Raw genomic sequence first — 143605 nt, 5'->3', positions numbered from 1 at the left:
CAAACCGACCTGAGCATTCATGTTAGCCCCATCCATGTAAACTTGACCTCCATTGTCATGGATTATTTTACATATCTCATCAATCCCTTCTTCATACACTCCATGTGTTGAAGGATAAGTAACCTGAAATGGAAAAATGATAATTTGGATTTGCTAGAGCAATTTCCAGGACATTGAACGAACTGTAGCATTGAAAGCAATCATTCATACCATAAGAGCTGATAACTTGTCCCTGTTAGCTTCAGCGGCTCTCCTTAGTCCTTCAATATTGATGTTACCCTTGGAATCTGTTCCAACGGGAACAATTTTCATTCCACACATAGCACTTGCAGGATTTGTCCCATGTGCCGAAACTGGTATGATACACACATTCCGGTGCTGGTCGCCCCTTGACTGCAGCATTTGTCGAGTTTATGCATCAGCATAATAAATAAAAACAATTGTATTTGTAAAAGATCACCTTTTCTTCCAGTGAAGAGGATTATAATCTGGTCAGTGTCACTTACCATATGATATGCACGGATAACCATTAGTCCGGCATACTCCCTAGCAGCACCGGCATTAGGTTGCAACGAGAATGAGTCAAAGCCGGTGATGGTACATAATAGTTCACCCAAATTATTGAACATTTCCTAATAGAACAGAAAGTCATAAATCTTCAATAAACTAGAGATCTAAATTTACTCTTTACTACAAGAGATTAAAAACAAAAGGTATCAACAAGTTCCAGGGGAAGAGATGTTCACCTGATAACCCTGAGCCTGTTCTGGAGGTGCAAAAGGGTGGATATCGGTGAAACCAGGCCAAGTCACAGGCATCATTTCAACTGTTGCATTTAGTTTCATCGTACAAGATCCCAATGGAATCATACTATGACATAGTGAAAGATCCTTAGACTGTAGCCTGTGAATGTATCGAAGCAACTCGTGCTCTGTGTGATACCTGAAAAGAAAACAAATAATAGTTAGGGTAACACATTTCATTTGTTTGCTACAAGTAGCTCGTCTTTTTATGACCGTTCCATACGTGTTAAATATCGAGTGTGTAAGATATGGGCTTTGTTGTTCTAGTCTGGAAGGAATTGCAGTCTCAACCTCAGGTGCAAGAGATGCAGCAGTGAATGAGACCTGAAAGTTAGATGAAGGTTAAAAAGGCAAAATAATACAAATGTGGACATTATTATTATGAAAAAGGTTACTAGCACTTACTGGTTTTCCACTGGAAAATACTTTGAAAAGCTTGTCCACATCTTCCAAAGTCGTCGTTTCATCAAATGAAACAGTGATCTGCAAATCAACCATGCCCCAGTAATCACACGATATATAATAATATTTTGACCAATAACCCATAGACAAAATCACACTCACGGTTTTGGCATCAACAACCCGAAGGTTAATCCCACTCTTGTATGCAGCATCAGCAATTGAGTGGGCATCAGCACATGTAACCTTCACAGTATCAAAGAAGGGAAGGTCCTGGACGTCCACAGTGCAAATTTTTTCAGTCCCGAAGCAAACACCCCAGCAAGACCATGAACACGTTGTGCAATGGCTTTTAGGCCCTCGGGTCCATGATAAACCGCATACATAGCAGCCATGTTTGCTAATAATGCCTAGATAAAACAATATATTGAATCAAACAAGGTGAAAACAGTTCATTCAAATCCGAACAGAAATATGTATTATGAACATGAATCACACATTAACGACGAGTCTCTTACTTGAGCTGTGCAGATGTTACTGGTAGCTTTATCTCTGCGAATATGTTGCTCCCTGGTTTGCATTGCCATACGCAAAGCAGGCTTCCCAGAAGAATCAACACTAACACCGATGATTCTTCCTGGCATCAACCTCTTATACTCTTGGGAAGTAGCCAAAAACGCAGCATGAGGGCCACCGTACCTCATCGGCACACCAAACCTCTGTGCCGAGCCAACAACAATATCTGCTCCAAGTTCACCTGGGGGCTTCAACACTGTCAACGCCAACAAATCGGTTGCCATGACAACCTTAACACCCTGAGCATGAGCATTCTTAACAAACTCTCCATAGTCCAAAATCTCGCCCTCGGTACCCGGATACTGAACTAAAACCCCACAAACATCACCAGAACTGTAATCAATATCCTTAAAATCTGCAGTAACCACTTTAAGATCAAAACCACCAGCTCTTGTCTTACAAATATCGATCGTCTGAGGGTGACAATTATTAGCAATGATTAAAGTATTTTTCTTTCCTTTCAGTACGTTGTTACACATGGCCATAGCCTCAGCAGCGGCAGTTCCCTCATCGAGCAGCGAAGCATTCAACATAGGCAAACCGGTGAGATCGGTAATCATAGTCTGGTAATTAAGCAAAGACTCAAGCCTCCCTTGAGATATCTCAGCTTGGTAAGGAGTGTATTGAGTGTACCAAGCTGGATTTTCCATTATGTTTCTCAAAATCACAGGAGGAACATGAGTGTTATAATAACCCATTCCAATGAAAGACTTGAACACCTTGTTCTTTGATTCCAAATCTTTCATGTGCGCAATCATTTGTTTCTCGGTTAACCCTCCATCAAACTTTGAAAACTTCATGGAATCTATACGTATAGCTTTAGGCACGGTTGCATCAATAAGGGAATCCAGGCTATCAAATCCACATGATTTAGCCATTTTGGTCTGCTCTTCAGGGGTAGCAGAGTTATGGCGGGGGGGAAAAGTATCACTCGATTTCAATGCATCAACAGATATGGATCGAATTTGTGACCCAAAATTGTTTGAAACATTCCTAGCGTCTAACAAATCTGATCTTTTGTAAACTTTAGAACCAAATGGTGACAGTGAAGACACATACCTTGAAGGAGTGTACAAAACATGTGATCTAGAGCTTATTTCACCATTGTGTGATTGCTTGGCTTCATTCACCAAGCGTTTCAGGATTGCCCTGTTAGCCAACCTCCTTGCCCTCTCCATGAAAGAGTCCAGGTAATGGAAATGCAAGGAAGAACAAAGAAAGGAATTTGGGGTTGTTGAGAAATGGAGAAAAAATAAACTTAAAAGGTTCAATTTTTATTTCATGAAAGAGAATGGGGAAGTGGGTTGGTGGAATCTTCAGTAAATTATTTCGTCTCTATATATCCACTGTTGTGCTTAAATAATCAAAGGGTATTTGAAAATTACAACAACAAAAAAAATCATATTTTATGGGAAAAATTAAGAATCTTGTGGGCTTCAAGGTGTATACTGGTGTATATGATGGATGACTCTGCATCTATGAGAAAAAAGACATCTCTTTGAAGCTATAACACGTCAGATTCCAATATGAAAATTGAAAGGGAAAAAAATCACAAATCTCCGAACGAAAATGAATGGAAGAAATTGCAGGAAAAAAGATTGAGATTCAATGGATCACAATTCACTGCAACATCTCTGCTCAAACAAAACTCAAGCAAACTATAATCCCTTTTTTAATTTGTATTTTTTTGGTTTTTGGATGAAGCTTGGAGATGGTGCGCTGGCAATCTATGCTTCACACTCTCATTATCCTCAATTCATGATTTCTCCTCAGTCTCCACCTCTCTCACTTGTGTCTACCTGCACTATAAATCATAATAACGATGGTATAATTTCAGTTTTAGCCCCTACCATTCTGAAATATATCAATCCCATAATTCTATTACTGTGTATAATGGACTATTAGTTATTATCACTAAAATTTGTAATTAATTTACTTTTTTAGGATCGGGTCTCTGTATTATTTTTTATTATAAAATCTAGATCTCTCTTAAACTTTCATTTTTACTAATAATTATTGATTTAAAAAACATAAAAAGATTTGCGTTTATAATTTTTTTTATTAATGTGACTTTTAATCTTTAAAAATAAATAAAAATTTATCATTAATATTAAACTTAAAATCGAGTGGGATTTTGAAATAGTTTACTCTAAACCAAATATAAATATGATTATTGTAGGTAAAAGGTTTTATCAAATGAATATTTGCTTAGAAATATTCTTTTCAAATGCGTTTTTGGTGTGACCGATATAATTTTAAATAAATTTTAATATATGTTTGAATTTTAAAAATAACAGTTTTAAAAAAGAACTATAATTTTTTTGCTAAATATAAATTTTAAATATAGATAATTAAACATGTATAGAAAAATTCATAAAAAATTTGAAATTTAACTTTATTTTTATTTTTTTTCTCTGATTACTATTAGTGGGAAATTTTATAAAAAAATATGGATGTGAAACTCCCCTTCTGGTCTAGGAACGAAAGAGATCCATAGATTTGGTGAAGGGTATATTTGGAAAAAATGATGGATGGATATGAAGTTGTAACAGTACGTGCGACCGAACTGATAAGAACATCGTAAATAAATTTTATTGTTATATTTTAAATTTTACTCTAATAAATTACGTGGGTTGAGAAGTCTTGTTTGTATACTGTAGCTTGACCAGAAGTTATGATATTTTTGTGTCTGAAGGATATAAATTCTTTAAAACTTTGATAAATGAAGGAGTCTATCCGAAAATTTTAATCGACAAAAAGCTAAAAATTTTCGAAAGTGATCTTTGAAAATGTAACAATCTATCTTTTAAAAAAAATATTAGAACATTTTATATTATATATATATATATATATATATTTGAAATTTAATTCCATATTGTACGAATATTTTTCATAATCTAACTTTCAATATAATCTAATTACTAGTGGCTTCTGAAAATTACATCAACTGCTTAGGAAAGGTGAGTTGAAGTGATCTTACCTAACACGAATGAAGTGAACGTGAAAAGGAAATGGTGATGCTTCATTAAAGAAAAACAATTTAGGTATAACATGATATCATAATTAAAGCACATGGGTATATACTACATGCGGAGATATTTCGTTTATGGTTCGGGCTGAATGGAGTATCTTAAATTTTGAACTGAATCTAAGTGAAGAATGTGTTTTTATTAGGTCGGATATTTCATTTATTGGATAGAGTTGGTTAGAAATCTAATCCAACCCAACTCATACACATCTCTAATTATATGATAATAATAATTAAAATATAAAATATATTTTATTATTTATATGTAATTATAAAATAATATAAATATGACACAATTCACCCAAATTAAAAAATATATAAGTTCAAATTAGTCTAGGGTTAGAATTTGTTCTAAAAAAATTTTAACTATTTGACAATGAAAGCTCAAACACCTTCGCAGTGCTCGAATCTGAGGCTTCTAAAGATAATAATCGTCCCTTTAACCACTAAGATTGCTTACTCATGCAATATATATATAAATTAAGAATATGTTCATTAATAACAAAAAATGGATAGTAAATAAATATATATTCTTAAATACAAAATAATCAAATATAAATATTTATAAGTATAGTATAAATAAAATAAATAAGATGTTATAAATTTTCATTATTTCATATAAGATGGGAATCATTTTGATTAGGATACATAAATAGAAATAATCACTCTTTAATCTCTATCCCTTGGGTCACACAAAACAAACCAAAACTACTTCATAATAAAATTTATTTAGGGACCAAAACATCAATTCAACCATGAACAAGTCCACAAGAGAGCTCCATTAGGAGAATCGCAGCATCTTCAACGTCCTGAGAAAACACACGCTGCAAAGCTGAGTTCTTGCTCAAACTCAAAGCAAATTCCTTGACGCAAAGCTTCTTTTGGCTTTGTTGATGATTATAAGGAGAATTATGATCCGAAGGTGACTTGAATAGTTGTTTTCTGAATTGCCCAATTCGTGATTTCTTTTCCTTGTTGTTCTGCACCTTAATCTTCAGCGATATTGCTGCATCGGTTGCAACTCCCGCACCGGTTTCCGCCGCAGCCGTTTCCATTGCTCGCCTTGCCTTCCGTTGTCGAATCCCACAAGCATTGCAAAGAGACTGCACAAAAGTTTTCACATCTTTATTAATTTCCTGATTTTCATCCTTGTACTATGCTCAGTTTTTGGATTTAGTCCCTATAATCTGGTTCTACTACTGTTATGCTATATCTCAAACCATCAACACTGTTAAAAATTGTCTACTAAGCATTCGAGTTGAACTTAGGATGAGGATCATAACCATAATTTGACCATAATTAATCATATACATAGGTTACATATCAAATTATCTTATTAGTCAATGTATTGTGCATAAATTGTGTATTTAGTCTCTATATTATAATTTAATCAATTTAGAAACTGTATTTTTCAAATTTATAACTTTCAGTCATGATATAAATAATACAATGACAATAAAATAAAATTACATTGACTTAGAATATTCGAATTGGAGCTTAAAACATGGATTAATAGCATATTTTAACATTGTAGATTCAATGACTATTGTTCTAGTCAGAATCGAAATTTTAAAATTTAAAAAATATTGGATTAAAAATGACTGAATTTGACCTGACTTATATAGTAAACTTACTTTGGGACCTCGAGGGCCACTTCTCCAAAGAGGTGTCGTCGTTGTGTTACAGTCGGAGCAGACTCTAATGGCGTTGTTATTGGCTTTACCCAAAGAGTAGTCGGTTTCGCCGGTATCATGCACTCGACGAAGCTTGTCTGTAAATTTCATTGCTTTACGGTGATCTGTTGATCCATTGCTGCAGTTGGAGTTCATCATCTTCTTCATCTGCCTCATTTTTGAAGACATCCATCTCACTGATATCCCATTTTTTTCTCCTGCACTTTCATAATCCCCAAAGGATGAAATTCGGCCACTGATTGTCCTGTGATCCACCGTTGATTGAAGTGAAGAAGATGATGACGAACTTGCTTGTTGTTCGCTTGATCCACAATCATACTTTTTAACCTAAAGAAATACAATAATCAAAGAGATAAGATCATCAAACGTTTACATCCACATAAATTGCATGTACCAAAAGGTACCCAAATCAACGTAAAACTATCAAAATCACATAAAATGCAAACACAAATACGAAAAACACCATAACATGAGGATAAAAAAGGTGAAGTTTTGCTGTCGGACCAAAAAAAAACCTAAGGGTGGATTATTGAAACACAATTAAAAGGAACACTTTTGTTAGGATTCTTGCCTTGTGAGAAGTTGCTTGTTGTTCGGGTACCGAGAGAAAGAGTTGAAGATCATGGGGTTCCTCTTTTAGCTCCACAAAGGGGAAATTTGGGGTTGGTGGTGGGTTAAGATCATAGAGTGGTGTCATTGCCAAGATAAGAGAGAGAGAGAGAGAATTAGTCTAAGGCAGTGGGATAAGTGCAAATGGTCCTAGTTAATGGAGTTTAAGGGTCTTTATAAAGGAATTGTGAAGGACTTAAAGGGGGGGGGGGGGCAAGAAGAGGCCAGAGAGGCATTCACGTGACTTCATGTTAACCAAACAAAACAAGATAAACTATGACAGTTAAAAAAGGAGGTTTGGAATGCTACTACTCAAACCCTAAATGGCCAGTCTACGAGACAAGACGTAACCCTATATGCTATCTCTTTTGCCCTCAAAAACATTTTGCAAAAGGTAAAGAGTTAATTTCACTATAAGTCCTCAAACTATGGCCCAAATATCAAATTATAATATCTAAACTTTAAAACATTTCAATTGAAATCTTGTGACTAAAGTACATTTCAATCAAAAAGTAATGGTGGCCGGCAGTTAAGGTCGGTAACTTTATATTCCAGATTAAAGGTGGTCGACAATTATTATTAGGATTTAAGGAGTGGGTTTTTGAGATTTTAGGGATTTGAGAATTTTTTATTTTGAGATTATAGAATGGGTTATGGTTAGTCGGTGGGTGATCGGCGACGTATGAGTGACCTTACTCCGACGGATGGGTGGTCGGAGATGACCGACAATTGGAGTAAAAGGGATTAGAATAAGAGATTTTAAGAATTTGGAGTTATTTTTTAGATTTTAAAATTTAAAATAAAAAAATATTAATTTTATGTTTTTTGGAAAATTAATTTTTCAAATAAATATAAATGTGATACATGTTATTTAATGATTTTTTTAACGTCCGTTACGGTCGAGACACTTCAAATGGTAATGTTTGTAACTTTAGGTACATACAGTGACCGAAAAAAAAGTTTAGGCACCTAATTTAGACACTTTTTTATATTAAGCCTTTTTGTTATTATAACCTCAGCTTTAGCATTAAACTTGATTGGAACCACACTTTACTTTGAGGATTTAATCAGAATATTATAAAGTTTAGAGATTAATTTAAAATTCAGTTATTAATATAGGAATATCTACTGCAATTAACTCATAAACAAAAAATGTCTTTTTCTTCTTTTTGTAACATATACTGATATACCTTACCTGTATATTACTACTGTACAATGAAAAGGGATATAGATTAAATGCTAAGGGTTGCTTTTTTATATGCACGTGCTTAGCATTTGTCTTCACTGCTACAGCTCAAAAACTCATTAACGTCTTCAAGTACCTTCATCAAGTCTCAAGCCTCGATATCGTGCTCTGCAAACTCTAGACCTTAAATCTGACGGTTCACAAACAAATATCACCCTGTATAATTTGTTTTCTTATTATTATTGGTATACATGAATACATGGTATTATATTATAGTAGAGGAGAGTGATATCATTGTGGTCAAGCCATAATATTTGCAGATATGGAGAGATGAGGATGAATATTTTCATGGCAGAGCATGTATATATCTTTAGCTCAAAATATTGCCAAAAATGTCATCAAATGCTAGTGCAGGCTTAGAGACTATATTGCTGCATTGGCTGATGCTGCCCCTCCTATAGTCCCCCACATACCCTCTTTTTGCCAAATTTATCAACCACGCCGTTTCTCTCTCTCTTTTTTCATATTCATTTCAGGGCTAATTTTACTTGATATCCTTGTAGTAATACTTAGTACTGCAAATGAGATGATACATATCCCGAGTTATTTTAGTTCGACTCGATCAACATTCAAATAGAATAAATTTGATCCGAGTTCGAACTCGATTCGAGTTCTTAATGAGTCAAAGTGAGCTACTTGATACATGACTCGAAAAACTCATGAACAGTTTTAAAAATAATATATTAAAATATTTTATTGTTTAAATTAAAGTATGAATAACATTAAAATTTATATGTTTTTTGTTAAATGCAATATAAAGCTTTCACGTACTTAAAATGTTCAGGTTTAAATTCGAGTTTAAGCTTTAATCGAGCTAAATATGAGAATGTTCAGAATTCAATTTTTTTTTGAGTTGAGTCAAACTTTAATTTTGAATTTGAGTTGAACTTAACAATTTTAAACATGTGAATTTTTGAATCGAATGAGTTATAAAATTTTCAAATCGATTTGACTCATTTATAACCCTAGTAATAATAGTGCATTAATTAGGTTTTTCCATAGCCTAAATATGTGTATGTTTACTACAATAGTAGCTTGAATCCGATGCTTAGTGATTGATGTGCTGAAATATGAGGGGTGCAAAGCTAAGCAGTTTGCAGCCTGTTCCAAGTTCGCTTTGTCCGAGAAATGAGAAGTGGAAGAGGTGTACCGGTGGACCAAAACTTCAAAAGGATCCAGATAATAAAATACTAGTATATATTCAAAGCTACTTGCTCACATGACACAGCAGTCATTACATTAATGTATAGATCCAATCCAATCTGTTTTCGTCTTACATATTTTGCTTTCTTCTCTCATGTTGCCCATTGTATGTATGTATTTGCTTATTATATTAATAAACATGTAAACAATCCTTTTGATGATATTGTTATTGAAAATATATTCTATATATACTAGCAAAATATAATATATATATATATATATATATATCTAGAGATATTTCTATGTCCAAGTAGTTTAACAACATTCAAGAGTCATTGTTCCTTAAAATATTTATTTAAAACATTATATTGTAAAGTATAAGTAAATTAATTCAAGTGATATTTAATTTTATTAATATTATGATATATAAAATAACTTGATTTAAATTATAATAAAATCATGAAAACTCATTAATTAGTAATATTTTAATATATAAAATATAGGTTTTAAATTTTTTAGATAATTAATATCAATTATTGACATAAATATAAGATTAATATTTAAATTACATATTTTTTAAATCAGTATAGCATGTCTAAATATTTTTAAATGATTAATTTATATCAAACTATAAATTATATTTGTACAACATTTGATCACAACAAAAATGGCTGTCACTTTTTCCCATATATATGGGGTAAGGGGGAGGTAAGATAGTAGGCTACCCCTAACACCAGGTTGAGAGCAGCTTCCGTAAGAGACCTCCGAATTATGAAATACCCTCTGTGGGACTCGATCCCACGACCTCAAGGTTAAGAACCTTGTGCTCTATCAACTGAGCTGGATGGTCATTTCAATACTTATTTATTGTGAAAAAATTATCAATACTTATCTACATCAGTGTACTTTTTAATTTAAGCCTAAATTGTTTGTAAAAAAATAATTTGAATGTATCAACTATATTTTAGGTATTAATAATTTTATAAATATATTAATAAATTTAAGCGTAAAAAAGTATACAAATTCAATGATTATAAATAAAATAATTATATATTCAACGTAAATATGATAAAAATATATTATTTTATATTTATATATATTCTTTAAAGTTCAGTCCTCTTGCAATCCCATTCTAACATAGATGAAGTTAGAGGACAACTAGAAGTAGGGGAGTTTGATAAGTTAAGCAGTTTGACTAGAACTCGAATTCGACTCGAGATCTTAATGAGTTAAGTCGAATAAAGTCTAACTCGACTCGATAAGTTCGTGAGTAACTCGCTAATTTTTTTTTATAACTTATAGTTTGGTGATTGCAAGAAACAATGAATGAAGCGAAGAGATGTTTGATTTCTTTATTTTTATGATTGATTATATGTCGTTAAATTTTATTTTCAATAATGTTTTTAATATGTTAGTTTGATTTATTTGTGGATTGTTATTTGATTTTAATATGTTATTAGTTTGATAAATTTGTGGATTGTTACTTTGGAGTTTAGACTTTGAAATTGCTTTATACACCATTTTAATAATTTTTTGATTAAATTTATTAATTTATTGTTGGTAATGCTCAATTCCACATAGTATTGGAAACACTATTGGGAATGAGTATTTATAGTATGGAATTCCCACTTCCTTGTTGAGTGAAAGAGAACAAGGGGGACTCTCGCGCATCGTCGCCGCCGCCGTCTGTCTCGTCTCGGCTCGGCTTGTGCTCGTGGTCGTGGTCGTGGTAATACGTGTCTTCGATACGTCCGCACGGATACTATCTTTTTAGAGAAAATTCTTGAGGTACGAGAAAGACAACAAAACGGTGCGTGGACATCTGCTCAGTCACATGCCAAATAAATTATTTGACATGTTCCTTAGAGAAAGGAGTGCCAAGACAATATGGGATACTCTCGATAAAAAGTATGGTGCGGACGATGCTGGAATCAAGAAGTACGTTGTCGGCGAATGGCTCAAATTCCAGATGACTGATGACAAGCCGATTGTTCGCGTGTTGTGAGTACTATAAATTATACGCAAATAATGTACAAGTATACACAATCGCTCAAGTAATATAATGATGAGTGAGTATCGTCTCCACAGAGATTGGGTGAAATTACTAAAGTCTAACCAAAGTAATGCACTAAATTATCTAAGTATAGTTAGTCTTGATATATACAAATGTCAAGGTAATGTAAATATGTATGCTGGTGGATATGTAGTGATGGTTTGATGGTGTAGTAAATGGAAATGCAATGGTAATGATGGATGTTTAATATTGAGTATGGTAAAATGTCAAGGTAATGAAAAATGGTAAAAACAATAAATAAAGAGAAAATAGAATGAAAAGAAAATAATCCTCACGTGACAAGCTTCCAAGAGAATGAATGGTAGGGATTGATCTACGGATGCTAAACTTATTTCTCAAGTATATTTAAGCTAACTGGTCTTTACTTACTTGACAGTCATCTGCTCTCACTCAACGATGTTGGTCAGCCTACCCTATTGATAAAGACACCCTTTTTAGTCGTTTAAATCCTATCCTAGCCTCTTCCGAGATCTAAGGGATTAACTTATAATATTCCTAGGTCGGTTCAAAGCCCCTTGAAAATATTATAACCCATTGCTTATGAGGATTTTATCTTGCGTTTCTTCCGAATACTTACAAGTATTTTTAGTCTAGGATTCTTCCGAATACCTAACCTTCATCTAAGAAATGGACATTTTCATGCCTCTTACAAGCCTAGATGGTGAAGCATTCATAAGCAAAGAAAATAAAGAACCAAAATAAACTTAAATATACCATTAAAAATAAAGTTCAAACAACCATTAAATCAACCACCACCAAATAAGTTAGTTCATGGTGGGGTTCAAAATATCCAAACACAAAGTCATGAAAATATTTGTTCCAACAACCCACAAATAAATATAAAATAGCAGCAAAAAGGAAAGTTGAGAAGAAGCCTTTGACGCGCCACTAGAGGTCTCCTCTCGACCACTGTGAACCACCTAGCTCGCTAGCTCCTTTCGGCTCCTAGCTCGCCACTCCTTGGAGCTTTATCAATGGAGGAATATCCCAAGGAAGAAGAAGGGAAAAGGAAAAATAAAAATATGATTTTTGCTACAGTGTGTGTCCTCCTCTTTTTCTCCCTCGTGAGGTGTCATATATAATAAAAAATATATAGGGGTAATGATGAGGTTGTTGGGTGCAAAATACCCCTCATACCCCTAGAATCACATGTTGGGTGTGAACCTTATCCTCCAAGTGGCAGTGGTCCTTTGGCAGCTTTGGCAGGCGGTTACAACAATCCTTCACGTGCAGAGACAGTTGTCCAGTGCCAGCTGTCCTTATGCAGAAATATTTTTTTGTCTTTTTCTGCACCGAAAATGCCAAGGCATTTTAATATGCTTTAGCAACATGTGATGCCACGACATTAATTCTCAAAGAATCCTTTTTTTCTTGCTATTCCCTGCACACCACAAACAAACTGCACCTTTCCCTCAAACAGCACCATTAAGAAATAAAATAGCACAACCACCACAAATGCACTATATACAACTACATGATCCAAAAATGCCTAAAATGAGCTTTTAAACAAACAATAACTTAAGTGAAAAATGCCTTAAAAGTAGCCTTTTTAGGAAGTTAACACCGATAATGGATCAAGTCCATGACTATGAGAACCTAGTCACTGACATCATCGCCGAAGGGATGCAAATGTGCGAGGTGCTGCAAGCCAATGTTCTCATTGAGAAGCTACCCAAGTCCTGGTCTGACTACCGTAACTCTCTTAAGCATAAGAAGACAGAAATTTCGCTTGAATAGCTCGTGGGCCATATGAAGATTGAAGAATCCAACCGTTTAAAAGATAAGCTTACTAATTCTATGAGTAATTTATCTTTTAGAGCTAACCTGGTTGAGTCTAAATTTAAGAAGATCATGAAACATGGGAATCAAGACAAGAAGACGAAACCTCAGAAGGCTACCAACTTCAAAAAGTCAAGAAAGGCCAAACTTGAAGGAAAGACGCTCAAGTGTTATGTCTGCGGTTTACCCGGCCACAAAGCTTACCAATGCCAACACCGCTCAGATCGCTAGAATGACAACAAGCCACAGATACACGTTGTAGAAGAAGATGGTGAGATCATTGCTGCAGTGGTCTCAGAAGTCAATCTGGTGGAAAACAGTTCGAAATGGGTTGTTGACACTGGCGCTTCAAAGCATTTCTGCGCAAGGAATGAGTTTTTCACCGAATTTGAGGATTGAAACGAAGGTGAACGTGTGTACATGGGGAACTCTAGTAGCTCTGAAGTGCTAGGTAAAGGCAAGGTTTTACTCAAGCTGACCTCTGGTAAAACTCTGGCTTTAAATAATGTTCTGTATGTACCTGTCTTGCGTAGAAATTTGATAAGTGGTGGGCTTCTGAATAAGGTAGACATTAAGTTAGTTTTTGAGGCAGATAAACTTGTACTTTCCTGAAATGGTGATTATGTTGGGAAAGGGTTTTTAAGCAATGGTTTATTTGTCATAGAAACTCAATTTAATGAAAATAAAGCTACCATTTCTGCTTATATTGTTGAATCCATTGATATGTGGCATGTTAGATTAGGACACGTGAATATTCATGCTTTAAAGAAATTGATAAATATGAATGTTCTGCCTGAACTAGACACAATTAGCTTTAACAAATGTGAAATTTGTGTAGAAGCTAAGCATACTAGACCTCACTTTAAGATTGTTTCTAATAGAAAGACTGAGCTGTTAGAACTTATTCATACTGATCTAGCAGATTTTAGAAACACTGAAAGTAAAGGAGGAAAACATTATTACATAACTATTGTAGATGATTATTCAAGATATACAAAAGTTTATCTCCTAAGGACTAAAGGTGAAGTTGAAAACTTCTTTCTTATTTATAAGGCAGAAGTTGAAAATCAATTAGATAGGAGAATCAAACGGGTTAGATCTGATAGAGGTGGTGAATATGGATCTAATTTCTTAAAAGATATTTGTGAAAAAATAGCATAATTCATGAAACTTCAGCCCCCTATTTTCCTCAACAGAATGGTATAGCCGAAAAGAAAAATATAACTTTAAAAGAGATGATGAATTCTTTGCTAATAAGTTTAGGGTTATCTGATAACATATGGGGGGAAGCCATTATATTGTCAACTCATATCTTGAACCGAGTTCCTCATAAGAAATTAGATTCTACCCCATATGAATTATGGAAATGATACACTCCTAATTTACAATATCTGAAAGTGTGGGGGTATCTGGATAAAGTGGGTTTGCCAAACTTTAAGAAGTCCACCATTGGACCTAAAACTGTTTATGCAGTGTTTATAGGGTATGCTACGAATAATGTTGCATACGGATTCAGGCTTTTACAAGATTATTCTATTTGTGAGTCAAGAGATGTTGTTTTCTTTGAAAATACCTTTCCTTTAAAGGAACCGAGATTAAATGTCGAAACACAAATAGAATATATTCCATCAACTTCTTCTAGTAATCCTGCTAGGTCTTCTGAACAAATTGATTTTGAGCCTAGAAGAAGTAAAAGGCAAAGAGGTGAAACCTCTTTTGGACCAGACTTTATTACTTCCTTTATTTATGAGATAAATGATTTAGACTCCATTTCAGATCCTATAGCTCAAATTTTTCTGTTAGATGAGGATCCTAAAACTTTTGAAGAAGCTATAAGATCTATCGATGCTAGTTTTTGGAAAAGCGCTGTGTTGAAAACATTTTGATATTTCGATATAACAAATTAAGTTAAATGAATTTTAAGATTTTCCAAATGATTTTCTAAGTATATTCGATAGAATTATTCGAATATCAAAACATTACTCCAAATCTTTCAAAGATCATTTTTAATCCTTACTCAAAGTGTAAAATTAAGTTTTAATCTTAAAACAATTTCAAAATAATTTTACAAAGTATTTCGAACCATTTCAAAGCCAAAAATTCCAGATTGGTCAGAAGGAACCGATTCCCCCCCCAAGGGGGTACCGATTCCCCCCTGAATGGTTTGGCTCTGAGATTTCCAGAATGCTCGGAGGGAACCGATTCCCCCATAGGGGGTACCGATTCCCCCCTGTTCAACGGTCGAAATATTTGAATTTTACACTTAGGGAACCGATTCCCCATAGGGGGTACCGATCCCCCCTACGCTCCAAACTGTTTTATTAATTGTTTTCACACTAAAACGGCTATATGATCTTCACTAATCATCCCCAACGTTCAGAAGTGATTCAAGGTGTATTTAAACAAGTTCTGAAGCCTTTGATCAACAAGAAATCATAGAGAAACAAGAGAGAAAGCGTCAAACATCAAGTTTGTGCAAATCAAGCCAATTTTCCTTTCAATATTCATTTTGCTTTCAAGAACACCATTTGTGCTCATTTGTAATTATCTTTGAGTGTTCTTTTCTTGTTCTAGAATTGTGCAAACATCTTACCTTGTGAGGTTTTCCTTGTAAGTTTGCAAATTTGTAATCTTCTCTTTGGGAAAAGAGTGTTCTCAAGAATTGGGGTATATTCTTGAGGGTGTTGTAAGGTTATCTCTTTGGCCTCAAAAGAAAGAACAAATTAGTGAATTTGTTGGAAAATCCTTAGTGTGGATAGCTAAGGTAGTGGACGTAGACTTTGATTGAGAAAGTCGAACCACTCTAAATCGTTGTGCAAATCTTTTCAATTTTCTGCAAAAGCTTCCACTGAATTTTTAATTTCCAATTCACCCCCCTCTTGGCCAATTCCGTCGATCGATTAACTCAACAATTGGTATCAGAGCCTAACTCATTTGAAGGTTTAATCGCCTCTTGAGTCGATCCGGGAAGAGTTAAATCGATAAAGATTGCGTCCACTTCCGGTTCATTCTCCATGGAAGAATCCAGACCAATTGACGTGCCTCCATACTTCAATGGAACAAATTATCATCATTGGAAGAGGTGTATGATGATATTCATCAAAGCATTCGATATGGAAGCTTGGATGATAATCAAGAAAGGATATTCCTCTCCTACTAAGAAGGTAAAGAAGTGGAGTACTCAAGAATGGAAGGAAGCTCAACAAAACTCAAAGGCTATGCACATGTTGTGTTATGCAATTGATCCTAATGTATATAAAGGAGTTTCTTCTTGTTCAAGTGCCAAGGAAATGTGGGATAAGCTTGAGGAGATCTATAGAGACAAGGAAGAAGAAGAACCAATAAAAGTGATGTCTCTATTAGCTCTCACAGAGCCAAATGTATCTTCTAACTCAAATATATCAAATTCAAAATCTTTTAATGAGTTACAAGATGCTTATGATAAATTATTTTCGGAGTTTGAGACCATGAACTCCAAATACAATAAATTGATTTCTAAATTTATTGCTAAAAATGATCTTCTTTTGAAAGCTAAAACAGACTTGGAAAATCAAAATGAAATGTTGAGAAATGAGTTAGAGCTTTCAAAAATAAAATCTGAAAACTTTGAAAAAGAAATTTTCAAATTAAACAAACTTCTTCTAGAAATGAAAATGGATTTTGAAAATCAAAATGAAATCTTGAAGAAGGATTTAGAACTCTCAAAAATGAAATTTGAAAGTATTGAAAAAGAAAATTTCAATTTAAAAGATAAGCTTGAATGTTTAACAAAAGAAAAAGAGATCATTTTAAATAATTCATCTAGTTCAATAATGACAATATGTTCACATTGTCATTATCATGGTCATAAGGAACATACTTGTCCTTTAAAGAAAGGAAAACGATTTAAAATTAGACAAGTATGGGTTCCAAAAGGAACAAGAGGCATTGAAACTAATGTTCAAGGATCCAAAGCAATTTGGATACCAAAATCTACTTAAATGTCTCTTGTAGGTGTGTGGGAGCAATGGTGATAAAGTTGATGATATTCAAGATGCTCTAGCCACACATGAAAAAGGAATGGGTAACCTCTAAACTTAATGTTTTTTTTTATTTGGTTGCTCATTTATTCTATGCATGAATGAGGTTTTAAATGTTAAATAATTCTAAATGATTATGTTTTGTCTCATGCATGTTGAAAAATATTGTATGATGAACATAATAATTTTTGGTAATGTTTTATAAACTCTAGTTCATCATATTAATTTTTGGTCAAAATTGTTTTTAAAATGTAATTGATATCTCTTTAACAATTGATATCGATTTTTCAAGAACTTTGGTTTTGCAAAATTTTGACCTTAAATTTTTCTTAATGATTATGCATATTTTTTTTAAAATATTATAAAGTTTTAATGCATAACATTTTCAAAAACTTTATGCATGTGCTCTTAATCTCGATTATCAACATTGCATAATGTTTTGTATGTGAATGGATTAAAGCATAATCTGATTAGATGAATTTGACAAAAGATACAATGTCTTATTTTTAAATTAAGTGTTTGTAAAATTGATTGACATTGCATCTACTTTGATTATGCTTGTTGGTCATAGAATAAGAAACATATACATGGTGCATTTAGATTCTATTGATATGACTAATTTGTGCCTAGTTGCTAAGGATGAACATGATAGTTGGTTATGACATAGGAGACTAGGACATGCTAGTATGAGTGTTTTGCAACGGCTAATTCAAGGTGATTTAGTTCGAGGGTTGCCTAAGCTTAAATTTGATAATAATAAAATCTGTGATGCTTGTGCTAAAGGAAAACAAAAGTGTGTTTCTTTTAAATCCATTAATGACGTATCAACTAGTAGAGTATTACAATTGATCCATGTAGATCTTTTTGGGCCAACTAGGACTACTAGCTTGGGTGGAAAACAATATGCATTTGTCTTGGTAGATGACTATTCTAGATATACTTGGGTTCTATTTTTAAGTACTAAAGATGAAGCATTAGAACAGTTCATCACATTTTCAAAAATAATCCAAAATGAAAAGGGTTACTCTATAACTAGTGTTAGGAGTGATCATGGCACTGAATTTGAAAATCTTGGATTTATTGAATTTTGTAATTCTAATGGTATTAGTCATAATTTTTCAGCACCTAGAACCCCTCAACAAAATGGAGTTGTTGAGAGGAAAAATCGAACTTTAGAAGAAATGGCTAGAACCATGCTTTGTGAAAATAATTTGCCAAAATATTTTTGGGCGGAAGCCATAAATACTGCTTGTTATGTTGTTAATCGAGTAATGATTAGGCCAATTTTAAAGAAAACTCCATATGAAATTTTCAAAAATAAAAAGCCTAACATTAGTTATTTTCATCCTTTTGGATATAAATGTTTTGTTTTAAACAACGGTAAAGAAAACCTTGGCAAATTTGATGCTAAAAGTGATGAAGGAATTTTTTTGGGTTATTCCTTAAATTCTAAAGCCTATCGTGTATTTAATAAAAGAACTTTAGTTATAGAAGAGTCTATACATGTTGTTTTCGATGATAATCCCCTTCCGAGGAAGGATTCTTATGTGAATGATGATGTAGGTGTTATAAATACAAATGACGTTAGACATGAAGTTGGAGAACCATCATCAAAGGAAGAAACGAAAAATGAGGAAACTCATGATCCTCTTGAGAATCCAACCATTGAAGAAAGGGAAGTATCTTATCCAAGAGAGTACAACTATGTCAAGGATGGTGAAATTATAGGTGATCCATCAAAAGGGGTAACAACTCGATCTTCTCTTAGAAATATTTGTAATTATGTTGCATTTATCTCATGCATAGAGCCTAAGAATATTAAAGAAGCATTAAATGATGAACATTGGATTATGGCTATGCAAGAAGAGTTCAATCAATTTGAGAGAAGTAAAGTATGGACATTAGTTGAAAAGCCTAGTAATAAATCTACTGTAGGTACTAGATGGGTATTTAGGAACAAGCTTGATGAGAGTGATAATATAGTGAGAAACAAGGCTAGACTTGTTGCTCAAGGGTATACTCAAGAAGAAGGCATAGACTATGATGAAACATACGCTCCCGTAGCTAGGATGGAAGCAATTAGAATGTTATTAGCATTTGCATGTTTTCATAAATTTAAATTATATCAAATGGATGTTAAAAGTGCATTTTTAAATGGTTTTATAAAAGAAGAAGTGTATGTGGAACAACCTCCAGGTTTTGAAGATTCAAAATTTCCAGATCATGTTCTTAAATTGACAAAAGCTCTTTATGGTTTAAAACAAGCTCCTAGAGCTTGGTATGAAAGATTGTCAAATTTTTTAATTGAAAAAGGTTTTTCAAAAGGAAAGGTTGACACTACATTGTTTTTAAAGAATAAAGGTAAAGATTTATTAGTAGTTCAAATTTATGTTGATGATATAATATTTGGTTCTACTAATGATGTTCTTTGCCAAGAATTTTCTAAGCTAATGCAAAGTGAGTTTGAGATGAGCATGATGGGGGAGCTCTCATTTTTTCTTGGGACTCCAAATTAAGCAAAGAAAAGATGGCATCTTCATTAATCAAGCTAAGTACGTCAAAGATATGCTCAAGAAGTTTGGATTAGAAAATGGGAAACCTCATGACACTCCAATGAGCTTTTTAACAAAGCTTGACTTAGATGAAGGAGGTAAATGTGTAGATGTTAAATTATATAGGTCAATGATTGGCTCTTTGCTTTATCTAACTGCAAGTAGACCGGACATTATGTTTAGTGTTTGCTTATGTGCTAGATTTCAATCATGTCCTAAGGAATCACATTTACTAGCTGTTAAGAGAATCTTTAGATACCTTAAGGACACTCCTAGTTTAGGACTTTGGTATCCTAGAGACTCTAGCTTTAGCTTGCATGCTTTTTCTGATGCGGATTATGGAGGATGTAAAATAGATAGGAAAAGCACCTCCGGTACTTGCCAATTCCTTGGAAATATGCTGATTTCTTGGTTTTCAAGAAACAAAATTGTGTTGCATTATCTACCACTGAAGCGGAATATATTTCAGCCGGTAGTTGTTGTGCATAAGTTTTATGGATGAAACAACAACTTTTTGATTATGGAATTGAAGTAGGTACTATTCCTATCAAGTGTGACAAAACTAGTGCTATTTGTCTCACTAAAAATCCCATCCAACACTTTAGAACTAAACACATTGAAATTATACATCACTTCATTAGAGACCATGTCACTAAGGAAGATGTAATTCTAGAATTTGTTGATACTTTGCATCAATTAGCGGATATTTTTACAAAACCCTTAGATAAGGAAAGATTTTGGACACTTAGGAGAGAATTAGGTTTAACTGACCTATCTTCACTTAGTGTTTAAAATAATTCAGCACTTTTAATAAATACTGAAAAATGCTCATAATAGTAATTTTTGATTGCATTCATTGCTATTAGTTAGGGGGAGTTTATGATTCTTGATGAAAAATTAACTTTATGTTCAAATATTGATTAAAGATTAATTTAATTGTTTGAACATAATTATTTTTCAATATATGAGTTGCCTATACCACTAGAGAAGATAAATTTAGCATTTTATGTGCTTAAAAGTCGGATTTTAGCATTTTGGTGCAGAGGGAATCGATCCCCCCATGAGGGAATCGATTCCCCCTTTGATGGGGAACCGATTCCTCCCACAGGGGAATCGATACCCCCTGGGGTTCTGTTAAAATCGGGCAAGAACACCTAAAACCCCAAAACCATTCCGCCGTTCTCTCTCTCAATTTCTCAAATCTCCATTTTTGCCTCAAATCAACATTTTTAATCGAAATTCACTTCAAATATCATCCTCTAAACCTGTTGGAATCATAAAAAACGTGCAAACTTCATCTAATCTCACTCAAATCTGAAATCATTCAAGGTATTTTTCCAAAACTTCTATTTTATCAATTTATGAACATAGAACTAGTTTTGATTAGTTCTAAGATGAACATTACATCGGGCATTGGTTATATGATGATTTTACAACCAATTTCATAAAAACTATACGTATTATGATTTTCAGACATTATTTTCCAAATAGTTTTTCAAAACATTGCCCTTTAGGATTCGGTTTAGAGAACCTTGAAATATTGATGACTCATTTGAGTTTTGAGTTTGATTATATTGCATACGTGTGTTTAAATTTGCAGGTTATATGTTTTATTCTGATTCTTAAACCATGTCAAATCCTAAACGACCTAGGACATTGTCTAGTAGCTCAAGTCAAAATCGACATCTTATTCCTCCACCCAATCCAAATAACCCAAATATGACCATTATGAACTCTTGTTTCAACATACCTGGTTATGGACAAAATCTATACCATATGTACCATACTTGTTTTGAGTCATACAAAATCTGGGAAGAGCGTATCCTTTCGATCCAAGCTATAGAAGATATGAACTTCCAATATCTTCCTACTCTTAAATCCTAGAAGTTTGATAAACTCTTTAAACTCAAACCTTTGGTTTATCATCAATTAGTCCACATTTTTTTTCCAATGTGGTATGTGTCCAAAACGAGCACCGATCTGAAACTATAGGAATTTGATCCTATCTTTTAGGACAATTCATTTTTATTGACTCCGGCACAATCGCTACCCATTTTGGACTAGATAACTCAGGTTTAATAAAAAAAGAGAATGTGGATTCATCCTATAAGTCTAAGGATAGTAAGAGTACCCTAAGAACTCATCGTGATAGATTCATTCATTATTTGATCTCTTGGTGGTTCAGACCATCCAGAGGTAGGTACTCCTCCCTTAGGAACATAGATATATGGTGGATATATTGTATCCAACATAAAAAAGAAGATTAATCTGCCATAGATCATCTTTAGTGAGTTTCCATAAACATTGTTCCTTCCAAGAATATAGAAACCTTGGTTTATGGTTGTCTCCTTAGTAATTTGTTTATCAAACTCGGTCTTAGGGTCAATGGATTTATCGTCCCGAACTCAGAACTTTTAATTGTGAAACATTTTGATGTTCATGGATTGTTTTATTTTGGGTGTTTGAATTTGTTGAATAATTGGATATTTGAACTTACATGCTTATATATTTGATTTGATTTTCACTTTCATTTTGAGCTTAATGTTTATTTTTGCATCATTTACATAATTTTAGCAATATGACCAATTTTGCCATGTCACATTAATTATGAATATTGATTATGGAACTAATGGCTAACGGTTCTCTTGATTGTGATCTTAGCAGCTTATGCATACATATACCTAATCAATTGGCTAAATATTTTTCACGTTTATTTGAATCTTTTTGATTTAACAAAAAGGGGGAGAAGTGTGTTTTAAGTGTGTTTTTAAAATGATAAATGGGAGAAGTGTTAAAGTAAGGGGGAGTAATTTCAAAACTTGATTTCAAAATCTTAAAATTACTAAAATGTTTTGTTATATCAAAAAGGGGGAGATTGTTGAAAACATTTTGATATTTCGATATAACAAATTAAGTTAAATGAATTTTAAGATTTTCCAAATGATTTTCTAAGTATATTCGATAGAATTATTCGAATATCAAAACATTACTCCAAATCTTTCAAAGATCATTTTTAATCCTTACTCAAAGTGTAAAATTAAGTTTTAATCTTAAAACAATTTCAAAATAATTTTACAAAGTATTTCGAACCATTTCAAAGCCAAAAATTCCAGATTGCTCAGAAGGAACCGATTCCCCCCCAAGGAGGTACCGATTCCCCCCTGAATGGTTTGGCTCCAAGATTTCCAGAAAGCTCGGAGGGAACCGATTCCCCCATAGGGGGTACCGATTCCCCCCTGTTCAACGGTCGAAATATTTGAATTTTACACTTAGGGAACCGATTCCCCATAGGGGGTACCGATTCCCCCCACACTCCAAACTGTTTTATTAATTGTTTTCACACTAAAACGGCTATATGATCTTCACTAATCATCCCCAACGTTCAGAAGTGATTCAAGGTGTATTTAAACAAGTTCTGAAGCCTTTGATCAACAAGAAATCATAGAGAAACAAGAGAGAAAGCGTCAAACATCAAGTTTGTGCAAATCAAGCCAATTTTCCTTTCAATATTCATTTTGCTTTCAAGAACACCATTTGTGCTCATTTGTAATTATCTTTGAGTGTTCTTTTCTTATTCTAGAATTGTGCAAACATCTTACCTTGTGAGGTTTTCCTTGTAAGTTTGCAAATTTGTAATCTTCTCTTTGGGAAAAGAGTGTTCTCAAGAATTGGGGTATATTCTTGAGGGTGTTGAAAGGTTATCTCTTTGGCCTCAAAAGAAAGAACAAATTAGTGAATTTGTTGGAAAATCCTTAGTGTGGATAGCTAAGGTAGTGGACGTAGACTTTGATTGAGAAAGTCGAACCACTCTAAATCGCTGTGCAAATCTTTTCAATTTTCTGCAAAAGCTTCCACTGAATTTTTAATTGCTAATTCACCCCCCTCTTGGCCAATTCCGTCGATCGATTAACTCAACACGCTGTTAATGATGAACTAGAATTGATAATGTCTAATCATACTTGGGAATTAGTTGACTTGCCTAAGGGATTCAAACCAATCTCCAACAAATGGGTCTTTCGGAAGAAACTAAGGCCAAATGGTTCGATTTAGCGGTAGAAGGCAAGGTTAGTCGTCAAAGGGTTTACTCAAAGGTTTGGTTTAGACTACTTTGATACATACTCTCTCGTTACGAAAATCTCAACGATTCGTGCATTATTTGCGCTAGCCTCTATTCATAAGTTACAGGTACATCAAATGGATGTTAAGACTGCTTTCTTGAATGGGGATCTAGATGAGGAGATTTACATGGAGCAGCCACTAGGTTTTAAAGCACCTGGTATGAAAGGGAAAGTCTGTAGACTTAAAAAGTCACTTTATGGACTTAAGCAGGCTCCTAAACAGTGGTATGAGAAATTCTATAAAACTATTCTTAGTTTTGGTTTTGTTGTGAATGGTTCGGATGCTTGTGTGTATTCGAAGATGTTTGACACTGAATGTGTCATCATAAGCCTGTATGTTGATGACATGTTGATTTTCAGTTCTAACATCGAGTCCATTAACAAAGTTAAGAGTTTCTTGTCCATTAAGTTTGAGATGACAGATTTAGGAGAAGTTGATGTAATCTTAGGAGTTAGAGTTACCAAAATTGAAAAGGGATTTTCTTTAAGTCAAGCACATTATATAGAGAAAGTGCTAAAAAATTTTGACAGTTTTGATGTCGTCCCTGTTCGAACTCCTTATGACCCTAGCATACATCTTGTTAAGAATAAAGGAAATAGCATTTCCCAAACTGAATATGCTAAATTAATCGGAAGCTTAATGTTCTTAATGAACTATACTAAGCCTGATATTGCTTATGCTGTGAGTAGACTGAGTAGATATACTCATAATCTGAGTGGTGAACACTGGATTGCTCTTAAACGCTTACTGAAGTATCTTAAGGGTACTTTGGATTGGAAACTTGAGTTCGTTGGCTTTCCTACGGTACTAGAAGGATATTGTGATGCCAACTGGGTTTCTGATAATGATGAGGTAAGCTCTACGGGCGGGTATTTTTTACTTTGGGTGGAGCAGTAATCTCATGGAAATCATCAAAGAAGACTTGTATTGCTCGTTCTACCATGGAGTCAGAGTTTATAGCTCTTGACCTAGCTGGGCAAGAAGCCGAGTGGCTTAGAAGCTTGTTAGCAGATATTCCGTTGTGGGGAAGACCAACTCCTCCGGTTTCATTATTGTGTGATTCACAAGCTGTGATATGTGTGGCTAAGAACCAAGCTTACAATGGTAAGAAAAGACACATTCGCATAAGACATGAATCTGTTAGACACTTAATAAAGAATTGAGTGCTCTCTTTAGAGTATGTGAAGTCAGAAAGGAACCTAGCAGATCCACTTACCAAAGGGTTAAGTCGGAAGCTGGTCCTAGATTCATCGAGGGGGATGGGTCTAAAGCCCATTGGTTGAGGAATTCATGGTGGATACCCAACTTAGTTATCTAAGTTCCATGTGGTCAAACGAAACCATGAAAAGACTCATAGTGCACATTCCTACTGCCTATCCCTATGACGAATAATGTGCATGCCCAAGATGAGCTTAAGTGCTCTTAATAAATTCATAGCCTAGGCTTTGGGTGGTCTTAGTGAGAAAGACTTGATGAATTTACCGATTTTGGCTGAATATCTATTCTTAATAAGTTCATAACCCAGAGTGAGTGGGTAGGAAATGATGAACTTACCGACAGAAAGGTTGAGTTTGTTAAACTCTTAATAAATTCATATCCAAGTATTTGGATGGTTCTAGTGAGAAGGACTTATCGAATTTACCGATAAATGAGGTTGAATATTTATTCTTAATGACTTCTTAGCCCATAGTTTGGGTGGTTCATTTATAATGAACTTGAAGAAAATCATCATACCCTTTGTGAGGTTGAGCTATTATAAAAGCTCTTAATTATTTTATATCCCTTTTAAGGGTGGTTTATGTTGAGATAAACTTGATGAAATAACCTATGTAAGTGAGAAGGGTTAGCCGCCTTCTATGAAAAATGTTGGGCCATTTTTTTAGCACACTTACTAGAATCCTGAGGTAAGATGGCCAAATATATACTTTTGTATATATATATCTTACACATCGAGGACTCAGGTGGATGAAGGGGTTAGTTGTGTGTTATGAGTTTACCCCCATCTTAGAAAGTTCCATACTAGTTTCACTTATCTAAGAGAAGGATTGCTCATCATCACTATGTACTAGTTCCAGATACGTTCACTAGTGCTTAAGCAACTAATCTCGCTATTGCTCTTCTGGAAAGTTTGTTTTCGAGTTTCAAAAGAATTCTTTCACATTAGTGGGGGAATGTTGGTAATGCTCAATCCCACATAGTATTGGAAACACTATTGGGAATGGGTATTTATAGTATGGAATTCCCACTTCCTTGTTGAGTGAAAGAGAACAAGGGGGACTCTCGCGCGCCGCCGTCCGTCTCGTCTTGTCTCGGCTCGGCTCGTGGTCGTGGTCGTGGTCGTGGTAATACGTGTTTTCGACACGTCCGTGCGGATACTATATTTTTAGAGAAAATTCTTGAGGAATTTCTCTTTGAAAGAAACAAATGGAAAAATGTGAAAGATTTCAACTGATATTTATAGGCTGTTGAGGACTGTTTAATTTCAAATGATAACAGCTGGTTTATGAGAGTTATAATAAATTAAACAGTTTTTCCTAAATTAAATCAAAAACGTTAAGATATATCTGGACTGATTTCCAGCTTTGTACAGAGGAGACAAGTTGTTAATATCAGGAGTTACAGGAGTTATTTGATTTAATTTCATGGGTTACATGATATAATTTCGGGAGTTATAACAGCTGAACAATGATGCAATGAACCTGGACTATATTTGAGTCAGGTTCATCTAGACGTTTCAGCTGTTACAAAAGAAGAGATTTAATCCTGAAATTTTATGGACGATTTTAACCCTATTTCTAGCCTATAAATAGAGGGTTATATTCAGCTTCTCAACTCACTCTCAACATTCACAATTTACTCTTAAAATGTTTTCTGCAATTATTCTTTCTGTGCTTTCCGATAAGAAGAGCAATACCACCGGCAGTTCACTCCGATTTCGGGTGTACGGAATTCGGAGCGACCGTGTTAACCTCGGGGGACGGTCCGCCTACTGCAGCGATTACATACATTGGGGCGAATTCGTTTCTAAGGCAGTGGTTATACCACGACACGGTTTACGAATCTATTCCTTTTAATTACTGTTTATATTTCCAGTCAGTGTTAACGGTGTAGTTTTGCAGTTCATATATCCAACATTTATGTTTATATTAAGCTCTATATAATATTAATAGATTTTACCTATAGTTAAAAAAAAAGATAAAAATTTCAGCGAGCTTAACAAGAAACGAGTTGAGCAACGAACTTAACGAGCAACAAGTCGAGTTGAGAAATAAAATTTTCTAACGAGTACGAGTCGAGCACTGCCCAACTCGTGATCGACTCACTTGATAAGCACCCCTAAGTAGAAGCCTTCACTACTTGGTTGAAAGGGATAATTGCATTTTTAATCTCTCCCAAGTATGAACCTAACATCTTAATGCAAACCTTGTATCAAACAGTTGTCAACTTGAAGATACATTTGATAGACAAGTGAATCGTCACGGCTTAGCAGCAGTACCAGTGGATGAGGGAAAACAAAGTTTCACGTCAAATTCTTAGACAAGACAAAATTCTAAATGTTAAACCTTATCTTTAGCGAACATGTTATATAATCACATATTCCATATCTTAAACTATCGTACCCAAATGCAACAGCACGTGCAAAATTTGACAAATTAACGGATTTGAAAGGAATGAGACAAAAAAATTATATTATTATTTTCAAGTTGAAGACACCTTTGATAAACAAGTGAATCAATTAGTTTAATTATAGTTTTAGTCCTTCTACTAAGTTGAAATTCAAAACTTAATCTCTATTTTGACTTGACATGGTTTAATTCATCTATTTTGGTAATGTTTTTAGTAAGACCAATTTGATAATATTGTTGGTTACTAACATTAAAATGATATTAAACGGATTTTTTTTATTGTTGTTCAGTAACATATTATAAGCTACATGAAAATTCAATCAATCAATTTATTTATCAATCGAATGTTTAAAGTTTATTTTTTTAAAAGAAAAGAAAAGAAAAGTTCAACATCATTACTTTAACTGTAACAACTAATTATTTCAAAAAAAAAACTGTAACAACTAACATTGTTATCATTTGAATGTGCTAATAACATTATAACAATAAATAGACCAAATAATACAAAATCAAATTTTATTATAGTAAAGGGACTAAAATTATAATTAAACCAATTATTAAACAAGTTGAAATCCTAAAATATTAGACGTAAGTCGTCTTCAAATATGCCGTGATATATCTATCAACCATATCGTATAACCATAAGCACCATGTATAAAATTAGATAAATAATTCCAAAGGGAAAAGGACAAGAAGATTATATATCTGTTGATCAAGTTGAAGATACTTTGATAAACAAGTGAATCCGTTTACAATGATGTTTTTGATTGATAATAAAAGATTTTGAATGGATTTTTTAGGTACAATTATCTGTATCCGCATGAACGGAATTAGAAATCTATTAAGGGGCTTAAAATATTTTTGTTTATTTTTCAGAAATCTATTTTTTAATTGAGGGGTCCGATGAAACTTATTTTATTTATTTCCTAGAAATATATTTTTTTCAATATTAATTAATATTAAAAAATTAATTGGTAGGAACCAAGACTCATGCTTTCACCCCTATATTCGATTCATTAGTCAACTAATTTAAAACCTATATTATAAAACCCCATTATGAAGTGGCTTTCAAATATATTCACTTCTTTTACAAACATTAGAATCTGATTATTTGCTCTTATTTTAAAAAGGTATATAATATCATAAAAATGTCTCCAATATTTGATTAAATAGTTATTTTGGTATCTTTTATTTTTTAAAGCATTTTGACCTACAATATTTCATTTTGGGATAAAAATGTCATGTATGGATGAAAACAATTAGTTTACAAACAGTAAATACTCCAAAATAGAAGTATTTTTATCTTAAAATGAAACGTTAAGTGTCAAGATGCTTAAAAAAAAGAATAAGGATCCAATTGATTATTCAATAAAACTTTAAAATATTTTCATCATAAAATGAAACGTTGAGGAATTAAAATATTTTTTTTAAAAATAAAAATAAAAATAATCATTTTAGTGAACATCGTGAGACTGATTTTGACATTATATTTTTAAAAATATAACATCTTATTTTATTAATTCGTTATAAATCTGAATAATGATTAGCAAATTTTGAATGAATTTAGAAGAATTATAAGAATTTTAATGATGGAAACATAGGACGCGTAGAGTGCTGTGAATCACTGCTACCAATGCATAGACTTTTGTACCTAAGTAGATAATTAAATTAAGGGATGTACATGTTCATGTTTATGCATGCAAACAGAAATTGATGATTCACCATGATTGGGCCGTTCCTTCGTGGCATTTCGGCTACATGACACTTTCCCTCGCTGGCAGTTAGACCATCCTTATAAGGACTTGAATGGTCGCGTGCCCTTGTGGTCGGCAGCAGCTCACTCATGGTTAATTTATGTTTTCTGTCCCTACAAATCTAAAAAGTTTCGCCTGTCGCTTCATGTGAATTTTGTTTTCTTTCTTAGAAATAAAATATTTGTTCAAGAGTAGCTCCCAAGTTGAATTCCCCCAAAAAATTGAAAAAAATACTATGGGTCAAACCATTATAAATATAATGGTTTAAATATGTTAAAGGTTCGTGTACTATTTCAAAGTTTAAATTTTTTTAATTTATCATTTTTTTTAAAAGTAATAGAATTAGAACTCATTAAATGGTCTTAGTGGTAAAAAATATTGTTCTCCTTAGAGATCTTGAGTTCAAGCAGTTATATCTGCAAGCTGTGTGCACTTGTCAATTAATTAAGAAAGTTCTGAACACATATTACATTGTAAACATATAATCACCCTATAATGTTAGAAAAAAGAAATAACAGAACTAATACGTATATTTGATACTATTTATAAATTGTTGAAATAGATGGTTAAAGGTAAAATTATTAATAAAGCTTGAAGCTATTAAAATGATTCTACCTGTGTTAAGATTAAACTCTAGATACGTTCATATATATAGTTAGATTTTTTTTATTAAATTGAGTTTTGAAAACTTATAAATGTAAATGATTGAAAAATTATATTGTTCAATTAATGATATTTTTATTTATTTATTTATAACGATTAAGAGTTAAATTGATAAAAAAAAATTGAACACATAGGATTAAATAATTTATTTTACCTTTTATATATATCGGATCGATAAATTAATAGTAATAAAATAAATAAAATAATAAAAGATAACTTCCAAATAGTAATCTGATCTTTGATATTATAGGCTTTAAAGCCCGCTGGCAAGGAAAGAGGGAACAATGGGCTTGCAAGTGGACTAAGCTTGGATTTCACTCATTGGGTTTTTTGGTTTATTAAAATGTTAGTTAAATGGACCAACAAACCGTTGATTAAGGTAGCAGCGGCCTGAACCTATGAGCCACTGAACCCAAGGAAAGGGTAGTGGAAACTGGATCATGGTCCTAAACCTGAAAGGCACCTTAAGGTAACACCTTTGGTGTGGTGGGGTGGGGACCAAAATGTCTACACATTAGGGATTATCCATATAGTAAAAAAAAAAGTTCAAGTTTCCATATGTGAAGATTAGTCGAGTATTTAATTTTATTGTGAAATTAAATACTCAAATACAAAATAAAACGTAATAAGCACATATGCACAAATTCAATTAATTAGATTTACATAATTAAGATAATTAATTTGATTCGATTATCAATTTTGAATACCTAAATTTAATAAATTGATTAATTTGATTCGGATATATGATGTTTTTAAATACATTACTCGAATGTATGCATATAAAATGTTTTGCCGCTTCATCCTACGGTCCTACCTGTCCTGAGTTTTAAAATCACTATTTTATGCAAGTCACCCTTCAACAAAGACACTAAATACCACCAACCCTACCAAAGGGCCCTCTTTATATTATACGACCAACTTCATTGATGGGGAGTGACTCCTCTGGTTCCAGTGGAACCCATCCCAGAACTCTTGCCAGCCATTGATTATCATCATCATCATAACCAATGTCACTTTCATCACAGCCGTTAATTTCCTTTTCGTCTTCTCCTCCTACAACAGTATTAGTTAACTCATTCTCGGTCAGGTACTTCCCGGTGGGTGCAACGAACTCAATGCCAGCCATCACAGTCGACGATGAGTCAGACATCGAAGCTCCACAGCTCTCACCGTTAAGGCCGCTAACCGCAAACAAAGGCGAAGTGTTGTAAGAAGAGGAGCTTGTAATTGTTATCTCTTTGTATAGCTCTTGCATTATCTCCTCAAGTTTCTCTTCTTCGACCAGGCCCTCGCCGTAGAGCTCGCTTTCGTCTTCGGATTCTGTCAACAAAACACTCAACTTCCGGGGAAATGTTCCGGAAAGTTCAATCTCCGGCGACTTAGATTCTTCTTCTTCTTTTCCCCTTAACGTCGTCATATTTAAGTTCTTTTTGTCGAGTTGAAGAAGACCATAGAAACTCGTAATATAAAGGGAAGTATTGGTGCCACGTAGGATGTGGTTTTGGATGACGTGGCTAACAGAGGGTGAATGAGATGACGAATATCTAGATCCCACTGGTTTTTCAAAAATGACAACTGTGATTTGGGCCAGTTGGCAAGACTTGTTTGGAATGTTTAGATTGTTGTCAGAAAAATTTAAAGGTAATCTGCCATTAATTTAAAACCATTTTTTGTCTAATTTTAAAAAATAAAAATAAAAACAATACATTTATGGTTTAAAATTTAGTTTAACACTATTTATTATATTTAAAGTTTAGATTTTAAGATTTAAAATTTGTTTAAAATATAAAAATATATACAATTCTCGATATAATTATATAAATCATCATTAACTTTTAATTTTTATATTATGTTATAATATGTTTACGACACACACGAATTAGATTTACATTTATATTGATATGGCTGAATAAGAAAAATTAAATATAATGTGAATGAGATTTGAAAGTTGAAATAGCTTCATATATGTTTCTTCTTTCTCAAAAGACGAGTGAGGCAAAAGGCCAAAGGAGTGTTCGGTGTGATGTGAAGTAAACGACAAGAATAACCTCAAAGAACACAAGAATATTTTTCAAGTTTCCGAGATTACCCCTTTTTTTAATTAACCGAACTAATAGTTTTATTAATATTTTAATGCATACTTATGAGTTTCATAATAGTATTGTCTCTTTGTTCTCTCACAAATCTACTTGTTAATAAAAAAGAAATAGTAATGCCTTTAAATTCAAAGCTCCGGGAAGTGTCTAAATGCATGGATGCATTAGGTAAGAATTCATTGCACTGTTTTTGATGACGAGGTTAGATCATTTAAATTTTGATTATTTCCAACTCGAACAACTTGATTCCCAATCGTCCATCTCTTTTCGAGGAATAAATCTTGGTAAAATAATTACATTATTAATACAAAATGTATCAATTTGAGCACAATGGAATGGTAATTGTACCTGAAAGAAACCCTATAGGATCAAATGAATACAAACAATACAATCTTACATTCAATATCTGATCTCTTCAAAATGCTACCTAATCCCTGCATAACCCTCTCTTTCTCTACCCTCTTCTAATGCTTCTGTATATAGCACAACAATCTTCAATATCGTCCCTACGACCTATGAATATGATGATGTACATATTATTTTTCCTCCCTATTCCCGATAGCTTCGTCACGGCACGTGGCAAAAGAATAGAATGCTTTAGCTAGTTTACTAATAAGAACACAACATTTATCGCATTTGGAGGTTGCTTTAAGAAACCGACCTACCTTGCGCCATCATGGTCCCGGCTAAATTCAAGCCAACAAGGTATTATACGTCATCAGGTGGCAATGTTGGGCTTCTGGAGCACATTCCGATCTTGTGAAGCTCCTTAAGTTTGCTAGCCGGATTGCATAAACCTATAAATGGACACCGATTTGTTCACCAAGGAGATCAGACATGGACTATCATGAACAAATTTCATGAAACTATCGAGAACATGTATCCATGTGTATTGTATTAGAAAATTTAAAATGGAAGGTAAAGTAGGAGGAACTGGAATACATAAAACAATCGAGAACACGCACGCTTTCTAGGCATTTATCACATCCAAAAACATCTCTTTAATAAGACAATAGGGTTTATTATTGCAGCTGTGCTACCTGAGCATCTTGGGATATCCCAGACTGCTATTGATGTAGGTGTACATCTAGGATCACATATTGCTCTGTTATCTTCATGATGCACGTTCATGGCTAGCATCCACGATCCAATAGTGACATCCTCATTGTTGAACATCCTCAAACTGAAAGGTCGAACAACTCATGTATAATAGAATAACCATACAAATAAAACCAAGAATACGTTTTGATTTGCTATTCTAGGGAGTTGTAGTATTAAACAGAGTATGACAAGGATATAAGAATGCAGAAAGGAGGTACTTAAAGCTATATCCTTGCAACATGTACAAACTTTTCGATTGAACTAAAAGGAGTTGCAGAAAAGTCAGGTATAAATAAAATGAGCCATAAGCACAAGTAAATGCATTATTTTATATTGAAAACTCGTTGCGTTGAACTCATGAATCATGATATTAGGTCAATAAAAAAATATCCAAGTTCCAAGATAACTACGAGAAGACTTGACTTATTTGTCACAAACTAAATTGCGCAATGATAAATGTATTTAGAAAGAACTTATCAGTTATCATAATTAACATTATTTTAACCAAAGAAATGCAATCAGGTGCACTAAGGACTAAACATGGATTAAACTCAAAGCAATGATAAACGTATTAGAAACTTCTATTGTCAGTTCAATAATAAGAATGATTAAGATTCAACAGTTAAAATAGCAATTGAAATCAAACTCAAAGCAAAGGCAAACCTGTTATTTCTAGCAGCTGCCAAAGAAGCCACCACCTCTGCAGAGAGAACATATATAGGACCATAAGCGTGCAAGAAATACTCATTTCCAATCAGATGTCCTGATTTCTCATACCTGAAAATTTATACTAATAAATCCTCCAAAAATTATACATATTTCAAGGTAGAAAAATATGAATCATAACAGAACAACAGGAACAGAAATATACCATTTCAATTTAGGATCGGTTATCACAGGTCCCTTTTTCATGCACCCAATGTAAGTCATGGAATAGCTTCGTTCCTTCGCAAGAAGAGTCGCAAGCCGATCTGGTGGAATGAAAACAAACAATTTAGCATCACACTCAAAGCATTTACATTTGAAATCAAACACTAATGGATTTACCTGGACGCAAATAAATGTCGTCGTCAGCTTTGACATAGTAATCTGCTTCAAATAGCTTAAAAGCTGCTTTGAAGAATGCAACTCTGAGAAGGACAAAAAGGAAAAGATTTACATATACATGATGATACAGGCTATTGTTTACATCAATAAGCTGGTGCTAAAAACTAGTTATAATTTTCTCTTACGTTTTGTAAGGAAGCTTAAGATATTCTTCTTCAACATCTATCAACATGAAATCTCTGTACTTTTCAATCTCTTTCTCAAGCATTGCCATTTTCTTCGCATCTTTTGATTTCCCTATCACAAATCTGAAACCCAGACCAGTAGCTTGCTCCAGCCTTAATTAAAAAAATATCAATTGTTAATTTTTTTATGAAACAAAATAACCCCAATTGAGAAAAATGTGAATTATACCTCAAAAGGTCCTCTGGGTCGGAAGGGAACCAGGTGCTGCGAAGGGCAGCTCGGCGTTCACCCGATTCGAACCCGGTTTGGATGCCGACCAACCCGAGAAGCTTGGGACGATCAACTAAACCTTTATTACTGTCGTCGCCGAGTTTTGTGGAATCCGAGGAGTAAAAGGCTCGGAAAGTGTCCTCCGATTTACCACATCGGAAGACAGGTAAGGGTTGGTTGCGGCGGATGGAGAAGACGGCGAAGAGTGTGCCGGCGAGACCGATGAAGAGGCAGAGGAGTGAAAAGGCGAGAAGCGGCAAGGGAGTCCGAGTTGATGAAAATGAGTAAAAGGGCTTCGATGGCTTGACAGGCTTGGAAGAGTAGAAGGAAGGGAGCGGATCGCTGCCTACGGGGCCGCAGGAGCTGGCGGAGGAGCGGTGAAAGAAAAGGGGCATTTTTGGTGAATTTTGGGCGGATGGGTGTGAGAAAATATAGTAAAAACGGTAATGAAGATCCGGTAGACTTTTAACAGCAGTCACTCACTGAGTTAAATGGTTGTGTACCTTTGTAGGAGCGAGCTGGAGCTTCAAAAAATACAGTAGTTGCCGGTTGGTTCTTTTTCCTTTTCTTTTTCACCCATTTGTCCTCCTTTTTAGAGCTTCACTAACAATTTCACATTTATTCCGATCATTAAAGGTAATATTACAAATCTAGCCCCTAATTTTTATTTCTTTCATAACTTGAACCCCTAATTCCTTCATTGTTGCAATGGCCTTCAACCTTAAAAATTGGCTAAATTCTTGTGTTAGTTCTTGCGTTACGAGTAAGTTGTGAATTTAATTTATGTATTCTAATTTAGAAATCTTTTAGCCTATTTAAAATTTAAAAATTCAATAAATTAAAATTTACTAGTAGTCTTTTTATCGTGTTTAAGTTATAAGCTTACAACATCGTTCTTCCTCTTCTTTTCAGAAGCTTTTCTCTCATGGATGATCGTATAATTTTATGCGTTGCTAAGGAAATGAACTTATAAAAGAACTAATAAAACAACAGTCTTCTCTGTCCTAAATTTTCTTTTAGGCCCAGATGGCAAGGGAAGCCATTAAACCAGCTCCTAGGAAGAGCATGAAGTAAGACGCTACTTGAAGTCTAAAATTGCAGCTCATCCTCTTACTCAGAAAATCTGCTTCAATTAGATCTACTAATGCCATGTAAACTAGAATCCTAGCCGATAAAGAGTCTAAGATGCCTTCAGCAACCAGAGCTGCCGGGCTGTATGGATTGTAAAACGAAGAGATGCCGGTCCCGATGCTGATTCCGGCCGGGGTTGTTATGGCAAAAAAACATGCCATGATTGTGGCTGAGAGGGTTTTGAATTGCGCCTGGGAGATGCAGCCTCCAAGGGCAAATCCTTCGAAGAACTGATGAAATGATAACGCCGTGATTAAAGGCCTTATTGTGCATGGACTCTGGGAAACACCGAGTGATAGGCCGATTATGACCGAGTGTGAAACAATTCCAAGCTCCAAAATCTGAAAGGAAGACATTACAACCATGGTAAAATAAGCAAATACCAACAGCTCAAACTTTGTCCCAAACTTTGTCCCAAAATTTTATCAGCCATTAATCAGAAACAAGTTCACAAACCAACATGGCGGTCTTACATTTTAGGGGCCTTAGGCAAAATAAAAGATAAGGACCCCTAAAAAATTAACTTAGGCCCCTAATGTATAGTGGAGCATGGATATCTGCTCAAGTATTTATAATGGGCACTACTAAAACTACCGCATATTACTAAGGATATCTCCAACGCTGTGCTACAGTGGAGATATTTCCACTGTAGCGTGCTCCAGCCCTACGCCAGTTCCATCGCACTGTACATATTTGCTACAGTATCGCGCCACATCTAGCGCGGTACTGTAGCTCGCGTTAGATTTTGTTTTTTTAGTTAAAATATATTAAATTATAAGATAGATAAAAATATATTTAAATTAGATAAATAATCATATTAATTTTTTTGTAATTTTTCAAATTTTTTGAATTTTTTCTGATTTTTTAATATTTGTAAAATTAATATTATAATAGTTAAATATTGTGAATAAAGTAAAGTTAGTGATAATGTAGAGATAACGTTGGAGATAAATTATTGTTTCATGTCTAAAGTAGAGATAGAAATGCGCTAGAGTAGATATTAGGACTGGAGATGGTCTAAACATACCAAGTGTGGGGAGTATTACTAAACATATCATGTGTGGGCCCCATTTTCGATGATTGGAAAGGGAATCAGGCCTTACTTATCTTCTTGTCATCTTCTTCAACACTACTCCAACACTAATTCCCTTTTATTTACCTAATTTATTAAAAAACATTAATTATCGAAATAATTTTCATTCTAATTTATTTATTAAAAAGTAAAATTTATCGGATATATTTTTTTATCAGATATATTTTTGTTTATGTCACATGTTTCATTTATTGGACAAAAACTGTTTGTCTTTTTCGTCTTTGTCATATCTTTATTAACACAAGAATGTTTGTTTATGTCACATGCTTCATTTATCGGACAAAAATTGGTTGTCTTTTTCTTCTTTGTCTTATCTTTATTAACACAAGAATGTGTAAAGAGGGGCAATTGTAGACACTCATTTTTGTCCGGGCCGAAAAAAATATTTTAAATATTATTATTAGTATTTTTATTTTTAAAATTTCTTTATTAATTATTACCTAACCTAAAAACTCATTACCTATTAAATAATCATCCACTAAAAATTCGCTACCCATTAAATAAAAACCCACTAACTATTAAAGAAAGAAAACTTTATTAAAAAAATAAAAAAAATGGTGTGTTTAATAGATTTATTGATATATTTAGACACTTTTTTTATAATATGCAAAGACAAGTGGGGGCAAGTATTTATAATAGAGAAAATCGCCTCAGTGACAAAAAATGCCTTATAATATACGATTTTAACCAACTTTTTTTGGATTTGCCAAAATGACCAACAAAATTGCAACGCGAAATAAAAATCGCAACGCGATCCCCAGAATCGCAAATCAGTTTCCAAAATCGCAACGCGATTCTTGAAAATCGCAATGCGATAGTACAAATTCGCATTGCGATTTTCCAGAATCGCAACGCGAATATGAAAATCGCAACGCGAACACATAAATCGCAACGCGTATCCGTAAATCGCAACGTGTATCCGTGAATCGCAACGCGTATCCGTAAATCGCAATGCGTATCCGTATATCGCAACGCGTATCCGTAAATCGCAACGACAATACGTAAAATCGCAACGCGTATCCGTAAATCGCAACGCGATTTTTAAAGCGCCATTATAATCGCTACGCGTATTTTATTTTCAAATTACAAAAGTGAATATTAAGACAAAATCCCGTAATCGCAACTCATAACCTAAAACCTAAAATCACAACTCAGTCCCATCTCCATCTCTCACTCTCTACGGCGAAATCCGTCCCCATCTCCGAAGATTTCCGTCCCCATCTCCGGCGAAATCCCTCACAACCATTCACGGTCAGAAATCCCTCACAATATTCAGAAATGGAAAATCAACCTCCGAGGGTTAGTTTTTTTAATTATTTTTATTTTGAAATTTTTGCATTATTGTAGGTTTTTCATATTGAAACTGATGATAAGTTTACTGGTCATTTCAATAATAGATTAACCATTTCACTTAGATTTCATTTCGCGTTACGATTCTCTCGTTGCGATTTTCATTTCGCGTTGCTATTCTCTCGTTGCGATTTTCAAGTTAGTATTTGTCTTTGTCTTTGTTCTGTCTTTTGGTTGAAGTAATGCAATCCATTCAAGTTTCAATTTGCAGAAGAGTCGCAACGAGAGAAATGAAAATCGCAACGTGAAAATGACTATCTGCAACGAGAAAAATGAAAATCGCAACGAGAGAATCGCAACGCGAAATGAAAATCGCAACGAGAGAATCGCAACGCGAAACCAAAATCGCATTGCGATTTTCATTTCGCGTTGCGATTCTCTCGTTGCGATTTTTATTTCGCGTTGCGATTCTCTCGTTGCGATTTTCATTTCTCTCGTTGCGACAGTCATTCTCTCGTTGCGATTTTCATTTCAACCAAAAGACAAAACAGTGTTGCAAATTTTAGTTTCAAGAATAAACTACTACTTTTTATGTTTATTGTTTTTGGTATATCTTCACAGTGTAGTTTTTGGTATATCTAACTTGGTATGTTTATTGTTTTTGTAGAAATTTTTTTCGGCTTCATTGACATTAAGGAATAAAGTTAGCCTAGCCACTACAATTGCTTCGAAGCTTTCACCTGCACAAAGACAATTGTTTGAGGAAACTTGCTTCGGGCCATGGCTGAGAGTACAGCATCCGGGTGGAGATGCTAACTTGACCCATTTGTGGCTTCAGACCATGACATCAAATCTACCCGACAGTATACAACGTGGTGAGGAAGAGATATGGTTTCATTTTCCACCAGCGTATACTTGTTTTGGGCGGAAGGAGTTCTGCTTAATCACTGGTCTACGATTCGGACACGATGATACACTCGTCATATCGCCCGCCCATCATGGTTATCCCGGGTTTTTCCGGATGAGTCAATGGAGAAGCCGAACCTACACGTCGACGACCTGAAGAAATTGTTTAATAAGAAAGCTGGTTTCACTCGGATGGATGACGTCGATGTTGTCCGAGTATGCCTTCTACTACTTGTGTATGCTGGCTTTTTAGGCAGAGAGGCCAGACAACCTATTCCTCGGGAGCTAATAATATTGGTAGAGGACCTGAATGCATAGAATCTGTTTCCGTGGGGTTCGTATATATGGAAAGCTACCTGGACTAAGTTGTCTACTGCCTTTGATGACCGCAAAAGTTTGCGTGGCGATGGGTCGAAATACACTTTGTCAGGCTTTGTTTGGGCCTTTAAGGTAAGAATTTCTATATAATGTTTCTAAAATTATAATTAATTATTTAACAATTACTAATTTTGTTATTATATTGTTTGTAGATTTGGATATTCGAGGCTTTCCCCAGCATGCGTACATATGCAATAAAAACGTCAAATGATATTCCCAGGGCTATTTCCTGGAAGAGGAAAAATCTGTTGGATTGGGAAGACTTAATACCATATGCGACAATAAATAATGTAAGTTAACACAAATACTTTCATATAATATATAAACAAGTTATTAATAGTAGACGTTTAACTTTGTTTGAGTTTTTATATTGTTAGGAGGCCAACATTCCATTACAAAGACTGACACCCACGGAGGAAGAGCTTGCCACTGATTGGTGGCAAGCTAGTCAGAGTTTTTTTGATGGCACGGATGATGAGCAGCATCCACTTCCTCCAATTCGAGAGCCATCACCTCACCCAGAGCCATCACCCGATCGACCCGACTATACACCTCTAGAACGAGAGCCATCACCTATCCCGTCACATCATCGAGCCTCTTCTCCACCATCACCTCATGATAGGCGACCGGTAAAGAGGCCACGACATTTATCTCCTTGTTCTCCACCTCCACGGGATGAGTTACGTGATGAGGTCAATGCCTTGTGTGAGGAGATCGGTACTCTACGCGATAACGATGGTGCATGGCGTGTGGAGGTGTCAACTTTACGTGGTGAGGTTGCCGCTCTACGTGAGATGATAGTATCGTTGCAGAATGAGGTTCATACTCTACGCAACGAGGTAAGTTTAAGATTTTCCATATTTAACTTAATGATAAATTTACTCGTAATTTCACTTAGATTAGCCATTTCACTTAGATTGCTTAGTAAATTTATTCGGTTGCTGCCAATTCTGCTAAACTGTGTATTCTTTAACACTGTGAAATAGTATTTGTCTTTGTTTTGTCTTTTGGTTGAAAGTAAATTTGTTCGGTTGCTGCCAATTCTGCTAAACTATGTATTCTTTAACACTGTGAAATAGTATTTGTCTTTGTTTTGTCTTTTGGTTGAAAGTAAATTTGTTCGGTTGCTGCCAATTCTGCTAAACTAATACCCTGAAGTCATTATTTGTCTTTGTTTTGTCTATTGGTTGAAGTAATGCAATCCATTCAAGTTTCAATTTGCAGAAGAAGAAATAGTTTACTTTCGCAACACGAAACTTAAAATTGCAACGAGAGAATCGCAACGCGAAATGAAAATCGCAACGACAGAATCGCAACGCGAAACCAAAATCGCAACGACAAAATCGCAACGCGAAACCAAAATCGCATTGCGATTTTCATTTCGCGTTGCGATTCTCTCGTTGCGATTTTCATTTCGCATTGCGATTCTGTCGTTGTGATTTTCATTTCGCGTTGCGATTTTGGTTTCTCGTTGCGATTCTCATTTCGCGTTGCGATTTTAAGTTTCGTGTGGCGAAAGTAAACTATTTTTCTTAGTTATCTGATGCATTTTGTGAACTATGATAGAATAATGACTTGGGTGAATACAATGCAAGTTTGAAACATATTTGTCTTTGTTTTCACTGTTTAAATATCATGTCTGTTTATTTACTGATTTTTATATTTAATTATTTAGCGGCCCGATAGAGTGGATGCTTTACGTCGGGTTATGCTTGCACGACGGAGTTCACGGATCAGACAGCGTGCACGTGCTATTAAGTCTCCGTACACCCCAATAGTGCGAAGACACCGCAAGAAGAAGCCCGACTCGCCTGTCAATCCTCAAGAGTCCACTCCTATCGTTGAAGAGGCCCCCCTATCATTCCTCGAGAGTCCCCTCCCACCGTTCAAGAGGCCACTGTCATCATTGAAGAGGTCCCTCCCACCATTCAAGAGCCCGATTCACATGGCGTCATATGTAGGCTTCTTGAGAAACCCTCTGATGTGCCGGACATAATGGATGAGAGTTGGCTCTCGTATAAGTTACCGGCCAGTACCATTCCGGTATCGGAAGTGGAGAGGAGACAACTACCAGACACAATTCTGGATAACACCCTTTGGGCTAAGACCGCAGTTGATTTTTATCTACATGAGCGGAGCCAGGGGTGTTTCACTGACATATGCAAGCTCACCGATGATATCTATTTATTGCTTGATCGGTCTTGGTGGGGCGTATTATTAGGGGTCGAAGACAATGGCTATTTCGATGGGGGGGGTAAGTCTTATATTTTTCTTATATTTCAATTTGATTAATTTTTTTTAAAATTTATGTAAGTCACTAATATATGTCTTTTTTTGTAAAACAGCATATCGATGCGTGGGTGACACGTCTTCTAATAATAAGAAAACTTAAGAAAAATAAAAATATACGATATACAATTATGCCGACGTCTTTTAACGCCGTTCACTTGAAGAATGCACGAGATGAATCATTTGATTTGGGCAATGGACAAGCTAAACTTTATCCTGCATGGTGGGAGGTCGATAAGGTTAGTATTTATTTTAGATTGAGTTTAAAGGTTTTATGAAATAAGTGCGCAAATGAATGAATTATTACTTATGATTGCAGGTGTTTATCCCTGTTTTGGAACGTAAACATTGGATTCTCGTCGAGCTTCAGCTCCCATCCCTTAAGACAATAGTGTATGACAGCATGATAAATTACATATCATTGGCTGATTTAAGAGATATTATTAAGGGATGGAGCTCTCATTTGGCTAAATTCTTGGATGCGATCAATTATTGGACTCGTTCTGGAAACAAGAAGCCAAAGAAGCTCAATATTACAGTTATTAGAGACGAGACCGCGCCACAACAAACGGAAGGAGCCAGAGGAGATTGTGGTCCTCTCGTATGCTTGGCGTTGGAGCGTTTGACGACGGGAAGCACCAAGTATCTACCTCCCACCGATAGAGATATAGCTGTAGTAGGCTTGTGGTTTCGGCATTATATGGCTAAATCGATATATACGAGACGCTGCCTACCTGCATCCGCGTTATAAAAATGTCCATAAACAATTGGTAAGTTTATAGACTTTTGGTTTGAAAATGTTTGGTTAAGTACCTAGAATTCAATAATTTGCTGTTTGTAGGTTTTAGATGTGTAGAAAGTGTTGTTTGAGCAAATGTTTGGTTTCTGCAGGTTAATCTCAGAAGTGAACTGCGTGAAAATGATGTATGGCTGCAAAAGTTGATTCAATAGTTTAATTGATTGTTTTTTGATTGTTTAATTGATTTGTAAAAGTTGATTCAATAGTAGATGATTGGAAATAAGAATTATTGCTTATTTTTTGATTGTTTAATTGATTTGTAAAAGATGATTTGTAAAAGTTGATTTGTGTAATTGATGCGAACATAATTCTTATTTGTGCTTGTTTAATTGATTGAAATGTAATGGTTGATTTTGTTGATTTCAATCTGCATTATGTTGAAGGCAAAAATGACTATCGCAATGCGAAATGAAAATCGCAATGCGAAATGAAAATCGCAACGAGAGAATCGTAATGCGAAATGAAAATCGCAATGCGGAAATGAAAATCGCAACGAGAGAATCGCAATGCGATTTTCATTTCGCATTGCGATTTTCATTTTCGCATTGCGATTCTCTCGTTGCGATTTTCATTTCGCATTGCGATTTTCATTTCCGCATTGCGATTCTCTCGTTGCGATTTTCATTTCGCATTGCGATTTTCATTTACGCATTGCGATTCTCTCTTTGCGATTTTCATTTCGCATTGCGATTTTCATTTCCGCATTGCGATTCTCTCGTTACGATTTTCATTTCGCATTGCGATTTTCATTTCGCATTGCGATTTTCATTTCCGCATTGCGATTTTCATGTTGGGATTTTCATTTCGCATTGCGATTCTCTCGTTGCGATTGTAATTTCCGTGTTGCGATAGTCAAATGCATGCCTAATAAGTGATAACAACTGAATAACAAGAGTTGGTTAAGTCAAAATGGTTGGCCTGAGTCATTAATTCAACTGAAAATGTTAAAAGTTCACACATAAAATCCACATAATAAAACGTTTGCATTTAAAAATCACCTAAGTTAACAGTCCCAAAAGGTGAAGCCAATTGTGATTGGGATTTTAAAGATGATTGCCTTTTGCTTGACACCATATGAGCTTTGGATTTTGATGAGGATCCATATTTTGGTAGAGGAAAAGATGATTTTGATGGCACTGGTGATCCACATGTCAACCTTGTATGACCACTTTCCTTGCACCGACTACATGTCGATCTCTTCTTCTCTTCACCCTTAGACGGTATACGATCGTGACTTTTTGGTCGGCCAGGTAGCCTTCTGTCCATGGCTGGTGGCAAAACTGTTTGTAAGTCATCTGGTATGTCCCACTCAGAAGGATGTGGAATAGGGTAGACAATCTCGACATAAGTCTGTCGATAAACTTCTGTAGTGTAGCAATCCATAGCGTATGCGCTTGAATCATCTTGGTTTAAATGAAGAGCAACTTTTATAACATGGCCACACGGATAACCAGATGTTTGCCATTTCATACAACTACACGTCTTTGTATTTAGATCGACTAGCCCTTTTAAGTTATTATCCAGTACTTGAAACAAAGTGTTTGAACATGGTTCAACTCTCCATGACATTGACTTCACAACACGTTTCGTTATCTTTTTTTCAGTCCATGGTGTAACACGATGTTCCAATGTTCCTGTAAATTTAAATAAACAATACTTAGTAAAATATATAAATATGATAAGTTACGAATTCAAAGAAATAATACCTGCATGGTTTCTTTTCTTGTAGTACCACTGTTGAATAAAGGCTCGAAAAAACTCCATTAACATAGTAATGGGTAATTTCCGGGAATGACGACTTAGAGCGTTGATTGATTCTGCACTATTAGACGTCATGAAACCATATCTTGCTCCAAGTTGATGTACTCTTGACCATCTTTCAAACCCGACATCTTCTAGTGTTTGAGCACACTGAGGCAAAACACGTCTTAAACAATTTATATGCTTATTGAAATCCACTTCCCGATAAGCTTTTACAGCCTTCCAGTATGTCCATTTGTGCTTTTTTATACCAGCAGACCTTGATTTTAGATTTCTATACAAATGAACACCACAAAGTCCATGAAAAGCATCTGGGAAACACCTTCTAACAGCGTTGTCAATTGAGTTTGCCCTATCGGATATGATTGTCAGATTGCTAATAGGACCTATGCAATCCCTAAGATGCCCCATAAACCATGTCCATGAATCAGAGGTTTCAGATTTGCCAACCCCGTAAGCTATTGGCAATATCCCATTGTTAGCATCCATGGCTACTGCTAATAAGTTTACTCCAAGGTATCGACATTTCAAATGTGCTCCGTCAACTATAATAACTGGGTGCATGCAAGTAATAAACGAACGAATCTACAAAATAATATACACAAGAAATATAATCATTTAAATGTGAAATGCATGTAACTAACAAAAATGAGTCAACAAAATTATATTGATTTACTAACCGTAGCACCAATGGCGATAAACAACAACTCAAAGTGTCCATCTCTATCTGTTTTGATATGAGTTACTGACCCAGGATTTTTCAGCTTTAAATTGTGACAATAAGCCGGCAGTTGGGCAAACGATGCTTCTGGCGACCCCCTCAACAATTCCAAGGCATAACATTTGGCTCTCCAAGCTTGAGAATATGATATACTAATCTTGAACCGAGCATTCATGTCAGTCATAATTTCATGTCCCCGATATACCCTGCCATTCAAAAACATTAACTCAGCCAGAAAACCACCCAACACCTTTTTGTTTGCCTGTCTATGGTGAGGAAAAACTTGGGTTCTTGAACATGTATGTTTATCAATAAAAGTCCTAACTTGAAACATTTCACAATCTTTTATTCTCTTTGCAATCATACGCCACGTACAGTTTTTGTCAATCATACACCTTGTTTCGAAACGATCTTTGCTTGATTTGTTAACTTTTAGTTGATAGCCATCTTCCACACATTTCGTATACAAAGCTATCTTCAAGTCTTCCTTTGTATCAAAACAATCATCTTTCTTGATACGAATAACTTTTGTGTAACAATCAACTGCTTTCTTTACCAACTCTTCTTCCGGTATCTGAAGTAATTCTGGCATATTCCAGTTATACGCCCGTGGCATTTTCTTTTCTTCGGGGACTTTTTCTTCTTCTTTTTCTTCTTTAGGATTATATGAATTACAGAATGGATGTTCAACATGTTCATTCACAGTCGTAACTTCCTCCTCATTATCATCAACAATACATTCTTCGGCAACGGCTGTTTCATCATCAAAATTCGGGTATTGACCAATATCAAAATCATTACACGCAGGGTCTGTTTCTTCTTCTGAAACATCATCAAAATCCGTGTATTTACCAATATCAAAGTCCGGATATTGACCAAGACCAAATTTCGAATACTGACTAGTACTCACAATTTTTTCTGTTGGCTCATCATCGTCTAACTGGTCAATACGAAAACCGGAATTTGGTGCTGAAAGTTGATTGGGATTTGGATTAGAGAAAGGTTATGGGTTTTGAGAAAAACTTAGTTGATTACTACCCGCTACTGACCCAACAATACTACTTCTAGGTTCAACAACATACAATGTAACATCATCTTGTGAAACACTAATGTAAGCAATGAATCGTTCAACATCTTCATTGTCGGTTAACAAATAAACTTTACCATTTCTCTGATAAGATAGCCTAAATCCACTTAGGGGCTCTAAATTCAATTTATTTGAAACACGTAGCATTAGAGTTTCATAAGTTAACTTTTGTAAAGACAATTTTAGTTGAAGATTCATGGGTAAAGGCATATATTGTAAAACACCATGAACATTATCCCATGACCCTCCAAAACACAAATCTATCCAAACATGATCAACATTAGATTATTTCATGGTTGTAAATTAATTTACTAAACAGACGAGCTGCGAAACTAAAACCTGTTGCCGGATTGGGAAGGATGTCGTTGGATATAGAAACGGATGTCGCCGGAGAGAGTGATAGATGGAGATGGAATGAGTTGCGATTTAGGGATTTAGTTTATGATTTGCTGCTGTTGCGTAGTTATATACCCAAAATTTCAGTGTTGTGATTTACAGATTCTCGTTGCGATTTACGGATTATCGTTGCGATTTATAGATTCTCGTTGCGATTTACGGATTATCGTTGCGATTTACGGATACGCGTTGCGATATACGGATACGCATTGCGATTTACGGATACGCGTTGCGATTTACGGATACACGTTGCGATTTACGGATACGCGTTGCGATTTATGTGTTCGCGTTGCGATTTTCATATTCGCGTTGCGATTCTGGAAAATCGCAATGCGAATTTGTACTATCGCATTGCGATTTTCAAGAATCGCGTTGCGATTTTGGAAACTGATTTGCGATTCTGGGGATCGCGTTGCGATTTTTATTTCGCGTTGCGATTTTGTTGGTCATTTTGGCAAATCCAAAAAAAGTTGGTTAAAATCGTATATTATAAGGCATTTTTGGTCACTGAGGCGATTTTCTCTTTATAATATGCATGACTTTAGGGATAAAAACGATATTATATTATAAAAAGTGTATTTTTTTAGGGGCCCAAATATTTATAATATAATATGCATACATATTACTAAACCCACATAACATAAACCAACAGTATTATATTATAAAGACAAGTGGAGCCCCACATGTAGATTTAGTAATATCAGGTTGTTTTAGTAGTGTTCAATAAAAAAATGGTGTTATATTAAACTTAGGCCCCTCAAAAAATTTGGGATTTGCGATTTAGTCTAAAAAATTAATTTTTTTAATTATTAAATTTAAAAATATTTTTAAGAATAGACCCCCTCTAAACGTGGGCCCTAGGCGGTCGCCCCTCTCGCCTACCCTCAAGGCCGGGCCTACAAACCAATCAAAACGCTATTGTAAGGCATTGAACGGAACAATTTCTCACATCCAATACCACTTGGCCACGCCCCAAATAGATTTCTATTTGAAACTATTAAACACTAATATGGGTATTCCTTGTTCGTCAATTCCAGTTCCAAATAGTTATGGAATAGAGTAGATTCTTGCTACGATTTTTGCATGTATGGATAGAGAATTAAACCGAATTTATTGATCATTACATAGAATTCAATTAAGATATTGTATGAAAGTATGATTTCTTCTATTCTCTTGTAAGAATTGAAGCCTTTTTGATTGGGTGAGTTCAAAGAAATATTGTTTAGTCTGCCTTATTTTTTGTCCTTTCCTCATTTTTTTCCTTATATCAAAAAACATATTAATAACTCAATCAAAATTATCTCCAAGAACAAAAGAAAGAAACTCATATGCCTATCGGTGTATGTAATCGAAAAGTTAATCATATACACAACAGTTTGCATGAGGCATGGATGGTCGATCAATCACAAAGGTATTCGGCAATTAACAAACGTATTCATGGAGCACATGAGATGAAAACCATCAAGGAATGAAAGGGTTAGTGACCGCTTTAATCTTAAGACATGTATTAAGAGCGTGTTCAACGTTGTTTTTTTATCGTTCAAAATCACTTCTCTAAAACAATGCTAAATCATGATGTCTACCATCAAAACAATAGAGGGTCCCTTATGATGCAAACAAATTCCACTGTGTTTGCTAAAGTGTCACACTCATAGGGCGTCATTTATGGTAAATTTCAACCCACCGCAAATATCAAGCAAAAAGCATGAATGTCACTTGTTAACTTCAAGGCAATACGTTAAGTTGAAGAATAAAGTACCTGGGAAACTACAACATGCCTCACGCCACTATCATCGTCATCATGCCCATGACCATGTCCATCATCATGATCATGTGGTCGAGTCCTTAGTAATCCATCACATACATCTTGTCCATGTGGATGACTATGCCTATGGTGTGCTGCATGCGCATGCATCCCGACGATGTGCATGCACCCACCTTCCTCTTTCCCAAAAACCTTCCCTACCCCATCATTGTTATCCACAACTAGTCCAATCCCGAGGTCTGAATCCGGAAACAACGACCCGACCCGACCCTGTTCTCCAGTACTTGCTCTAGCGATACCTTGTTTCCTCTCATAGAATTGGGTCCCCACAAAATCAAAAAGCGAAGTGGCCAAAGAGGCGATCATGGCGAAGAAGCCCGGGAATGGGAATTTAGACCATGGGTATTTTGGCAAGCAAGGATCCGTGAGAGCTTCGGTGCCACCGGCGAGCATGTGGACGAAGCCGGTGGCTAGGATCACGCCGGCCGCGAAGGCCTTGGCGGCTACGAAGAGGCTACCGTCTGTACGAAAGAAATTACGGTACTTGCCGATGAGTGGAATTGCGACGCCGGCTACACCGGCGAGGAGAATTGAGGCTATGGCTATTAGCTTTAACTTCAACGCCGCTGGTTCATCACGACGAGCATCTAGCTCCGAGGATTGGCAGCTTGGGTTGCTCATTGAATCGGTTATCGTTTGCAAAAACGACTTTGATGATTAAAAAATGATTAAAATTGATGAAACTTTTGGCACAATTGAATTACTTTGCAGCTAAAATAAGTTTGAATTATGAAATCACATAACCCAAAATTCATTCCCCCCCCCCCCGAAATTTAATTCATTCTCAAAGTTTTCCACCAGTCAGTAACATCAAAAACATAAAATTAACAAAAGGGTACTGGAAATTTACCTCGGAAAAGCGTACTGTTTGATCTGAATCGATCAAGGCAAAGCAGCGGCAATATATCCTAAGCAAATAAAAAAAAAACCAATAAACACTACGAATTAAGAAAAACAAAACAAAACCCCAGAAACAATAAGTGTAAGCGTTTCAATACCAGAGAACAAAGCTGAATGAAGAACACGAGAAGAGAGAATCTAAAGCAAATCAAGTGATGGGTTCAATTTATACATAAAGAGATTTCTTTTCGTTGCGTTTTAGAATGACGAATCAATGTAAAGAGGATGAAGGAAGAATATTGGAACTATACATATACGGAATGTATAAAGATTCTGAGAAGGTTACAGCGGTGGTTATATATACGGCGTCCACAGTTGCGACCTTTTGTTTAAATATGCACTCCGATATAATGTCGACATTGTTTCTTCGAGTCTTCTTTGTTTCCTTAACTCTCGTTTTCTTCCATGTTACTAATCAACGTTTTAGGTTTAATTGTTGATTTAGTCCCTTTTTTACACTAAAAGTCTAAAACTTGAGAATTCATCTTTCATTATAATTTGGTCCCTCTTGTTCTAATTGCTTTCAGAATATTCAAATTGGCAATACTACTACTTAATTGTCGTTAGAACGATGATATGGGGTTTTTCTTAAAGCAGTCTTAAATAGGTCTGTTTACCAACTACGTCGTCTTAATAAATAAAATTATCATTAAATGAATGTTATTATCTATATATATTGAGTTGAAACAATTATATATGTACATGCAGTTGTCGAATTCAAATTAATTCAATCTAAAATCATCCCTACTTATTGTCCCCACTCACCTCTAGACTTTTGTGTGTTTCACGGTTGTTGAGCACTTGTTTCTCTACCAGTGGGGTCAAGATATAGTTTAGGTCTCAAATCAACAATTCTTCAGGTCTTGTTACAATTATGTTAACACCAAGTTTAGGGTTTTAATAATCTGTGTAAATCCATCACTCATTCTTCGCTCTGATCAAGTGTTTTGAAAACCGGACCGGATCGGTCGGTTCAATCGGGAATCGTTGTCTAGTCTGGTTCAATCTAGACCGGTTAAACCGCTACTAGTGAACCGGCCGGAACCGCTGAACCGTTCAAACCAGACCGTCTGAAAACCGGAAAAACCGCCAATTTCGTTTTTTTTAAAAAAAAAAAATTAAACCAAACGACGTCGTTTGTTAAACGAACCAAGTCGAACTTGAGTATTGCTGATCTCGACTCGAACTTGAAAAATTTAAAAGTAAGCTCAACTCGACTCAAACTCACGAGCTAAAAATTATCAAGTTCAACTCGAAATATAATATTGAAACTTGACCTCGAAAAGGCTTGAACTCAAAAAAAATATTTAAAAGCTCGATTGAATCCTAAAATTCGAGCTTGATTGAAGTGAAAAAATAGTTCACTCAATGCTTACCAAAAGGCTCCATGATTTTGAATGTCAAATCACCTCTATTATTTATAGAAGTTAGTTAGGATGATCTTCTATGTTTCTTAGTCATGTGAGATTATTTTTTAAAAAAATTAAACCAAACAATATCATTTTGTTATGATTTTTTTAACCCCAAATTTATTTTTTTAAGTATAGTTATATAATTATATTTATTATTTAATATGTTTTACCTTAAATATTATGTTGTAGTTAATTTAAATCATTTTGTTTCACTTGATTTTATGGTTTTTAACTTATATATGTTATGACTTGCTTTGAATATGAATTGTAATATAAAAAATTATTTTTTATTAAATATTTTTAGTATTTTTATTTAATTTTTTAAATAATTATGACATCGTCCGGTTCTTCCGACCAATTGGATCGATTGAACCTGTAAACCGATAGCATGACCGGTTCGTTAACCGATCCGATTCTAAAAACCATACTCTCATCTCACAGTATAGTTGTTTTAAACCCTCGAGTGTTCAAAACCACAAAAACAAAATACAACAGTCTTTTAGTATAAAATTAGACCATTTTATTTTAGGGGATTAATCAAACTATAATTTAGAGGTCGAATTACTTATGAAGCAAAAAAAAAAATACAATAAATTATAACAACTAATATATGATACCAAACCCTAAATGCGATCGATGTCAGCCACCCAACCTCGTTTAATGAGAAGCCTCATAATTTATCTCCTCACACACGTCCACCAAAGCCAAACCCCCCTCACTTTGTCTTTTTCCCATAGGTTTATTCAACTCCCACAGCACATGCCATTAAAGCCCCAGACAAAAACACTGCTCTTAAAGCCTTAACTTTCCCAAAACTTTACCCTCATCTTTCTCTTTGAAAACCAGAAACCATAAGCCATGTTGGAAGAACCAATGTCCACAGTACCATATTCCATATGGACATCAATCCTTAGCTGGTTTACCCCATCAGTGTTCTTTGTCTTCCTCAACCTCACAATCGGCACCATTTATTTCACTTCCACTTTGACTTACAACAACAATGGCCAAAGGCATGAACAAGACGATGAAACAAACCCAAAGCTTGTTAGATCTCCATCTTTGTTGCACAGGCTGAAATCTATCAACCTGTATGCTTGAGATTATGCTTATAGATCTCAAGAGCCTGCTGTTGCATATGAAAGAGCCCCGGGCTTGAGTGATTTCCATTTCTCTTTCCAACACCAACAGGCTTCCCTTGATCGTTCTCCTTCGTACCTGCAAAGGGTTAAGTCCATTAACCTCAAAAGCTACTTCTCTCCCGAGAAAGGCCATGAAAGTTTCTCCCATTATGCACCGGAAGGGAGAGCGGAGGAATCCGAGGCGACCCAAAGTGATGGACGGACGCTTGATGAAATTTACAGTCAGCTGAATGGTGAAAATAGCCATGTTGCGAGGACTAAATCTGATACTAAACCGGCATCCGGGGAGATACCGACTAAGCTTCCTAGGAAGATGAAGAAATCCGCTAGTGTAAAGTCCACTTTTCTACATTTTGAAGAAGATGATATCGTTGAAGCTCGACGGCCGGCCACCGTGAGGGAAGGGAAAGAAAAATCCACGGAGGAAGACGAGGAAAATAATGAAGTGGATGCCAAAGCGGATGATTTCATCAACAAGTTCAAGCAGCAGTTGAAGTTGCAAAAGCTCGATTCAATCATTAGGTACAAGGAGATGGTTAATAGAGGAAGTGGATGATGAAAGTAAATTACTAAACTTCAAAGCTTTAGATTTTCAATATCCTTTTATGGGGATTAATTTCAGGGTTTTCCATGATCGGTGAGGCGGTAGATCCAGTACTGGTATTGTTTTTCCAGAACTTTGTGTTAGGAAAATATGGCACTGTCATTTCATCTTCTAGTTTCAAACATTAAAAGCTTCATCTTCTTCACTTGGTTTGAAGAGAAAGGCCTTTAACGGGATAGGTTCAAATTTAAAATCTTACTAATTTTGGGATTAATGAGCTCACTTCCATTAATGTTCACCATTGTCGTTCCTAGCATTAAGCTTTTTAGCTGTTGTCTACTACAACTTCGTTGTTTTAGATGGCTATATTCAATGAACTTAGTGCTATCTTTTTACAATTAACTATAATTTTTTTAACTTTTATCCTATTTTTTTAATATTCTACTTTGATTTCAAACTTTTAAACAATTTAGTTTTATCTTCAAATTATTAGTATATATTCATCATGTTTATTGTTAATAAAATTATTATCTGTAATAAATTTTATTCTACATTGTATTTTTTAGAATCATTATTTAGAATGAAATTGAAATGACATTTGATTTTTATTTTTGTTTCTCTTAATTTATGTATAATTTTTTCAACGTTTTAAAATTTATGTATTATTTTATTTTATATTCAAAATTAATTATCTTTTATGTCATATTATATTATTATATAATACACATTAGTATCTAAATAAAAGTTAATAACTTTTGTGTTCATTTCATTAATAGTGGTCATGATTAACATATATCGATGTAAAATGTTCAAAGTTTTGAGATCAATTTAAAATAAGAATTACAGTTTAATTATTAAATTGGAATGTTGAAATAGAGTTACAGGTTAAATATTAAATTGGAATGTTGAAATGTTTAGAGATTAATTTAAAATAAGAGTTATAATTTAGGGATAAAATAAGAGTATTTAAATGTTGAAGTACTAATTTAAGATCAAGATCATAGTTTTAGAGGTGTAGTGCAATTAACCCTGTTGTTTCAGACAAGACTGTGGGAGCTGTCGGTTCCAAAGTCTGAAGCGGAGAAAAACTGTGTAATGTGTGCGGCCTGTTTTACAGGAGAGGAAGAGACAGTTTTTTACTAAAAGGCCCCACGTTAGTTCTGGACTGAATGGAGCGATGGGGCGATTTTGGTAAAAATGAATATAAAAGGAGTTTATTTTCATTATATTTTAATAAAAATATGTCTGTCCACGTAAAATGCTGATCACGGTCAGGTGCTTGGATGTGATGCACGTGGGAGATTTTGTTTGGGTACTTTACGTTAACACCCAATCTAATGCCCTCTCGTAAGAGTTTACTACAAAGCCTATTTAAATATATATTTTTTAATCTCCGTTTTTTAATTTTATATAATTTAGTCCTCTTAAATTAATTGTTTAATTCAAAGCATCCCTAAACATAATAGGCTCTATGTTGATGTTAAAAGCCAAGTTTCAAATCCTACGTAATTCATTCGAAGAATTGTAATATGTACGCTTTTTATTAAAAAAATATCATTTTTCGTACTTTTAAATCACTTGATTATTTATTATCGATCTTTTTCACTTCATGCCATAAATCATGTTTGGGCCTCCATTCAAGTGGAAAAAATGGATTTTGGGTGTTTTGTGGATCCTATTTCATGTCCATGTAAACTAAAAAAAGGCCGATAGCCCACGTCGGGAGAAGATATGGGGGAAATGCACTTATGAAACATCGTCAAAACCCGAATGGAAACAAACACAGAATCGAACATCTCAAGAAAAACCAAATAGAACATTACCCCAGGAGTAGAGAGCAGATCGCTAGAAGAAAAAAAAACGGACACAAGACAGTGAAAAACGGAGGGAAACAAAGAAAGAAAAGTTCAGTTTTGTTTCCTTACAAAGACAAAACAAAGAAGGGAAGGTATGGTTTGGATGGTGAACCAACAGGTACCAAGAGGAAGAACTCGAATTTGGGGAGCTGCATTGCTGTGTTGGCTTTTCATCATGTTGGTTACCCCAAAGATCCCACTTTCTTACAAGAACCATCTCTATGCCGACATGCGCAACTTCGTTGGTAAAATCATTGTTTTTCATTTATGTTCAATGAGAACAAAGTGAAGTTGGAGAAAATTGTGCTTAGGTTATTAATTTAAATTGGATTTTAAAGGGGGAGATATGAAAAATTTGTTCTTCGTTTTGCCATAGGAATTCCTAACACGTTGAACGTGATCACCAATTTTCCATTTCTGGTTGTGGGAGTTCTGGGGTTTGTTCTTTGCCTGGGATGCGGAAGCTTTTTTAACATAAGGTTGTTGTTTTTTAATTAAAGAAACCCTCTTTTCTCGATGTCCTTTTAAGTTGTAAAGTTTGAATTTTTGTGGCCAATTGGTGATTAACTGATGGTTTTGGACTGGCAGATTGCGAGGAGAGTTGTGGGGTTGGGTGTTTTTCTATGGAGGGATTGCAAGTGTGGCTTTTGGTTCAGCTTATTATCATCTTAGACCTGATGACAACCGAGTGTTGCTGGACACCTTGCCGGTTAGCCTCACGAGTTTACTTTACTTTCAGTTCTCCATTGTCGTTTCTATCATTGAACTATTGTTCTTGATACTAATAATTGCCCTAGTTGAAATGATTAGCTTTGATATTTTGTTTTGTTCTTCGAGTTTTACTTTCATTGCCAATGCCAAATAGGTGAAGTTCCAGTTACTAAATTTCTATTTCGGTGTTTTTATTGTCGATAATCAAGGGTCATTTGAGTTTTTATTACTTTATTACTGTTAAATGTTTAATGATATTAATTCATTCTGCATATTGCAGATGATGATTGCTTATTCCTCACTTTTCTCTATTTTTATACTTGAAAGACTCGGAGAAAAAATCGGATTAAGTTGCTTGTTTTCACTATTAGTTCTTGCTGTCCTATGCACATGTTATGCAAGGTTTGATTCTCTCTTGAAATGTTATACTTATCTGTTCGTTGAATCAGTTGAAGCTTGTCATTCAAATTTTAATTTGTTTTGGCTGAGTCTGATTCGGTTGTTGTTTGCAGAACATTTAATGATCTTCGGTTGTGCATGACATTCCAGTTCATTCCGTGCATAGCAATTCCAATCATGACGTTTTTTTTCCCGCCTAAATATACCCATTCGAGATACTGGCTTTGGACGGTAGGTATGTCATTGATCTTCCTCTTTCACTCTCGCTCTCTTGTTCGATTATTCTTCTTGTTCTCTCTCGCTCAGTTTTTGAAAAGCATCAGCAATTCGTAATATGTTCTTTCCCGACTCTTCAAGAATGTTGGTTTACTTAAAATTCTGAAAACTGTCCGGTACAGGAGTTTGCATCCTGGCCAAAATGGAAGCTCTAGCTGACATGAAAATATACCGAGCAAACAAATATATTATCAGTGGACACTCCTTGGGGCACCTGTGTTCGGCTATTGCCCCTGTTCTGATTACGGTTATGCTCATGCATAGGAGTTGCAGATTCCCGAGGTATTCGAATTTGAAAGTTCAGAATGGAAATTATTAGATGTATTTTAGTATTTAATATAACCAATAATCCAAATGTAATCACTGAATTGCATTTAAAGGCATTCAGAAGTGTTATTATAATATTTGAGTGTTCCATATTCGGAAGTAGATTATTTGCGCCTTCCCACTGCTACGCAATTAAGACATCCTTTACTTTTAACTGCAGTGTTAGGACCGAGTTTGAGATGTCCTCGTAAATATTCGTTCTTAATATGAATTACATTTTCTGCTGATGACTTGCAGAAAAAGTTATTGTTTTCTCTTACTTGGTACTGGAAGTCATGACAGATTAGGTGAAATCAAAGAATGTCCCTGACTCCCTGGCGAAGAATCCAAAAATTCGATGAAGGCATTTATAGGGCAACATTCACGGTGACCGATAAATTTTTATGCGAAGAATCATGGAAGCTGACATCTCTGCCGATGAAGAACATTGTAAGATTTATTCTCCTGTGCTTTCGGCATCACTATGGATCTGCAAAGAATGAAGGCAAGTAGAATTCATTAACCATGACACCATTTTTAGAAATGCACATGATGTGTCTATTGTCTCTTGACTGAGTTATTACACATTGTGATGCTTCCATACCATGTCATTATTCATGGCCATAGTGTAGTGCACATTTTGCTTGTATTGTTTCTCAGTCTTTGCCCATTCTTCATAGTTTTACCATATGCGTCTTATAAGACGACATGTATTACACTCGCCTAGAGACAATGTCAACAGCTTTTGGAGTAATTCATGGTACTTAATGGACATGCTACTGACATTCATGTAGCAGATGTCAAATTGAGTACTAATATGAATCAAAATCATAATTTTCTGAAATGAGAAGTACTTCCAGAACGATTAGCAATTATTTCTTGTCAATAGGCATCAAAGTTTCCCGCCATTTTCATCCTTTGCTTTTCCCAGTTTCTTTTTTCGGGATTAGATTGTTGGATAGCTTGTTACTAGGAGCAAATTAACCGGGATAGTCACCGGTATGCAATGAGGCTTTGAAGTTGGAGGATAATCTCGATCGCCAGCCTCCTTGTGATTGTCCTTTAGATTAATTTCGTCAAATAACATGCAATCTCGATGCAAAACGACACAAAAATTTCGTTTGCATATAATGAGAAGTGTGTTTATAGGTATCCTTGATTTGAATAATCACTTATCCCTTGTGGATAAAGGCATAAAAATTCCGAAGCTTATGTAAGGGGAAATACTTTGGATGGATGTTCGAACCTACAAACGAAGAACCGGCATTATGTCACGAGCCATATTAACTTATACCATATTACCAACTTCGGAATGTTGCTTCGGCTTTAGCCTCACTTATGCCACGATCGAAATCGACGCATATAGTAGTATACAGCAATGTTAGATGGGTGACTGTCATTGTTGCTTAGAATTTGGTAGGAAAAAAAAAGGAAAGAAGAAAGTGAGGCATGAAAGGCAATTTAGAAGATGAGTTATCATCTTAGAATATGACCCTACATTGACATGGCAATGAGGTCGTGATAATCATGGCAAGATAATAATGGTATTATAAAAGATCCTCCAACCTTGTTAATTAAAAAAAGAAAATATTTACTTGGGTTTTAAGATAATGCAAAAGGGATGATTTACCTACTATTAATTAAACCTCTCTCTATTCCATATAAGCCTAATCACATTAACCATTAAAAAACATAAATTAATCCCTAAATATTAAAAATATGATCATGCAAGAAAATAGTTAAAAATTCGATAATTTTATTGTCGGTTACGAAAGAAAAATACTATTGACACCAATACAAGATGAACGCAACAATGATGCTATACTAAATTTTATCACAACTTAAATGTGACTTATCTGAGGTAACTGTGAACACTTATCAATATGAAGATCCAAATTATGGATAAAACAATAAGATAATCAAATAAATATCAATTGGATAGATAAAAAAGGTGGAAAAAAATATAAGAGTTATTATAAAGTATGTGTGGTAACCGGCTTGATAAAAAATCGATAATACCACCACTAGTTATTAAAAAAAACTTAAAAATTTAATCATTATTTATAATTATAAATGTAATTATTAATATTTTTTTTAAAAAATCATCAAAATAATGCATCAACCAATCTAGTCAAACTAATTACTAAATCTGAGATCTATAACCAAAAGGGGAAAAAAAGGTAACCTGAATAATTTTTCTGATAATTTACGCCATCATCACATCTCAATTTTCTTTGATATAATTAAATCTTTCTATCTTCATACTCAAATTAGTTTACCTAAATAGTTAATGCTGTTAATTATTCTGATTAAAATGTTAAATGTGAATTTTCACTTACATGATGAGTTGAGAAAGTGTCTTTAAGAAGAAGAAGAAACACCTCACTATTTTAATCGAAATAGCTAATGGTATAAGGACTACATATAACTTCAAACATAATAGAGGAACCAAGATCAAAATTTTGCCAATTTTTTACAAAAATAATATTAAAAGTTTCAAATATGGTGAGGTTCCACCATCGAAAGGTAGAAAGTACCACTCTTTTCACTTCAGTGTACAATTCTTCCCCTCAAATTCACTCTTTCTCTCTTTACAAATCTTAGCTTTCTCCATTTCCCCCACACAAAACCTTCTAGTACTTTGTTTGGTTTTTTTTCTCATTGTTTCTGCAATGGCAGACAAAGTATTCCCTTCCTCCAAAACCGCCGCTGCTCCACCCTCCGCTAATGGTGGAGCAGCCGTTGCCACAACAATCAAAACCAACGGCGGAGCCACCAAATCCGATCTTATTAACCCCACACCTCGCCTACCATACCGTCCACAACCCCGTAACAGACGCCGTCAATACCGTCCACGGAGGAACTATTGTTGCTGCTGCTGTTTCTGGATCATCCTCATAGTCCTCATCCTCGCACTTTTAGTGGCCATAACCGGTACTGTCCTTTACGTCCTTTACCGCCCTTCGTTCACTCTCGCTTCCCTCCGCATACACCGCTTGAAACTCAAGACCGCCGCCGACGGCTCCTCCTCTCATCTTTCGACGGTCTTCAACTTAACCCTTTCTTCCAAAAACCCGAACTCCCATCTCTCTTTCTCTTACGATCCTTTCGTTGTTTCGTGCGTGACAAGCAATGGCGACGTTTTGATAGGGAACGGGACGTTGCCAGCGTTTGTGAGTGGCAGTAAAGATGAGTCGACTTTCAGGGGGGTTGCGGTGGCGGCGTCGATGGATTTGGATGCGGAGACGGTGAATGACTTGAAGCCGGAGCTGAAGCAGGGGAGTGGAGTGTTGTTGAAGGTGGAGATGGATACTAAAGTGACAGCTAAAGTGGGTGGCTTGAAGAGCAAGAAAGTTGGGATTAGGGTTACGTGTGATGGGATTAAAGGGGATGTTCCGAAAGGTAAGTCGCCGGCGGTGGCTAACGTTGCTGGAGTTAAATGTAAGGTTGATCTCCGGATTAAGATCTGGAAATGGAGTTTGTGAGAACATTCAACAACAGTTTTCTTTCTTTATTTTTTTTCAATGCTTTTGTTTTCATTGTTTTTGGTGTTTGTAAAAGAAATTATCAATGAAAAACGTCCCTTCAGACAAATAAACCCATCGAATTTAATTAATGTTATCCGTAAAGTATATATGAGTATCTAGAATTATAATATTTTAGATATTATTATAAAAATATAATATATTTTATCATTGCAGGGGATCTGCTTATTAGGGCTGAACAATTAAACCGAGAAAATTGAAAAATTTACACGAACCGAGTAAAACGGTTCGTTTCGGTTTGGTATTATACGGTTTGGTTTTCGGTTCGATTTAAAATATTAATTATTTTGATTCGGTTCAGTTCGGGTTTTTCATATGAAACTCATTTATTCTATATTAAACCGAATAGGCAATTTTTTTTTAAAAAAAAGTTAGTTTCAATTGATTTTTTCATTGAAAAATCAAAAAACTAAACCAAATCGAAAAATTCGAACCGAAAAAAACGATTTTAGTTTTTTTGATTTTTTAACCATTCGGTTTCGGTTTAAATTTTGAAAAACCATTTATTTCGGTTCAATTCAATTTTTTAGATTCAATTTTTGATAAAAAAACTGAACTGAACCGAACCGAATACATCCTACCGCTTATATTTAGGGCGGAACATAAAAGTAAAGCGGATCAGAAAAAATGGTAGAGGGTAGACACAAAATCTAAAAATTTGCTGCAGCAGCAGACATGGCATGATAACTGGTACACAAATTTTGTTCGGATTTGTCGAATCTATAATTGGGCCATATATACCCACCTACTGAATCACTTCAACAACGAAACACACACAACTCTACTACTAATCTATTGCCTATATTTCAACTGTCGGTCACAATCCTTTCTCCGTATATTTATTAATTGAATTTATTAATATTTTTTTATTTTTTTCATATATATATTAAAATTTTAAATTATTTGAGTCAATTTATTTAAATCATTAAATTGAATATTTCAGTTTAAATTTTGAACCGAATTTAAATTTATTAAATTCAAATAAACAAAAATTAAAACAGCATCGTTTTGATATTTAACTAAGTAATTTTATTACTTAACTCAATCAAACATTCCTTTATAGACATAATACAATAATTATATGTTATAATTAACTTGAAATTCATTATTATTCATTCCAACAATATCTTGATTGTTTATGTTAAAATACTATTTGATGAAATAATTATAAGAAGGGTTTGCTTGCTGAAGTCTTAATCGTTTCATAGTATTATTGCATCAAATCATGACAATAACAGAACTCTAAAGTCAACAAATCTTCTGACTTATGATATTATTGCATACATACTGAACTAAAAACCAGAAAATGGACAAAGAAAGAATCTTCCTCTGTAGAACTTACGTCCGAAAATATGTGATTGGTTGCCGAGAAAATGAAAATATTATTACCAGATACTCTGGTGGTGGTTCAAGAGAGTGAAGGATAAGGCTGTGACTGTCGGTTTCAACAATTGCTGGAATTCTCTGGCGTCCTGGACGCCACACTACGCCACCCATTTACACGCACGTCTTAATCCCATTATTCCCATTGCTAATCCTTTGGTCAAATTTTGGTCTTAATCTCTATATTTTGTATAATTTTGTACTTAGTCACTATTGTTTACTCTGCCTTAAACTCTGATCAATGTGCCAAATGAAATTTGAAGAAAAGAGTTGAATGATAATTACCTAAAATATCGCCAATAATATCCATTAAGGGCTTCCGGTTTGATCGTATTTACATAATAGTGCATTTTCAGTTAGTGATAAAAATAACAAATTAATATATAATGAATAAGGTCCAATTTAAATATAGTAAAGGTACTAAATGTACAATTTTACCAAATCGTCTTTCATATATGCTGAGCTCCTTTTAATTCCCATGCACCTGACCCAATCTCGTGTTTCACTTTGATGACAAACGCGCGCGTGTTCTACGCTCCTTCCTCACGTGTCACCCTCTTCTCCTCATCATCATATATCAACGGCTCCTTACCTCTCTCCCATTCTGTATTTGGGTATATTATTCTCTCTGATACCTTTTTTTTCTCCATCATTTTCTTGGGAAAATTAAAGGGAAAAATGTTGTTCATGGTTTTCTTTTTGTTTTTCACTTTGGGTCAATGCAGTGTTGATTATAACGCTTTATTGTCCTTCAAAGACTCTGTTTTCGATCCTTCAAATTCGCTTTCCTCATGGGCTAACTCATCCAATCCTTGTTCTGATTCTTGGTATGGTGTCACATGCAACCCTTCGACTCACCGAGTTACGAGACTCGTTCTTGAGAACCTAAATCTTTCTGGGTCAACTCGATCACTGCATCACCTTTCTCACCTTAGACTCCTCAGCCTTAAAAATAATCGATTTTTCTCCTCTTCCCGAGTTAATTTGTCTTCGTGGCGTTACTTAAGGCATCTTTACCTCCGTGGAAACCTATTCTCGGAAACATTCCCCACCGGAATCTCCACTCTTCGGCGGCTCCACCGTCTCGACCTTTCGCACAACGATTTCCACGGCGAAATCCCAATGGCCGAGTTGACTCAGTTGCCGTACTTGTTGACTCTCCGCCTCGAGTCGAATTCGTTCACTGGACCACTCAACTCAATTCCCTCGTTTTCTTGCATTTCGGACTTTAACGTCTCCGATAACAGTCTCTCCGGTGACATTCCGTCGTGGATGTCTCGTTTTCCAATCTCTTCCTTCGAAGGAAACAAAGCCCTCTGCGGCCATCCTCTGACGTCCGATTGTTTCAATCGGACGGCACTCCCGGCTTCCATAACACAAAAGATGCATCACCCCGAGACGAAGAGGCTAAGCAATGAAGTGATCCTGATGATCATCGCCGTAGACGCGGTGGCCGTTATGACGGCGATAGTATCCGTTACGTGGTGTTGTTACAAATACAAGTGTCTCTCCCAAAACGAAGGGACGGAAACAAAAAGTGGGTCGAACTCCAAATCGTCGAGGCCGAATTCAATAGAGGCGGAGGAATTGGTGGTGTTGGAAGGGTGCAAGGGTTTTAGGAAAGTGGGTGATCTGTTGAAGTCTTCGGCGGAGCTGTTGGGCAAAGGGAGTGTGGGTACCACTTACAAGGTGGTGACGGACGGCGGCGATGTGGTGGTGGTGAAAAGGGTGCGGCAGAGGAGGCGGCGGAGGGATGTTGATGGGTGGTTGAGAATAATTGGCGGGTTGAGGCATGCTAATGTTGTGTGTCTCCTAGCATACTATAACTCCAAGGAGGAGCTGCTTTTGGTCTATGAGTTTTTACCAAATGGAAGCTTGCATTCTCTCTTGCATGGTTAGTCTAAATTATGATTTGTATTAGTTTAAGGGCTTATTTGGACAAAATGTATTAGTTTATGGACTTAATATGTTATTTGCAGGAAACAGGGGACCGGGAAGGATGCCATTGAGTTGGCGAACGAGGTTAAAGCTAGCTTCCGAGGCAGCTAAAGGCCTAGCGTTCATCCACGGTAACAAAAAAGCCAAAATCCTCCATGGACACCTTACATCATCAAACATCCTAGTGAACAACCAAGGCAATGCCGGCATTTCGGATTCTGGTCTCCACCAAGTCTTATACTCCCCGTCTCCGACCAACGATGACTACAAGGCCCCAGAACTGAAGCTCAACAATGGCACCGACGACACTACGGGCCTAAAAAAGTACACGCAAAAATGCGACATTTATAGTTTCGGGGTGATATTACTAGAGATGTTATCGGGGAAAACGGCGAGCGGCAATGGGGAGGGGGGGATGAGCTTGGTGAAATGGGTTCAAAGCGTGGGGAAAGAAGAGTGGGGATGGGAAGTGTTTGATTTTGAGATGTTGGGGGATAAGGTGATGGAGAATGAGATGGTGGGATTAATGCAAGTGGCGTTGCTTTGTGTGGCAACATTGCCTAAAGATAGGCCAAAGATGAGTGTGGTGCATGGGATGATCGAGGATATTAGGGGTAAGAGTGGGAGAAATGGTGGGAATGGGATGGTTTCTATTCTCGATCATTTTTCATCTGATTCTTCACCTTCTCAATCAGAAAGGACTCTTGGGCTTTAATAATTAGGTTATAAATGTAGCCATTGTTGAAGTAAAAAATGGTGTTATACCATGTAAAAACTAGGGATGATAATGGGACGAATATGATATTTTTCTCCCAATTCTACTTTGATTTTCTTTAATATCTGAATTCGTAGCAACTTAAAACAGTTGAAAATAAATACAAAAAGAGAAATGGGTGCAATTTTTGACATGGGAAGTCGTAGTGGTGGTCTGCCTTATGGCTGGATTTGGGGTCCCATTGACACCCGTTCGAAATATGGCCAAGAGATTTTGCTCTCTTCTGTTCTGATGTCGACCTAAACTACTGTTCCACATGCCTTATGAATCTTTTACAATCTTTCCCCATTCATAACCTCAATGTTTGTGTATATACATAGATAAGAGAGAAAGTAATTCGTATTTGTTGTGTATTTATAAATTGCTTCTGGTAGGGGTGTAAATGACACCTATGTTCAAATTATTTGTTCGAGTTTGATTTTTAAAAATATATAAAATCAATTTGATAATTAATGAGCAATTCGAGTTATCAATTTAGCTGATACACAAACAAGGTAAATTCTAGTGCACAACTACATAGAAAAATGGAGTTAATAATACCTACCCAATTCAACATATTTTTGATCTTAGCCATGGAATCATTATGAAATTTCATTTGTTGAATATTTTAGAATCAAAATCGTTTCGCCGTAATGCGTAAATATTTAATGGTATAATCGAAAAATAATTAAATGTTGAGGGCTATTTTTACATCATACCAATATTGGTTCCTTTCAAAAAGAAAAAAAGAACTAAAAAGAGAATTATGATTGGAAAAAGGGAGCTAAACCAGGTCTAATAATCATGTGACAACTCGATCCAAGATTCACTCATTTTCAAGCCCGAGTTTGACCAATTAATTATGATTGGAAAGAGAGAACCGGATTCTTCTTTAGTCTTTACAGACTTTTATATCAGTGCATAATCGCCAGTGTTTTGAAAATCGGATAGTCCGTTTTAATCGGTTCAATCGAGAATTATTGTTTGGTCCGGTTCATTTTACATCGGTTAAACCGCTATTAGTGAATCGAAAGGAACCGTTGAATTGGCTGTAAACCGTTCGAACCAGACTGGACCGTAAACCGGTTGAAAACTGGTTATGTTTTTTTTCTAAAAAAATTAAATCAAACGACGTTGTTTGTTAAACGAGTCATGTTGAACTCGAAAGCTTTAAAAGTAAGCTCAACTCGACTCAAAAACTCACGATCTAAAAATTATCAAGTTCAACTCGAACTTGAAATATAATATTGAAACTTGAACTCAAAAAGGCTCGAACTAAAAAAAAATTAGAAGCTTGATTGAAGCCTGAAATTCGAGCTCAATTGAAGCGAAAGAATAGTTCGCTTTGTGCTCACCAAAAGGCTCCATGATTTTGAAAGTCAAGTTACCTCTATTATTTATAGAAGTCAGTTAGGATGCTCTTCTATATTTCTTAGCCATGTGAGATTATTTTGTTTTCATATTTTTACTCTTTAGACTTTTGTGATGCTCTTCTATTTTTCTTAGCCATGTGAGATTTTTTTTATAAAAAAATTAAACCAAACGACATCGTTTGTTATGATTTTTTTAGCCCCAAATTTATTTTTTGATTATAGTTATATAATTATATTTATTATTTAATATGTTTTACCTTAAATATTATGTTGTAGTTGTAGTTGATTTGAATCATTTTATTTCACTTGATTTTATGGTTTATATATGTTATAACTTGCTTTGAATTTGAATATTTTTTTATTAAATGTTTTTATATTTTTATTTAATTTTTTAAATAATTAATTAATTATGACGTCGTCCGGTTCTTCCAACAGGTCTGATCAATTCAACCGGTTGAATCTGTTAACCGGTAACACTGCCGGTTCTGAAAACCATGATATTCGCTGTTGCATAGAACTGTAGCTGGCAAACAAGAAACGTATTTTTGCAATTTTGATTCTTACATCTATTAAAACCAGCGCAAAGGGAAAGCGAAAAGAAGAAAGAATTTGGAAAAATAAGTAAAGAAATATGGCAGAGAAACCTCAACCGGAGAAAGTATTATATTGTCCCATTTGCTCTCTTCCAGTAGAGTACTGTGAATTTGGTCCTGATTTCGACAAGTGCAAGCCTTGGTTGATCAAGAAAGCTCCTGAGCTTTACCCACATGTTCTTGAAGGTTTCTTTTACCCTTTTTTCTATATAAATTATTAAGTAGTTTGCATGCTTTTTTTTAATCCCATGCCTTTCTGTTTCTTGACTGATGGATATTTTTTTTGTTTTTAATGTGAATTTCTGATAGTTTAAGGCTATGAAAGTTATAGTTAGTTAATTGATGATTTCTCTTTGATGATAGTTTAAGGCTATGAAAGTACTTCTACTTTATTTCTTCTTCTTTGGCATTATATGCACATGACATTGTCAACTAAGTCATTGGAGTAGTGGCATATAGGTCCTGGTTTAATCTTCGAAAACCCCTCCCTATATCATATTCATGTAACGTTTATGGTGCTTTGAAGCTTTTGATTTCCAATGCTTTAAGTGACCATTTCCTTAATTAGCTCAAGTAATCTGCAATGGGACTGGTTTTCTTGATATTTTCTTTTCTTAGTGATGCTTCTTTGATGTTCTAAATCATGTTAAAAATATTTGCGCAAATTCTTATTCAATGTCATTGCTTGAGGACCTTTACCTACTAGATTGCTTATTATAATGTGAGAATAACATATATATAAATTCTTATTCAAGAAGTTGTAATTGAAAAGGTTTTACGTAGCCGGCGCAAATGCATCACCGTTGTGAAAGGATTGGATCTATTTGGTGAGTTTCATTTTCACATCTGATCTTTTTCATCTATTTACTAGTTTTTTTTGTCAAAACAAGTTAATTTCCGATGAGTTGTTTTTCAGGAATTAAGTTTAGTGATGCTACTAAGAATAGGGATGACAAAAGGGTACAATTTCGTAGATTTCACACCGTACCCACTCCAATTGAGACGGGGATGGGTATAACTTTAGTGGATAGTGGGCGGGTGTGGATTTAGAAAGTGGTACCTGTCGCGGGTGATGGGTTTGATGTTGCGGAAGACGGCTATCGGATAGAGCAAAATCACAACTGATAATTTGAGAAAATAAAAATGAAGATAAAAGGAGACACAAAAATTACGTGGAAAACCCCTTAATAAAATAGGGTAAAAACCACGGGCAACAGTAGAAGAATTTAACTATGAGAAAATAGGAATTACAACTTCTCTCGATCGACCAAGGAGAAAACAATGATAATTCTCTCTTGATAAAAAGGAGAAAACAACTCTCAAGAAACTCTCTAAATTCTCTCTAGTATTGGAAGAAAGCTAGAATGCTTTGGGATGATTTTGAAGCTAAATGGATAGGGTATTTATAGCTAAATCTTAAGGATTTAATCTTGTAAATACCCTAAAGTTTAATGATTAAAATGTTGTAATTATCCCCTTTTTTTTCAACAAAATGCAACCATCTTTGAATTAAATCGAAGTAGTTGGCTGCCATCTAGAAGATTAGCCGCCCATGATGACTTTTAACAATCTCCCACTTGAAGATTTGATTGGAACAATTATATCTTCACACCATTCTTTCTACCTTGTACCTTCATGTTGCTTACGTTTCTGACAAGCCACAAGAGGATCGACACCAGGTAAATTTATCAGCGTTGATCGTCTTCGTCATGAAATCTGCTATGTTGTCTTTGGTACGGATCTTCTGCATATCTACCGTCCCTTCTTCCACCTTTTCACGAATGAAATGATATTGAACTCGTATGTGTTTTGTCCTTGAATGAAATGTTGGATTCCTTGCTAGATGCAAGGCGCTTTGACTCTCACAAAATAGATAGACAAACTCTTGATTGTGCCCAAGCTCCTCCAATAACATCTTCAACCAAATTGCTTCTTTACTGGCTTGTGTAGCTGCTACATATTCTGCCTCTGTTGTGGATGTAGCCACAACTGACTGTAATTTTGAAACCCAGCTTACAGCTCCACCAGCAACTTTGAACACATATCCTGTAGTAGATTTGCTTTTATCCAAATCCCCTGCATAGTCAGAATCGACATACCCATTTATAAGTAAGTTTGATCCTCCGTAACATAATGCAATATTTGAGGTCCCTTTGATGTATCTTAGGATCCTCTTTACAATATTCCAATGCTTTTTGCCTGGATTCGCCATGTACCGACTAACCACTCCCACTGCTTGTGCAATGTCTAGTCTTGTGCATATCATAGCGAACATTAAACTTCCCACTGCTGATTCATACGGTACTCAAGACATCTCCATCCTCTCTTTTTCACTGCTAGGACTCATACTGGAGGATAATTTGAAGTTAATAGGAAGAGGGGTAGAAATTGGCTTACAATCTTGCATGCTAAATCGTGACAAGATTTTCTTCAAGTAATTCTTTTGTGAAAGCCAAATCTTCCTATTACTTCTGTCTCGGTGAATTTGCATCCCTAGAATCTTGTTTGCTGATCCCAAGTCCTTCATTTCAAATTCCCTAGCCAGTTGTGCCTTCAATTCTTCAATACGATCTTTGTTGGGTCCTGCAACCAGCATGTCATCCACATACAACAACAATATAACAAAATCGTTATCACCAGACCTCTTGAAATAAGCACAAGGGTCTACATTAAGTCTGTTGTATCCAAGGCACATAATGAAGGAATCAAATCTCTTATACCAACACCTCGGCGCCTGCTTTAGACCGTACAGAGATTTGTTCAACCTGCAAACCAAGTTCTTCTTTTCGTCTTATTCAAAACCTTCAGGTTGGAGCATATAAATCTCTTCTTCAAGATTTCCATGAAGAAAAGCTGTTTTAACATCTAGCTATTCCAAATGTAAATTCAATGTAGCACACATTGCCAAGACTACTCGAACTGTTGTTAGTCGAACCACAGGAGAACAAATTTCATTGAAATCAATACCTTCTTTCTGAGCATATCCTTTGACCACCAGTCTTGCACGATACCTCTCCACTTGATCGTCACCATTTCGCTTGATTTTGAAAACCCATTTGTTACCAATTGGCTTCCTTCCTTGTGGTAGTAGCACAAGGTCCCATGTATTATTTTTATGAATGGCTTCGATTTCTTCTTCCATCGCCATCATCCACAGTGAAGCATCTGAGCTGTTTATTGCCTCCTGATATGTTGATGGCTCACCGTCCTTTGTTAAAAGACAGTATGCAACATTTCCTTCTATAACATAATCTGAGTGCCAATTGGGACGTCTTCTTACACGATCTGATTGACGAGTTGTTGGAGCTTCAGAACTCTCTGGTTCTTGTTCATCATGTGCTGGTTTTGCTTCAGAAGAATCTCCTTGTTCAAACTCCTTTTCCACATGTATCTGTGTAGTCTCTGACTTTTCAGCGTTGTCATTGTCTTCTTTTCTTTGTAGCTTATCTTCTACAAAGATAACATCCCTGCTAATGATCACTTTGCGAGCAGTGGGATCCCATAAGCGATACCCCTTTACTCCATCACCATACCCCAAGAATTTGCATTTCCTGGATTTTGGATCCATCTTTGAAATTTCTTGGGCGTTGTACATCACATACACAATACTTCCAAATACATGGAGGTTTGAATAATCAGCTGGTTTACCAGTCCACATCTCCATTGGTGTCTTCAGCTCTATTGCATTTGATGGAGCTCGATTCACTAAATAACAGGCGGTATTGACTGCTTCTGCCCAGAATGATTTTTCTAGGCCTGCGACCCTCAACATTGCTCTTGTTCTTTCTAACAAGGTTCTGTTCATCCGCTCTGCCACTCCATTTTGTTGAGGAGTGTTTGCCACTGTGAACTGTCTTTTGATACCTTCTTTCCTGCAAAAGTCATCAAATTCTTCACTTGTGTATTCCCTTCAGCATGTATAAGTTTGATGCTATCTTTTCGCCTTTCAGTACCACAAGCGTTCCACGGAACACCTTCATGATTCCTTTCCGTGTTTCAATCTTGCTTGCATTTTTATCCAACAATACGTAGGATAATAAATTTTTCTTCAGGCCTTTCACGTGCCGCACATCTCGAATAACTTTAATTGTTCCATCATACATCTTCAATTTGATGGTTCTCACACTAATGATCTCTAAGGCATGATCATTGCAACTATACACAGATCCTCCTGTGACTGGTTCATAATGATGGAACCATTCTCTTCTTGAGTTCATGTGATATGTTGCTCCTGAATCAATGAGCCATATATCTGCAAATCGTTTTCTTCCTTCCACGGTGGTTGACGCTTCACAACATAGAGCATCTCCATCATCTGAAGTGTTTGCGTTATTGCCTTGTGGATTGGAGTTTTTATTTAGACTCCAACAATCCTTCTTCAAGTGACCCTTTTTTCCACAGTGGTAGCACTTTAAATTCTTCTTGCTCCTCGACTTCGATCTACCATGTTTATGACTGCTGCTTTGGCCACGTTCTGTTGATCTCCCTCTCATCGTTGTTAATGCTTCTGCTTCTTGCAGATTTACTTGTCTGTCTTCCTTGTTCTTGCGCCGATTTTCTTCTTGTAGAACAACAGCTGCAACGTCATCGAAGACTAGACTGGTGACATTACTGTTTGTCAAGTTGATGATGAGTTGATCGTACGAATCCGGTAGACTTTGAAGTAGAAGTTCAGCACGTTCTTGTTCTCATATTTTACAGCTTAAGGTTGTAAGCTGAGAAAATAAGGTGTTCAGTGTATTTAAGTGCTCCGTCACTGAAGTAGATTCTGACATACGGAGAGTGTACAATTTCCTCTTAAGGAAAATTTTATTGTGCAGCGATGTGGCCTCGTACAATTTGGTGAGATGATCACATATCTCCTTAGCTGTCTTCTTCTCCTAGATGCTTGACAATACTTCATCTGCTAATGCTAGATGAAAGTTTGTCATAGCATTCCCGTCCATCTCGTTCCATTTGATGTCATCTGCGAAATCCACTGGCCTTTCATTGATAGCCGCTAGACACCCGTCTTTTCTTAGGATAACCTTCATCTTCAATTTCCACAATGAGAAATTTATCCCATTGAATTTTTCAATATCAAATTTCGTTGCCATAGCTTCTTTTACAGATAGCTCCCACTATTTCACTATCGTGAATAGTTCTCTGGAACCTTCAAAGAATGGGTAATAACTTCTTATTTTCTTATGTTGGAGGATCCACCTTTTGGTGGCAACCACAAAGACAATAAGCAGATATTACACACTCTAATCTAGCTCGGATACCAATTGTTGCGGAAGACGGCTATCGGATAGAGCAAAATCATAACTGATAATTTGAGAAAATAAAAATGAAGATAAAAGGAGACGCAAAAATTATGTGGAAAACCCCTTAATAAAATAGGGTAAAAACCACGGGCAATGGTAGAAGAATTTCACTATGAGAAAATAGGAATTACAACTTCTCTCGATCGACCAAGGAGAAAACAATGATAATTCTCTCTTGATAAAAAGGGGAAAACAACTCTCAAGAAACTCTCTAAATTCTCTCTAGTATTGGAAGAAAACTAGAATGCTTTGGGATGATTTTGAAGCTAAATGGGATAGGGTATTTATAGCTAAATCTTAAGGACTTAATCTTGTAAATACCCTAAAGTTTAATGATTAAAATGTTGTAATTATCCCTTTTTTTTTCAACAAAATGCAATAATCTTTGAATTAAATCAAAGTAGTTGGCTGCCATCTAGAAGATTAGCCACCCATGATGACTTTTAACATTTGAGACCTTACCCCCATCCTCCCGCCCGCCCACTAAATACCCATTAAATTTTGGACCATTATAAATTTAGGTATAATTTTAGGGTTTGTCATTTATGTGTGCCAAAGAACAAAAATATTATGTGTTTGTCATTTATGTTTCTAGGCTTTAGTTATGTCTTTTATTATGGTGTTTTATGTACTTTAAGATTTATGTAACACTTAACTCAGATAATCCTTGGTTTATTTGATTATGTTTCTTAATGGACGTGTTTATTTTATGTTTGTTGCTTATGTATAACTTAAGGTTGTTGTCAGGCGGGTCTAGCCGGGTATGTCTCCAGTTGGGTAGTGGGTGTAGGGATGGATTTGAGAATGTACCCATGTGGGCGGGTGTCGATTTAAATTTTTTTACCCATCAAGGATGGTGGGTAGGTGGTGGATTTGAAAATATTAGGTGGGTATGGGAATGGGGGAGGGGGAGGGGGTATCCGAACCGACCCTCCCGTTTGCCATCCCTAACTAAGAAGCTTGGGAAGAAATTTTCCACTGGAACGTCGGTTGTTAAGGTGTATAGAAGTCATCATCTTCACTTGTAGTTTTTCATTCCATTATTGGTTCCTTTGTTTCTTATGTGCTTTTTGATGTTTCTTTTCCTTTAGGGCCCGACCGAGGAGCAAATTGATGTTCAAGGGGACATATCATATGATATTGTGGAATATATTACAGAGATGTGGCCTGCTGTAATATCTCCAATCGTCTTATCTACGTTTCAAACTATGAAAAATGCTTAATATGAGAAACATGGAACCGTGTTCATTTAGTATTAAAAATTCCTCTGATTTTTCACATGGAAATATACTTGAGCTGAAAATCTTCATTCCTAGTTAGGCTTCTTTATTGCCTTTAAAGTGATGTTGTTCGTTGTTAATACTGAAGCTTTGATGAACATTTACCGAATTTTCTTCCGATGCCTTATTAGTATGTTGATGTGTTTGCACTTTTTTCCTCTATGAACTTAATCTTGTATATTTTCTGTTCCCTTACAGGTGTTTTTGGTGTATAAGACAAATGAGCATATTATCATAATGGAAGGACCGATACTTTGCCTTTATCTAAAGCAAGCAAGCTCTTTTCATCATCTCGAACCTAGACAGAATTGGTTAATTGCAAGGATAAAGTATGACATCCATCAATCCTGGAAACTGAAAACATCGTCGCCTCCATATTCCTTCAAATATGGGGTTGGCTCCAGGTCCTGGAGACGGCAATCCTCAAAAAGAAAAGGTTTGGCCTCATTGCTTTTCTCGGGCTTTCTATTGTTTGTTTCGACGACTGAGATTATCTTTCCCTTGACACATTCTTCAACGGTTTGGCGACCGATCTCTTGAGGCTGCGATAATTCGAGAAGCGAGGTGCATTTGCTTCAGAATTCTGAATCATTAGATGACAAGATGCTGCTGGTAATTGAGCTTGCAAGGTTTGGGGCATAGCTGCAAATCTGAAGTTTATGACAAGTTATGTACGTTAATCAAGACAATGCCTATTTCGAGTTGCCTTTCCCATCTAAGTGATAAAAAGAAGACCAAATCGATTAGGCTTGCAAGCTATTTGAATAAAGTATTAAGATACTCGTAACTTAAGTTTAGCTTTTAAGTCGAACTCAAAAAACTTACATGTGTCTCATTACACATTTACCCCTCTAATTTGGTAACGAGGTAAAATTTAAAAGGCAAAGTAAGACTACATGATTCAACTCCTGTCCGAGAGTTAAATGATCAAGGAACAACTTGGTTATATATGGGTTTTTAAGGATTATACACAAAGGTAAATGGCTTTCACGAAGCAGATGTCATGTTAATCCGAACACTGAAATATCTTTGCTTTGTTCAATAAACTAAAGTGTTGTTAACAATTACAAGAAAGCATAAATGTGCTAGTAATGGTGTCAAAACAATTTTTTTCTAAAAGGTGAAAAAAAGGTGAGATTTTAAAAACTACATTAATTCTTAATTGTCTCTTTTTAATTTAAAAACAAATGCAATTTAAAAGACCTATCGTTTTGAAAAATTTTGAATTTCCTTTACGATCGAAAAATATGGTTCGAAGAGTCGCCACCAAACTTTGATTAGGGTGTGATTGGACACCCAAAAATGCTTGCTATTTTAAATAAAATTTAATTTTAATTAAAACAACAAATTAAGGTCTGCGTTACCAAAATCCGAGTTCGGGAGTCGGTTACGTGTGGGGAAGGATTAGCACCCCCACAACGCCCTAAATCGGTACCTAGTCGATTAATTAACGTCCTTGCATTGAACTTTACAAATTCGAATTCAATTTGATTTTTGATCCCATAAATCAAAGATATAAATTTGAAAACATTCAAAAGGACTCAAAATAATTAAATTAAAATTATCAAATCGTTTTAGAAAGATAAAGAATGTTCGAATATTTACAAATATCGAGACCAGATCTTAAAAGTTATAACAACCTTTTCTCGATAAATTTAAATAAACGAACATTTCCTTTTCTTTCGTTCCCAAATTTTAGAATGATGAATCAATTTTTAGGCGTCATTAATGTGATACACTTTTATTTTAAAATCATTAAAAGCGGACCTCAAATCAGTTATGACTGTCCACTTAAAACAATTTTAAATTAAAAGGGTATTACCCTTAGTCCGATTATGTAATAGGTCGAGTTATGCACGTGAGACTATTATACAAATTGTACAAAAAAAGTGGATGTCATGCGAAAATTAATTAAACAAAATTAAAAATGTCATACAACGTGACATACAAAAATTATATACATACATTTTAAAATTAAAAATTATAAATCATGCATATTAACATATAATGTACAAGTGTGACTCAAATATAAAAACAAAAACATAACATATTAAACTATAGATTTTCACAAAAGATATATACATATTAGAATTAGGACTAAATTTAAATAAATGTAAAATTCGGCATACAAATCAAAAATAAACCAGAGACTTAAATGAAAACACATTCATAAAGGTGACTAAAATGTAAAAGTCACTTAAACATGGGGATTTGGAAACTAATTTACCCTTTTGGCTTTAATGACTAAACAAATCTCATACCTCATACGTGAAAACCCCAAATTATCTAATATAAATCCAAAACAAATTAAACCTAAACTAAATAATTAAACCTAAACTAATTCTATGCAACTCCACCAACTGCTCAAGCCTTCTCTCTTTCCTTATCTCTTCTTCATGCGAAAAAACCAGGAATAACCATCACTTTGAACCCCCGACAACCTAAAACCCTTTCTAGACCTCCCAAAGATCATTTCTCTCGTAATCCAATTACCCAACGTCGCTTACATCTTAAGGAGGAAAAGTGAATACCTTCGACAACTAGAGGGTACCACGACTCCGGCGAAGAAACAAAGGTCTTTGGCGAAGGAAAAGGTAAGGTTCTTGAACAAGATACTACTTTTGGTTCGTTCTTGTGTTCTCTCAGTTTTTTAAGGGTTCCTCTTCTCTCGTCTTAACCCTAGACCAAACCCCAAAAGGAAGAAAACAAACCCGAATATCGGCCAAGAACTTCAACCTCTCAACCGCTAAAGCTCGACAATCCTATTTCTGGTGATGACTTCCTCTCTAGTCAGTAGACCTCGAATGAACTAGGTAAATGAACTAGCACCTCTCCCTTCCACTTTACTATTTCGAAACGAAAAAGAAATCTAAAAAAGGTTTCACCTTTTGTTTTCTTATTTTCTTGATTTTGTACAGCTTTGTTTATCTGGTTTTTCGATTAGGAGAATTAGAAATAAAAAATGATGCCTTACTTTCGATCTATGCTTGGTTATTTCTGTACATTGCTTTGAAAACGAAAATAATAATAATAATAATAAAGAATATGCTACTGTAAATAGGAATAAAGAAAAAACCTTGATATAAATGTATCTGGATGCTAGGAAAAAGAAATCTTCTGTTTCTATTACTTGTATCCTTTGAATCTGGAAAATTCGTTTACACTCATTGTTCTTCTTTTTTCTTTGTGTGTGTTATCTCTTTACTTTTCTGTGGTTTTTTCTGGTTACCCTCCCTTTTTATTTTTTTGTGATGGTTGATAATCTATGATAATTCCTCCTCCTTTTTTCTCTGATGTTTGATCCCCCCCCCGTTTTCAGTGGTTCCCTCTCTTTTAGCAATGGTGATGGTTAATAAACCCCCACTTACAAACGGTTTACTAATGCAGTTTTCTTCCTCTCTTCCATAACCGTTGCAAATATGACTGAAGCCAGTTGAGCAGTTTAGCAAGTGAGACAGTTGACAAGTAAAGGCTTCCTCGATTTTTGGTGCAGTTCATGTTTGCTTCAATTGGTTTGAGTCAGGTTGCAACCGGGTCTCACTTGGGCTGCTTTTGGGCTCCTGTTGGGTCCAAATTTATATCGTGTATTGGATACGAAGCTTCCGGACAAAAACGAGCATCTACAGCTGCCCCTCTTTGCTCATTTTTGTGTAACGAGAATAGGGCAAAGATCAAATGATGATCAAGTTTGTCCGGTCATGAGAACTTCAAAAGATTAAACCACTCAACTGTTACTTCGGGATAAGTGATACTTGAAAAATCTTCGAATGAAGAGTCTGCTTCCTATTCGTTCAGGGAGTATAAGACTCGAATAATCTTCAGCAAACGTGTCTGCTCCCTATTCATTTAGGGAGTATAAGACTCGAACAATCTTCAACAAACGTGTTTGCTCCCTATTCGTTCAGGGAGTATAAGACTCGAATAATCTTCAACAAACGTGTCCACTCCCTATTCCTTAAGAGAGTATAGGACTCGAACAATCTTCAACAAATGGGTCCGCTCCCTATTCGTTTAGGGAGTATAGAACTCGAACAATTTTCATAAAACGGGCCCGCTCTCTATTCCTTCAGAGAATATAGAACTCGATCTTCAACAAACGTGTCTGCTCCCTATTCCTTCAGAGAGTATATGACTCGATCTTCATAAAATAACTTTGCTTCACTACTCTTTTGTGAAGGCTTAAGATTGACTTGTTTCGAAGGTCATATCTGAAAATCAAACATTACCAATAATTAATGTATGTTTGAAAACTATTATACTCAAAAATTTAGAATTTGAGAAAATTTTTTAGAATCCATTTCCATCGTGAAAACTTGTCTGAAAGCCATTGAATACTTGAATCTACTTTGGCTTAGTTTTCGTATAAACATCATTCTTTTAAAGATCTCAAAACCAATTATCTTCATCTCGATGCTTCAATATCTTCAATCTTCAACTATCCCTGGGAAACCTGTAACTGCTTAAGTCATCATGCAATTATGAATGCCATGATCCTATTCATGCCTAAAATATATGCAATTATGCAATTTAATGCATTTTCTTCTTCGAAAGAACACCATCTCATTTAATACTCAATGAAACTCGGTTTCGTCTTGGGCACAGAACATTTGACTAGTTCACCCCAGTTGACAATCTCAATACCATATCCTTCGGTTTAACAGGACCTTGACTTATTCCTTTCTTGAAACCCACTAGTACCCATGACCAACTTCTTTGATAAATGACAATCTCCTTGGGTCATCTTTTAATGGCTGAGATTTTCTATGAACTCCAAGGTTTTAGTTTCCCGTAGCCACACAATCTTACATGTTTAAACCATTGTCAGCTTCATAATATATGCATTTTCCAAAACCTTTTGCACAATAATACAAAATGATCTCATGCACTTCAAGTTAAGCTATATGTTTTAACTTTTCAAAATAAGATGCTTGCACAAGGGGAATTAACAAGAAAATACATCTCTTTATTTATATAAATACAGAGAATTTTAGGCAACTAAACGGAAAACTTTTAATTGGGAAAAGCTAAAGAACAAAAGAGTAGGCATCTTCAAACATCAATAATGCAAATGCTTTTGAACTGGCACGCCATTAGAATGACTCGAGTGTAGCTTCTGTCTAAAGGATCTCCAAAATTGTGATGATGCTTAAGAGTGTGAAGCTACTTCTAAACTCCCAAATCTCCTTCATTGGATGCCCTAAACCAATATTGAATCTCATGTGTATTTAATTTCTCTCCTGGTTGTTTCAATCGAGACTCATTAATCTTTAGTCTCAATCCTGATCGCCAACTGTCATTGTTACTACCCATATCAGGAGCTCTTTTCACATCCAAAATCAATTCAGAACCTCCACCATGCATGAATTCTGAATTTAAAACTCAAGCCGCCCTTTACGGGTTTTCAACTTGAGACCTCCTTTAGTTTCAAGACGCCTTTTTCGGGTTTTCATCTTGAACCCCCCTTTTATTTTTCTCTATTTTTTCATTTTTTTTTTCATTTTTTCTCTTCTTTTTTCTTTCTCATTTTTCTTCTTCTTTTTTCTTTCTCATTTTTTCTTCCATTTTCCATTTTTCTGTTTCTTTTTTTCTTTTCATTTTTTCCATCATTTTTCATTTTTCCATTTTTTTTCTTCTTTTTCTTCTTTTCATTTTTTATTATTTTTTTTCTCCCTTTTTTTATTTCTTCTTCAAGCGAAATATCTCTTAACAACGCTGAAATTCACTGGATAGGATAATTCTGATCCGTCCATTTCAGTTAAGACTAGAGCTCCCCTGAAAAATGCTTTTTTGACAACATAAGGTCCTTCCCAATTGGGCATCCATTTTCCTCAGAAATCCTTCTGAACAGGTAAAATCCTTTTAAGCACCAAATCTCCTTCATGGAATTCTTGAAGACGAACTTTCTTACCATGTTCCCGTATCATACGTTTCTGGTAAATCTGACCATGACAAATAGCTTTCAATCTTTTTTCTTCAATCAAATTCAATTGGTCATACCTAGCCTGTACCCATTCTGCCTCATTTAGCCTTACCTCTGACAAAATTCGAAGTGAGGGAATTTCCACCTCAATAGGTAAGACAACTTCCATCCCATATACCAGAGAAAATGGAGTTGCTCCAGTTGACGTCCGTACTGAAGTTCGATAGGCAAACATAGCAAATGGCAACTTCTCATGCCAATCCTTATAGGTCTCAGTCATCTTCTCTATGAGCCTTTTGATGTTCTTATTAGCCGCCTCTACTGCCCCATTCATCTTTGGGCGATAAGTGGTGGAATTATGATGCTTTATTTTGAACTGCTTACAGACCGAGTTCATCATCTTATTGTTTAAATTCAACGCATTATCGGAGATAATCCTCTATGGTAAACCATATCTACAAATGATCTCTTTCTTTAAGAATTTGCATATTCTCGACTGGGTAACATTTGCATAAGAAGCTGCTTCTACCCACTTGGTGAAGTAATCTATGGCTACCAGAATGAAGCGATGACCATTTGAAGCTTTGGGCGAAATTTGTCCAATAACATCCATTCCCCACATTGAGAATGGTCACGGAGCTGTCATTACATGCAACAGGTGAGGAGGAGTATGTATCTTATCTTCATAAATCTGACATTTGTGACATTTTCGGGCATAATTGATACAGTCTATTTCCATAGTTGACCAATAATACCCAAATCTCATAATCTGCCTAACCATAGCATGCCCATTAGCATGGGTACCACATATTCCCTCATGCACTTCTTCAAGAATCAATTTGGCTTCTTTCGTATCCACACATCTTAACAAGACCTGATCCAGACTTTTCTTATATAGAGTCTCACCATCAAGCACATACCCTGATGCAATTCTTCTAATGGTTCTCTTATCATTCTCAGTGGCCTGTTCTGGATAACTCTGATACCTTATATATTGCAAGATATTATAATACCAGGAGTTTCCATCTTCTTCCTCTTCAATATTAAAAAATGGGCTGGATACTCATAAGCTTTCATTTCAATGGGCATCATATTTGAATGCTCGTTCATCTTAAATGCTGCTGCCAGTGTGGCTAAGGCATCTGCCATTTGATTCTCTTCTCTAGGGAGATAATTGAAAGTTACTTCTTTAAATTCTTCAACAAATTCTATAACCAACTTATGGTATTCTACAAGCTTGGGATCTTTTGTCTCCCATTCTCCCCTGAGTTGATAGATTACCAAAGCTGAATCCTCATACACCTTGAGCATTTTTACTTTGCGTTCAACAGCAGCTCTAAGACCCAGAACACAAGCTTCATACTTGGCCATATTGTTAGTACAATCAAAATTAAGCCGACTGGTGAAAGGGTAATGCTCTCCCTCTGGTGAGACCAAAATTGCCCCGATTCCATGTCCCATGGCATTTGAAGCACCATCGAAGTTCAACTTCCAATATTTACTAGTGGATGCCACTGCTTCTTCTACCGAAATAGTCATTAAATCCTCATCTGGGAAATCAAAGCTCAACGGCTCATATTCTTCCGAAGCCCTACTTGCAATGAATTCCGCTATAGCACTTCTTTTAATTGCCGTTTGGTTTACATATTGGATATCAAATTCAGACAATAGGATCTGCCAATGAGCTAATCTTCCAGATAACGCAGGCACACCCATTAGATATTTCAAGGGATCAAGCTTCGATATAAGCAAGGTAGTATGATACAACATATATTGCCTAAGCCTTCGGGTAGCCCATACTAAAGCGCACCACAACTTTTCAATGGGTGAGTATCTTGTCTCACATTCAGTGAACTTCTTGCTGAGATAATAAATAGCTCTTTCTTTCTTCTCGGATTGGTCAAGTTGCCCCAGCACACACCCCATTGAATTTTCATAAACCTACAAATACATAATCAATGGTTTGCCTGAGATGGGTGGCGCCAAGATTTGGAGTACTCGACAAATATCTTTTCACTGCTTCAAAAGCTCTTTGACAATCCTCACTTCATTCTCCTGAGTTATTCTTGCGAAGAAGATGGAATATGGGATCACACTTTTCCGTCAGCTGTGAAATAAACCGAGCTATATAATTCAATCTCCCCAAAAATCCCTTGACTTCTTTCTGTGTTCGTGGGACTGGCAAGTCTTGAATAGCTCTTACTTTATCTGGGTCTATTTCAATTCCTTTTTGGCTTACTACGAATCCCAACAGCTTCCCAGATGTCACCTCAAAAGTACATTTATTTGGGTTGAGTTTTAGCTGGAATCTTCTTAGTCTTTTAAAGAGTTTTCTCAAATTCCAGTATGTTCTTCCTCTGTCTTAGCTTTGAAAATCATATCATCGACATAAACTTCTATTTCTTTATGCATCATGTCGTGAAATAACGTCACCATGTCCCTTTGATATGTTGCCCCTGCGTTTTTCAATCCAAACGGCATTACTTTATAACAAATCGTTCCCCACATGGTAACGAATGCCGTTTTTTCCATATCTTCAGGGTTCATCTTAATTTGATTGTAACCAGAGAAACCATCTATAAAAGAGAACAAAGAATTTCCAGCAGTATTATCCACTAGAGTGTCTATATGTGGCAAAGGAAAATTATCCTTTGGACTAGCTCGGTTGAGATCTCTGTAGTCGACACACATTCAAACTTTTCCATCCTTCTTCAGTACTGGGACGATATTCGCCACCCATTCAGGATATTTAGCCACTTTAAGAAACCCGACATCAAATTGTTTCTTCACTTCCTCTTTAATCTTGAGCAGCATCTCAGGTCTCATTCTTCTTAGTTTTTGTTGTACCGGCCTACACTCAGGCTTTATTGGCAGTTTGAGAACAACCAATTCTGTATCTAAACCTGACATATCTTCGTATGACCAAGCAAACACATCCTTGTATTCTCGAAGCAATTCTATCAAATCTTGTCGACCTCCAATTGACAGAGTGGTACCAATCTTTACTTCTCTCTTATCATCATCTGTCCCCAAATTCAAAATCTCAATAGTCTCTTTATGAGGCAGAATCTGCTTATCTTCATTCTCCACCATTTTCAGCAATTCAGAAGGTAGTTCACATCCCTTATCATCATCACAATCCTCGATTTCCCCTTGACATATAGGCTTATCGAAATCAATATCCGGGTCAGAGTCATTAGCATTCATATTATTGATATCTGAGCTCCTGAAAAAATAATGAAAGAGAAGATATATATACATATATACATATGGGAGGATCTTTTCCCATATAAATAAATAGAAAGAAATAAATACATACATATATACAACAAAGAATGAATGAATAAAATGCATGGGAGAATGTTTGCCATTTGGAACTAACAGAATGCATCTTTTATTGAAAGCAAGAAAAAACAAACAGCTTAACCCTTTACATAAAATCACCTATTGCCCCAGGGAGAAAGTTCTAGTGCATTACTCGGTAAAAGATTTGTAAACTACAGGCAGTTCTTCCGCGGTCCAATTGTTCAACACGAAGTCCGGTGGTGCATGGTAAATGTCCATAACTCTCATTTCACCAAACTCATCATTAGTTATAACATTAATGCTTAAAGCTCCCAAGGAATTCTCAACCATCACTTCATTATCTCTCGAATTCCCTTGAAACATATGTCATTTTGTTAATATTGATGTTTATTAATGAATATGAAATATATGATTATGAATGAATAAAATGTGATGCAAAAATTTAAATGCATATGCAAAATGCAAGGTGTTGATCTTGGAACGACTCTTTAGAACAACTCTTTATATTAGAACGACGTTCAATTACAAGGTTGAAACATATCATAGATAAATCTGCACTATCTCTCCTATTTGCTGTACATGTGCTAGCAACTCCACGATCTTCTGGTTTTCTTCAGCCTCGGGATCCAGTTCTTCAGTCACATCAGGAGCTTCCTCAGATAGAATGACCAAATATTGAGCTATTCTCCGCGCGTGTCCTAAGTAACAAGCAATAAGGTCCTCCCTTTGCTTAACTCTCGCCTGAGCTCGCTCCTATAAAAAACGCCACTGTATATCCCCCTCATAAGGAACTATCGATAGCTCACTTGCTTGCCTCTGAAAATCTTGAACCATGGCTTCAAGCTCACTCACTTGTTTTTTCAGACTCTCAACTTCCCCACGGCTTGAGCTACTTCCCCTGCTTCGGTATCGTCGTAATACAGTCTCTAAACTTGAAATTTTCCCCTTCAACTTCACGTTATGGGCTTGACTCTCTTGTAACCGCTGCTCTAAAGAATCCTTTTCTTTCGATAAAATCTTCACTTGGTGCGTGCTTTGTTTGAGCTCTTCTTGACTCTCTCCGGCTACTCTCTTGAGGCTCGCCACTTCTTGCCTCCATTCGACAGATGACTTACTCGAGCTAGAACCTGTCTGAGCTTTTACCATTCGCTGATAAGTTGACCGAAGATCGTCAAAGTCTAGCCGAAGTTGTTTCTCCACTTTTTCAATTCGATATGCTCTACTCTTCTGAATGTCAATCTCCAATCCCTTTTGATACACTTCATCTTCCAGCTTCTGCAAAGTCATTATCCATTGTCTATGTTCTGCTTCGAAATCGCGCTTAGCTAACTCTAATGAAGATGACACCACTCTCAACTGTTCTTCCACCGACTGAATATTTTTAGGATTCACCATCGGGATGTTATCATTTACTCGACTGCTCCTCCACTGCTCGTACTCTTGAGATAACTCGAGATCATAAGTGAACAGATTCACACGACGAGTTTGCTTCCAGACCTCAGTAACCCCTTTAACTTTACCCTTATACTGATCTTCTTTGAATGCAAAATTTGACCCTACCAAGTCCCATGTGGCTGGAATGAACTGCCTTGACCCATACTGTCTGGAAACTAGTAGCGGTGCATACCCAACAGAATCACATATACCTGGCAAAGGAACCCAATCTCACTCTCCACATCGGTAAAGTATAGCCAAAGAGACATTCCATGAAGCTCGCCACAAAATATCACCATCTCTGATATCCTTGAAGATTACCACCCATTTTCTTCGGTGAAGCCCCCAGGCCATTTTTTAGAAAGAAAATCCTTCAAAGCGTCATTCTCCTTCGCGCCTACAAGAACTCAAAGACCGGAATGTCTCAGCTAAAATGGCTGGAACAGGATCCACGTGCTTGTCTAATCTTTCAAACAGGTCAATGACTGATACGTCTACATATCCTAGCACCTTTGGAAAAATAACGAGCCCATAAATCCCTAAAGCAAACAAGTCAAGCTTCTTTCTCTTATTAGGGTGATGAACAATCACTTCTTTCAGAGCAGCCCAAAAGATGCACTCACTGTCTCCCTTCTTCTTAATGTTTATGACTACCCAATCTTCACTCATTCCGGTCATCAACAATAATTTCTTTTTAAATGAAGGAGTGACTGGCAGCTTGGTATATATTCTATCTACTTGGGACCTCAGACAACGAACCAAAGCTTGATACTCCTCTATTGTTGGTGTCAGATCCACTCTACCAAATGTGAAACAGCTATAAGCCGGATTCCAGAACTGCGCCAATGCTCTAAACAGATTTCGGTCAATAGGAACATCCAGAAGATAAGGAATATCGCCGTACAAATGATAAAACATCTCCTTATCGGCTACTGTCCATCTTCCCCATACCTCCTTTAGCTCACTTAGATCATTCTGACACACGTTGATGTGAGTATAACCAAATAACTCTGACCACGTATCCAGGCATCACGCTGTCCCCATTGGTCAGTTGGGACTATTCCGACCACCTCAGAACATCGACATTGTCCTCAACCTCTTTCTGAACCGTTCGTTCCATATTTCTGGCCTTCTATATGGACATCGATCCCAAATCAACACCATGTAATGGATAATGCAATGCAAAAAAGAAAAGAAACAAGGCAAAGACAACAAAAGATCGGTTAGCAAACATAAAACAATTAAGTCGGGATAATAATTTGTTCAAGAATCCTACCCACACATGCTGGCTACCCAATCATGCTTTATCAGATCCTACCCAACATGATATCTACCCCCATGCTTTGTCATTCACAAAAAGAAATCCTAATCGCATGATATCTAATTCGCGTGCTTGTTCGAGAAAAATAAACCTAACCGCATGATATCTAGTTTGCATGCTTATTTGAAAAATAAACATAACCGCATGATATCTAGTTCGCAAGCATTTATTCGAAAAACGAAAATAAATTACTCAAAAAAAACCTTTTCCTTGTGTACTCTCCTCACAGGATTCTTAAGGTTTGAGTTTGGTTCAACCTAAGTTCAGGCTCTACGTTCACTATATGCCGGGTTAGGTTCTAAAGTAATAGATTCTCGAATTGTCCTTGTCGGTGCCCCATTGGGCTGTCGAACCCTCAATCTTGGCTCATCACAGGCTTTAGGGGATCGAGTTCAATTTCGAGGGAACACACCTCCTTATGTCCATACGGAGGTGATTACCATCACGAGGACCATAAGGCGTGAGCTCCAGGAGCGATTCACTATCCCATGCGGAGGTGAAAACCACACGAGGGCATAGTCTCTTACTCCTACTTAAATAGGACGGAGCGGGGTTTTAGCTCATGTTATGATAATGCAGTTGTGCAGTGTGTGAGGAAAAGCGAAAAAACAAACAATAAAAACACTCAAAATCAATTCCTAAAACAAACAATTATTCTGAAACCATTAGCAAACAAATTAGTACAACTATTTAATTGTTAACCGAATTAAATTAAAGAAATCAAAATACAAACAAAACTTATTAAAAACCAAATAAGGGATCAAAAACCAAATCAAAACGAATTTATAATTTTCAATTGCAAAGACAATTAATTAATTGACTATCGGCCTGACTCTCTAAAAAAAGTCCCCAGCTGAGTCGCCAAGCTGTCGAAACGATTTTTTTTCTAAAAGGTGAAAAAATGTGAGATTTTGAAAACCACATTAATTCTTAATTGTCTCTTTTTAATTTAAAAACAAATGCGATTTAATAGATCTCTCGTTTTGAAAAATTTTGAATTTCCTTTACGATCGAAAAATACAGTTCGAAGAGTCGCCACCAATATTTGATTAGGGTGTGATTGGACACCCAAAAATGCTTGCTATTTTAAATAAAAATTAATTTTAATTTAAACAACAATTAAGGTCTGCGTTACCAAAATCCGAGTTCGGGAGTCAGTTACGTGTGGGGAAGGATTAGCACCCCCACAACGCCCTAAATCGGTACCTAGTCGATTAATTAACGTCCTTGCATTGAACTTTACAAATTCGAATTCAATTTGATTTTTGATCCCATAAATCAAAGATATAAATTTGAAAACATTCAAAAACACTCAAAATAATTAAATTAAAATTACCAAATCGTTTTAGAAAGATAAAGAATGTTCGATTATTTACAAATATCGAGACTAGATCTTAAAAGTTATAACAACCTTTTCTCGATAAATTTAAATAAACGAACATTTCCTTTTCTTTCGTTCCCAAATTTTAGAATGATGAATCAATTTTTAGGCGTCATTAATGGGATACACTTTTATTTTAAAATCATTAAAAGCGGACCTCAAATCAGTTATGACTGCCCACTTAAAATAATTTTAAATTAAAAGGATATTACCCTTAGTCCGATTATGTAATAGGTCGAGTTATGCACGTGAGGCTATTATACAAATTGTACAAAAAAAGTGGATGTCATGCTAAAATTAATTAAACAAAATTAAAAATGTCATACAACGTGACATACAAAAATTATATACATACATTTTAAAATTAAAAATTATAAATCATGCATATTAACATATAATGTACAAGTGTGACTCAAATATAAAAACAAAAACATAACATATTAAACTATAGATTTTCACAAAAGATATATACATATTAGAATTAGGACTAAATTTAAATAAATGTAAAATTCGGCATACAAATCAAAAATAAACCAGAGACTTAAATGAAAACACATTCATAAAGGTGACTAAAATGTAAAAGTCACTTAAACATGGGGAATTGGAAACTAATTTACCCTTTTGGCTTCAATGACTAAACAAATCTCATACCTCATACGTGAAAACCCCAAATTATCTAATATAAATCCAAAACAAATTAAACCTAAACTAAATAATTAAACCTAAACTAATTCTATGCAACTCCACCAACTGCTCAGGCCTTCTCTCTTTCCTTATCTCTTCTTCATGCGAAAAAACCAGGAATAACCATCACTTTGAACCCCCGACAACCTAAAACCCTTTCTAGACCTCCAAAAGATCATTTCTCTCGTAATCCAATTACCCAACGTCGCTTACATCTTAAGGAGGAAAAGTGAATACCTTCGACAACTAGAGGGTACCACGACTCCGGCGAAGAAACAAAGGTCTTTGGCGAAGGAAAAGGTAAGGTTCTTGAACAAGATACTACTTTTGGTTCGTTCTTGTGTTCTCTCGGTTTTTTAATGGTTCCTCTTCTCTCGTATTAACCCTAGATCAAACCCCAAAAGAAAGAAAGCAAACCCGAATATCGGCCAAGAACTTCGACCTCTCAACCGCTAAAGCTCGACAATCCTATTTCTGGTGATGACTTCCTCTCTAGGCAATAGATCCTGAATGAACTAGGTAAATGAACCAGAACATCTCCCTTCCATTTTACTATTTCGAAACGAAAAAGAAATCTAAAAAGGTTTCACCTTTTATTTTCTTATTTTCTTGATTTTGTACAGCTTTGTTTCTCTGGTTTTTCGATTAGGAGAATTAGAAATAAAAAAATGATGCCTTACTTTCGATCTATGCTTGGTTATTTCTGTACATTGCTTTGAAAACGAAAATAATAATAATAATAATAATAAAGAATATGCTACTGTAAATAGGAATAAAGAAAAAACCTTGATATAAATGTATCTGGATGCTAGGAAAAAGAAATCTTCTGTTTCTATTGCTTGTATCCTTTGAATCTGGAAAATCCGTTTACACGCCTTGTTCTTTTTTCTTTGTGTGTGTTCTCTCTTTACTTTTTCTGTGGTTTTTTCTGGTTACCCTCCCTTTTTATTTTTTTGTGATGGTTGATAATCTATGATAATTCCTCCTCCTTTTTTCTCTGATGTTTGATCCCCCCGTTTTCAGTGGTTCCCCCTCTTTTAGCAATGGTGATGGTTAATAAACCCCCACTTAGAAACGGTTTACTAATGCAATTTTCTTCCTCTCTTCCAAAACCGTTGCAAATATGACTGAAGCCAGTTAAGCAGTTTAGCAAGTGAGACAGCTGGCAAGTAGAGGCTTCCCCGGTTTTTGGTGCAGTTCATGTTTGCTTCAATTGGTTTGATTCAGGTTGCAACCGGGTCTCACTTGGGCTATTTTTGGGCTCCTGCTGGGTCCAAATTTATATCGTGTATTGGATACGAAGCTTCCGGACAAAAACGAGCATCTACAAATGCTTCATTCCAAGAGAATCACATGCATTTAAAACCATTAGAACTTAGAAAGAGAGACGCCTACCTCCACAGCATGTGCACTGAGAAGAAATCCTGTGTTTTTCCCCTTGAAATCATCCAATGCAAGCTTCACTGCCTCTTTATTAGATGTCGATCAGATTGATGTTTATATTTCCCGGGATATGTTATGACCTTGGCAACACAAGTCAAGGAATATATGTAACGTTAAACGTTTTGAGAAATAAGAATGAGCTGCAGTATGAAATTGAATCATAGAGCATGAATACATGATGTTGGATATTGTTTATGATCGCAGTGTATCGCCATATCAATGTGGAGATCAGGGGGTAAACTTTCCCATTCTATCAATGCATGGTCAACTTGATCCACAACACTCCCGAACCCATAACTTCTCCAGTCGATGCTGGTCAAAGCATTGAGGGATGCAACGGATGCTGAACATGGAGAGAAATCTTTAAAATGCAAAACCTGGATAATGTCGTCAAATAAATCAACTTTATTAATAGAAGAAAAGGTTTGATTATCGGATTTTGTTTGGTCCAATTTAAAAAAATTCAAGATGCGATACTCTTTGTTAAGAATTATTTTGGAAGAAAAAAATGTAACTTTGTGGTCCATGTGTAGTTTCTAGAGCACACATGTATGCATCTAGGATTTTCTCGTGTGATATACTTAATTTGTAATTATTCTTCTATAATTTGACTTAGTGAATTTTCTCTCATCTGTTCGTGATTTTTCTCGTCTAGAAATTTTATGTAAAATCTGTGTGTTTTTTATTTGTGATTTCTTATCATTAAGCAAGAAAATGAAGAGAAAAAAAGGGGCTTTGAAATAGTGCACTTTAGATACAAACCTCTGTTTTGTTGCTGCATGGCCTGAAGCAAGGAGATTCTGCAAGTTCGCTTATTGCAATTACAGCTTCAACAATCAGTCCGGAGCCCCTTTGGCTTTTCATGCTGCAAGCTACTCCACTACTGATCTTAAGTTGCTCCTTATAGCATCGACAGTTAGCATAAGAGAGTGATTAAGAGGGCAAGACATATGAACACTGGAATTTGTAAGAACCAAGAAGTATGAATGCAATTACTGGCAGTAAAAATTACCTTCAATTGCTGGGGAAATGTAAAATAAGCAAAATCTCAAGTATAATCACATCACATCAAAACTATTTTATACCAGCCCTAAAATCAAAAGATGTGGAGTAGCTTGAAAACAGAAATAGGGTATTCAGCTTATATTTGTACCTACTGCAGAAGCAAGGATCACAATTATTGTTTAAGCTATTTCCGTGCTTCAAAATATATTCTTCGAGGCCCGAGTTTAATCTTTCAACATTGGAGCTTGAAAAGTTCAAAGGATTGCATTCATTAGGTAAAAACACATTTTCACATCGCAATCCAGGAACATCCCCTCGTTTAATCACCAGTGCAGCTGCTACACACTTGAAAATAAATCCAACTCTATTAAATGTTACTTGATAGAAAATTTTAACCAAAAAAAAAATTGCGGAATGAGATAAGTAAACCGAGAGCTATTGATTGAACTAGAGAAATTTCATTCCTAGCCCCATTTCAAGAAGGCTTCATGACATCTCGGAAAACGAAGAAATTTTGTAGATTCATTTAAGAAGCTGGCGTTTCAGCATTTCAAATATTTTCCTTTCCTTCCAGTCAGGTTTCCCTATGACCCAAAATTTCAAATGAAGGGTAAACCTTCTGAAAGATTAGTTTTCTTCAGAAATTTTTAAAAGGTCTCCTTGAAATACAAAATTTGGACCATACATTCTGATTACAGATTATAAGGCATCAAAGTAGCAGTTGAACTTACCGGGATCATTAGAATGAGCATCTGCAAAACCAAGAGACATGTGGATTCCGTAAATGGAAAGGAGAGATAAGGCAGCAGTTTGAGAAAATCTGTGTATAATGTCATTCAAAAACTCAGTCAAATGCTCAAAAGCAAACCTTTTGAAAGAAGCGTTTGATCTCAGTGAGCAAGGCATCGATGGTGTCAAAAATGGACAGACATACTTCAGTGCCGCTGAAAATAAAGAAATAAAATCATAACATTCTATATAACCTAAGATCAGAAAAATGTTTAACTATGGCACTTGCCTGAATTTTACATCATTCTTAGGAACTGAAGGCTGCCTAGTGAGCCTCTGGAAGAAACACGTTCTCTAAGATTTAAGTGATAATGATATATCTTATTATCACTAATGCCTGCAGCCTCGGACACAAATTTGAATTCATTTTTTTTTTTGGGTAATACAGAACTAAGTTTCAACTAAACTTGGCCTGTTATGTCCTCTTGGAGTTGGTCCAGAATAAAGTTTGGAGGTGACTCAAATCCCTTCTCCATGATAAAGTTTGAAGGTGACTCTAAATCCCGTCTCTCCAGAAGAAAGTTTGAATTCATTAAATACATACATGAACATGAACATGTGTGTGTTAGGATACTGAAAACAAACTAACGACAGGGATGTTATAATGTCTAACAAACACAAGTTGAGAGACAAATGGAAAAAAATGAAACAAAATAAGAAGAAGAGAAGCATGCCTCTAGACAGCATTTTCAACTCCAGCAGTATAGTAGCTGTTCATCCAAATGAATGATTTAAAGTTCAGATCACTAAACACATATTAGAAACGTCGTAAACTTGAAGCAGAATTGACAGCCGCATGATCACCTACATCTTCATAAGCTCTCAACAGATGGAACAAGAGAATATGCAGAGACTAGTGGTGATCACACTAGTAATCAGAAAAGGAAATCCCTAGTTCTAACCCCATTCCCTTAATCAGAGTCAAAATATAAGTCATTCTACAATGGATCCTTCACTAGCAAGAAAAAGAACACAAAACTTACTGGTAGTTTTGATAGAAAGCTGCCCATCAGCGTCACAACAAAGTCAAATAATCGTGAAACATAAATATGTATCCAGATCTTTATACCCAGAATCAGATGAACTCACCATCATCATCCACTTACCCATTTCTCCATTCCAATACCTTCTCTACTGTACTTAAGGTCCTGAAACTCCTCTAAGCAACTACCAGTGCCAGTATCCGATACTGATCATTAAGATACAAAATAAAAAGATCTTGTTAAAAACAATCTCCATTTTAACTAAAACTCTGTTGCAACAGTAAATTAACGGATTTATCTAGTAAAACCTTGTCATTTTTAAAAGCTCATTTATGTTAATTTTGACGAATTCATTTGAATCGAAACTACACCATTTCAACTTCAAAATGAAATGAATTATATGTTTATTTTCCAGTTTAGATCCATTTCTCTATTCTTGTGAAAGATCACGTCAAAAAAAAAATCAGAGTAAATAATTCGCATTATAATCAGGCAAAAATTAAACGAATAGTGAGAATGAAGTGATTCACTTGAAACTAGAATGATAGGAGTAGCCAGAGCGCTCTCGAGAACAACTGATTATCAACAGCATATTTGATATGCAGAAGAAATTTACTGCCAAAAAAGAAAAGAAAAATAATACGGATTAGGATGGATTAAAAGAAGGTTATGTTAACAATGAAAGATCTAGAAACCGGATTTGGAAGCCTAATTTGAAGATTGAAATTGCAACTTACATGTATGCAGAGCTTCTAAATTGAAGAAATGTCCATCTGAGTGAGAGAGAGCGTCCAACAAAAAATAAACTCTCGCGCGCAATTTTGTTGTATAGACTCACTGTTCAGCTTCATATACAGATATAAGCTCTGTTGAGGGAGTCCGGAAAGAGCGAAACCAAAGGGGAGACTCCAAGCTAACTTTTCCATACCGTCTGCGACCATATTCCCTTTCCGGAACACATGAGCAAATTCCGATTGCTAATCTCTTCTAAGAACATCCACGATGTGCGGTATTAAATGTGAAACCAGCTCCATACTTGTACCTTGTTGAAGCAGCAACCAAGCATCTTTCCTATTGGTCTCAAGGACTACACGTCTCAGCCCCAAATCCCAAGCCAAGTTTAGTCCTTTAAATACTCCCCAAAGCTCCGCACCGAGCACACTCCTACGTGCATTTTTACCAATATTGAGTGTTTTATGTAACTAAAAATATGGAAAGAAATCTGGGTGTTTTATGTTAACCCGATCGCATTTTTAAGTTCATGAGTAACTCGATAAGTTCCGAGACCAATGGAAAGAAATCTGGGTGTTTTATGTTAACCCGGATCTACTCCACTATGTGCATGTTGAAGAATTCATCAATCCGATAGGGTTTAATGAGTTGAAGCCAAGTAGTTCGCGCCACCATTCACTCTCAAAAATACATTATCAGAAGGCGATTCCTTCACTGCCCCACAGAACATACAACTTTCACCGTTTGTCATGTGCCTTCTCATCCGCTCTTCATTTGTCACAAGCCGAGTTTATAAACCATTTATATATTATCAATTTATTTATAATATACAAAGTTAACGAGTTTAGAAAAAACTTTTGAAGTGTGAAATATACCTTTTAAGTACAACAATTTCATCGATCAGTTAATTAAAAATAGTGATTAATTGACAACTATTTGATAGAATCAAATATAAATATCATAAGTGATGTTTTAATTTCATCTCTATTTAAATAAATAAGGAAAAAATTGATATATATATATATATATATAGTTAATATTGAACAGATTTCATCTATGTCTATTAAAAGCCATTAAAGTTGAATTTGAATATATTATTATTTTTATATATTTTAAAATTTTTAGACGATGATATTATTATTTTCACATGATATAATTAGGGGTGCCTATCGATCTAGTCGATCGCGAGTTGTGCAGTGTTTGACTTGTGCTCATTAAAATATTTTGTTGCTTAACTCGACTATTTGCTTGTTAAAATTTTACTCGACTCGTGCTCCTTAAATAAAACTTGTTGCTCGTTAAGCTCGATGCTCATTGCTCACCGAATTTCTACCTTATTTTCTTAGCTATAGATAATACTATATAGAGCTTAATATAAACATAAAATAATAATTTTAACAAAAAAATTATCAAAAGAGTGTATGAAGTATTTCAAAGTCTAAACTCCAAAATAATAATCCACAAATACATTAAGATAATAACTAGGGTTTGATTTTTTAGTGTAGTAAAATATTAATTAATAATTTAGTATTTTTTTATTATTTATTAGAAAATTAATAGATTAACAATTTATCATCTCCTTTTATTATCTATTAAATTAGTACTTTTTTAATGAAATATTTTTTTAAGATAACTACTAAAAATATTATATAAAAAAGTTTAATCAGTTACTCATGAACTTATCGAGTCGAGTTGGACTTTGCTCGACTCAACTTGTTGAGGTTTGAAGTCGAGCTTGAATTTAAGTTGAATTTTTACCAATATTTAATTAAGTCGAGTTCGATCTGCTTAACTCATTAACAACATCTAGGTATAATATCATGATAATACATGTAAGACTTGACGAAATAAAACTACAAACACTAAAAATAATTAAACATAATTATTTTTAGTGATAAATACAAAGATCATATATATATATAAGTCTATCAAAATTGTAACAAAATTTATGTTTTTTCATACAACAAATAATATAATTTTAAACAATTTTTACCTTAAATTAAATACTAAAAATCATATTTTCTTAAAAAGATTTGTGTGAAAGTACTTTTTTACGAATCAACCGCACCCTAAAACCCTAATCAGACTCTGGAGTCAATATCAATTCACAATTGACCTCGGGATTTTAAAGCCTTTATAGACATTAAATTTAAGGCGTAAAAGCAAGGGGAGCAGCACCTTTTTGTTTTCACAGACAAATAGCATCCACGACTAAGCAAGCAGACAAATTCCAAGCACTGTTTGCATATTGGGATAGGATTGCAGCACTACTTAGCATAGCCCTCGTTTTTCCATTGGACAAAGGTTTTTAGTTACATAAAATGTATAAAAAATCAATTGTTCTAGAAAAAATCATTGTATTAATATATATAACAATTGAACTATGATAAAAATTGAGAAATCTGAAGAACCATAACCTAACCTTGCCATGGTGTTTGAGTATGCTGGTTTTGTTGACCATATGTTGAAGAAGAAGTGTTGAAACGATGATTAAGCTCGGCTAAGTTGGGGAAATGATCTCTATCGGGAAATGCTTTAAGACCCAAGAAATCTCTTGTCGTCCCATTCCCATCATTGTTCCCTCCCGTGGCTGTAGCACCATTACTGGTGTTTCCTTTGGTGTTCCATGTCCTATCGAAAGACTGTTCAAATGGTGAAGACCCGTCAAACCCAGTTGCAGAAGGCAAAGAGCACAGCATTTCATTGAGAAGAGAATTTGGAGGAGCAGAAGAGTACTGTTCCATGAAACCAGAGGTGATAGCTGCAGCTTTATTCCAATGGGGAACCCCGCTTCCACGGTCTTGATCACGTGAGAATAAACCCAGACCAGAACCATCTGGTAACTCGGCAAAAGATGTGGAATCACTGGTTCCGGCTAATATGTAAGGTCGACTTTGCATGGCTACAGGTGATTGTTGGCTCATGGTAACACCCATTTGAGCTGCTTTTTGCAAGAGTGCAGTTGCAGACGTGTGTGGTGAAGCTATTGGAGACATGTTTTGGCTAGGGTTTTGCTTTTGTGACAGTCTGTGGTCTAACTCTAACCATAGTGGATTAATGCTATCTTCAGTTCCAGCTGTTTTGACTGATAGGGCATTGAAGCCATGGCTATGGAGCTGGGGTTGCAGGTTGTTGATCATATGTGAAACTGAAGAATCAGGAATTTGTTGTGCTGTAATTGCCCTTGCACTCTCCTCGGCCAAGGCATCACAAAAAGCTCTGTGAGTAATGAAACTGTCCCTCCTGTACAAAAAAACAAGCAAATAAAACAAAAACAGCTACTTAATGGACAACAGCATACTAATTTCTTAATCCAAAGCACCACTATCCGGTTCTCTTTGGCCATTAAAAATTGTTCCTCAAACCCCTTTTTGTACTGTATATATCAATTACAGACACACACCAGAAGCTGACGCAATGCGCATGCAGGAGAGTGAAGAGAGATGAAATGAAATGAAAGATTTGAGGAATATTTAAAGATCTTAACTTAATGAATGTTAATTTTTTTACCTGGAGAAAAGGGTGCCGCAGTCACATCTATACTCTCTGGTGCCACAAATTTTGGAATGAGCTTTCCAGTCAGATTGAACAGCGTAAGTCTTTGAACACTTTTCGCACTTCCATTTCTTCTCTCCATGCTTTCTGCAAAAGTGTTTCTTGATCCCCGTGAGGTCCCCGAGTGCCCTAGACGGGTCGTGGTGCACGCATGTTGTCTCCGGGCACACATACACTTTCTTCCTCGCCACTTCCTTGTTTGTTCTTTGCTTTAGCTTCCATGGCAGATTGTGTCCTCTTCTGTGTAGCTGGAGATTCTGGTCTCTCTGGAACCCTTTGTTGCAGATCTCACATATGAATCTGTTTGTCGCCAACAGTGTCTTGGGCGACAAAGCTATCACTTCAGCATCCGGGTCTGAAAACGCAGGGGAAAAAAATACAATATTGAAACCCCAAACTCGGACTGTTTTCGTTGATTTTGATTGTTTTTTAGAAAAAATAATAAAAACCTGGGTTGCCTGGTAGATTTCTCTTCTTCTTTACTGCAGTGGGTGCTTGGTTTGTTGAAGCAAAAGAATGTTGTGGGTACAGTACTGTGGCAGTCCCTGAAGAAGCACTAAATTCACCAGATGTTGAAGTCAAATTTGACATACTCTTGTCCATCATTAGACATACATATATGTATATATATATATATCAACCTTATAATATGTATGTGTATGACAGAAATCACAGAATGTTCTGAGATCTGCTTAAAACCCTAATTTAGAAAGGCTATTCCTAGTGGAAAGTAATAATTACAGCAAGAAGAGAAAACTTGTATAAGCTACTCTTCAAGTTCCAAAGAGAAAAAGAGAGAACACTTCGCTTGTTGCAGATGATAACACCATGAAGATCAATTAACATAACGCCATGAAAAAGACTCATAAAATGAACCCAGAAAAGATTTTAAAAGGAAACTAAATAAATATGAACTGGAAAACATGAGAGATTGGGAGAGGTATAAGAGATTGATAGAGCTGTGGCTAAGAATTGTTGAGGAGAGAGAGATTCCTGAGAAACAAACACTCCACTTATCCCAAAATCAAATACCAAAAAATCCAAAGCAAATAGAGAGTTAGCTAAGCTTTTTCACTTTCTGTCTTTTATTTTGTTTTCTTCTTAGGCTTACTCTATCAGAGGGGTGTAAAGAATTCTCTCATTTGATTTTTAACATTTTTATGCTTTTCTTGACAAACAAGCACCGATTTATTCCACCATTTTCTCACTGCCTTCCCTCTTAACATTAAAAGTAGACATAAAAGTAATCCATATATAAAAGATGGCACTAGTATTTTGTTCTAATAATGGTTTTGTTGTATCTATTAGGTTAAGATTTAATATTCAGGTAAGTTTAAATATAATATTTTTTATTTATTAATTTATTTTTTTAGTATAACTATCGGTTTTCGATCTATTGATCGACTAATCTGGATCGAATACTACAGATGCGACGACGACCCTCCTAACTCGATTTGCTCCATCCGCAAATGCCAGGATTCGAACCTCTGACTTTATTTAAGAGATCTAGTATTTTGTTCTAATTATGGTTTTTTTGTACCTATTAAGTTAAGACTTAATTTTCAGGTAAGTTTAAATATAATATTTGTTGTATCTATTATATTTGTGTTAATACGGGTCTTCAATACATACGAATTTACTTTTTAAGTAAAATAAATTTATTTTATTCTGATTATTTTTTATTTAATTTAACAATATGACTTTAGGCTTTATTCATGAAAAATATCTTAACATATGACGAATTTAATAAATTTGTGCTCATCTGTAAATGATTTGACCAATCAGTGTAGATTTTAAATTATTTTCTTAAATATTTTTCATGTATTTTTATTTTTCTAATTTTTTATATTCACAGTTTTTCCTAAACTAACCATGCAATTTAGAATTTATATATTCTATTTTAGTCTAGTTTGGTTTGGTCTTATATTATTACAAAATTATTAGTTGATTCATATTCATACATAATTGATTTAACAAGTTAAAGTAATACATAAATATATTTTTATTGTTATTCAATTAAATAATCAAAACCAAAGGATACATAAAATTATTTTTATAATTAAAAATCACATAATCGTTATAATAACAATAATATTATCGGAATCTATCAAATGACCTAAGTGATAAAAAATGATGTTTTTCTCTTTAGATGTCTCAAGTTCAAATATTTACGTCCGTAGAATATATGTACATTACTAGTTAACAAAATTTTAAACATATATTATCTAATAATCACCTTAAATTATTAAAAAAAAACCTCTTAACCAGAAGAGAGTACATCACCTGTGTCATTTTCAAAGAAAGACAGCAAGTTGATTACAGGCTTTTTAAGGAAGAATAAAAAGAGGTTAGAAAGCAAAACGTCTTTCTTCTGAGAAACTTACGTAAAAGAATGATTGGTTCAGTGATTGAATTCCAAATTGTTCCAGCAGACGCACTCCAAAATTATTTTTTAAAAACTTACCAACACCGTATGTATATGAGTACTGTTTAACGTGTTGGGATTAACTCTTTAACTATTACTCTCAGTTTATAAGTGGGAAAAAAAAGATGTCGGTCCCCATATGAGCTGCCCAACCCATCATCATCGCTTAAATTATTGCTGATGAGAGAGAAATTGAAAGTTGGGAGGGAGCAACATGAGGAGGATAAGAAATGTCCAACTTCTTTAACCACATCAATGATTGAACCCTGTGCACAAGCTATTGTTTTCAAACACATTTATATGGGTTAATGTTTAATATATTAATTTATATAATTTACAATTCATTAAGCTTACGGTGATGTCTCGTTAATAAGCTGAATAAAAATTTTATTCTTTACTCCTACATAAAGTTATTTATATTCAATGTTTGTGATATCTCTTTATATCAAATTTCACATTAGATAGTTTAGAGTAATTTATTGTAATCTTATATTAACAGTTAAAAAATAATGATGATAAAATTGGTTGATCGTTTGATCATAATTTATCTCTTTTAATATAAATAAAAAGTTATATAGATTAAATTCGGAAGGATTTTTTTCTTATTAAAAGACATCAACTTCTAACTGGACACAACAATGTGACATGTTTATTTGGAGATACATTGTCTATTAATATATATGTTTTATTCATGTATCACAATTGCTTTTTGTCTTCACACTCCTAGATCGATCGATTTTTTGCTTTTTAAAAGAGGGGAAACTGTGTGTTTAATGCGTTTTCATTTGTCATTTTCAGCTTTTACATTGTTTATTACATATCTGTCTGTCTATTAATTTCAGTTTGCAGGTTTTACTATAATCCACACCATTACATATATGATTCCAGCTCATAATTCCCTTATTTTAGTTATTTTATGAACACAAACACAATATCAACATCATGCATGCCTCGTTTAACAGTCTTAAGGAGTGCTTTCATTATTAAATTATTTTATATTAAATGAGTTTAACGTACTTTTTCGGTATTATAAATTGATTTAAATTTAATTTAATAATTAAGTTATATTTATTATAATTTTAATAGTTGAAAATTATTTAATGATTAGGTTTGTTTTATCTATTAATTTATGATAGGCATTAGATTTTTTAGAATTATAAAAGAAGCTTATTTAAGAGAGATTTAATTTTTTTTCTTATGATTTATACAACTGTTAAGATTTTATGTTGCATAAATGAATTTTATATGAATTTTGAGAGTATTTTTTAGATACACTGATTTTTATGTCATGTTTTGAGATATATATTTTTTTTATATTTGTACTATTTCTGTTTTTTATAGTTTATTATTGTTTCTATATCTATGAAGAAGTCAAATCTCGTTAAATTTTATCTTTAATATATAATTTATTTCATGTTGATCTTACCGTTGATTTCGATCCAAATTCGAGATGGATCACAAAAAAGACAAAATAGGCTTGATCATGTTTTCACATTCATGCAAGATAAAGGTAAATTAGAAAGATTATACTTTTTATCAAGGAGAGAGGGAATGAGAATTTTGCTCTTAAAAAGTATTGAAACTACAACATAAGAGAAATTGAAGATCTCAACCGAGAACTTTTAATCACATACTTTAAAGATTATTGACCTATGATTTGAAGTCTTCATATGCTTGAGATCTGATTTGAAGGATTTAGACCTTACCGAGGATATGACCTCTGATAGGAAAGTATGTAGACTTAAGATCAGGGTAGCCGAGTAGTACGGGTCACAGGCATATGGTGAAACATCTATGTCTTCCTTTTAATGCCTTTGTAATAATTTCCATGAATTCTACTTTATATACGTTTCTGTCATTAGAATTTATGTAGGCTTAGAACTAGGGTAGCGGAGTACTGTTGCCTTAGTTTAGGTTTTAACCCATTTGACTTTATTCCTTCTCGTAGCGTGCTATCGTTGACTTCTGTGTACCATTCTCTTCAGGTTTCCTCTTTTTAAATTTAGTCGGGTCTTACGTTTCTATCGATATGCATAGATTTTTACGCATGGATTTATTTGCAGGGATTATTTCCCATTACAGACGAGCATATGAAGACTGCATATGAAGACAGTTCAACTATGTATTTATTTATGTATTTATACATGCATTGCATTTTATTTTTATTTTTATTTTTCTGATTGTCGGAGGTCTTCCACAGAAGCTGCTCTCAATCCTGGAAAGATTATACTTAAAAACACTAATTAATGATATTGTAAAACACGTGTGGAAAAAAATACCTCAACTCTATTATTAAACATTTCAATACACTCCATTTATATACAATTCAAATTAGTCAGTTAACATACTAACTGACTTCCAACTAACTGCTAACTAATTAACAAACTAACTAACTCTCAACTTCCCAACACTCCCCCTCAAGTTGGCAGTCCAAAGACATCTTTGACTCCCAACTTGGAAATTAAATATTCATGTTGCCGAGCTCCTAAGGCTTTGGTTAGGACATCTGCTAATTGATTTGTTGTTGGAACATAAGCTGTGCTGATCGCTCCTTCTTGAATTTTTTCTCGGATAAAATGGCAGTTTATTTCTATATGCTTTGTCCTCTCATGAAAGATTGTGTTTGCTGCAATTTGCAATGCTGCCTTGCTATCACAGTAAAGTCTGGTCGGTTGAAGATCCTTTACACCCAGTTCTAATAACAGACCTCTTAGCCAAACAATTTCAGCTGCCACCATCGCCATGCTTCTGTACTCTGCCTCTGCTGATGAATTTGCTATTGTATTTTGTCTTTTTGATTTCCAAGAGATTAATGAATCTCCTAGTTTAACACAGAAACCAGTAACTGATCTCCTTGTCATTAAACAAGCTGCCCAGTCAGCATCACAAAAGGCTGTTAGCTGACATTCTCCTGTAGAGGACAGCAAAATTCCTTGACCAGGATTCTTTTTAATATACCTCACCACTCGAAGAGCAGCTTCCAAGTGTGATCTTTTTGGTTGTTGCATAAACTGACTCAAATGGTGCACCACAAAGGTAATATCTGGTCTTGTATGAGTGAGATAAATCAATCTTCCTATCAATCTCTGGAAAACTTCTTTATCATCCTGCAACACTTCATCATCTAACTTTTCTTTACAATTTTCAATCAGACCAGAATCATAGCCAGTAGAAGTAAGTTTTACATTATGTTTCATAGGAGTGCAAACTGGTTTAGCACCTCCTAATCATGTTTCTTCTATTAACTCTAGTGCATACTTCCTTTGGTTCAACAAAATTTCTTCTCTAGATATAAGTATCTCAAACCCAAGAAAATACTTAAGTTCCCCTAGATCCTTCATCCTGAAACTAGCATGCAAGATTGCTTTCAACTCTTCTATCATGGCAGCACTATTTCCAGTATTCAACAAGTCATTAACATATATAAGCATGGCCACTATATTTGTTCCTTCTTTTTTCGTAAAAAGTGAGTAATCAAACTTACTTTGGCTATATCCAGCAGCAACCAAGGCTTCAGTCAACCTCATGTTCCACTGCCTAGATGCTTATTTTAGGCCATAAATAGACTTCTACAGCCTGCACACCATGTTCTCCCCCTGGCTGCAGAATCCTTGAGGCAACTCCATATATACCTCCTCAAACAAATTGCCTTGAAGAAAGGCATTATGTGCATCCATTTGAAACAATGGCCAACATTGTAAAGAGGTAATTGCTAAAATTGTTCGTACCGTGACAAGTTTAGCAACGGGAGAGAAGGTCTCAACAAAATCCACACCTTCGCGCTGATTATACCCCTTCGCAACCAAACGTGCCTTGTAACGCTCAATCTCACCATTGGACCTAAACTTGACCTTATACACCCACTTGCATCCAATGGGAACCTTACCCGGTGGCAAAGGAACGACATACCAAGTATTGTTTAACTCTAATGCTTGAATCTTCTCTTGCATGGCAGTGACCGATAAAGGATCTTTAATGGCATCATTATAACTAGTAGGTTTAATAATAGAAGTGGAAGAGAGAAAAGATTGAGTGGAAAATGGAAGATGAGAATAAGAAATTAATTTGAGATGGGATAATTGCTAGAAGTGGGTGATTGACAAGAAACACACTCATCTTATTCAACCACAAAGGAGGCTTAGACACTCTGGAGGACCTCCGAACAACCGGATCAATAGGAACATTAGAAGAACGAGAAGTGACAGATGTAGGAGACACTTGATCACCAACACTAGGACTAGATTGAGACTGCTGAGATAAATTGGAAGGATTGTTATGGACTAAAGACATATCTGTCACAGATAGGTCAGTGACAAAAAATTCTAAATCATGTATAACAGGTTGAGAAGGAAATAGCCTGGACGACAACTCAGGTGAATGAAAAGGAAAGGAATCCTCATGAAACCTTGCATCTCTACTAACAAAAAAAGTCTTAGAAACAAGACTAAACATCAAATAACCCTTTTGTGTTTCTGAGTATCCCATAAAAACCGAAGAAATAGCTCTAGGAAAAAAAATTATCACGAGGTTTAGTTTCAGTAGCATAACCCAAGCAACCAAAGACCTTTAAATGTAACAAAGAAGGTGGCTTATGATGAAACATTTCATATGGAGATTTCCAACCAAGAACAGCAGAAGGAAGCCTATTAATTAAGTAACAAGCAGCTAAAACACACTCTCCCCAAAACTTAATAGGCACCCTAAACTGAAACCGAAGGGCACGGGCTACTTCTAATAAATGTTTATGCTTCATTTCAGCTACCCCATTTTGCTGAAGAGTATCAATACAAGAGGACTGATGAACAATACCAAGAGAAGAGAAAAGAGACGCACAGTCTTTGCTGAAAAATTCAGAACCATTATCACTACGAATGATTTTTATAAAAGCTTCAAATTGAGTAAGGACCAAAGAAAAAAACTTCTTTAAAGAGACAATGGCATCAGACTTTAGTTTCAGTAAATAGACTAGACCGAGATTGACTTATTGGGAAAGACAACCGAGCTTGTTTAGCTAAAGGACAAACTGAGCAAGAATGAATAACAGAGGAATCCAATTTACAGTCACCTAATGACATATGATGCAATTTGAGAAAAGAAGCATGTCCTAAGCGAGAATGCCAAATGGAAGTTTTATTATTAATAGAGGACATACAATGAGTTTTAACATTGAAATGTACCTTAGAAGCAAAACTAATAAAAGAACCAAAAGAATGAAGAATGTATAAGCCCCCTTGTTTCTTATCAATCCCCAGCATCTTGCCACTGAAGAGATCCTGAAAGACACAAAAATCAGGATAAAACTGAACAGCACAATTTAAGTCAACTGTCAGTTTGGAAACATATAATAAATTGTGAGTGAAGGAAGGGACATATAGTACATTTCGTAAACAATGAGAATAATCAAACCAATAAAAACCAGTATGTGTTATAGGAATGGTTTTACCATTCGGGAGATGAACATATCGTGAGGTACATACAACAGGGTTGCTCAAGCATTCAAAGCTAGACAACATATGGTATGTGGCACCAATGTCAAGAATCCAAGTAATGAAATTACGTTTAGAAGCAGGTAAACCACTATGAATCATACCTGCAAAGTTGGCAGCAACAACATCACCAGAATCATGAACATCCTTATTGAGGAGCTCTAGCAAGCGGTTATACTGGTCCGTTGTAAACATCGGTGCCAACGGAGCAGTCACAGGGGAAGACTCAGAACGGGTATCACTCTGCTCAAAGTTAGCCACCATGGCAGAAGAAGACTTCTTTACCTTTGTGAATTTGAACTCATGAGGGAAGCCATTGAGCCGATAACACTGCTCCCGTTTATGGCCACGAATTTTACAAAAATCACAAACTCCATTGAATCTGCCACGACGAGGATTAGAGGAATTGGAGTACATAGTTGTCGCATCAGAAAGAGGAGAAACGCCGGAGGACAAATATCTCTGTGACTCCTCCTGAACCACTATTGAATACGCCCGATTAACCGAAGGAAGAGGATCCAGAAGAAGAATCTGGCTTCGAATCGCAGAATATATCTCATTCAACCCCATTAGAAACTGAAACAATCGTTGTTGAAGAGCATGATTCAAGGCTTGCGAGGAATCAACGCATGTACAGGAAGATACAAGAACTAATGCACTGTATTCATCCCAAAGCAATTTCAGCCGCGAATAATAGGTGGAAACGGACGAATCACCCTGAGTAAAGAGAGCAATCTCTCGATGTAAGAAAAAAATTCGTGACCCATCAACCTTGCTGAAGCGCTCCTTCAGATCCTTCCAAACAAGTGCTTTAGTGGAAGCGAACACCAATCCCGCCGAGAGATCAGCACTTACTGTGTTCAAAATCCATGACAAAATGATTACGTTACACCGATCCCACTGCGGTTACAAGAGTTCAGCGAAATCACCCCGAGCACAGTCACCGTCGATGAACCCTAACTTGTTCTTCGCTAAAAACGCAATACGAATCGAGCGGCTCCAGAGATTATAATTCTCAATTCCCGTTAACTGATGTGAGACCAGGACAATCCCAGGCGTATTCGACGGATGAAGGTAGAGAGGGTGCGTGAAACCAATCGAGTCCATGGAAACAAAGAAAGAAGAGAAGATGAATCAGTGCAAAAAAAAAGACGGAAAAATCAGAAAAGGTCGAGCCACACGAGACCTTTCCTCTGATACCATGTAAAACACGTGTGGAAAAAAATACCTCAACTCTATTATTAACCATTTCAGTACACTCCATTTATATACAATTCAAATTAGTCAGTTAACATACTAACCGACTTCCAACTAACTGCTAACTGAACAAACTAATTAACTCTCAACTTCCCAACAGATATAACATTGACAAAAACTAATTTTACATGTTTGAACTTTTAATTAATTACATTTTAATATGATCTTTTATCATAAAATAAAAAAAACAAAGCTTTTAAAATATATACAAAACATCGATACGTAGTAAAGTATATTGTATATGTTTTACACAAATATAATATGAAATGTTATTTCGTGTGATGTGAAAAGGCTTTGACTGTTGTTATAATATTTATCATTAAGCATCCAATATTTTGCATACAACCAAAGGATGAAAAAGAAGATGCGTCATGTCCCAACTTCGAATTTGTCAATAAAAAACAAAATGCATTTCATCAAACAGCAAAAGTAATAGAAAATATTACATTTATATATTTATATCAAATCGAGAATTTTGTAATTTTTTTTGTCATTGACATTGTGGAGTCATTTATAACTATGATTTTCCCAAGAGGAAGAGAAAAAAAAAAGTTATGCAATATTCCCACAGTACTATGATAGAAAGATAGAAAGAACGCAGAAACCAGAGTCAACGCTAGTGCTATCATTTCAATCCATAATTATACAAAGATTGAAATCGATATATTCTTTAGATTTTTTACTTTTAATTAATAATATATTTTCATCATCTAATTATTTTATAAATTAATTTCTTCCTAAAATTTTAAATTTTTATTCCCCTAGTGTAAGATTTTGTATCTATCCATGATTAGAGTATGGTAAGATGTGTATAGTTAAATTACTTGCCACTTCGTTATACATAATAGGATGGTAAGAGATTGAGTTGAGTATTTTATCATCCGTCAATAATTATTTAATTTAACAATTAATAAAATATAATTTGATTTAGTCTTTGATCGGATATAATATATTTATTTTGAGTTTGGTTTTTTTTCATATTCAAATCAATTCAAATTTGAATTATTTTTTAAAATAAATAATTTGTAACAATCTATAAAATAATTGAATTGAGTTTTAAATAGAGAGGAGAAATGAAAAGTGTGAATATTTTCTACGGATTTCCGGAAAAGAGAGTATACTTTCTGAACATTTCTTCTCTAAAATGACTATGAATTGGATATATGAGGTGGAGAGTGCACTACTTTTGATGTAGGCTTTGTCTCAATAATGGAAGGGAATATATATTGACAGACATATGACGTGAGATATTTTTGAAGGTTCAATCAATAGCCTCACATATAAATCATCTTTAATTGTAACATTTCAGTTGGGTATTAATTGCGTATAATCTTATGTTAAAAGATAAATTTATAAAATTTTAAGAAAATAAATAAATTAAAAGACAGTTTTCATCCGTTTCCTTTATGTCCATTCCTAATATTAAGGTTAATCTTATCTTGTTTTCGTTTAAGGCAGCTCAGCTGCGGTTTCAATCAGATTCAGGCAGTGTGTGGACCAAGTTATCCACATGGTTGAAGACCCACATGGCTTATCAGTCTCATGCCACACTCGTTTGAAATCATGTGTGTTTGTGTACGTCATACATACATATAAGCACATAGTGAATTAGGGTTGGACAAGAAATGCGACAGCCTGAGAATGAAATGATGAAAGAAATGGAGCAATCATTCCTGTTTTTTCACGTATTGTAGTACATATAGACTTGCAGATATTTCTGGGCTACTTTCTTTTCCATTGTTACTTTTGTTGCTCATTTCCAGCTCTTTTTACTTTTGACGAATGTGAAAGAATGACAAATCAAAAACAAGAAAGGCTATACGGTTCATGCCATGCCACTTTCTTTGATAGTTTTTATCCCACATCTATCGTCTATTGTTTTTAACGTTTGCAACATTCAGAGTAAAGACATTAATAAATACATGTTCTCGTTTATAGAAACTAAGCAAATATTCAAATGGACAAGTTGGATTAACAAGAACCAGGAGACGATTCAACCCAACCTTCGAGAGCTGTTAGAACGAAGATATCTGTTGTTTTGATCATTGGCTTCTGCACTGCAATTGTAATCCCAAATATGTGTATATATATATATACACATAATCCTCATATTTATGGCACTGTCAGCTGCAAATTATCCTCACCAGGCTAAAAGAATTCCTGTCTCAGCTGCACTGTCTAACAATGTAAGAACTATTGAGGCATTATCACATTCCACCTTCACTTTGCGGAATCCATGATTCAGAGCTATCAACTAGCCATCGTGATCGAGCATGCCCCGATATTCTGGTTAATGGTTATAGCCTGCGTGTGATCCGAGTCCCGTTCGTGTTTCGAATAGCAGCCCCTGCAGCTGCTATGTTTGTGCTTGTTTTGAGTGCGCCATCAGCGTTTAGTTTAGTCCATCCTTCGTGGGGAGGACTCCACCCAATGCATTTAACAATGTCTTGTGTACATACCTAATTTCGTCCGGAAAACGCTAATTCGATTCAATGCTTTTACGTTAGTTAAGCAAACAGAGTTTAATTGAATTTGGGCTTTTGAATATTGGACTTTGCCATTTCAACCGTTCTTTTACATTCGTTGGGCCTTTAGGGTTTTTTTTGGATAAATAAATAATTTTATTACCCAAAGAAGAGTCAAAATACAAAGTAAAAACAACCAATCACAAAATATTTACAACCTAATTACAAAAAGAATAATCGGTTAAGCTATACCCCAAGTATTACAAAGATTGATATTAATACTATCTAAACGGTTAATATTCTTTCCTCGAAGTTGAATTTCAACAACGTCTTTGACAAATTTGAGGATTTCGTCTACAGTTCTTGAGAAACCTTTAAATATTCTACGATTCCGTTCTTCTCACAAAGTGTAAATGAAGGTTTTTGTTGTTGCAAATTAGACTAAAATATTTAGAGTAATTTACACTCGTGACCACTAAATTATGAGAGGATTTTAATTTGATCATTGATTTTTTTATTTTTATCAGTTACACCACTTAATTATTTAAATGGTAATATGAATTAAGTCATTTGTCGTTAATATTTTAAAAAAAAGATTTAATGTGTCAATTAAAATAATTAATATAATTATATATTTGATCATAATTACTTACTTATTCAGTCGATTCAGTCTTAATTTTATTTTAATTTTGGTACTACCTAATTGAAGTGAAAATAAATTGAAGAAGAATGAAACTGAGAGGGATCAAACCTAGGTCTCAGAGGAGCAATTGGGCACATTAAATCATTGGATCAAATTCTATGTTTCAAATTTAAATTCCAATATTTTGTAGTTAACGTTAAACAAATAAAAATAGATAAGCGAGAATTCAAATCAACATTTAAATCATTTAAATAAATCTAATAATTAATTTATTATTCAATAGGTTTCAAATATATTTTAATTGTCATAAACCACTTTAATAACACTTTCTTATTTTTATTATCATAAAAAATTAAAAATTACTTGAATCAGATCATATGAAAAACTAAGTTTTATCTCAAAATTTAAAATAAATAGAATATCGCCCATTCCTAATTATTAAAACAAAATTAATAAAAAAACCTTTAATTTTACGACTAAAAAACCGACTTATCCCATTGCCCATTCATAGTTATAACATCAAATATTAACCTTTCGATTTTGGTCCTTCTCTGCCTCTTTTGCCTGAAATTGCATTAAATGAGCATGGGATAGCATGAGTGGCCCAAAATGGTCCACATCCCACCAGTTATCCTTTGCTTAATGATATATTTGATCCTGGAATTATAAAAAAATCATCCTTTAAAAAGTTTAGATAAAAATAGAAATAGGTACTGAATTAATTAAAAATACTTCTTAAAACGTGTATCATACTATTAGTGGATATTAAATATTATTAAAAGTATGGCACGACACATTAATTTGATGAATAATATGTTACTTGATCATTAAATTATAATTATAATTTTTTTATACTTTTAAAATATTATTACGTAAATATTAAAAAGGAACATTTTAAAAATATATCAAAATTATCATTTATTTTTAAAAATTTAAAAGTATTTTTTTAAAATTATAATTTTTAAAATTATTTATAAATCATAAATTTTAATAAAACTCTTCATATTTTTCTTACTTTCACTCACCCTCTCTATAACCTATAACAAAGTTTAATAATCACTATTTTATATTTTATGTGACCATAACAAATTTGTTCTTATCCTCTTCTAACTTTTTAGGAAACATGTAGTAATTTTTTTTTGGATAAATAACATGTAGTAATTTTGAAGTATACATTTTATTTAATCTTGTAATCTCAAATTAATTATAATATTTTTTTAATTACTTTATAGTGATACAAAGTAATATCGGTTTGAAAGACTCTCAACTATTTAATAATGAATACTTAAACATTCCTGCAGTTGTCTTGCTCGAACATAAGACCTCTAAAGATAACAATTATTCATTTAACCACTGAGCTCGTTTGATTAATGCAATTATAATAAATTCAAGTGATAACTAACGTGAATTTAACATCTATGTTTTTGTCACTTGGTTTAATTTGATAAAAAAAAATTAAAAATTCAAAGGTCAAAACGAATTAAAGGTTAAAATGATTTTTTGACAAGTTCAAGGTCCAAAATTGTCATTAGGACATATTGTACGTTGAAACCAAAGACGTAAGAGATTAAACTATAAAGACTTGAAGACTTGAGAGATAATTAAACAGACATTTAAAACTTGAAAAATCTTCATTTTAATACATAGATAATATTATAAACTACTATAAAGCTACCTACCACAAAGAGCAGCACTCTCTGGATAACGTGTCCACTTGTTGAGTAATAAGTGTTTTATTTTTCCGGTTATATAAACTAAAAACATATTCAAGTGGACAAGTTGCATTAATAGGGTTATTTAAATTCATTTGACCCTGCAATACCAGGAAACAGATGGGGAAGTGCCATTGATGGCTGACCTGAAGCTCAAGTTCACGATGAAGAAGATATATGTTGTTTTTGTCATTTGCTTCTTCTTTTTGTTATTTGGAAATGGAAGAGTTCAATCCCTGTCAATGGAGCAGCAGCCTTATAGGACTGCTTACCACTTTCAGCCTCCCAAAAACTGGATGAATGGTTTGCTTTACTCACAACCATTCGATCTACAGTCTTTTATCCCCAGTTCTTTACAGTTGACTTTTGCTTTGTTTTGTTTTGACATGGAATAATCTTCAAATGGTGAACTTATGGCATTGCAGATCCTAATGGTAAGGTTTTCGATATGTTCTATGTTTTGATCATTAGAATGTTGAAATTCTTCATACGAACGAAGTCCCATAAATTGGGTTTGTACTGAAGTTCATAAATCTTGTGAAAATGATCTCATCTGCAACAGGTCCTATGTATTACAAGGGAGTTTACCATCTGTTCTATCAATATAACCCTTATGCTGCAGTATGGGGCAACATAACATGGGCCCATTCCATATCATATGATCTTGTCAACTGGATTCATCATGATAATGCACTTTCTCCCGATGATCCGTTCGATATCAACGGTTGCTGGTCTGGCTCGACCACCTTCCTTTCGGGCGAAAAGCCTGTTATTTTGTACACCGGGAGTGATATCATGAACCGTCAAGTTCAAAACTTAGCCGAGCCGAAGAATCTATCTGATCCTTTGCTGAGGGAATGGGTGAAATCATCTCATAATCCTCTAATGACCCCTGTTGATGGTATTGACCCGAAGTTCTTTAGGGATCCAACTACAGCTTGGCAAGGCCCTGATGGATTATGGAGAGTCTTGGTCGGAAACCAAATGGATGGCCATGGATGGGGACTGCTATATCGAAGCCGAGATTTTGTTACATGGACTAGGAGTAAAGAGCCTCTTCACTCGTCCACAAGGACTGGGATGTGGGAATGTCCTGATTTTTATCCTGTTTCGATCGATGGAAAAGATGGAGTTGACACCTCTTCACTCGACGAATCAACGAAACATGTTCTCAAGGCAAGCTTCAATGACAGCGATCACTATGTACTAGGAAACTACATGCCTGTGACAGATAACTTTTCCGTTGATACTGATTTCTTGGAGAATGGTTCGGATTTACGATATGATTATGGTAAATTTTATGCTTCTAAGACATTTTTCGATATTGACAAGAAGAGAAGGATATTGTGGGGATGGATTCAAGAGTCCGACAGTACGACAGATGGCATAGAGAAAGGTTGGTCTGGTCTTCAGGTAAGATAAGTTTTGAAACAAAATATGATTGCGAGTGGATTAGATAGAAGATTTTTAAGTTTTCTAATAAAACCGATATTTGTTTTCAGTCTATTCCTCGAAGCATTCTGCTTAGTAGAACTGGTAAGCAATTGATTCAATGGCCCGTGGAAGAGATCGAGAAACAGCGAACCGGAAATGTCAGCTTCGAGAACAAGGAACTCAAGGGTGGATCTGTATTTGAAGTCTCAGGCATTACAGCTTCTCAGGTATGGCTATATTTCTTAATTGTGATTAATATTCAAGAATCATATACATGTGAAAGATTAAGTTAGCCATATTGTCTTTATGTTGCTAAAGGCCGATGTCGAAGTTTCCTTCGACTTGTCCAACTTAAAGGAGGCTGAATTAATGGATCCGAGTTCAGTGGATCCACAATTGCTCTGTAGTCAAAAGACAGCATCTGTTCGAGGCAATGTCGGACCGTTCGGAATACTGGCTTTTGCATCGAAAGACTTGACGGAGCAAACTGTAATCTTCTTTCGCGTTTTCAGAAGTAACGACCAGTATGTTGTGCTTATGTGTAGTGATCAGAGCGGGTCATCTCTAAGGGAAGGACTAAAAAAGGAAACTTACGGAGCTTTCATCGACGTAGACCCTCTTCATGAGAAGATTTCTCTTAGAAGTCTGGTATGTTGTATCCGTTATTAATGCTTCATTTTGAACATTTCAAAGTTTTTCTCCAGACTAATACATTGGGGTTCTGGAATTGCAGATAGATCATTCGATCGTGGAGAGCTTTGGTGGGGAAGGAAAAGCTTGCATCACTGCTAGAGTTTACCCCAAGTTGGCCATTGATAACCAAACCCACCTATATGCATTCAACAATGGCACTTTTGATGTCAACATTTCAACCCTTAATGCTTGGAGTATGAAGAAAGCTGAAATAGTTTCTTCCACAAAAAGAAGAAAGCCACATCACTATTGAAATGACATCATTTTTAGACACATCGGTGTTGTCTCGAATTTGAATTCTGTGTAGGAAGAAAGCAATTTTGAAGGAACTTGTATTGTCTTTTATTTATGTTCGATTTGATTCAACTTTAAATTTAATCCACACCCAATATGATTATCATAGTAAATCTTACCCCTTCTTTATTAAGCTAATAAGGTTGAGTTTAAAAGTCAAAATACACTATTTAAGGAATCCATAGTTCTTCCAATGAGATCATAAATAAGAGGATTAGGATAACACTTGGCAAAAAATAGAGGGCTTGTTGAACCTTAATGCTAATGCAGAATCTTAATCTCAATCGGTAAAAACCGAGAAAAATATATAAAAGAAAAAGAAAACCTAAAGTTCCCTTTGATCAAAACAGCCCTACTGGGAAATGAACCGCCTAGGACAAGTATCGTTATTTTCCCTTTTGGGGACACGGTGGTAGATGAGGGACGAACATTCGCAAAGCTTACACACCCACAAATATAGTTAAGGAGAGAGGACATCTAAAACTCTGTTCTATATAAACAGAGGAGTTTACTATGATCCCATTAATAGGCAATGCTTCTTCAATCGTTTTAGCCCACAGTTGTTTTCCCACCATTTCTATTCAGTAGAAGAAAAAAGGTTTCTTTTTCTTTCCTTCCTTTCTTGAACTGAAAGCAGATTTTGGGTCTTTCGAAGTTATGAGTAAAGAAGAATACGAGGTAGAAAACAGAGGAGAAGGGTTAAAACAGACGTCGGGGCCGTACGAATGGTTGGCGAGCTTCCACCGTGATTTGTTGGCGGGAGCGGTGATGGGCGGCGTGGTGCACACGATCGTGGCACCGATTGAGAGGGCGAAGTTGTTGCTTCAGACCCAAGACAGCAATTTGGCTTTCGTGGGAAGTGGGAGGAGGAAATTCAAAGGGATGTTTGATTGTATCTTCCGTACTGTTAGAGAAGAAGGCATTCTTTCTTTATGGAGAGGCAATGCGAGTAGCGTTCTCAGATATTACCCTTCTGTTGCTCTTAATTTCTCGCTCAAGGTAACGATTCGTTTTTCAAATTTGTAATCTTTCCCTTTCTTTATGTTGGTTTTTGGTTTGAAGTAAAATGAAACATGTGATTTCATTTCTGAGCTTTTTAGAGTGAATCAAATGAGGTTTTTAAGAAGGTTGTTTTTGTCTTGGATGAAATGTTATTCATAGATCGGTTGTTTAATGTTCTTGAGAAGATATATCTCATGCACGTGAAATGAATGATAAAAGTTCTCTTTGAGTTCCTGTGATGTTATTTTCATTTATTTGGGATTCTGATATACTCATTGCATGTTTTCTTTGGTTTGATACGTTTGAGTGGTAATTAATGCTATCATGCTGATCTTTTTGTCAAAGATTCCTTTTACATGTGAATCTATCACCTTGTCCTAGGAAAACGTCTCTTCTCAAATATTGGCGAGTTTTTGAAAACATGTTTTTGGTAACAATTAGTTCTGGCCATTTTTTGTCAGCCTTCGGGATTCCCTAATGGAATCAGCTCCAATATGGCCTTTGTGTAGACTACAAATCTTTATGCATTGATAAATTTATTTGGCCATTTCACTTCCATGTATCTATAGTCTCATTCCTATTGCTCAACCTTATATCAACCACCATAGGGTGCTTTCGTGCTAATGTTTTAGTCTTTCCTTAAGGTTCATTTTCCTTATGATTTTGGAATACAAGAATTTTTGGTTTTAATCGATCCAAATTGAGTGTTTATGACTTTGACTAAGTATAGGCTGCATTTGGAGGGCATGCTATGAAGTGAGCAGTTCTCATCTTGTTTAATTATCTTAGATAATTGGGAATTTGATAGAGTTTACTCATAGGACCCAGGTAGGATTTGGCTGGAACAGGGAAATTTGGCGGCAATCTTATCTTATTATAAATTTCATGTACATTCAAAGAAAATGATAGAGAATAACAATCAAACTAGTAATGTTGTATTTGTTTCATTGTTGGCCTTAAAGTATCTATAAGTGCATGAAAACCAAATGCATGTCAATAAGATGGGACTGTTAAATGCCTGTATATGTTCTGGAGATTATATCGAGGAGTTTAAGTATAGAGGAAAAGGGAAGATTTGATTTGATGGAGAATATAACTTCTTTCTCAAGAGAAATAGATGGAGTCTAATCCGTATTTCAGATCTTGTTTACTGAGTTTGCAAGAGTTGAAGTCCTAATAGAGGGCATTAACCAGGTAGTTTAGGTTGGCACTAGGAGCCTTTGTACTCCATATTCAGCTAATCTTAATATGGTGATTTACTGTGTTGGCCTCGTCATATAGTATAGGAGCATATAATAAAGAATGTTGCTGAGATTTTAATGTAATTTAAAGAGAGAAAGCTTTTTGAACTTGAAAATAATTTTTTCTTGATTATTCCTATTCCACCTTGAAAGATGTACATTTTAGTTGTAACCTGGAAATAAAACTGAAAGTTGTATAAAGTTGTACATACTGTTAGAAGAACTAGTCATAGTACTATTGATTATAGTAAGGTTGTAGGAATAAAACTGAAAGTTGTTATCGAATTAGAACCTAAACTGAAGCTTATTCTACATGTATGTGCACGTTCGTGCCCAGATTTCCTGTTTCTTTTGTTCTTTGTTTTCCATAGTGTGGCACGTTCATCAAATCTGATCTCAAAGATAACCATGATGTTAGGGACAGAAAAGGTAAAGTGATACTGAAAATTAGGAATAGGCTAGATGAATTTGCCTAGCATACATATGTGAATAGTTCAATGAAACCACTTGATAGATGATTTGATACAGGTCGAGGACAGTCTATTTCAGTTCAGATAAAATTTTACTTGATGGTAAGCAAACTCGAAAGTTCCTACGGTATTCCCCTACAGTAGTAAGTCTCTGGTTTTAAATTTGTCAGTCGAAGGTGTAGGATTTATGAGATGGTAGAGAATAGTCTGTGTCTTTTACGCATATATATAACTTTTTTTCTGAGGTTTTTTATAGGACTCCCGTATACTTACATCTCCATCTGGTTATCATTTTTACTCACCTTGCATCTCTTTATGCAGGACTTGTATAAAAATATATTAAGAAATTATGGAGATGATCATGTTTTCTCTGGAGCATCTGCCAACTTTATTGCCGGAGCTGCAGCTGGTTGCACAACATTGATCTTGATCTACCCTCTCGACATTGCTCACACCCGCCTTGCTGCAGACATTGGAAGAACCGATGTTCGTCAATTCAGAGGCATCTACCATTTCCTGAGCACCATACGCAAAAAAGATGGATTCCGGGGAATTTACAGGGGTCTTCCTGCGTCCCTACATGGGATGATTGTTCATCGGGGTCTATATTTTGGAGGTTTTGATACAATAAAGGAAACCATGTCGGAAAAATCCAAAACTGAGTTGGCATTATGGAAACGTTGGGTGGCTGCGCAGGCTGTGACAACATCTGCTGGATTGTTGTCATATCCACTCGATACAGTTAGGAGGCGGATGATGATGCAATCGGGTTTAGAACAACCGATGTACCACGGCACTCTGGACTGCTGGAGGACGATTTATAGAACGGAAGGGGTGACTTCTTTTTACCGCGGGGCACTATCTAACATTTTTAGGAGCACTGGTGCTGCAGCCATCTTGGTTCTGTACGATGAGGTGAAGAAATTCATGGATTGGGGTGGATTGTAGAATTGGAAGCCATTTTTTTGACAGACTTCTTTTTGAACAGAAAGAATTAGAGTAGAGTGAGGTTCAGGATTACAGCCATGGAAATCGGTTCTGCATCCGTCATTGCGGCCGTTCCGGTAATAAATTCATTGTAACATGAATTTGATCTAAAACAGCAAGATTTTGGTTGCTTGTTTCAATACTTACTGCTTCCGGTTTAGCTCATGGAAAGTTCATGCATGCATGTGTATGTATGTATGTATACAAGTGGGAGACCCAATAAAGAAGCCAAAGCAAAACCATGACCTCACCCATCAAAGAAAAAGGTAAAAGTGAATTAAAGATGTTTTCCCGGATGGCAATATGACCCGAACCCGATGGGAAAACTCGAAATTCGGTCAAGTTTGGGTCGGATCGAGTTGAATGATATCATGTTGGGTATTAGAGATTTTTTTCGGGGATACCCGCCCCGATTATATATATATAATATTTTATATTTTTTATATTAATTATATATATATATATATAATATTTTATATTTTTTATATGAATTATATATAAACTATTTTCGGGTTCGGATATAATATTTCGGGTCGGGTTCGGGGACGGAGCAAAAAAAATTCCCGACAGGACGTCCTGATAAAAAATTCGTCGAGGATCGGGTCGGGGTTGAGGATTCTTTTTGGGTTCGGGGACGGGGCGAGCAAAACCTGCCCCGAACCCGACCTGTTGCCATTCCTACTTTCCCCCCCTACTTTTAGACCTAGACAAAAGGCAAAACCATTAAGGTGCCTTTGAGTGGGTTACTCATCTCTCATTTCTTCCACTTCAAATATTTACTTAAAAAAATCCCAAAGATCCAAACTTGGTTTTACAATTAATTCCATTCCACAAAGTGTTATTCATAGGCAGAATCATAAAAGAGATTCTATATTGGGGTCCATTGATCGGGCTAATCACTGATTACCATCGGTAAAAATTCAACTAAAATGATTCCAAATTAACACCTCACTCTTGGTTTGTGGTTGATATTTCATGGTTGTTCCCCTCGTGAGTTGCACTTTTTTCCAAACCCTATGGAACTTATAAATTAATAATATGTATTATTAGTTCATGTCAGATAATAAATTTGATATCTATTAAATGTAATGAATATTTAAATTTTATAGATAAAATATACGAATTAAAGAAATTGCTCTTGTTTAATAATCCGACTTAAGTATCCAAACATAAATGAAATTGCTTTAACCACTGAACATCGAAAAAATTTAAACAATATAAGTATGTATACATATAAAACCCCAATTCACCCGTACTTATTTTTTCTAAAATTCAAAAGATGCGTATATTATTTGAATTGATTTTTTTTTAATTTCTACTACCCACCATGAAAGATGGTACAGATGAAATGTACATTTGAGTACATACATATATGTTATTACATTATTTTTCGTTTAGAGTAAGGTTGGGCCATTAACAATGAGATTCCCACTTTCCTCGAGCTTTATTAATTACTATTAACCAAGAATTGCTCGTCTCGACAACACCCAAATGTACAAATGCAAATAAGATATTAAGAGAAATGAAAGTTTAACTTATGATGGGATCTTGCACTACAAGATGAAAGTTAATATGCGAATATATTATAGTGATTATTTTTAAATGTAATTATGAAAAATATAAAAAAAAACAAGTTAAAAATAATAAAAATTAATTTAAAATAACAAAATATTGTATCAACTATTATGACTCGACACAAATAAATACAACTTAACATTGATAGAAAAATATTAGTAAAATTTTAAAAAATATATAAAACGAAAACTTAAACTATTTAATACTAAAACAAGTTTAAAACAAAGATCATTGAACTAGTTTTATTATTCTCATTCTTTATCTCGATCCAAACTTATCGAAAAATCTTTCAATACCCTTGATCCTTGATTGAAATTAAAAGTTGAAATTATTTATTAATCATTTTTAACTTTCATATCAACTTGAAATTAAACTATGTTAATCTTCTAGCTAAATAGAGTCTTCTCACCATTGAAATTGATGGACAATCGCTCTATTCATTATAAAATTGACCTTTGTAGCAGTTGTAAATTTGAAACATTAATATTTTTTTAAAAGAAGATTTTAATGTGCCACGTCAACTAACAATTATGATTGTACCAAAAGTGAATAAAAAATTTAATGTAGGTTTTTAAAGTTTGGTAACTAAAGTGAAAGTATTCTAAAAGTTCAATGACTGTAAGTATAATCTACCCCAATAATAATTGGAATTCGTGGGCCGTCATTGTCACGAAAAGCATCCCAAAAACATCCTTCATCCAAAAATGGAAAACCCAAACCACACTATCAACCATTCCTTTCTTTTCATCTGCTACTTAACAAACAACAAATATCAACGGCTCTGATTGCTCCATAATTGGCAATGGATCCCACTTCAATTGTCCCGCCAATTCCACTCATTGCTCCTTGACTAACTTAGGGTTGTTTGTTTATTTCAGAATGATTAAGTGTTGAATGATTCAAATGTTGAATGATTCAAATATTGAATGATTCAAAAGTTATGTATGAATTAGTTCTGAATGTGACATGCTGTTTGATAATGGCTCTGAATCATTCAGAATATACTTATGTGTTTAATCATTCAAAGGTGCGAAACAAACGCGTTGAATGTTGAACGGTTCAACATTTAGCACTGAATAGTTTCATTAATAGACAAACAAATATCCCCTTAGATCAAAACCCTCGTCAAAGCTCTAACTCTCACTTCACACAAAGCCGAGCAAAGAAAAGAAATCCTTCATGGATCAAATAATCAAGAGTTGGATATCGATTTTTAACATGATTACCAAACACCGTAAGCTTAACACATACTACAATCTCATTCGATTCACTTGATTACTACAATTCCCTAACTTTGACCATTGAAACTAATAGGGAAAGAAACAAAAGATAAGCAAAGGAAGGAAGAAGCAGGAATTTACTTCTCTTCTGGAAGCGGACTGCCCCATATTGGAAACCAAAAAGCAGTGAAAATGGCAGATTGATTTATATTATTCTCAACGCTATTATGATTATATATATATATATATCATACCCAAAGAACGCCAACTTCGACGAGCTTTGGGATGAGGTGGCCACCAAGGTGGAGAGCGACGAGGGATTCGAGTCCGCCGACGCAGGTTCCGCCAATGAAGACGGCGGGAGATAGATTCCGGGAGGAGAGGCCGCCGTGAGAAGAGGGCCCAGGGAGGGAAGCAAACTCGTGATCATCGAGTTCGATGACGGTAGGGTGAACACCGATTGTGGCCAAGAGCTTCTTCATGACATGGCACATGCAACAAGATGATCGGCTGAAGATGATGAGTGGGTGCTCGGATATCAGTCTCCGGATCCGTGTCTCCGCCGTCTCCTCCTCGTCTATCGAAAGGCCGCCGCCGCCGCCGCCTGCGTTAGGGCTACTCATGGTGGTGGTGGTCGAAGATTAAAGCTGCACCAATGTTACTAGAGCAAGTCTTTTTTTTTTTTTAATTGTGATTTAAGGTAATGGAGTGTCAATGAAGGTTAAATATAAAAGAGTGAGGGGGCAATGCTTTGCTTACATCATAAAGTACTGTTTTATATAGATTCTCTTTATGACTTGGGATCATGGGATTTGCGGGGTGGAGGAGAATTGGGGAAATACTAATATATGGAATAAGACATAATATTAATAATAATACTAGGAGAATCAAGTTGTATCTTATTAAAATATGGATTAGATCCCGAGTTCATTATAGTATAGGGATGAAAACCAGAATTTGACTAATTTTTGTATTGTTTTGTTTGATAATCCTTGTCAAATGTTAATGTAGTGATAATATATATATATATATATATATATATATATATATTGATGACAATCTATAATTTTATACTCATTTTAGTAATTAAAGAAGCTTTACTATTTTTCAATAATCTCTATAATAGGTGATTAAAAATTTCCGGTTAATATTTTAGTAATTAAAGAAGCTTGATTATTTATATATGTTTTTAAGAGTTTTTAATGACTAATTATTGTGTGACATGGAGATAAAGTTATAAATTTAAAAAATAATTAAAAAATTTAGGATGGTAAGTGTCGTAACCGTCTTTCGATTGGGCCCCAGAATTGGGCTTCGACTTGACAAATGTGGATTGGAGTCGCCACCGACCATTTTAAAACGAATTTAGGTGGGTCGGACACCATCTTACATGATCTGCATTTTTACCAGAAATATGTCGGGTTCGAGAGTCGGTTACGGTCAAGGAAGGATTAACACCCTTGAACTGCTCTTTCGATACCAATTAATTTGTCGGTTGTCTTAGTTGCGAAAATTCAAAATTTAAATTAAAACTTAAAATACCCGATTCAAATTACTTACAATTGATTGATTTGAATACTCTTAAAAGATAAAAACGTTTGACTCGTAGCGGAGTATAAATCGAATTAGGATGGCAAGTGTGCAAACGTGAGAATAATAAATAAAACAAAAAAAAATGGAAAATAACAAAACACATAAAAAATAATAAAAAAATAAAAATAAAAATGTTAAAAAACAAAGACACAGATAAAAGAAAAATATTAATGGAGTAAAAAAATAAAAAAAGTAAAAGAAATTAAAAAGGAATAAAAATAATGTGTACATATAAAGTAGTATTTACTAAAACAAATAAAAATAATAAATATATAATACTAAGTAAAAGAAATAAAAGATAAAGATATACATGATATTAAGAAAAAAATAGAAGAAAAATAAAATAAAGTAAAAATATAATATATATATAAATAAATAAAAACAAAAATAGAATATTAAGAAAATATATATATAAAAACGTATAAAATATAATATTAAGAAAAAATATATATACATAGTAAATAAGGAAAAATTAATGTATCTATACATATATATATATAATGATATAAGATATATATAATAAAAATAATATAATATAAATAAAAAATGAATATAGTAAATAAATAAAAAAATATAATTAAAAATATGTATATAGGGGACGAAATTAATATAAAAGTAAAATTAAATGGTAAATTTCAAGGTAAATTAAAGATTAAGATTGACTTAGGGGGAATATTAAATACTTTAAAAAATGAACATGCCTCGGGAGTAGATCTAGGTTCGAAACTTCGAAACCCTACCCCTTTTTGGTCATCGGCGCAACCCACGCTTTTGGTTATTCAAACTAACTTTCAAGAAAAAAAGATGCTACCTTTTATTTTCTTTTCGAATCGTTTCCAATAGCTTTGCCTTTGTATTTTTTTCATGCTTTCCTCTGTATTTTGTATGTAAATCTGTCCGTTACAAGAGGATTACATGTATTTATAGTGAAAAAAAAACTAACTATTTTTAGAATCCTATTAATAATAGAATCCTAATGCAACTAGACTCCTTGCTCGGTTGTTGCATGTTTATTGGTGTGGTTGTTGCTTTAAAAGATATGGTGGTGGAAGAGTCCTCTTAGGAGATGAACTCTTGCTAGTTCTATCTTTTAAGAAAATGGGTGTCTACAGCTGTCACTCTTTGTCCTTTTTCGTGGAACAAAAAACAGGACAAAGATAAAAAGACACAAATTTTCGTTCATTGGAGTTGAAGAATAACTCCCTGTCGAATTGAGTTGCGGATGGCTCCTCCGTCGCGAAGTCGAGTCTATCTTGAAATGATTTGAATCAGAATGTGGCTTCTCGTTGTAGTCCACTTTGGTCTTATTCTCGGTTTAAAGACCTTGGCTAAAAATTTGACTGGAAAGTAATCCATTGACTCCACAATGTGGTTGATATGCTCTCGAGCTGAATGAAAACGAACTCAAAAAGTCTTCGCTGACATATAGCTTTTCTCGACTTAAGCTATGCTGACGGAAAAAAAAGGCTTCTTGCTACTAAGGCACGGCTAACCCAGATCTTCTTCTCGGCTTGAAAACCTCGATTGCAGCCGGATAATAGTGTGATTGAGGTGTTATCGAGCTGAATGGAATCGAACTCGACAATTTTCGTTGACAGATAACCCTTCTTGCCTTGAGCTATGCTGTACATGATGTGCCTTGGAGCTGAGCGTAGTCGAACTCGAAGGTCTTTGTTGACAGATAACCCTTCTTTGAGTTGGATATCCTTCGTCATAAAGTTGAAATCCAATATAGAGATGGATGTTGCTTGTGTGCACGATTCCCTTCGTCGTGAAGTTGAAACCGTGAGTGGCACCTTCGTCGTGAAGTTGAGCCTGGTAATTGGATATCCTTCATTGTGAAATTGAAATCCAAGTAGGTAGTATTGTTCCAAGTCCAATATCCTCCGTCGTGAAGTTGAAATTGGCTCTGGAAATTTTGTTGACAATCAGCCTCCCTTTCATCGTGAAGTTGAGCTTGTGTTGTCTTGGGTCCAATATCCTTCGCTGGGAAGTTGAAATTTGTCCTGAAATTGGGAAGTTGTTTGTTGACAGTCAGCCGCCCCTTCATTGTGAAGTTGAGCTTATGCTGTCTTGAGTCCAATATCCTTCGCTGTGAAGTTGAAATTGGCTCTGAAATTGGGAAGTTGTTTGTTGACAACCAGCCGTCCCTTCGTTGTGAAGTTGAACTTGTGTTGTCTCGAATTCAATATCCTTCGCTGTGAAGTTGAAATTGGTTATGAAACTGGGAAATTATTTGTTGACAACCAGCCGTCCCGTCGTTGTGAAGTTAAACTTGTGTTGTCTCGAGTGGCACGATATCTTCTGTCGTGAAATTGAAATTGTGGATGGCCCCTTCGTCGTGAAGTTGAGCCTTGACTTGAATATCATTCGTCGTGAAGTTGAAATCCAAGTATTGTATGTTGTGAGTGGACACGATTCCCTTCGCCGTGAAGTTGAAACCGTGGATGCCCCCATTTATTGTGAAGTTTGGCTTCGAGTTAGATATCCTTCGTCGTGAAGTTGAAATCTACTCTTGAGCCAGTCGTGTCGCTTCGAGTTCAATATCCTTCATCGTGAAGTTGAAATTGACTCTAGCTAAAACCTAAAAAAGTTATGCATATATGTGATGTTATGAACATATATTATCTTGGGGCTATGGAGAGAAATCTCGATCTCCAATTGCCTGTCTGGAATCTTGATTCTTGAATCTTCAAGTTCTGATCCCTGATCTTGAATTCTTTAAATGTTCAAATATGATGTGCACATTCTATTTTTGATTTGAGAAATGCTTCTCGACCATCTCAAGTATGTGTCTGAGCTGAGTGTAACAGTTCAGATGATGCTTCAAGAGAAGTTGTCTCGAAAGAGATAGAATTCGTTTCAAGGGAAACGATCTCAAAGATATTTGTTGTTTCATGAAAACGGTCTCAAGGGAAACAAAATTTTGTTTTAAGGGAAATAAATTTGAAGATTTTGTGTTTCAAGAGAAACTGTCTAAAGGGAGACAAAATTTGTTTTAGGGGGAAATAAATTCAAAGATTTTGTTTCAAGGGAAACTGTCTCAAGAGAGATGAAATTTGTTTCAAGAGAAACTGTCTCAAGAGAGATAAAACTTAGTTCCAAAAGAAACTGTCTCAAGGGAGATGAAATTTGTTTCAAATAAAACATATTCAAATAATTTGTTTCAAGGGAAACTGTCTCAGGAGAGACAAAATTTGTTTCAAGGGAAATGTTTTCAATGTTTATGTTTCAAGAGAAACTGTCTCAAGGGAGACAAAATTTTGTTTCAAGGGAAACTATCTCATGCGAGATAAAATCTTCTTTTTAAAAACAATATTGAGTGAAATGAAATGCCTTCTTTCGAGTGAAACAGTCTCAAGTGAGACAAAGTCTGTTTTAAGAAAAGCAATCTCAAGTGAGATAATCATATGCATTAAATGAGACTGTGTCAAGCGAGTCAAATTTTATATTGGAAATGTTGAATCTGGAGATGAATGTCGATCTTTCAATTTGTCAAGTTGGTTGAAGTGTGACTTCTTACTGCTGAGTTAAGCAACCACCATCGATTTTTACAAACTCTTTTGAATCAAGTATCTTTCGCCTTGAAGTTGAAACTTGACACTAAATCTGCAAAACTTATGTATGTAAAAAAAATGATAAATATGATGCTCTAAAATGTATGAATAATGAATGAGTTATTGTTTTATTCATTGGACAAAATCTCTTTTTTTTGTCTGTTGGTTCCTACATGTGGAGGAAAAGCCTTCGGAAGATCTGATCGTTCGCATCAGGATTTTGAATCCCCGGAGATGCCCCAATATTCAATGTTGAATCTCTAAAAATGCCCCAACATTAAAAGTGCCCCTATTGTTCCTCATTTCTTGCTACAACCAAGATCCACTCTAGAGAGATTGTCTTGTTTGAAAAAATGTTTCTCTTTTATTTTCAAAGTTCTAAAAATATCAATTAAAAGAGTTTCGAAAAATATTTAATCAGAAGTTTTGAAAATATTGCCCCTTTCACGGTTTTACAATTGAGACGAATCATAAAACTAGAGTTCATTGGATATCAAAGAATTAATTACAATGTTAATCATTTAATAAATTATAGCTATTTGACACGTGCCAAGATCAAAGCTATTTTTGGGAAATGGTTAAGTAAGGAAAGGATAAAAAGTCTCAGGTTATTGTGTTTGGTCAAAGGTTTGGTATTTTTTGTTTATTTGATGCTCAAAGGTTTGATGGGGTACCTTGTATGCTCCTCTACTAGAAGTGTTCTCCGACTCCCAACTTTCATGGTCATGCTCGGATTGTGCAATGCCTTATCAAAGAATTTGTGCGATCGCCTCAGCTGCCCAATTTTCGTATTCGAGCTGCCTTTTCAGGTTTTCAACTCGAATCCTCCTTTGGTTTCAAGACGTCATTCGCAATTTACGTCTTGAACCCCCCCTTTGTTATTTTTCTCTATCATACATTAATTACAATGTTTTTTGCAAACAAAGATTAATCCTGATGGGTGGGATGAAATCTGAAGATATTCTCTTCTGTTCAGAAATCTATGTATGATTAGAATGGACTTTTAAGGCATGTAACGTAGGCCAGAGTTCATGGTTATGAAAGAAAAGGATAAGTAGGCCCAAACAAGTGTTTCAGGGTGTTGAACCAAGGATCAATTCATTCTGATGTCTTCAATCATATCTTGCTCAATTTGAATCTGCTCGTATGTGTCTCTCTCTTGATGCTCTATGATCTTCGAGTGGAGTGAGTCAGTGATTCAGAAATGATTGTGCTTGATCAATCTCACTTGATGCTCTATGATCTTCGAGTGAAGTGGTTCAGTGATTCGAAAATGATTGTGCTTGATCAATCTCATAGTTTGAATCTCGATACGTCGTTTGAATCAAGAGAACCTTTGCATATGCATATTGTTTTCTTTTTTCTTCAATTTTCCTTTGTTTCTTTTTCTTTTTCTTTTTTCTTTGTTTTTTTTCTCTTTTTGTTCTGATTGAATCTTCGCACTTGGCATTTGGTTCACCTTTCGGTATCTCATCTGAATCAATGTCTTCACTCATGCGAGCAGATTTTCTTCACCTTGCTCCCCAGTATAGAGGGTGATCCTTGGTTAGGGTTGAATCAGAAGAAAAATACTATAGGCTCAAAAGGGGGCACAAGGGATATATATTTTCTCTTGTTGTGAAGGGGTAAAGAAAGAAAGACGTTCATCATTTCATACATAGAAGCTTTCACAGAAAAGGTATCCCCAGGGGGATAGATTTTTAGGATTAATTTTATTCATATGAAAATAGTGTAATTAATGCATGATAGAATTATTTCGAGTGAATTCTTCTTTCTTATTCTTGCCCCCAACATGTCTCAATGTTCAGGCTCCCTACGAGATGCCCCAAGTTGTGTTTTAGAAGGATGCTCATGTTCAAATGAACAACTTAATGTCTTGGGTTTTGGTGGCATAAAAATGTCAATTTTGAGTCTAAAATGACAATGGTGTGACTTTATCGACTCAAAGAAAGGTATGGTATGAAAAAGTTTCAAAGGGGTAGTAACGTCAAAACTTGGTCTTTTTGGTAATAACCATGAGTTATTTTGGGTAAAGAATCAATGCATTTTATTTTGGGGTTTGAGACAAGATAAGAAAGGTATAATCTTGTCATATGTTAAAAATCTATAATTCTTGAAGAATTAAAAGAATCCTTAATTCATTTAATATTCGAAGAACTAGAGATTAAAATTTGTTTAATTGCTCCACCTTAGAAAGTAGCATAAATTCAATCGTTTAAAAGATTAAGCAAAAGATCAAAGACGTGTTCAAACAAAACAATCCTCTAGGTGAAAATGGTATATGCAATTCCCCCTTCTTCGACTGTCCATGCCCTTGAATCCATCAGGTTTTGGATCTTGCGCTTCAGCGCCTTATAGTTCTCAGAGGAATATTTGGAGCATCCTATGTGGCAACTGCAAACAGCTTCAACATCGTAGCCCTCAGGTTATGTGGACTCTTTTCTCATATCATCCTGACAAGCTTAGTCATATAACCAACTGATCGAGCTCATTCATTATGATTTCAGTTTTTTTTTATGTTACAATCTTGCTTCCATGTGGTGTCATGTGGTTAAAACCACTTCATCGAATTCTCCATGAAGAAATTTCGTGTTTATGAAAATGCTTAAAAATGAAATGTAGATGCAAAATGCATGAAATGTTCGAGGCATTGATCCAAAAACATGTCTGTTATTGTAAATAACCTTTATTGGGACAAAAGTGTTTTATCTTTTAAGAGACAATAAACATATTTAAAGGTACATCCGGACTAAATCCTCTAGACCCGTAACAGGTTGACTAGTCATTTGCCTTTGTCTTTCACCGGTTGAATAACCTGTTGAACCACTTCGGCCTCTCTGGATGAACCGTGAAAATGTTGAGTTGTTTTTTTGTACTGGTTCCCAAAAAGTGTCGAATGACTGCATCTCTGGCTTTCATCCTTTGCTGAATCAGAAATTCCATTGAAATTCTCCATCAAAGGGATTATCCAAAGTTCATTTGCTTGTTTCTTGAATTTGTCGACAGTGACTTGCCATCTTGTTCTTGTTGTCTTTGAATGGACTCTCGAGGCCAGTAACCTTTTTCTCGTCTTGCCCCTGCCACCTTTTTCAACCCATTTTTGAAAAGTTAACTTTTGATGTACTTGATTGTGGGCACCATGTCTTCTTGATCGAATGTGACACATAGTTGTCTTGCAAATTGTCCTTATTTTCTTTTTAAGTCTTTTCTGACCATAGCCGGACCCCTGCGTTTTTCATCTCTTGTATTACAACCCCTTTGTCCATTAATGCAAATTATTTATGGTTAATGATGCAGATGATGGAAATAAAATAAAAGAGAGAAAAATTGAAAAGAGTTAGTAAGGTAAAGATAATAATAATGAAAATAAAAGGTCCTACCCCACATGATATCTACCCCACATGCTTTAATTCCTACCCGGACATGATCTCTATCCCGCATGCTAATTCCACACAAATCATAACCGCATATTTGTCTAGTTCGCATGCTTTGAACAGAAAGTAAAACATGAAACAAAGAAGCCTAGGGTTTGGAATGAGATTTTGGGGTGGGCTCTAATTCTCCATAGCCTCTCGGTTTAGGTTCTAAAAAATGGGACCCGAGTTCTCCTTGTCGGTGCCCCCTTGGGCTTACCAGACCTTTAGTCCCAAGCTCATTATAAGCTTATGTGGACTAAGTTAAACTCGAGAGGAAACATTCCATTATGCCCGCACGATGAATAAATTCACACGAAGACATAAGGTATATGAATCCCGAAGGCTACTTGCTAGGCCCGCACGGTGAATAAATTCACACGAAGGTGTCACTTTTACCCCCACTTAAAAGGGTTCGGAGCTCGGGTATAGAGCTAGAGATGGAAACTTTTTCAAAAATCTGAAATCATTGAAAAAACATCAGTACAACTATTTACTTGAAAAAAAATAATCAAAGATAAATAATTGGAATCGAATAAATAAATTAAAATTTAAACTTGTAATTTTCGCTAAAAAAAACACAACCGAAAATTAATTTCGGCCTGACTCACTTACTTGTCCCCAGTGGAGTCGCCAAGTTGTCGTAACAGTATTTCGGTTGGGCCCTGAAATTGGGCTTCGACTTGAAAATGTGGATGGGAGTCGCCACCGACCATTTTAAAATGAATTTAGGTGGGTCGGACACCATCTTACCTGATCTGCGTTTTTACCAGAAATATGTAGGGTTCGGGAGTCGGTTACGGTCAAGGAATGATTAACACCCTTGAACTGCTCTTTCGGTACCAATTAATTTGTCGGTTGTCTTAGTTGCGAAAATTCAAAATTAAAATTAAAATTTAACAGACCCGATTCAAATTACTTACAATTGATTGATTTGAATACTCTTAAAAGATAAAAAACGTTTGACTCGTAGCGGAGTATAAAATCGAATTAGGATGGCAAGTGTGCAAACGTGAGAATAATAAATAAAACAAGAAAAAATGGAAAATAACAAAAACAAGTAAAAAATAAAAAATAAACATAAACAAAATGAATAAAATGTTAAAAAAACAAAGACACAGATAAAGGGAAAATATTAATGGAGTAAAAAAATAAAAAAATGTAAAAGAAATTAAAAAGAAATAAAAATAATGTGTACATATAAAGTAGTATTTACTAAAACAAATAAAAATAATAAATATATAATACTAAGTAAAAGAAATAAAAATAAAGATATACATGATATTAAGAAAAAAAATAATAGAAAAAAATAAAATAAAGTAAAAATAATATATATAAATAAATAAAAACAAAAATAGAATATTAAAAAATATATTTATATAAAAACGTATAAAATATAATATTAAGAAAAAATATATATACATAGTAAATGGAGAAAAATTAATATATCTATACATACATATATATATATAATGATATAAGATATATATAATAAAAATAATATAATATAAATAAAAAAGGAATATAGTAAATAAATAAATATAATTAAAAATATGTATATAGGGGACGAAAATAATATAAAAGTAAAATTAAAGGGTAAATTTCAAGGTAAATTAAAGATTAAGATTGACTTAGGGGGAATATTAAATACTTAAAAAAAATGAACATGCCTCGAGAGTAGATCTAGGTTCGAAACTTCAAAACCCCACCCCTTTTTGGTCATCGGCGCAACCCACGCTTTGGGTTATTCAAACCAAATTTCAAGAAAAATAACATGCACATGCGAGAAATGAACGAATCAATGTAAAAAAAGATGCTACCTTTTATTTCCTTTTCGAATCGTTTACAATAGCTTTGCCTTTTTGTATTTTTTCGTGCTTTCCTCTGTATTTTGTATGTAAATCCGTCCGTTACAAATGGGGAGGATTACATGTATTTATAGTGCAAAAAAAACTAACTATTTTTAGAATCCTATTAACAATAGAATCCTAATGCAACTAGACTCCTTGCTCGATTATTGCATGTTTGTTGGTGTGATTGTTGCTTTAAAAGATATGGTGGTGGAAGAGCTCTCTTAGGAGATGAACTCTTGCTAGTTCTATCTTTTAAGAAAATTGGTGTCTACAGTAAGAAATATTAGGGTATTTTGTAGGGTGTGTGGTTGTCAATGGTTAAGAATATTATGAACAATTATTACATTGAAACCATCCTAGACTATTTCAAAAATAAAAAAGGCTTAGAATGAATATTAGGGTTGCTTTTTTCATTGTCAATGTTAAATGGTCGGATTCAACCTTCGTTGTTGACTATCAATATTCTAAGTTAAAATTTTTTTTATTATCGAATTGGATCGAAATGGATCAATTACTCAATTAATTTTCAATATCAAACTCAAAATGAATAAATTAATATTTAATTTAAAATTGAATTAAAATCATATTTAAGAGTCAACATATTGATATATAGTTGGGGCATCATTTGTGTATTTTGCCCAAAATAACAATTAAAAGTGAAACAATTGAGTTAATGAAATATTAAATATATATTTTTAATATTCAAAACTTTCAACTTATATATATATATATATGTAGTATTGAATTACACATGTGCTTATGCACGAGAACATGTGTTTTATAATTTTGTTTTGATATCGGGACTGGATATTTTTTTTGAGTGTGACAAGAGTATCGTAGTTCTAAAAACATATGGATTATTGTGATAAGATTTTTCATAGATTTTTAGTCTTAAATTAAGTGAAAAATATCATTTTGGCATTCAATTGCATGCCAAATTGCATTGGCATGCCATTTGACTACTATTCTATAAGGATTAAGATGTAAAATATTTTATAAAATATGTTAGGGCTATAATTTTTATAGAATGTTATCTTGGCCTCTTCAGTTAGCGATTAATTGATTAGCTTATTTATTTATTCTTATTTGGATCTTCAAGTTAGTGCTTATATATGAATATATGTTCACAATCATACCCTATATATGACATGCTTCAATAGTAATAAAATCAGTTGTCAGTGTGCTACCATATTATACTATATTATTAGTGCTGATGGTGTTTTATCATTTATTGTTGACAATGATATTTATTTGTATCTTTTAATTTTTTTAACTTGTTGGACTGAGTTTATTTAATATTTATATATATGACCTTACTTTTATTATTAAATGGCTAATGTTTAAAAAAAAAGTTTAACCCTTATTTGATCATTTTATAAGATTTAGCCCTTATGTGAATAATCCTTAAAAGGTTTGACCTTAATTTAAGTATTTAGTTTATAATTTTTAATTATAATGATTTATTCGTATAAAATTATAATTAATAAACCATTATCGAAATATATTGGAGTTATACTAAATAGATTTGAACATTATAATATATTTGAACAGGGAGTCACACATATCGAAAGTACAAATTATAATATCTAAATTATTCACTTTATCCTCGAAATTAAAGATAGATACATTTAAATACACTTAATTTATGATATATTAAATTTTGAAATAATACTAATATCAATTAAACTAATATTCAGTAGAATAATACTTGAAATTGAACCTCGAAATCCTCCCATATTCTGTAATATTAAGCCAAGGTCTTTTGGTAACTTAGCTAGGGTTTCATTCTTTTAAATACATTTAATAATTTGATACGAGTGTTTGAAAATTATTTACTTTCCTATAAAAGACATAAATATTTTGAATTGGGGAAAGAGGGCTGACGTGGAGGGACACTCATGGAAAGGGGAAGGTGGGAACAGTGGGTTCCACTTCCATGACACTATCATCGTAAACAAATTACGATCTCTATCATCATCTTCTTTATTGCCACGTGGAAGCTCCTTTTCACTTTCCTTCAGGCATGGAGATTGGTGGGTCTTAAGTCTTAACCGGGGGAGGACGAATAATGTGGGGCCAACCAACCCTTTTGGAATCTTAGGTGGAGCCAATCGAATCTGTCCACGTGGATTATCAGCCTGTTTGAAACGGTTGGTGATGAAGAATTGGGTCCCACTCCCACCCATCATGAAGTTGGTAGTCCCGCTAAAAGAGCTGCACCGTTGATGGTGGTCGGTAAAAATAATGTTCACCTGCTGAATGTTAAAATTATTGAGGAAGGAATTCATTTGTATTATAATTTAAAAACCTTTAAATATTGAGATTTAATTTAGTTTTTTTATTTTCTCGACTTTTTATTTAACCTTGATGACATGATCCACTGGCTGTATCCCTAATTCTTTTAAAATATATATATATATTGAGATATATACATATTTGGTCCCCTAAATTTCAATTCATTTGGACTTTATCCCCTAATTATTTTTTTCACATTAATGGAGAGGGAATGATCATGTATGAATTAGCTGACCACTATTACTTCCACTTGAAACATTATCATGAATATTTTGGTGTGGTAAACTTACGTTCACCGTAAGTGCAGAAAGAGGCCCCATTCATCATCTGTTGAGAGGAATGAAAGACCTTAGTTTTGATTGGTTTTGCAAGATTCAAAAGCTGTATGACATTATATTATTTCATTTGACATCTGACTGTGATGAGAGAACATGCAAATCGGGAATCAATTCAACGATTTCAGGAGTTAAAGAAAATGTTTTTTCCTAGAGATCTTAGGTTCAAAAAGTTACATATATAAAGTATGTACGTGTTATTAATGGATAGAAAAGATTCTGAATATATATCATATTGTAATCATATCAGATTATTAAAAAAAGGAAATATGCAAATTGGGAGTACATGATAACTACCAACACACACCTCAACAACAAATTTGTTTAGGGCTCAAATTACTACACCAAGATTATATATAATATGACCTACACGAGATTATATGTGAAGTATTATCGTCATGCTTAACATCACAACCATTGTTAATGGATGGAAAATCTTTTAAGGGCAATTTATTGCTGCCACCTGCTTGCCATGCCTTTGCCATAATATGTTTGATACACATCCATTAATCATATAATATGAAAAACATGTAGACCAAGCATGGGTGTCAGGCATTGTTTGTTTTTCATTTTAAGTATTTACACCCTTTGTTTATGTTGTTTTGCATAAACTACATACTTGGTCATTTAATTATATATTTTTTTCTGTTTTAATCACCCAATTTAAATTTTTTAAATTTTCATTCACTCAATCGTTAAGTGTCTAATATTATTTATTTATTTGATAAAAAATTAAGCAATAACATCATGAATCTTTCCTCTCAAACACATATTTTTAGATTCCCTATGATTCACCAACGTCAAAATATTTTCTTCTAAATCCAAATGGTGGAGAGATCAAGGATGGGGAAGTAATATATCTCAATTTTACGATGATCATACAGTGAAGATTATTGGTCGAACTAAGATAAAGATAAAGTTTTGGTTTGAATTTTATTGATTTAAAGAAGATTTTGAGAAAAATGGAATGAAAAGAAGAAATAGAGAAGAAAAAGAAACATTTTAATACTAATTACATCATAAACAACGACTCATAACGATGAAAAATGATTTCGACAAAAAAAAAAGCGGAAAATTAAAATATTATGTTAATTTCATAAATAAAAGTGTCCACGATACAATATTTTGGTAGTATCATTACACGAGTGGACAAAAAATGAAGTTTAAAAATTGAATGATAAAAATAAAAATAAAATAAATGTTGAACGACTAAACGAATTAGTTATTTGATTGAAGGTGACAATGGGGTGATGCATTTGATGTGAGATTTACAAGTTAGATGACAGGACCCATTGATGTCATCATCTTGAATCTGTGTGGGATCATGAGTGTAATATACTAATTTCTCTCTGATTCTTCTGAAAAAATGGCGGATGGAATGTGCCATCTAAAGAACGCAACCAAATGGTAATCTTACCCAGAACTAAGAACTGATGGAATACTTGATGATTAGGTTGCATCAATTATTTAAGGTTTCTTCATTTCTCTTACCATGGTTGTGAAATGTCTTTCGTTTAGATCCCTTTGAATTTAAAAATGAAAAACGTTTAGAATAAATGATCATAAACTATTATATGTTTGAAAGATTTTTAATTATTTAATAATAAATATTCAAATAATTTTATAAATGTCTGTGTTTAAATTTATAATATCTAAAGATATCAACCATTACTTTCGCAATTGAGATCGATCGATTTGTACGGATATGGATTAGATTATGTTTAATAAATTAAAAATACACATTTATAAAACGATCTACAGGAGAAGGACATGCATGGGCAGCTGCGCTCTCTCTCATTCTCATCCCTTTCCATTTAGTTTCGGGCATTATTTGTGGCGGCTGGTGGGCTCCTACTATAATTTCTTTCTTTTGATAAATCTCTTTTAATTTATGGTTTACAATGTATCAATGATGATATGCTTGGAAAGTGGCACTAAATTATTGATGAAGTTATTTATTTATTTAATAATTCTAATATAAGCTAAATTTTCTTTTGGAAAGTTAATTCTTCTATTATCACCTGGTACAAAATATTGTTTAAAAATGACGCTTAACCATGGTTATTTATCATTTGACGAGGGCCCAAATTTTCTTTTTCTTTTACTTATTAGCAATTATAATTTTGAGTGTCAATTGATAAGGTACATATTTTCTGCAATTACAACTATTTAAACTTAAATTTTATGGGAAAAATAATATTTTTTTATTGTCACTTAGACCACTCAATTGATTTAAGTAGAAAAAGGAAGTGAGTGGGGTTGAAGGGGACCTTAAAAAAAGTTTATGAGAAAGATTTAAGCAGAGCAGTAAAGAAACATGCTTATTTTACTACAAGAAAGTAAGAAACTACAAGTGGTGGGAAGTGGGGACTTCAATTGTAGTATATTCGTTGGAATATCTTTTTCAACCTTGCTGGTAAACATGGACACTGAGTTGATTATAATTACTCATTGACCTTTTCATGAATCTGCTCTGTTTTTGGTCAAAATCAATGGTGTTGATTGTGATGCAAGAACCATGCCCTGGCCATCCATGCATGTATTTTATTTCTTGAAAAAGTGAGAAACAAGAAAAGTAGTTTTCTATGAATCCAAAAATGAAGAGAACATAACAATCACAATGAATTGTGGAACTAGTTTTTCTGTTGCCAAAGATTTGTGTCTTCATACAATACTACCAGCAAGTTATATTTTTCAGATTTCGGTTGCAACCCATTATAAATCCATCTCTCTTTATCCAGATGATGCTGCCTGTGATTTATACCGGGGTGGAATCCGGAGCCAAACCTTCATCATGTCGTATGCCGCGAATCCAACAGCTACTGAAGGAACAATCTGACAACCAAATCATAACATACACCGTTAGAATGAAAAACTAGCAGCTATGTTTCATATCATTGCAGAGTATATAAAATACCTTGATGTAGTTAATGCTCAAGCCTGCAAACAATTGTCTCCATCCTTGATTACGGACGATCGTAGTAAGCCCATCGTATGTGTTTCTGTATCTTGTATCGCCTTGAATGGATGAAGACTGAAGACTTTCAACCTGTAGGGTAACATTTCAAAAAATTACTTCCAGGATGTATTAATCGGGACTATGGCAAATATTTTGGGTTGAATCAGACTGCTACAAAACCGGTTTATCTATCCAGGTTGTTTTTACATGTATCTGCTTAATCAAGTAAGTGTACATGCGTAGCTTTTATTGCACAATACCTGCATCTGTCTCCTTGCAACATCTAATGGATAAGTGAAGGTCTGGCCAAGTAATCCATCTATTGCTCCACAAGAGAGATTCATCACAATAGACTTTCGGTGCTTTCGGGAACACTTGTCTTTATTACCTCGTAGATGTAGAACTTTAGACCGGCATAAGGGAGGATCCCAGCCAGTGTTGGACCTATATAAGCAAAAAAGTTTCATCAAGTCCTATCACATCTAGCAAAGAAAGTCGATGCAAAAAATCAAATACACTAAAAGGAATTTCAAGATTGTAAGTTGAACTACTGCAAATCTCTATTACTATGAGAGTGAATATACTTTAAACAGGGTTACAAGAATAATGCAAAGATCTTGAAACCATTGTCAAAAGTATTCATACTTGAGTTGTGCTATGAAGTGTTAGAAACAACTGCGTACTACACATCTACACCTCGATATAATCCACGTATTCCCCCTTCCTTGTAAACAGTTGTCAGTAAATCTCTTATGCCACTATATGCAGGTCGAGGATATAAACTTGTCATACCAGAACTGAATTTTGTCCTGGTGTCAACAACCTGTTAAAGCATAAAAGTTAATAAGAAAGATCTGACAGATAATTCATTAAAGAATCAGCAATTGCATGATAAAGTAACGGATTTGATTATTCTTATGGAAATTTTCTTACCTGATAGGCAAGTTTAGTGCGAGCCTAGTCCAAGGGATAAGTGCACAAAACTGCTGTTCCTCCAGAACAAGAACCGGCTATAAGATCGACAAGAGGTCCTGATCCAAAGAAAGTACAGTTATCTAAAATCCAGCCTCCATACTGCTCGTAAGTAATGAAATGCAAGGCTGCATAAGGAATGATCCGAGTAACACTCGCTCCATTTCCTCTGCAGGTCCAGATAGGCATGAATTAGTCCAACTTTTAAGGAGGGCATAGAGAGAAAGGGAAATGGTGAAATAATCTGTAAACTTACTTATAAAATCCCATAACACATTCATGCTTTAGAACCTTCCTTAAGGATAGATACACCCCAAGAGATTGGAAACCATCAGTCCTTGTCTGCAAAAACAAAGGATCATAACTCGATTGTAAGCAACAAATACTTGACAAACAACAAGCAAGCACAAGAGTAACATATATATAGGCAATATAGACTATATCAGTTAGCTCTCACCTGCAAAAGTATTTTAATCCGTTCTAAAGGTGCAATGGTCGTTTTAGCAATGGCACCAGGCCACCAGCAGCGCCAGCAGCTATTAGCTCTTTGACATAAACAGGCAAACAATCAATGAAGGAAACATCACTGCGAGCAGTCGAACCATCAACTAGTCCGGTCATATCTGTTGTCAATGTGGAGCCTTGAGGAGAACCCATCTAAAAAATGTCCAAACCAATTATATTACCAAAATCAACAAATCCTTCAAATTATTATAATCACCCGCCTTGAAGCTTGAAGAACTCTTTATCCCATCTATCTCTTGGGATACAAAAGTAAAACGATTTCTTTTCAAAGGGTAGTTTCAATGGCCTGAGATTATCCAGATGATGAAAGCCAGACAAGTTCACAAGCCGATCGTTCTCTTCGATAAACACAAGATACATCCAATAAAAGAGCAGTTTTTCAGTTATAACACAGCTGTCCCATGAGATCAATATTGTAAAAAAAGCTTCGATTGCCCTCAGTCTAGATTTATCAACAACAAAAATGTCTCCTTTAAAGCACCTTCGATTACTCCAAAAACCCAATGCGAGATTAGTCCAATGGGATTAGCAAACTTACCAGAAAAGTAAAAGAGAGTTAATTAACCGGAGAAAAATACTGGGTAAAATCAAGAATCCCAAATATAGAGATTTCCTTATTGGGTTTTCTGTTCTTCTCCATTCTATTCAAAATCTCGAATTTTGTTGGTTTTTAAGCTTCAAAGGGACCTTTTTTGTAGGGAATTTGGAACTTGGAAGGGGGAAGTACTATTGTTTGACTATAAATATTGCAGTTTAAGTTAAGGTCGGTGGATCTTCAGACGTAATCAGTGTTGTTGTATGGTAAGTTGGATTAATTTACGGCTCAACATCCTAGGAATTAGGAATGCTTGAAACTGATCAACTGATTTGCTTGGACTAAGATGTTTTTTCCATTCTTCGATTTGACATTCTTTGCACAAAGGCTTTCTTTAAAAGTATAGAGATAAAATCAATCCTCAATGATTGTATAAATAGCTAATTTATCTTTTTATTTTCTTTAATGTTTACATTTTAAGTTTTAGTCAAAATAATCCATGTTGATTGAATTTTTTTAATTAATTAACGATTAATACATATTATTTTTATGATATTTTTATACATGTTTAATTAATGACATTATATATGTCATATCATAATTTTGAGACATGATATATCATTTTAAATAACGTGATACATAAAACATCCTCATTTATACATTAAATTATATTAGAAAAAATAAGATTAAAAAAAGAGAAAATAACCCCAGTGACAAAAAATGTCTTATAATATACGATTTTAACCAATTTTTTTTAGATTTGCCAAAATGACCAACTAAATCGCAATGCGATCGATAATTCGCAACGCGATCTCCGGTATCGCAAATCAGTTTCCAGATTCGCAACGCGAACTTCGACTATCGCATTGCGATTTACATATTCGCATTGCGATAGTCCAAGTTTGCGTTGCGATTTATTCCAAGTTCGTTGCGATAGTCGAAGTTCGCGTTGCGATTTATTCCAAATTCATTGCGATAGTCGAAGTTCGCGTTGCGATTTATTCCAAATTCGTTGCGATAGTTCAAGTTCGTTGCGATTTGTTTCTTAAGAATTTTCTCTAAAAAGATAGTATTCGCACGGACGTGTTGAAGACACGTATTACCACGACCACGACCACGACAACGACCCGACCCGACCCGACCCGAGACGAGACGGACGGCGGCGCGCGAGAGTCTCCCTTGTTCTCTATCACTCAACAAGGAAGTGGGAAAGCCAAGCCTTAAATACCATTCCCAATAGTGTTTCCAATACTATGTGGGATTGAGCATTACCAACACTTGTTCCCAATACTATGTGGGATTGAGCCTTAAATAGTGATATTATTTTTGAATGTTTTGCTTAAAATTGCAATAATCGCGATTGATTGTAGATTGACTTTTAATTATGACATATTTAATCGTATAATACTAATACAATTGGTTTCTGATTCAGTTGTTTTAAGGTGCATGGTTGTTAATTGTTTCCTGAATAATCACATTGTATTGGAAACAAGTGTTGGTAATGCTCAATCCCACATAGTATTGGAAACACTATTGGGAATGATATTTAAGGCTTGGCTTTCCCACTTCCTTGTTGAGTGATAGAGAATAAGGAGGACTCTCGCGCTCCGCCGCCCCGCCGTCCGTCTCGTCTCGTCCCGGGTCGGGTCGGGTCGGGACGTGGTCGTGGTCGTGGTAATACGTGTCTTTGACACGTCCGCGCGAATACTATCATTTTAGAGAAAATTCTTAAGAAACAAATGCAGTCGTTGCGAATTTGGAATAAATCGCAACGCGAACTTGGACTATCGCATTGCGATTTACATATTCGCATTGCGATAGTCGAAGTTCGTATTGCGATAGTCGACTATCGCATTGCGATTTACATATTCGCATTGCGTTAGTCGACTATCGCATTGCGATTTACATATTCGCATTGCGATAGTCTAAGTTCGCATTGCGCTAGTCGACTATCGCATTGCGATTTACATATTCGCATTGAGATAGTCCAAGTTCGCATTGCGATAGTCGAAGTTCGCGTTGTGAATCTGGAAACTGATTTGCGATACCGGAGATCGCGTTGCGAATAATCGATCGCATTGCGATTTAGTTGGTCATTTTGGCAAATCCAAAAAAAGTTGGTTAAAATCGTATATTATAAGACATTTTTGATCAATGAGATTATTTTCTCTTAAAAAATTAGATTAGGATACACATTAAAATTATACAATCTCTGAATCTGGAGGCTAGAATGATGCACCATAAATTAAATTAAGTGATCATCACGCGTATCATTTATTCAATATTATTGGTACAAAAATATATTCTTTCTAAAAAATTTAGGTTGTAATCACCCCCAAAGTATTTTAAAAAACACATCAATTTTTAGGTTATATTTGCCTAATTGAAAATTTTGTAGTCAATATGTCAAATAGTACAAGTTTTATCTGATCTTGATATTACATAAAATGATTTAATCCAACATGGAATGATTGTTAGTACAACTTGCTCTGTTGTTTTTTTCAATGAAAGCTACATCATTTTGTTCTTTTTAAGACACAGCATAGCATAGCTACTATTGGTGCATGATGATGACATCAACAACTTCATAGACAAAGTAATTAAACATGTGATACTTAATTTGGTCTTGGACTGAGTTACCTCACCCAATTCTTGTCCTATATGCTTCTTGCAACATTTCACAATCAAGAGATGTCAATGACAAAGGGTGTGTTTTCACTGACATGTTTCACCTTTAAAAGCTGTTTCCGCCATAGAGCCGTTTGAGATTCATGCCTCAATTAAGAATGTTTTATAATATAAGGGTAAATTGAATGAGAAGTCCCTAAACTATAATAAAGCTTTAAATTGGCTTCCAGATTTTTAATTATTGGGTCCTCAAATAATCAATATCTTGTCAATTTTGTAACTTAACTGTTAACTAGGGTGTAAAATATTGGTTTAGATATAATATGATATATACATGTGGATAATCAATTAAACCTTTGAGTGAAATATTATCTTAAATATCTAAAATTGAATGGTTACATAACAAATTCACCGCTAGTGAATTAGGAGATAATCAAGTAAGCCCCTGGCTATATTTCACTTAAGGGTTTTTTTTACTATTGTCTAAATTGACAGGAGTCAATTTGTTATATAAGCCTAAATTGAATTATCAATGTTTGAAAGGGGCCAACATAAATTTCCCCCCACTAAATTAAGGGGCTAATTGGGATTAAATTGAGTTACTAAATTTTTAAAGGACTAAAAATGAAATTATTCCATTAACAAAAAGAAGCCAAGGCATATGTTTGCCTCATGCCTCGGATATTTTAATACACTCCATAACAAATTCAAACATACATTTAACACCTAAATTAAATAATTTGATTGACGAAATTAAAAAACCATTGATCAATGACTAAAATGAAAAGAAGTAATAATTAAGTGGCCATATGTATATGTATAGTTTATCTAACTTTTTATTTCAATAAATATTTTAAATTAAAAATACGTATTCATTGGTGTCGTTACCATTTTAACCCATGTGTAAAGTCTAAGCCTCCGTTAATAGTTTTATTCCATAATTTCTCGTATTTAAGAAAATTAATATAATATAGTATATGATTAAATTCTGTGCTTTCTTCTGAGAGTTTTCATTGTCAGGAGGACAGTTTTTATCTCTTCAAAGGGAAAAGCTATTGCTTTTTGTTTTCTCTAGCAGAATTCAATGATTTGAGATTGTAATAGAAAACAAAAACTGATACACACACAGTTGTTAATGGAAGAAGAGAATCTCAGAAGCAAGTTCAAAAGGGTGTGTGTTTTCTGTGGAAGCAACTCTGGTCATAGAAGAATCTTCAGCGAGGCTGCTCTTGAATTGGGCCATGAACTGGTTTGCCTTCCCTTTTTCACTTCAACACTTTTTAATGTTTGTGTTTTTGCTTTCAAAAGTTCAACTTTTTAATGTTTTGGTAGGTGAATGTTTGTCTTTCATGGAAATTGGGGTGATTGTTTTAGAGAATTGGGTGTTGGTTTCTAGTGAAAAAGTTGAGATTTTTACTGAATTTTTTTAATTCTTAAACAGTGGAGTTTGTACTTGTGGACTTTACTTTTTGCTTATTTGTGGTGTTTTGATCATAGGTTAAGAGGAAGATAGACTTGGTTTATGGGGGTGGAAGTGTTGGGTTGATGGGTTTGATATCCAAGACAGTGCATGATGGAGGCTGTCATGTTCTTGGGTATGTAAGAAAGTTGCATTAAAGAGCCTATGTTTAATGCTGTTTCTTTTACCAAGTAAACTAATTGTTCTTTACATGCAGGATAATTCCAAAAGCTCTCATGCCTCTGGAGGTATCTGTTCTTGCATCCATGTATCATATAGATTGTTTATTGAATATTGGTGCAAGTGTCTCGTTTTATATAGTTTTATCGTTCACCTCATCGGATTCGGTACATTACTAATACTTGATGTTGCTCTTTGGTGCAAGAATTTGCTGGAATATCTTAACGTCAATCGATGCTTTCTTTAATTCTGAGCTTTTCAATGCCTAATCCCGGATAATGTTGACAGATATCAGGAGAACCAGTCGGTGAAGTGAGAACGGTTTCAGACATGCATGAGCGCAAAGCTGCAATGGCCCGAGAAGCCGATGCCTTTGTTGCTCTTCCTGGTAAAATTTCCTTGGCCTTTGTTTTTTAAATAATACAATATAACTAATTCGAACATTAAAATTTGATGTTTTAGGTGGATATGGAACAATGGAAGAGTTGCTGGAGATGATAACATGGTCCCAACTCGGAATACATAAGAAAACAGTGAGGAATTATTCTTCAAGATTGAAGAATTAAGATTGCTACGTTATTATTCATTAATATAAATGTGTGTAAATTAATCTTGATGCAGGTTGGTTTGCTAAATGTCGATGGTTACTACAATAATTTGCTTGTGTTATTTGACAACGGCGTTAAAGAGGGTTTCATCAAGCCAGGTGCTAGGCATATAATAGTCTCTGCTCCAACAGCCAAAGAACTAATGGAGAAGATGGAGGTACGAGCTTTATCTTAACATTTTTTTCAGATCATGAGGTTAATCAGTTAAACGAAGAAGCTAGAGGAGATCATTAAAGAAATGGCTAGCCTGCCAATCATAACGATTCAAAACTCTCTGAGAAACACAGAGAGAAACGAAACTCATTTGTTTCAATTATCTGCATAGGCCTTGGATCACGATTATCTAAAATTTGTACTTAATTTTTGCAGCAATACAAACTTTGCCATGAACACGTGGCTCCTCAAGAAAGTTGGCAGATTGAGCAACTCGGTGATTATCCCAATCAACTATAAATGCACAATGAAGCATTGCTGGTAGGTTTCCCCTTCTTTTGATTCCTGATGTGATGCATAATCATCGAGTTATGAACGACATAGCTCTCTTTGAATGGGCCACATGTTGGTCGTTTACCATGTACTTTTATCGCCATAAAAATGGGATTTGATTATATTAAAATCATCTTAGCTGTTTCTTCAGACATGCACTGATTTATGGCCACCAAGTTGCCATTGGATCTCATTCTATAGTCATTTTAAGTTACTATTACTACATTTTGAAGACAAAACTACTTTGTAATGCAAAAAGTTTATTGCAGAATCTTCTATAAGGTATGGTGAGACGGCCCCACCGTGCCTTAGCTAGGGACATCAAGGACCTCAATTTGGGTTAGCTTTAAAGACTACCTGGGTATCTTGGTGATAGTTGTAGGTATTTAAAGGCAAAATCTTACTTTAAAAGGCATTTCTTCAAGTAGAGGGAAACTAAAGTTGAAACTGGAACTGTTTTTTACATTTACTGAAGGGAATGAGACATAGGGTAAAGTTGCTTGTTTGACAGCTGATTCATACATCTTTTGACAATGTTTTGCTACAATAATGATGGACCATAAGGCCATGGCCATGGGGTCACCTTTAGGTCTAATCTCTAAAGAGAGTTATTCCTTAGTGCCCAAGCAATCATTCCATCTCAGTTACCACCTTTTATATTTCCCCACTTCATGGCCCATGATTTCCTGGTTTTGCTTATGGAACATTCACTTCACTAATGGTGAAACATGGTTGTTGGTTGCCCCAGGGTCCATCTTCTTCTCTCCATTGGCTGCTCCTAACTGGTTTGCTGCAACAACCCAAAAGCCATTAACTGTTTACCAGACGTACCATGACTGACTTGCAGAGGTTTCCCATCCCTATCTTTCTGCCAAATAAGGACTACGGGGGTTGGAGTACCTTTTGGAAGGACTATGGGGACCCTCTCATTTTGAAACCTTTTTTTTTCTTCAAAATTGATAAAATAATTATACCTCTAAGTTAAATCTCGATTTGAGTTTTCTCCTTGCCATTTCGTTTAGCAATGAGAATTTAAGTGACGAGACCTTGCTCTGTTGGTTCTAGACCTTATCTTGGGAGCTTCCTACAAAGTAACCTCAGCAGCTCATTGCAATTTGGGCACAAAAATGATTTTGTCAGTGTGGACCTAAAAAATTTATCTCAATCAAACATTCGACCGTAAAATTATGAACTTTTAAGTTTCACCTTCAGTAAAACTTATACACGCGACACCCTCATCATCTCCTTAAACCATTTTTTTCATTTGTTTTATTTGTTCCTCAGAATGAAAGTTACTGATAATTGACGGTTCTCGATAATATTTTATTTATTTTTTACATGCAACGTACAACTTTAAAAGTCATAATTGATTTTTTATAGTTATTTGGTAATATATGTTAAAAATCTTTAATAACGAATATATATCTTACAGATACAATTGTTTGAGTCCGATGATTTCTAAGATAAATAACACTCTTTTCTACCATCAAGATTACTTAATAAGTTTTAATGTGTAAATTTTATTTTATATTTTTTAAGATTCATATTTATTTTAATTAATTTTTAACTATTTCCCCCTAAATTTGCCTTTAAACTACACGTAATCTGTTTGAGACCAAATCAGTATGTATTGTCCATTGTCCAATACGACCAATACCGCTCTCTACTTTTGGTTAGAAAATGATTTTTGGTTCACGCAACAGTTCCGCATGGTGAAAAAGGAGATTAGACGGCAGAGCAGAAGGGAAATGATTCAAGGGATAGCACATTCGATAATGCCAATTTCTATTGATTGATGCACTAATGTCAAATTCCATTGCACTCAGCATCATTCAACATGGCACCCAGGATAAAATCATCAGTTTTCTGTCAAAACTTGCCTTCAATTCACTTACAATCTTACTAATTTTGGAACCAAATCATTATGAAATTAAACCAGAAGAAAGAAATCAAATATATGTACTGCAGGGTTTCTTCAACAAGAGCATTCAATGCAAATAATTAACATACACAGATACACAAATGTCCTTCACAACCATGGAGGAAATTCATTGAACGTTATTGGCATTGATGGCATTTGGAATATCCCTACACAATACTTAAGTTATAAGTGCTGTACACTATAAGATAAGGTTGTTTTTCCTTCTCACCAGACTTGAACACGAAATCTTATCTCAATCAGAATTTAAAGATGCAAGTAATTTATCACCAGAAAATATCCAAAAGTTCAAACAGATCAATAAGGTTCAAGGGAGATTTATTCTTTAGGAACAATATCCATCATCAATTGCTCACCATTAGTATTGTCTAAGCTACTCGAATACCTCCTTTTATCCCTAGTGAGTAAAGACTATAAGAAAGCTACGAACAACAAGAATTTGAAAGGATTCAACATGTAAAGATACACCTAGAAAAGTTTATTTTTTTCTCTCGGGTAATACAGCAGAATTAACCAAACTTACAATCAAGTTAGTCGACATGTGGTCAACCACATCAATCATCAACAAAAAAAATCCTCCTTTAAAACTGAAACTTTGTCCCCCCCCCCCCAACAAATACCTTGGATACAAGCAAG

General features: G+C 34.8%; 12 protein-coding genes and 4 pseudogenes across 16 annotated transcripts in view; 7 read left to right on the top strand and 9 right to left on the bottom strand.

Annotated features, from left to right (window-relative positions):
* The window catches only part of LOC120192555, a 4784-nt pseudogene extending 1828 nt beyond the window's left edge, over nucleotides 1–2956 (bottom strand).
* A 2593-nt stretch (nucleotides 2957–5549) lies between these two features.
* On the bottom strand, nucleotides 5550–6849 carry LOC120192560 (GATA transcription factor 21-like). The gene is made up of 2 exons (XM_039195318.1): nucleotides 6441–6849; nucleotides 5550–5909 (listed from the first exon to the last, which is right to left on the bottom strand). The coding sequence occupies exons 1-2, from the start codon at nucleotides 6666–6668 to the stop codon at nucleotides 5556–5558; spliced, it is 582 nt and encodes a 193-aa protein (XP_039051249.1). The 5' UTR covers nucleotides 6669–6849; the 3' UTR covers nucleotides 5550–5555.
* Nucleotides 6850–32592: 25743 nt separating this feature from the next.
* LOC120192405 (probable beta-1,3-galactosyltransferase 12) lies at nucleotides 32593–35310 on the bottom strand. Its single transcript, XM_039195191.1, has 7 exons — nucleotides 34743–35310; nucleotides 34514–34666; nucleotides 34329–34411; nucleotides 34153–34252; nucleotides 33945–34058; nucleotides 33221–33363; nucleotides 32593–32977 (listed from the first exon to the last, which is right to left on the bottom strand). The coding sequence occupies exons 1-7, from the start codon at nucleotides 35177–35179 to the stop codon at nucleotides 32889–32891; spliced, it is 1119 nt and encodes a 372-aa protein (XP_039051122.1). The 5' UTR covers nucleotides 35180–35310; the 3' UTR covers nucleotides 32593–32888.
* A 439-nt stretch (nucleotides 35311–35749) lies between these two features.
* LOC120192488 (zinc transporter 4, chloroplastic-like) lies at nucleotides 35750–49380 on the bottom strand. Its single transcript, XM_039195261.1, has 3 exons — nucleotides 49311–49380; nucleotides 48395–49110; nucleotides 35750–36256 (listed from the first exon to the last, which is right to left on the bottom strand). Exons 2-3 carry the CDS (start codon nucleotides 49079–49081, stop codon nucleotides 35801–35803), a joined length of 1143 nt encoding a protein of 380 aa, XP_039051192.1. The 5' UTR covers nucleotides 49082–49110; nucleotides 49311–49380; the 3' UTR covers nucleotides 35750–35800.
* Nucleotides 49381–51560: 2180 nt separating this feature from the next.
* On the top strand, nucleotides 51561–52682 carry LOC120192492 (annotated as a pseudogene).
* A 1532-nt stretch (nucleotides 52683–54214) lies between these two features.
* Nucleotides 54215–56628, top strand: LOC120192489. Of its 4 annotated transcripts, none has more exons than XM_039195262.1 (7): nucleotides 54215–54556; nucleotides 54688–54790; nucleotides 54900–55020; nucleotides 55303–55424; nucleotides 55535–55656; nucleotides 55820–55979; nucleotides 56262–56628. In XM_039195262.1, the coding sequence occupies exons 1-7, from the start codon at nucleotides 54406–54408 to the stop codon at nucleotides 56332–56334; spliced, it is 852 nt and encodes a 283-aa protein (XP_039051193.1). In that variant the 5' UTR covers nucleotides 54215–54405; the 3' UTR covers nucleotides 56335–56628. The 4 variants fall into 4 exon arrangements, with proteins under 4 accessions (XP_039051193.1, XP_039051194.1, XP_039051196.1 ...); XM_039195263.1 differs by having other exon boundaries at nucleotides 54217–54556; nucleotides 56298–56627; XM_039195265.1 differs by having other exon boundaries at nucleotides 54218–54556; nucleotides 56312–56627.
* Nucleotides 56629–58620: 1992 nt separating this feature from the next.
* Nucleotides 58621–59592, top strand: LOC120192491 (NDR1/HIN1-like protein 13). Its single transcript, XM_039195266.1, has one exon. It carries the CDS (start codon nucleotides 58676–58678, stop codon nucleotides 59486–59488), a length of 813 nt encoding a protein of 270 aa, XP_039051197.1. The 5' UTR covers nucleotides 58621–58675; the 3' UTR covers nucleotides 59489–59592.
* Nucleotides 59593–61524: 1932 nt separating this feature from the next.
* Nucleotides 61525–63624, top strand: LOC120192504 (probable leucine-rich repeat receptor-like protein kinase At1g68400). Its single transcript, XM_039195279.1, has 2 exons — nucleotides 61525–62825; nucleotides 62911–63624. Exons 1-2 carry the CDS (start codon nucleotides 61610–61612, stop codon nucleotides 63582–63584), a joined length of 1890 nt encoding a protein of 629 aa, XP_039051210.1. The 5' UTR covers nucleotides 61525–61609; the 3' UTR covers nucleotides 63585–63624.
* An 8892-nt stretch (nucleotides 63625–72516) lies between these two features.
* Nucleotides 72517–91214, bottom strand: LOC120192533 (annotated as a pseudogene).
* A 2351-nt stretch (nucleotides 91215–93565) lies between these two features.
* On the bottom strand, nucleotides 93566–95492 carry LOC120192501 (protein indeterminate-domain 7-like). The gene is made up of 7 exons (XM_039195276.1): nucleotides 95178–95492; nucleotides 94684–95083; nucleotides 94350–94416; nucleotides 94060–94304; nucleotides 93991–94008; nucleotides 93787–93942; nucleotides 93566–93747 (listed from the first exon to the last, which is right to left on the bottom strand). Exons 1-7 carry the CDS (start codon nucleotides 95332–95334, stop codon nucleotides 93591–93593), a joined length of 1200 nt encoding a protein of 399 aa, XP_039051207.1. The 5' UTR covers nucleotides 95335–95492; the 3' UTR covers nucleotides 93566–93590.
* Nucleotides 93814–111170, top strand: LOC120192500 (beta-fructofuranosidase, insoluble isoenzyme CWINV1-like). 2 transcript variants are annotated; one of them, XM_039195274.1, is made up of 7 exons: nucleotides 93820–93826; nucleotides 108887–109019; nucleotides 109142–109150; nucleotides 109279–110129; nucleotides 110219–110377; nucleotides 110469–110798; nucleotides 110884–111169. In XM_039195274.1, the coding sequence occupies exons 1-7, from the start codon at nucleotides 93824–93826 to the stop codon at nucleotides 111094–111096; spliced, it is 1698 nt and encodes a 565-aa protein (XP_039051205.1). In that variant the 5' UTR covers nucleotides 93820–93823; the 3' UTR covers nucleotides 111097–111169. The 2 variants fall into 2 exon arrangements, with proteins under 2 accessions (XP_039051206.1, XP_039051205.1); XM_039195275.1 differs by having other exon boundaries at nucleotides 93814–93826; nucleotides 108887–109211; nucleotides 109258–110129; nucleotides 110884–111170.
* Nucleotides 111171–111715: 545 nt separating this feature from the next.
* Nucleotides 111716–114917, top strand: LOC120192502 (probable ADP,ATP carrier protein At5g56450). Its single transcript, XM_039195277.1, has 2 exons — nucleotides 111716–112136; nucleotides 114172–114917. Exons 1-2 carry the CDS (start codon nucleotides 111795–111797, stop codon nucleotides 114796–114798), a joined length of 969 nt encoding a protein of 322 aa, XP_039051208.1. The 5' UTR covers nucleotides 111716–111794; the 3' UTR covers nucleotides 114799–114917.
* Nucleotides 114918–117753: 2836 nt separating this feature from the next.
* LOC120192439 (glutaredoxin-C6-like) lies at nucleotides 117754–118273 on the bottom strand. Its single transcript, XM_039195224.1, has one exon. It carries the CDS (start codon nucleotides 118253–118255, stop codon nucleotides 117881–117883), a length of 375 nt encoding a protein of 124 aa, XP_039051155.1. The 5' UTR covers nucleotides 118256–118273; the 3' UTR covers nucleotides 117754–117880.
* Nucleotides 118274–133228: 14955 nt separating this feature from the next.
* Nucleotides 133229–135624, bottom strand: LOC120192421 (annotated as a pseudogene).
* A 3611-nt stretch (nucleotides 135625–139235) lies between these two features.
* Nucleotides 139236–141160, top strand: LOC120192398 (cytokinin riboside 5'-monophosphate phosphoribohydrolase LOG8-like). The gene is made up of 7 exons (XM_039195185.1): nucleotides 139236–139546; nucleotides 139795–139892; nucleotides 139974–140004; nucleotides 140225–140324; nucleotides 140399–140469; nucleotides 140558–140701; nucleotides 140914–141160. Exons 1-7 carry the CDS (start codon nucleotides 139433–139435, stop codon nucleotides 140995–140997), a joined length of 642 nt encoding a protein of 213 aa, XP_039051116.1. The 5' UTR covers nucleotides 139236–139432; the 3' UTR covers nucleotides 140998–141160.
* A 2272-nt stretch (nucleotides 141161–143432) lies between these two features.
* The window catches only part of LOC120192403, a 661-nt gene continuing 488 nt past the window's right edge, over nucleotides 143433–143605 (bottom strand). The window contains exon 1 of the mRNA XM_039195188.1: nucleotides 143433–143605. This exon is cut by the window's right edge and continues 488 nt beyond it. The gene's annotated coding sequence lies outside the window, so the exon portion shown is untranslated.

This window comes from Hibiscus syriacus, unplaced genomic scaffold, assembly GCF_006381635.1.
Source record: "Hibiscus syriacus cultivar Baekdansim isolate YM2019G1 unplaced genomic scaffold, ASM638163v2 tig00116975_pilon, whole genome shotgun sequence".
NCBI lineage: Eukaryota > Viridiplantae > Streptophyta > Magnoliopsida > Malvales > Malvaceae > Hibiscus > Hibiscus syriacus.
The sequence above is the reverse complement of the archived record's forward strand: the minus strand, read 5'-3'. Positions and strand labels throughout refer to the sequence as shown.

What these genes read in the sequence shown, in the direction of transcription:
- LOC120192560 (XM_039195318.1), bottom strand. Translation starts at nt 6,668, where the DNA reads ATGTCTTCAAAAATGAGGCAGATGAAGAAGATGATGAACTCCAACTGC. An exon ending in GTGGCCCTCGAGGTCCCAAA is followed by an intron (nt 5,910 to 6,440) that starts GTAAGTTTACTA and finishes ACTTTTGTGCAG; the next exon opens with TCTCTTTGCAATGCTTGTGG.
- LOC120192405 (XM_039195191.1), bottom strand. Translation starts at nt 35,179, where the DNA reads ATGCCCCTTTTCTTTCACCGCTCCTCCGCCAGCTCCTGCGGCCCCGTA. An exon ending in GACCCAGAGGACCTTTTGAG is followed by an intron (nt 34,667 to 34,742) that starts GTATAATTCACA and finishes TTTTTAATTAAG; the next exon opens with GCTGGAGCAAGCTACTGGTC. An exon ending in GGATATCCCAAGATGCTCAG is followed by an intron (nt 32,978 to 33,220) that starts GTAGCACAGCTG and finishes GTCCATTTATAG; the next exon opens with GTTTATGCAATCCGGCTAGC.
- LOC120192488 (XM_039195261.1), bottom strand. Translation starts at nt 49,081, where the DNA reads ATGAGCAACCCAAGCTGCCAATCCTCGGAGCTAGATGCTCGTCGTGAT. An exon ending in GGCATGTTGTAGTTTCCCAG is followed by an intron (nt 36,257 to 48,394) that starts GTACTTTATTCT and finishes TCTTCCTTTCAG; the next exon opens with ATTTTGGAGCTTGGAATTGT.
- LOC120192489 (XM_039195262.1), top strand. Translation starts at nt 54,406, where the DNA reads ATGGTTTGGATGGTGAACCAACAGGTACCAAGAGGAAGAACTCGAATT. An exon ending in TGTTGCTGGACACCTTGCCG is followed by an intron (nt 55,021 to 55,302) that starts GTTAGCCTCACG and finishes TGCATATTGCAG; the next exon opens with ATGATGATTGCTTATTCCTC. An exon ending in CTATGCACATGTTATGCAAG is followed by an intron (nt 55,425 to 55,534) that starts GTTTGATTCTCT and finishes TGTTGTTTGCAG; the next exon opens with AACATTTAATGATCTTCGGT.
- LOC120192491 (XM_039195266.1), top strand. Translation starts at nt 58,676, where the DNA reads ATGGCAGACAAAGTATTCCCTTCCTCCAAAACCGCCGCTGCTCCACCC.
- LOC120192504 (XM_039195279.1), top strand. Translation starts at nt 61,610, where the DNA reads ATGTTGTTCATGGTTTTCTTTTTGTTTTTCACTTTGGGTCAATGCAGT. An exon ending in CTTGCATTCTCTCTTGCATG is followed by an intron (nt 62,826 to 62,910) that starts GTTAGTCTAAAT and finishes TGTTATTTGCAG; the next exon opens with GAAACAGGGGACCGGGAAGG.
- LOC120192500 (XM_039195274.1), top strand. An exon ending in CAGGCATTACAGCTTCTCAG is followed by an intron (nt 110,378 to 110,468) that starts GTATGGCTATAT and finishes ATGTTGCTAAAG; the next exon opens with GCCGATGTCGAAGTTTCCTT. An exon ending in AGATTTCTCTTAGAAGTCTG is followed by an intron (nt 110,799 to 110,883) that starts GTATGTTGTATC and finishes CTGGAATTGCAG; the next exon opens with ATAGATCATTCGATCGTGGA.
- LOC120192501 (XM_039195276.1), bottom strand. Translation starts at nt 95,334, where the DNA reads ATGATGGACAAGAGTATGTCAAATTTGACTTCAACATCTGGTGAATTT. An exon ending in AAATCTACCAGGCAACCCAG is followed by an intron (nt 95,084 to 95,177) that starts GTTTTTATTATT and finishes CTGCGTTTTCAG; the next exon opens with ACCCGGATGCTGAAGTGATA. An exon ending in TGCGGCACCCTTTTCTCCAG is followed by an intron (nt 94,417 to 94,683) that starts GTAAAAAAATTA and finishes TTTTTTGTACAG; the next exon opens with GAGGGACAGTTTCATTACTC.
- LOC120192502 (XM_039195277.1), top strand. Translation starts at nt 111,795, where the DNA reads ATGAGTAAAGAAGAATACGAGGTAGAAAACAGAGGAGAAGGGTTAAAA. An exon ending in CTCTTAATTTCTCGCTCAAG is followed by an intron (nt 112,137 to 114,171) that starts GTAACGATTCGT and finishes CTCTTTATGCAG; the next exon opens with GACTTGTATAAAAATATATT.
- LOC120192439 (XM_039195224.1), bottom strand. Translation starts at nt 118,255, where the DNA reads ATGAGTAGCCCTAACGCAGGCGGCGGCGGCGGCGGCCTTTCGATAGAC.
- LOC120192398 (XM_039195185.1), top strand. Translation starts at nt 139,433, where the DNA reads ATGGAAGAAGAGAATCTCAGAAGCAAGTTCAAAAGGGTGTGTGTTTTC. An exon ending in TGCCTTTGTTGCTCTTCCTG is followed by an intron (nt 140,325 to 140,398) that starts GTAAAATTTCCT and finishes TTGATGTTTTAG; the next exon opens with GTGGATATGGAACAATGGAA. An exon ending in AACTAATGGAGAAGATGGAG is followed by an intron (nt 140,702 to 140,913) that starts GTACGAGCTTTA and finishes TAATTTTTGCAG; the next exon opens with CAATACAAACTTTGCCATGA.